Raw genomic sequence first — 133,628 nt, 5'->3', positions numbered from 1 at the left:
TACCGAAGTCTCGAGCGCAATAAAACATTCTCGTGAACAAATGATTTTATGTCACATGGGCAGATTTTAAAGCAACACTAAGGAGTTTTTTGTACCTGAAAATAATGTTCCCAAAATCATTTCAGTGGTTCATCAACTTGTAACAGGGTGAATGGCACTTCTGAGAGTTTACCAGATCGGGTAGCGGTTCTGTAGTACGACATAAGAGACTACAAATTTGACTTGCTTCAATGTTGCTGTCATAAAATCATGCAACATACCTTGTCTGTGGACATGGCTATTTGCTGGATAAACAAGTAGCGTTTGTGCGACAGAGGAAAAGTGCTTTAGTGTTGCTTTAACTGCACGCACGCACAAATTCCACAGCCGAGAGCAGCACAAGCACCTGTGAGTGCGGGGTGCCCTGCAAGGGCACAGTATAACAGCTGGGGGCCAAACGCGCTTTCGAAGACGAGTTCTGCTCTCTCAAAATAGAGCTCTGCTCGCGTGAGTCAACTCTGTTCCCTCCTCCAACCTGTCAAAGGGAGATACTGGCCTTCTGATGATGATGGTCATTTTTTCAATGGGATCACACTAGCCTCATTGGACATTGAATTCATTTGCTTGTGAAGATGTTATATCGTGCTCAGGACTTTTGACATGATTCTAGCACCATAATAATATAATATATACACACAGTGACTCATAGTATGGTACTAACACAACAGTACCCAGGGCAAAAAAAATGAAGAAATGTGGCCCAATGGGAATTGACTCATAGCTGAGTGTAGTATTCTTTGGAAGATCACACCCTGCGATGCTGACGTTGCTACTGTATAAGTGTAAAACTGATATGAAAGTGAGTGGATTTCAGTTAACACTAGAAACACCCAATTTGGTTTCAGAAAGAGAGTGCTGCATTGGGTCAATTATTTTAGAAAAATCAGGTGCTCTTTGGGAATTGCCCAATAGAGCACCTATACTTAAACAAACTGCTGTCCTGTATGTGTGATGTTTCTGGGTGAAAAAAGTAAAAGGCAGTCAGAGGTCCCAGGCACACCCATTTTGGTTTATTCTATTTAATCCCAATTAAGGCAACAAGAAGTAGTAGATTATATGCGCTACCAATGCTTAGGGTTCTCGCACAGAGACCTCTAACTATTCTGCAGAGCTGTAAATGCCTGCATGGTGCAACATCCTCCATGTCACCCAGGGTGAAGCCACACACACACACACACACTGCTGCTAAGCTACTGCTGTAGTGATGGGATCATCAACACACACACACACACACACACACACACACACACACACACATACACACACACACACACACACACACACACACACACACACACACACACACACACACACACACACTCTCCAGTAGCAGAGACTGACCTCTCTGTGACCCTTCTCCAACAAGACATTAGGCAGGCAGAGTATCAGTCTGGACAGCTGTAAAGTATGTAGGGCAGAGAGGGAGGGGGCAAGAACGCAGGGAGGACACACAAAATGGGAGAAAGAGAACGAGGGAGAAAGAGGAAAATGAGGGAATGTGAGACTAACAAAAACAAACAGGCTGGTAAAAAAAAGAGATGGAGACTTCTTCAAAGAGAGAACAAGTAGGCACTTGACTCAGAGGCCGACTCTGTGTCATCACTAACACAGCTGTGCCACATGCCGTGTGATCACTGTGCGGAGTCAGCCATTCCACAGGCATGGAAAGAGTGCATGCGGAGTGGGACTGTACATGCAGAGTGGGACTGTACCCTGCGCTATACAGCCTGACTGCAGCAGAGCCAAACGCTATTGATTTGAATAATGCTATGGAAAAACCACTCGGACACGTGGCAGTGGTATTGAACTGCACACTAGCAGCAGTCTGACCCTAGACATGCGCGAGCGATTGAATGGTTAATATAACCTGTGTCTCTGAATCACAAGGCTTTGACGTGCTATGAACAATGGAGTAATGGATTCTCATACTGTATGCATTAGCAACCCATTCATTAGCTATATCGTCAGTGTTTTTTGTCAGACAGACATGAAAAGCAATAGAAAATGTTGGCTACACAGGCAGATTGGAAAAAAAATATTTTGTTTGGTATGGTTATGGCATTTAGCAGATGCGTTTGTCCAAAGCTATTCACAGAGTCTTAATAGTTAAAATAAAACCATTTTTTAAAAGCTAGTAAGCAGTCATTATTTATTTTCACTTATTTCTGGACCCACTGCATTCTTAGATTTCTGATAAAAAAAATATCTGGAAGTAAATATAACATTTTATTGTGTTTATTCAGTGACTAATCCCAAGTCCAGGTTTGAATTTGGTGACACTGAACACTGCTTATTTGGGAGCGGTGCTGTTTTACTGGCAGCTGTAATGTCAGCAAAGGGGAAAATTAAAAAAAAAAGTCTTCTGACCTTCTGAATTGTGCAATCCCCAAACTTTCAAGCACTTGCCTGTTTGGATTGCCAAAACCTTGCCACGACAAGATCGGTGCTCTCAGTCGTCACTAGCTGCGTAAGCAGCCACGTCTGATTCATCTTGGTGAGTGCAGATGGCCATTGAGCCACCTCTGGCTCCAAGGCACTTCCTCATAGGGTGCCTCTCATGTAAAGTTTATACGTCCTCCCTCGCTCCTCGGGCCTCGATCCTCACTGATCTACATAAAGAAAGATAGATGAAGGGATAGACTATCGTTGCTGCCGTCCCATCATTCTTTATGTAGATCAGTGAGGATCGAGGCCCGAGGAGCGAGGGAGGAGGACGTATAAACTTTACATGAGAGGCACCTATAACCTCCCGTCACCAGGGATAATTACGCTTCCCGATTGTCCTCCTCTAGAGGCCCGGAGAGGAGGGGCCGGCCGACCCCCTTGACCTTTGCGACCTCATTAGGCCCATCTTCCTGACACAAAAGTAAGGGGTCAACAATGGCTGCCTTAGTGAAGTGGAGAGTGATCTCCTGCAGCACAGGCCCCCACTTTGTTGGTTTTTTTTTTTAAAGAACGGAGAGATCTGCCCATGTGCGGAGAGCCTCTCAGTGTGCTAGATGTTTTGTTGCAATAATTGCAGTGGACAGACCAGTACAATGAAAATGGCCAGTCGGGAAACTTTGCATAAGGAGACTGAGAACAGTGGATTCCTGGGGACGTTCTGTATCGCAGGCAGGAGGCCACTGTCTATCTCCCAGCTATACACTGGTTGATTGGGTGTGATGCCAAATTGATGTGATTTTAACCCGGCATCAGTCGGATCCTACAAATATTTTAATCAGGGCCAAATTCCTGTCTGATTTGTCGTGTAGCTTGGCCAGGCTCACGATGCCCGATTAGAAGACGTAACAATCAATGTTCCAGCTCTGGTCTGATCCGATTGGATTTCTTGCATGTCAGAAATTGTTATCGGCTGTTTCGCCATGTGAGCAGTTGAATGTACAGTGAGAGCACATCAGTCACGTCCAGTTGAAATGTGTATTGTGAGTTACCACGTTGTATGCACCATATTCCTGAGTTACCATGTTGTATGAATTAACTGTGTGTGCCGATCTTGTTTTGCATACAGAAATCTCTCATTCACTCTTTGCATAAGCTAGTCTTATTACATGGCCAAAGTCTCGTATGATCTTTAACTCTTTTTTTTGTTCTGTTTTTCTCTAGTGTCTGTTTCTGTATTTATTTACTAATAAATAATGTTCACAAAAAAGATGGATAGAAAATATAGTTACGGGTTGTAACTTGGACTGAAGCTTGGTACAGTTCATATTGATATTAATAAGCCCCCAGCTGATGCATGTGTGTTTGTGTGTGTGTGTGTGTGTGCAGCTTCTGATGAAGGACCCCCAGTGTCGTCTAGGCTGCGTGGAGAGAGAGGGAGGAGAGGAGGCCATCACGTCCCATCCGTTCTTCTCCGGCCTCAACTGGAACGCCCTGAAGAAGCGAGAGCTCGAGCCTCCCTTCAAACCCAGAATAGTGAGTCCAGCCTGCTGACGCTGCACATCAGTTACATTGTGTAGTCACTGCTACTCTTCTGTTGAGCCTTTGTTGTGGTGTTGTTATGGTTGTCTGCTATGCTGTCATTTGCTGTCTTTTAGATAGATAGATACGTTATTGATCCCCCAAGGGGAAATTAAAGGTCGCGATTTTGTCGATCGTGTTTCGTATTTAAGCAATATGGCACAAGCGAGAGGGAGGAGGAGGAGGAGGAGGAGGAGGAGGAATTTAGCATTTCAACTATTGCCCTTGCTCCCTTCTCATTTCTACAGAAATCGCTGGAGGATGTGAGTAATTTTGATCCCGACTTCACCCAGGAGGAGCCCACGCTTACTCCCATCGAGGACACCATGTTCGCCTGCGTCAACCAGGAGTTTAAAGACTTTTCCTTCACAGCCCCCGAGCTGCTGGCCACATAACAGAGTGCTGGACAATGTATTTAAATGGGCTCGAACGCACACACACACACACACACACACACACACACACACACGTGGAAAACATTCAGTTATACTATCCCACTCAGACAAGCCCATTGTCTCATCATTCTCATACAATATGAGTCTTGAACACAAACACACAAAACTATGGCCATTCCGGCAGCTGTCAGCTATTCTTGGAACTGTTTGAGCATCAAAGCCGGGAACCAGAGCTTTGAGCAACAAATACATGAAAGAAGACTGTGGCTGAATATTCCTGTTAAGTTGTGAATGCCTCTGTGGCAGACCCATGCATTGTGTTCCAAATCATGTGTGTGTGCGTGGGTCACAATTTAACTTGAAAATTAGTGAGCCTACTGTGTGTCAAAAAGGTGTTATCACTTCGTAGTAATAATGTGGAAAAGGCCTGAAGAGACTTGAAATGAATTGCTCCATGTGTTGACCGCAAAGTGAACAGCCTCCTCTTAAATGATTCAGAGGGGTAGGTGTTAGTGACTGCGGCATGACCGAAGAATGAATTTTTGATGACAACAAACAGGTACCTCTCTTTTGCACCTACCAAAAGACCTAGCACCTATTGTCTTCCTCTGCCACCTGTCAGTTTCGCCTTTGCTTTGATCGACCTTTGCTTGCTTTGTTGGCAAGCCTCTGCTTTGCTCTGAAGTCCAGAAATGCCCAAGACTTCTCCGCCAAATCAAATGTCCCATTAGGTGTCCTAATTGAGGTCAGACATTTTGTTCAGCAGCACCAGAGCAGGTTCATTATTTGTGAGGATCTCTAGCATCGCTGTTGTTACCGAGACAGAATGCCAAGACTGTGGCCTTGGCAACTCACTCGCTTGTGGCCATATTGGGTCGATTAGATTGTAAAATTACAGAGACTCAAATAGCACAGATGTTTTCATCTTGTTTCTTGTTTTTCCCAGGCTTGCCAGTCTGAAATGCTCATTTGCTGTGTTGCAGAAGGATGTCCCCCTGGGGTTTTGTTATAAATTATTTTAACAAAGGCAAGACCTCAGTAAGAGGGAAAAAGAGAGGGAGAGCGAGAGAGAGAGAACATGTTATACCCAACGACAGGCCTTTTAATTTCTCACATGCTTCCAATAAATAACTTGTTAAATAAAACTATGTTTTCATAATTTGTTTGTGTGTGTGTGTGTGTGTGTGAGGGAGAGAGTAGACAGTGAACACGCATGTACTGTAAGTATATAAAATCAGGAGTACTCCCTACACCATTTCCTGTTGAGTATGGCAATGCACTACTGTGACGAATGGCCCGGACCATTGACCTACATTAGTCACAATGTTTTTCCCCAACCCCTACCCATCTTGCCTAATGTAGGAGCCAACTGATGGCTCAGCCTGATAACAACAGTGCAGGAATCCACATCAAACACGGACAGAAGAAAGGGCACACACGTAAGATGCAAAGTTTTGTATGCAAAAATGGTGAATGTATAGATTAAAATCAAGACCTAAAATTGTTGCTTTATTAAGAACTGTCACAGTTACAAAAAGTAATAATTTCAGTTTCATCTACACATTGCCGATGCTTTGCATTTCATAAAAACCTTAAGAGCCATAATGCATAGTGCTAGGAATCATGGCATCTCATGTGAACACACACACACACACACACACACACACACACACACACACTGGGCCACCCCTCTGTACTATGTAGATTATATAGCTCAGCCTTACGTAAGCTAAAGGAAAAAACACTCTTTGTCCTGACTGGTCCATAAACCATCGGGGCTATCTAAGACCAACCTCTGTTTTTACCATAAGAGGTATGGAAATATATGGAGGGGCCCCTCTGTGTCATATATTAATACACATGTGTAAAGGCTATAGGCTAAAAATATGCCAGTACCCCTGACCAGAAGGCCCCAAGATAGGGGTAGAGTACAATCCAGGGTGGGACAAAAGCAGAGGTCACCTGAAAGGTCAACAGAAAGTAGAGACAGGTTTGCCTTAACATATCAAACACTCCTACCCCCCCCCCCCCCCCCCCCCCAATATTGTGTGCGAAATACATCTAATTTCAATCCTTCTGTCACAAAACCTGGCATGTGTGCAGTATATAGCCATCTCTTGCAAGCAAGCAGGCTAGTTGAATGCTCAAGAAGTAGCCTAGCTGTTGTCAAATTCTTAGGGAACAAAAATAGTGATTGACAAACTATTACATAGACAAAATATTGAATATTGTTGCACACAATAGGCTACTTATTCCCTCTGAATTTAATCTGGCATAAACTGCTATGCAGAGTGCCGCTTTCAGTAGGGTAAATGCGATGACCGCATGAATAAACAACATAAAGTAGCCCATCAAGAAATTGACTATAGACCTACAGTTAGAAAAAAGTGTGTTAACCATCAATATTATCACAGTCATCATAATGGGCAAAGACATTGCATTATTGATCATCCCTGATCGGGGATTCCTAATGTTTCCTCCTGTTTCACTTTACCTTGTCCTTTACAAACTGATGATGAACTTTAAAGGCAGCCAGGGAATAATGTATTTACTCACATACACATTCTTTGGACTGCTACTAAGCCTACCATTTACTACAGCCACTTTCAATTTCTACATTCTCGTCATTACCTCTCCTCGCTGACTGGCCCCTCATCCTGATGGCTTAGGAAAACGTCAGTGCATTGAGTGAAATAAAAATTAGCTGGTAAGGAGATACTGAGCAGGCAGTGTCAGGCTACAGCCCAATGAGTTTCTTAGAAATTGGCTTTCTTCAGAATACGTTGATGGAAGTGATGCATGTGAGTCACAGCATGCCATGCAGCCGCATTCAACCAGTTCAGTCCAGTTCAACCAGAACAGGAGTGATCATCAGCGTATTACGACAGGATTCAAAGCGCCATTGTCATCATCACTACCCAGAGTGGTAGGCTACAAGACATCCTGTGAAGGTGCCCTTTCATGATTCTAAGTACCTCAATGAAAACATCAATTATTGTTTAGGTTAGTGTGTTGACTGAGAGGTGTGAGGTACACAACAACACTGTCTGGGGACAAATTGGCAGAAGGCAGATTACCCTTACACCTGACCAGAGTAGAGACAGGGAAAGTGCTTGTTTCTGAACTATTCACACACATGAATACTACAGAGTGTGTGTGTGTGTGTGTGTGTGTGTGTGTGTGTGTGTGTGTGTGTGTGTGTGTGTGTGTGTGTGTGTGTGTGTGTGTGTGTGTGTGTGTGTGTGTGTGTGTGTGTGTCTGTGTGTGTGTGTGTGAACAAACTGCCCTGCTGTAAGTCATAAAGTGAAAGTGATGCATATTAAATGAAAGATGCAATGATGCAATGCTACCGGGCGGTAACAGGCCTAATCTCCATATTTAGAAAAGGCTCTTATCTCCATAATCACAATGAGGATTTGAAAGGTCACCCACCAGACAGAGCTGGCCTACCTCGCCAGCCAGTTAGCAGCACCTCTCTTTCTCGGACTGTGTGCCTGTACTGTACAAATCAGCACCTGAAATCACCTGTTGTGTAACTCACACTCCTGTATAGAACAGAAATCGGAGGTAGAAATGGTGATATACATTGTGACATTCATCTGAACTCACACAGAATCTATACACAGTGGTGATGAAATGAACTTGGTGCAAAGCACACAAACAGAATTAATCACATCAGTGGCGTACAGCCACATCAGTGGACAAATCCCATCCCTGATAATCCTTATCAGACGTGTAGGCTACTCTGCGAGACAGAAAGAGAGAGAGAGAGAGAGAAAGAGATGGTGGTGGTGGTGGTGGTGGTGGTGGGGGGGGGGGGGGGGGGGGGGGGGGGGCGGGGGTAAATGGCATCTACTATAATCCTGTGTAATGTCAGACAGGAAGTGAAGTGGCATTGGTGGCTCCAGACGAGCCCTTTCACCACAGCTCAGCTGACACTAAATAACTTTGCTAAGAGCAAGGCCAGTGATTCTATAATTAAGACGACAATAATGTGAAACAATGTGATGACTGACTGACTGTAGTGGTGACCTTTGGAACATTAAAGGTTGTGTCTAAATGTAGTTGATAAAAAGATCAAGGTCATGTATCACCATGAGTGTCAGACAGAGTTGTTGACCCAAATGTCCTGTACGTCTACAAGGAAGGTATAACCTGAGTTTGTGTGTGTGTGTGTGTGTGAGTGTGTGTGTGTCCTCTGTGATCAGGTGACAGCAAGCCCTCAGCGAGGAGCAAATCCCATGAAGTGTTTTGTTTGGCTTGTCTCAAGATTCGCTCTCACAGGAAGAGAATGCTGGTGGTGAGTTGGGTGTGTGTTTGCAGGACAGTGCATGCTCACACTCGTATTTTTATGCTTTTAAACCACCACTTGGCAGAGTCCACTATCTCAGAGGTTCAATGTTTTGTTGGGCTAAATGCAGGTATTTGTACAACTTCACTTTCCTCATTTCAAAAAAAAAAAAATCATTTTTCAGCTGTTCATGCATAAATAGCGGAAGTCTGCATCAGGAAATCTTTTTTTGGACAACAGGCAAAAGTATATCACAGACTCCAATGTATTTGACATCGTGTTTTCACATATTGAGTGATTGATTTTCTAAAGCCACTCATCCATGGGGGCTTGGTCAGAAGCACACTTGGCCTCGAAGAGGGAGCTCATAAGCCTGTCTGAACAGTGACACACTGGCAGTGCAGGTCATCTTACTTCACGCTCTGCCCTGCTGGTCGGACTCCGAGCTCTATCTTCTATCTCACAAGAAAACCCAGTGACCCTGAGAAGTATCAAGCGGCTGCCGTAGTGCTGTAATCAATAGTCGGAGTAGCAGCAGCCTGCGACTGCATTCACAGCTCTGTCTGAAAAGGCAAGGCTGCATCACGCCCCTTAGATAAACACCTCATTAACACTTGTGTGGCCACAGCAAAAACCTTTTTGTCGTTTCAGAGTTGAAATGATCTGACTACAGTACACCTGTGCATGTAGTCTGGGCGATTTTGTAGGAATAACATGATCTGAACCTTGTTAGTATAGCAATGGACAGATCAAATTGCATCATATACTCATATATCAAAGAAAAAAAAACACCATACATATAGGCTAGTTGTAGTGCATTTATGAAATATCTCTTTCTGGGTGACCAGCAGCCATATGAAATAGGCAACATCAAAAATGGCCCCGCCATTTCAGATGGCAATCAACTGGAAATTCTGCAAACATTACATATTTGTAGTGGCCTGTGGTAGGTGGTTAGAAGGGGCCATGATACTTAACTATCTTAACAAAGGTGGAATATAACAGCATCTTAGAAGAAAAAAATGCTGGCTGGATTATTTGCCTATATTCATTCAGACATTTTATAGTGTAGGCTAATATTTGAGCAGACACAGTTCAGTTGCTGTGATAACAAGACAGAAATGAGACAAAGTCCATTCTCTTCTGAACAATTATCTGATTATTATCCTACATTAGAAGAAAATGACTTCACAGAGACACACAAATGCATGCCCACACACACAGTTACCAAGTCTGTATTAAGAGCAACTTAATCAACTTGATTTTCTGTAAAGTCGTTTACCAAAATGATGAGCTGTGGGTTGCGATTTTTTGGGCTTGTTTCTAAAGTTGCTTAACTTCGCTTGCTTCTTTTCTTCTGTCTCTCTCAACTATCTTTCTACTAAACCACCAAGGCGGCATACTGAGTTTCTGTAATTCAATATTGGGCAAAATAAATTAAACACAGGAGAAAATAGCCTACAGCCACAAGCGGCGATGACGGGCCTGAGCGCCTGCGACTCCGCGACGTGATATTTCAGAATCCAACAATGCACTCACATGTGGTGCGCATGTCAAAGAATACACATATCTGATTTGTGTGTTGTTTTTGCAAGTTTTACACACTGGAAACACTTACTCACTTCCTGTTGGGTGTGACATTTTACACTGATTGTATTCACTAGGGTGGTTCTACACTAAATAGGGTAAATGATGCGCTTAGGGTAAATGATGCGCTTCCAAGTGATGAAATCAAATGTAGAATAGACAATGCAGCAACACCCCCAATGTCACGCCAAGCATGCATGGCAAGAGACCAAAACACGCGCACGCGCACACACACACACACACACACACACACACACACCTGTTGAACTGTATATCCTCTATCTTCAAGCTATACAGCCAGTTTAAAAAACCCACATTGAACTCGAAGCCTCTCCTACTACTCTGAAATCTCCAGTAACGAATTAGGCTATTTTGTTGTTCATTCACACCAGTTAATACTAACATACATACAACTTAGCAATTGAAAAGAATTTCTTCTTAGGGCGTACTCACACTAGGCAATTCGTACCGTACCCGAGTACCCTTGGCCCCTAAAGTCCAGTTCGTGTGACCGTGCTCCAGTACGGTACGGGTGAAACGTACCTAGTGTGAGTGCGCCCTTAGAGTCCAAGATTAGGCTTACTTTAAGGCCTAACATGCACATCAATAAGTGTGATATTCCATGACCACCTTGTGTCTGTTCAGAGTTGACTGATACAATCAAATTATTGTTATGTGGTGTTTCATTTCATGTTCAAGTCTATGTTTAATATGTTTATGTTCTGTTGCAGTTGATACGGTTTCAAAATAAAAATGCGGTTTCATAATAAATGTCCCCCAAAACAATTAATAAGGCAAAAACGTATAAAGCTAAGAAATCCAGACCCAGATAGAGAGATTTAGGGTCTGGCTATGTGTTATGAAAATAGGCAAACTCGAGGTACGTCACCAAGCATACATTTGAAAATATCAACACTACGACAATGTTTCCTGACTGATGTCACAACACTGTCCTCATCTGTTTAGCTCTCTCCAGCCTGCCTATATCAGATAGGGCCTACACCAATTGCGACAAAGTTGGTGTGTGTAGCAGTCAGAAAGTATATACCAGCCATGAGACTATGTGACATAAGGGGGCACTATGGAGTCCCTAGGCCACACCCAGGGCCGAGCCTTTGCTTTGTCCACATCAGCTTTATAATGACAACGGTTGTGTGCCAATCAATGTCACGTTGCTATCTATCTTAAGTTTCATGAGTTTCCACCAATGGGAACCGTGTGGCAGCCTGGCAGGATGAGAAAAATGACAAATATCCTTACAGAAACAATAGGGCTTTGCCCCTAGGTTTTTGGGTCCTAACAAAAAAGGAGAAAGAAGTGAATATCCTAAAAGATTCCACCTCAAGCGAGAAAAACTCAATTAGGCCTATAGTGCGCAGATTTAGGTAGTTTAAGTGTGAAATAGGACTACACAACACATCATTCAAATGTTCTTAAATGAAATGCACCAACATTCTCGACAGATGAAGACATGAATTCCCCCAAGTGGGAATCTTTAAAGAAGGCCTATCTATCTATCTATCTATCTAGCCTATCTATTGATTCATGATCTGAGAGCGAGCACAATTTCCTTACATAGCCTAGGTTTTTGTTTGTTGGTTTAATTATTTTACTTAAATATACACACACACACACACACACACACACACACACACATACATACATAGCCTACACACACACACACACACACACACACACACAGACAGAGAGAGAGAGAGAGAGAGAGAGAGAGAGAGCGATTACTGAGAATAGCCTGATTGTGTGTGTAGCCTGCAGATAGACTTTCAACCACTGCTTTAGGGAACAGTCATGCAACATTATTTACGCGTATAAATCCATTACAAATGTTGTGCCTGCCTCCCTATTGATGACAGTAGCCTATAAAGAGTTAAACTTCACTGGTGTGACGAAGGTATCCGTTATCTACAAGACATGTGATTGCGCGTTCCCGAGGGTCGGTCGGTAGCGCGCACTATTACACTCAGCCAGTGCAGATTCAACTCACAGACAGAGACCAGACAACTAGACAGAGACGCAACTCTTTGTGCTGGAGATAAACACTGTGTCGAGGAAGACTAATGTTGTGACCTTCGTCTGAACGGCGTTTGGACATTAATAGAGTATCTATTTCTAACATTATAGTCAAGGTCTTATCTGGAATATTCACATCAGATTTGCAGGACAGCCACGTCCTTCAGTAATAATAGAGCTAGGTGTTGCAGTTTCTTCGCAGTGGTCTGGGAAAACCATACTCATAGATAGGTTCCACCCCGGCATGGATGTTGGTGTTGGCACTGAAAAGAAAAGGTACGTGACTCTTTGAGTCTTACTATTTATATTTTGACATACCAACTTAACTCTTTGAAGTGGCTAATGTGAAGCTTGTTGTATTTGGGTTTCAAGCTAAGTCGCCATTTTGAAGTCAGCTAATGTTAGCCAAGTTAACGTACCTGCATGGTTTAACGTTAATCGGTAATTGGTGGCAAAGCAGTCGCATATCACTGAAACTACAATGTATGGTGTTAACGAGTCGATGGATATAACTTGCTTTAGCAAGGTGGACATTTTAGTGTAAGATAACGGTGAGCTATTGTTAGCTTCTAAGTTGTAGCAGCTAACGTTACCTACAGTCAGAAGAGGTTTGAACATATTGTCAGCTCAATGTTTACCTGGCAGTGGACATTTTGATTGAATAGAGGGTAGATAACTTAACTTTGGTGTCTTTACTGCTAATCATGAGGTCCTTAGCCACGGGCTGCTTGCTAACAATTTCTTGTTTCGGGCACCCTTTTTGATAGCTTGTAAAGCTAAATTCGCCCCCTGTCAACGTGGTGCGCAACATGCCGTTGTCTCACATCACAGAAGATGAACAATAAGTTAACCTCCAGTTAATGTCACCGTGTCTGTAATTGACAGCTGCTTTGCAAACAAGTCACTCAGATGGAGATGTATGTTTGTTTAGCCAGGTTGCTTTGAGTTTTTTTTTTTTTTTTTTTTGGAACACAGACTAAATAAAATACTAGGGAACACATCACACTGTATGACTATTATAATGGTAGACTTGTACCATGGCATACGCATAACATCAAACTTTATCAGAACCCTCATTAGTAATCACAGAATTACAGTCCTCACCATGATCATAAATGTAAAACTTTATTTGGACAACAACAACAAAAACAGCCTAATAATGCGTCATAGGAAAGCATTAGATTATAACCAAAGTCTTGGTTATAACATGAAATTTGAAGATGGTTAATTGGTTATGGTTATGGTTATGGCAGTTTTTAGACAAAGCGACTTACAACAAGGTAAACAGTTTACGCTTTTTACAGCAAAAATTACAAAAAAAGGTAGAGCATGCAGTAAGAATAAGTGCATCAGTGAGTGCAGTTTTTTTTTTTTTAAACAGTCAGTCAATTATAGTAAGGTGGTAAGTCTAGGATCAGGAAGACTAGTTGTAAGTTGTGCTTTGTCAATCATCATTTACCTGTTTGATGTTGAACGAAATGGTGTTACGACACAACATTACCAAGGGGTAAGACATTGTTTCCCAACCATCGGGTCAGGACCCCATGTAGGGTCACTTGAAATTCAAATGGGGTCGGTTGAGATATTGTATCTTACAATTGACCTGTACATTAGCCAAAAATATACTTGACAACCCCCATAAGTAAGGGATAACGGCCGACGAGGTGACCGGTTCGATGGAAATAATGGCTAGGTGGAGGTCTAGAACTCCGGCGACGTGCGTTCGTTACATTCTAGAGTGTAAAAATAAGCTTAAACATCTCACATGAGATCATCATGAATTCTAATGCTTGATCAATGTTCCAAAGTAGCAAAGCAACCAGGTAGTCAAACAAACAAACAAATTAGCTTGCTAGAAAAATACAGCAGAGATGAGATCTCTCTCAAAATGTTGTGACTGATTAGGGGTAGGAATTGGCAGAAAAAAATACGATTCGATACTATTGCGATATTTGGGCCACAATTTGATATTATTTTAATTCTTATCATATTAGAATTGTATTTGCAATTCGATTCTGCGATATATTGCTATTCATGTCTCCCATATTATTTGAAGGCATTACAAAACATTTGGAAAATAACACTGTTCAACTCACTTTGCAATGGCATGGCTCATGTCAAGGTCCTTACTATTCACTTTTTGTTGAAAACAGAAATACACCCACCTTTTTCGATGTGAAAGAAGTGACGAGTGTCGTGTATAACAGGTTGTGATTGTGAAGCCATTTTCATTTAAAATTGCTGTTGAATGCACAATAAAATGCCACAGGAAGTGCCCCTTAAGTGCGTAATAAGCACATTTAATGTGATCAGAGTAAACCCTTAGTAAACTAGACTCAAATGAAAGCAAAATAGATCATTAAATTCTATAATCAAGTATTGCAATCAGGGGTCAAAATTAACTTTTTGAAATGTGAATATTTACCAGCCAGAGACAGATGAACTGGTGAAATCCACCAGCCATTCAATAGGAAATACATATTTTCTGTCTAAAATCTGCCAGCCAACTTCAAAATTGTGGCTGGTGCTAATTTTGAGCCCTGATTGCAATACTTTGAGCTACTAGTATCGATATAATTGCATGCACAAAACATTGCGATACTGAACAGAATCGATTTTTTCCCCCACCACTATGACTGATTGGGGTTGCCAACATTTTATGACTTCAAAATAGGGTCACCTCACCTGCCAAAGGTTGGGAACCCCTGAGTTAAAGTAATGAAAACACACACAGTTTTCTACTCTTTGTAATCTTAGGTAAGCAATCTATCAGCCCAGTCCTTTACTCTGAAGCATACTTTGTTTATTTTGGGGAGGTTCTTCAAAGTAAAAATAGAGACCTTTGATGTAATGTGTTGATGTAAAACTACAGATACAAGTTTGATGGATACGGGGTTGTTTTGGTAGATTTGTTTTTAAATTGAGGTAAGTGAGGGGGTGAACTGGACAACTCCAGAGATTGCAGAGCAACTTTCTAGCTTCCCGTAGCAATCTTCATATCTGACTCACTGCATTTCATTGACGTCAGACAGACTTCCTGTCTTTGCATGTGTCAAGATATCCGACCAGAAAAATGCTGGCACAATTAGGTTTCGCACTGTCTTTTTCTTCCTTGAGACATTTCCGTTTTTTCCCCCGTGGACCATCGTTGGTTGTTCCAGTCCTTTGTTTTCGTGGTTGGACTTGATCTGATTAAGCTCCAAGGAAAATATCGCCCTTTATATTCTGGCCAAGTCACATTATTCAGCTTCTTGCAAATCACTGCTTGATACAGTAGTCACACATGTCACATAAGCTCTCTGTCTGATTTACAGAACATCCTTATGTTAAAGAAATTGCTCTGGATTCTGTGTGGTTGCTTGGTGACAAACCTCGACCAAACGCCCATGCAACTCTTTGACACTTGTGTTGTAACTGAGAACTGTAACTGAGAGCATGCTTGGTCTAGCCTTCTAGGAGAACATAACATTACTTGTGGCAAAAGTTTCAGATGAAGTATCTTAACAGTCCTAATGGACGAAGTCCACAGTGTTGTTGTATTTTTTTATAAATCATGAGATTATAACCGATTTGTTTGTTTTGAAGATATCTTGTTACGGTCAGTTTTGCAGCTTGCTTGTGCTCCCTCTACAGTGTTTTTTGTTTTGGGTTAATCTGTAGCTTGACGGCTGACTAGCCATGATGAGCTTTCAATTATTTTCCTTCTGTCTCTCTCTGTAGCTTGCACTCTCTCTCTCGCTCTCTTTTTGCACATGCACATGCACAGCCCTTGCACATGCTCATGTTATGCAATGCACCGTAGCCAGACCAGGGCTGCCTGAGATCCTAGGAAGCAGTCCAGGGCGGGGATTGGCCATCGGAGTCGGCTGACAGCCAACGGGGGGGAGGAGTGACATCTAAAATGACAGTAGTAGTGAGGATCACATTTGATCGGCATAGTAATTTCCCACATATAAGCCGCATTGTGTATAAGCCGCAGGACAGTGTTTTATGCAAGTTAAAAGAAACAAAACCATATTAGCACCATATTAACTGGCCCCCTGTATTAACCTCATAGGTGAAGAAATTTTGCAAAATTGATGTATAAGCCGCGGCTAATAGTCGGGAAATTACGGTAGTTGACTCGGGTCTTAAGTTGTTGAGGCAGGTTTGACTCTGATCATTTAGCCTGATGGTTGGCCTTTGTGCTAGGTATGATACTGGCCATCTGAAAACCACAGAGCTTTGTTGGGGCAAGACTGTCAAACCAATTTCCTCCATTGCTTGTTCTATATGGTCAACCAACAGATCAATTCAAAATGCAGCGCTTATTTCAAAGCTTATTTGTCCAGTCTGCCTCGGTTCAAAGATGTAAACAGTTTCAGAAAGTTGTTCCTCCACAGCACAGTCAGGACACGAAGGACAGGAATAGGAAGGCGCTTTACCCTGCCACGGTATCATTAACCTCAGTTCACAAGACGAGGAAACCTGGAACCGGAAATGAGCTAGCCTAAATGCATTTACATTAATTATTTAGCAGACATATTCATCCAAAGCGATTTAGATATGTCAATTATATTACAAGGGCCATTCTCCTCAGAGTAACTTGGGGGATAAGTTCCTTGCTCAAGGAAGTCAAAACGGTGGAAGCCAGGAATTTAACCCACATCTTTTCAGTCTACTACTTCATGCTAGCCCGAGCTCTTTAGCCACTGCGCTACCACGGCCACTGCCTAATGGCATCATGTGTTTGTTTAGATAGGCAAAACAAGGATATAAACCGAATCACCATCACTGGCTGCCATTCAGAACTGATATTGTCAATGTCACTATGCAGGCATAGTGACATAAGACATAACACAACATAAGACAGGGGGTTAGTCCCAGGAGAGGGAGGAGGGGGCTGGGGGCATATTTGAGTTCAAAAGGCGAATAGCCTCAAAGGTAAAGGTCGCCTTCCTCCTGTTAGTCCTAGCAAGAGGACAGCGCAGACGCCTGCCAGACGGCAGACATTCAAAAACTCCATGTAGAACATGAGTAGAGTCTTCCAAGATAGAGTTGGCTTTCCTTATCATGCAGCAATGTTCAAGAAGAATCAAGAAAAGAAGTTCACTTGAAAGTGCCTCGAGACGGTTACAGGAAAAGGGGATGGAGAGGACTTGGTCAGCTAGTGCAGTAGAATATGTACATTGAGAAAGAGCTGAAGAGTCGAAGTTGGGACGATAGTGTGACCTATGGCCCCCGTATTGACACCATTTGATTAACTTCCTCACATTTCGTAATACAGTTGAGGATTGACAAGGTTTGTGAATGCAGCTACAGTCTGTATCTGGATTTGCATCAGAGTCAGCTGCACAGGAAATGACGGTAATGAGACACGCTTCGCTTGATTAGATCGCTTCATGATGTGGAAAGACAAAAAAAGTCGAAATGTGGATGAATTTCTCTGAACTTCTGCCGAATAGTCTTGGCATAGTTGATTAGCACAGCAATAAAAAAAACAATACCTTATAGTTTATTACTCTTATTGGAGCGATTTACATGCTAAAGGTCTAAATAATGGAGACATTTTCTTTGTGATGATGGTCAGTGGTGAGGGATCTTGGCTTCCAGATGAAAAACTAGTGGGTGGTGAGGTCGCTTCCAGTGGCTGTGATTCCATTGTGCTCCTGAGAAAGACTTTTAACCTGCGGTGCTCAAAAGGGATTGTAATTACAGGGCAATTACTTCATTGTAAGTCACTCTGAATAAGACCATTAGTGAAATGACTATAGTTCCACCAAATAATAGAGGCTATCAAATAGGCGAGCAGCAAGCAGCAAGCAGAGTTGGGTTCTCCGAATGGGTGCAGTAGCCTGTTCCCCTTATAACCAATTGATTCTGTTCCATTTATACTTCCTCGAATGAAAGCAGTCATAATAAATAAAGGGTTAGGCTGGGACAATGTTTCTTTTTATGATGCAATGTATTCATGTTCCGTGTAGTCACGTGAGGACATAGTTGGCCAGCTTCCTGGTTGGACTATACAAATGACTTGACTTCTGGTAAAAAGCTGTAAACAATGGGAGTTAAAAGCCAAGGATATGTTTCCATTTTTAGACAGCTTTTGTAGTAACCTCAAGAGAAAAACGTATGACATTCGTCTGGTTTGCATATAAACTCAGTGACTTGTGAATCTGTACTGTGTGTTATGGTCTTATCTTAGGTCTTGACAAATGTGGTAACAGAATTCAAAACTTCTGTGGCCCAAAATGACGAGCAGTTTTGCTGGAAATGGAACATAATTGAGGTTTTGTAGACAGTGTTTAGTTGCACAGATGTTTCATCAGCCATGCGTGGTCAGCCCCTAGGTTAACATTGCTGACCTGTCACAGTCAAAGAAAAGTCCCTTTTCTTCTATGCGGCTGAAATGGCAAATGGCTTAAAAACATTAAGATATCTGAGTTGCCGTCCTGTGTGGTGAAAAGAATGTTAGAACGTGTATATACAAACCTTAGCAACCATGTGAGAGTATTTCATAGTGCTGTTTAAACGTGTCGCACTGGGAAGTGGCAGTGTTGAGAATATGTCTGTAATATTTATAAACTTGTGAAGATTAGGTTGAGTTGTCGAGTTCAATTCTTCTGCTACTGGAATGGACCACTCTCTGAGATCAGAGATGTGCTGCTCGCTGCTTTGTGCTGTGACATGGTGGTTAAAGCTGCGAGACCTCAAGTGAGTGTCGTCCTCAACCCCACCCCACCCCCAACCCGACCTACTGGCTCAAGATCGAGGCTATGCAAGCAGCTCTGAACACTGTGGGCCACTTTCCTGTACATGGATTAAACTTAGGACTAGTCTTACTCTTAGACTACAAGCAAACGTCTGTGAAGAGCCCTTTTTTAAAATACCTTTAGTGTACTGGTGGACTAGTTAGTCCATGTTAGGGAAACTGTCCGCGGTTGTTGCGAAATGGACGATTTTGAAACTGGAATGAAGCCACTGACCAGTAAGCTAATATTGTGTCCAGTAGGTTACTTGGGTTAACTGCTTGACATGCTGAAGCTGTCATTTGAGGTTGTTTTATGACCATACTGAATTTGTCACCTTTTGGGCACCAGACCACTTTTCGAATATAAATGGTTGGTGGCATTTTTTCAGGTCTTCCTGAAAGCTTCCACTGTCTTTCTGTCTGCCTGTCAGTCTGTCATTGTCATAATGATGTGAGACCTCGTCATGTTGTCATTTGTACCAACTGGGAGTACATTGTTGAATAATGGTGTTGTTGTTCAACATCTGTCAAAAAATAGGATATGCTTCATGTGTCTTTATATAGATGAGTGGATTTCTGTCGAACTTGGATGACAGTGTTGATTTTACCATAGAAGTACAAAATTTGGAGAAGTCAGACACACACACACACACAAATACAGAGAGAGAGAGAGAGTGAGCGCGCGCGCGCGTTAGGACGAGGTCCATGTTATTTTTTGACACGCTGGGAGTCACAAGCAGCGTTGGCTGGCACGCGCTCCGCTCTGCATCGTTGGCGGTGGTCCAGCGAGTTGGACGGAACGCTGCCCTGTCGTGCCACTCCCTCTGCCTGGAGCCAATCGCGTCGAGGTCACTCGTTACTCCGCTCCGTGGACCGCAGCCAACAAGGCTGCTATGTGATGTGTGTAATGGCAGTACACTCCCCGATATAAAGGCGGAGTGAGAGAGAGAGGAACTTAGCTGACCTTGGCTCTAGAGTGCAGTTGGCGTTTGAGTTTAGAAGTTCTGTTGCTCTGTTTCTTCTTCTTTCTTGTGGTGTTTATGGTTTGTTAAGTTTTTTCTTGTAAGTGTTTTCTGTTCAGCTTATTAAAAGAAAGTGAATTTGTGTCGTCGTCGTCCCCCCCCTCGCTCTCTCTTTCTCTATCTCTCTCTCTCTCTCTAGGGTGAGCTCGGACCGCAGGAAGGAGAAGTCCCGCGATGCCGCTCGCTCCCGGCGGGGTAAAGAGTCGGAGGTGTTCTACGAGCTGGCCCACGAGCTGCCCCTGCCTCACAATGTGACCTCCCACCTGGACAAGGCCTCCATCATGAGGCTCACCATCAGCTACCTGCGTATGAGGAAGCTGCTCGGTGCTGGTCAGTGCATACAGTAGCATGTCACCCCCACCACACATAAACAAGTTACTTCCAAGTTCAAGGTGCTTTACTCTTCTGTTAAAAGCGAAGTTGGGCTTGAGAAAAGGGCTAATTCAGATAAATAGCAATAGTGGTAGTTGTAGTAGTGGTTAGGAGTAGGAGCAATCTAGGCCTGCAATAGTTAGTCAACCTCAAGTAGTTCAGGTATTGCAGTTTTTCAGTCCTAGACATAATCGAAAGGTATATACAGCTTTGTTGATTGAAGATAACGGTTCGGCATTCTTTATCAACGATAGGTCCTTGATCCCAGCAAAAGGTTTTTCATTTTCAGCAGCCAATCAGATTCCCTCCATGCTCTTAATGCCAATTGTTGATTGGCTGGAATAGTGTTGTTCCCAGCTGTCCCAATGTCTATGCTTGTTAATGTCACAAGCAATGCCTGCAGTATGTAGAGTTGCTAAAGTAGAAAACATCTGAAAACAACCCACCAAAACTTCATTTGCCTCAAGAAAGACCTGTGCGATACTTATTTTTTTCCCCTTGGATTTTCGCGTAAATTTGATTGGCATCAGGGCTAGTTCATGTTGTCGAATGAAAAACCCTCATAAACTCTCATTGCTTTAACCCAGGGTTTCTGTGGGGTCATAAAAATAAATTTAGCCTGGAGAAGTTATAAAAAAAGGTTTGGATTTTCCATACAAGGTCATAAACTGCATTTACTACAGGTGACCGCTTTCATTTGTTTATTCATTGGTTCTACCATCGCCTTTTCCCCGAGATATGTGCTGGTGACTGCATTCATTCGTTCCGCTTGTTGTAGTTCTGTCTGAGGAGTTTGGGTGTTATCACAGTGTTCCAGAACTACAAGGTCCATGGGTCAGTGCAGCAAACGGACTTGTTGGAGTGCTTGAACTGCTGCACTTTCACAGAAAGCCGCACAAACTCAACAACAACTAAACAAAAATATTTTATTTTGGAGGGAATATATCGATTTACTACTTCAACATGTCAGCTGTTTAGCTATGCTAGGTGAACGATTCCCCTATTACAAGTTTGTTTACCATCAAATTGGCTTCGTAAAGGTTATATTAAGGTAAAAAATCTTGCAAAGTGTTAATTTAACTTCTCTGCACAGCTTACTCGTTACTGGGTACACAAACCTTTCTGGTCGACTTTACTGAAAGCAGAGTTTGGCAGTTGCAGACAGTCTTACAGGAAGTATGGTTTCTGGTGAAGCGACTGTATGTTTTGGTGTCATGGTTACTTTGGTGATGTTATGAAAATATGTCTGCACAGTTTTGGGCAAAATATCAAATACTGATGATGGCACCTGGCGGTTTAAGGAAGTCACTTTAAAAAAAATAAAATAAACTGTATTAAAAACAGGAACATCCTGCCATCCATTCCTTTGTTTGTCTAAGGAGGGGGCCTTGTTATATAAACATAAACAGCCAGGCGGCTATTCTGATCCCTGGGGTTCAACTCCGTGTTGACCTAGATGCTCTTGATGTTGAAACTGACTCGCCGTCGCTATTCGGTTGTTTGCCACACGCAGATGTGAGCGAGGAGGAGTCCGAGATGGACAGCCAGCTCAACGGGTTCTACCTGAAGGCTCTGGAGGGCTTTCTGATGGTGCTCTCTGAGGATGGAGACATGGTCTATCTCTCGGACAACGTCAGCAAGAGCATGGGACTCACGCAGGTAAATAGGCGGTCCTCCTGTGTAGGTGTTCTCCCTGACGGAGACTTGATCTGGTGTATGTCTTCGTGCCCCATCATTCAATCCTGCTCTCTGAAATGTCTCTCTCTCTCTCTCTCTCTCTCTCTCTCTCTCTCTCTCTGTTTTACAGTTTGATCTGACGGGGCACAGCATCTTTGACTTCACACACCCTTGTGATCACGAGGAGATGAGGGAGATGTTGGTGCACAGAACGGGTGAGTTCAGTATTCCACCCCACCCCCCCACCCACCCAGATGACCCTGAAGATCATTAGATACCCTCAGGCTGATTCGATGTGTCGATTTGATTTGGATTTGGAAGTGACCCATCTCTCTCTCTTTCTTTCTTTCTTTCTTTCTCTCTCCCTTTCTCTTTCTCTCTCTCTCTCTCTCTCTCTCTCTCTCTCTCTCTCTCTCTCTCTCTCTCTCTCTCTCTCTCTCTCCCCTTTCATCTTCAGGCACCAAGAAGGTGAAGGAGCAGAACACGGAGCGAAGCTTCTTCCTGCGCATGAAGTGCACGCTCACCAGCAGAGGCCGCACCGTCAACATCAAGTCTTCCACCTGGAAGGTGAGAGCTTAGCCTGAGAACCTGAGTGCACCATGAATGAATCTCACGGTCATATCTGTTCTGGACACTCTCCCAATGAAACGGATCTCCAAATCTACGAAATCTCAGAAAGCAAAATGGGCAACTTCCTGTCTGGTATGGGGGTGGGCTCTCCTAAGAGACTGAGGAGCTCAATGCTCTGGTGTTACCAAGGTTACTAATCCGGTTCAGATGGTTCCCAGATGAATACCCTTAAGGGTTATTCACACTACCCCAACAAATACTAACACGCACACGCTCAACAACCTCAACACCTAACATTTAGTTGTTTAGGGATTTTGCAGCGGTGTGTTAAAACCATGAAGGTGGTGTGTCAGTTCTCCCATTCTAAATTTAACCACCACTTGTAGAATGTTGAGAATGTTTTGTTTTGTTTTGTAGAAACTGACAATGTGGTGTAGTGCGTGTAGAGGCCATTGGACAGCATATAGTAAATGAGCTGCATTCTTGGCTCAGGGCCAGGCAAGCACCTGAGTGGAAAGGTACAGATCATCCTCTTGACCAGGAGCCAAAGAAATCTCCCGCCATCATGCACTGTTGGAATCGGACGAGACAGGACAGGACCAGACAGGATCGGACTACCGGGGGGGGAGAGTAGAACATCCACAGAGCAGGATTATCTGGGTTTAATCTCAGCGCAGATTCTTTTCTTTTCCTCTCCCTCCCACTCGGTCGCCCTCTGTCCTCCTCTTTGGAGTGTGTGTGTGTGTGTGTATATGTGTCTAGTTTGACTCTATTGATTCCCAAGACCCTACCCAGTCCGTTTGCACAAAGCACCCCATGTGGAAGACATTCCCTGACTTAACACTGCAAACAAAACTGTAGACAGCCCCCCCCCCCTCCTTAGTCCACCTACCCCCGCAGTCTCTCTGCTCGGAAAGAGATCAGAAGAATGAACAGGGTGGAGGAGGCCACGGCGGTTGGCGGGGGGTCAGTTCCTCCGACACCGTGGATCCCCACGAGATGCCTGACCTGAATTGTTTTCAGTCATAATAAGAGGAACAGACGGACGGACCACCCCTGAGAGTGTTGGGATTCCGTGCAGGGTGGCGGCGTCCGGCCAGACGCTATTGTTTCACGCCGTACCCTCAGGGCCCCCCGAGGCCTTAATCGCATTACATGATGCACATTCTCAGGATGCGTTCCTCATCAGGATCTGAGTTTGCCACCATCTGCGTATGTGATGTGAACTGTTTTGCTAAAGCACATCAAAGGTCAAACCAAGCACCAAGACACACCGGTATGTGGTGACTGATTATGAAGTATGCCACATACATTATTATAAGCTGTAACAGGGGTGTTCAGTCTTTCTATCTTTTCTATACAGTAATTTCCCGCATATAAGCCGCATTGTGTTTAAGCCGCAGGACAGTGTTTTGTGCAAGTTAAAAGAAACAAAACCATATTAACACCATATTAACTGCCCCCCTGTATTAACCTCATAGCGGAAGAAATTTTGCAAAATCAATGTAAAAGCCGCGGCTAATAGTCGGGAAATTACGGTACATTTTCTATATATCTCGTGAGCTAAGACCACAGCGATTGGCATGTGCTCACATAATGTGTATGGAAATTGCAAACGGCATGTGGTTGGAGAACGTGCTTAAATCAAATCAACGGAGTACGGTGGAGTACTTGTAGCCGTAGATACTTGACCCAGTGTTCTTTTGAGATCCATGGTGTGTGAATCGTGTGAGATCTGGGATTTTGATCTGTGACCTTTTGATGACCTTTGCCCCCCCACCCCCCTGTCTGGCAGGTGCTGCACTGCATGGGTCATGTGCGCGTCCAGGAGCGCGAGGAGGTGCCCGCCGACTCTGGCTACAAGGAGCCCCCGCTCACCTACCTGGTGCTGATCTGCGAGCCCATTCCCCACCCGTCCAACATCGAGGTGCCGCTGGACAGCAAGACCTTCCTCAGCCGCCACACCCTCAACATGAAGTTCTCCTATTGCGACGAGAGGTGTGTGTGTGTGTGTGTGTGTGTGTGTGTTTGGTTATGTGTGTCTTTGTCTCTTGTCCTTTTCTTTCTCACGTACCCACACAGTCTCTGTTTAACTCATTCACTGCCATTGACGTCTTTAAACGTCAATGGCAGATCTGGTGAAAGAAGAGAGTCTACTCTTTCATTTGGTACCTTCGGTGTTTACATAGTCATAAAGCTCACCGTTCGGTGGATCTTGGAAAAACAGTCAAAATGCTGTAAAATGTCTGGCAGTATGGAGCGCTCTGCACTGAAAATGGCTGGCAGCTAATGAGTGAATAAAAGTCTCCACACACTCAGTGTCAGTGGTCTCAGGCATGCATTTAGGCATTTAGTAAACAGCAAGGGGAACTTCAGAGGAAGCAGGTCGTCTGCCCTCCTCACTCTCTACAGTCATACTCTCCTGTTGGGTGGAAAAGTCATATAGCTGGTGCGTTGTTGTTGTGGGAGAGTCCCATGGCAAGGCGGTTTCTAAAGAAAGCAGAGATGAATAGATGAACTCCTGGCCAAGGATTTCAGCTTCCTTTCTTGTTGCCTCTCTCCTGGGCATACTGTCTGTTCCACATCAGATGACAGAATTAGAGAGGAGATAGGATTGTGCCTATTACCCCCCCCTGCTGGTTCTCCAACAGCAGCTTGGCGCCACCTAGTGGTGGGGGGAAAACACCGCAGCAAGGAAGCGGCCATCTTGAGTCATTTCCTTTCTCTGTTGTCTGATGCCGGCCTTATTCCCTAAATAGGTCTTGAAATACACACACGCACACACATCATGTCTGGCAGACAGTCAACCCTATTCTTGGTGCTTTGTACGAAAGCTCCCATAACAAATTCTCCTGTGTCCTGTGCTGTCTGTAGGATCACAGAACTGATGGGCTACGAGCCAGATGACCTGCTGAACAAGTCTGTGTACGAGTACTACCACGCCCTGGACTCCGATCACCTTACCAAGACACACCACGACTGTAAGCACATTGACGTAGACATCCAGAAGTGAAAGTAACAGAGATTGTATTGGGTTATAACATAATAACATTGATATGTATAGTAGAATAAATATGATGTGGAGAAATCAACAGTTATTAGCAAAGTAATATTATTAATGAAATGAAAAATAACAATACACACTGCAACCAGGCCATCACAGACGACGATAACTATAAAGATATGAATCGATATCATATAAAGGGTTACTTTGTGGTAATGCATTGTAATATATTCTCATTTACCATTTCATTTTTGCATGCAGTGTTTGCCAAGGGCCAGGCCACCACTGGCCAGTACCGCATGCTGGCCAAGAAGGGCGGCTATGTGTGGGTGGAGACCCAGGCCACGGTCATCTACAACCCCAAAAACTCCCAGCCCCAGTGCATCGTGTGCGTCAACTATGTGCTGAGGTATGCAGGCCACTCGCTCACTCACACAATCACAGTGATTTGACAAAAATTGACTGAATTTGTCAATAAGATTGCAATCTTTTTATTGTTACATATTATATGAAGTTATTAATAGTATTTTTATATAGTTAGGTCAAATGCACTTCCCATCGAATCTTTTTTTTTTATTAATCCCTTTTTCTTTCTCTCTTTCTCACTCTCTCTCTCTCTCTCTCTCTCTCTCTCTGTCTCTCAGTGGCATTGAGGAGAGCGATCTGCTCTTGTCCCTGCAGCAGACCATCACAGAGCCCAAGACTGAGAAGGTGGAAGTGGACAAGGAGGAGGAGGAGGAGGAGGTAGAGGAGGAGGAAGTGGAGGAGGAGTTGGAGGAGTTGGAGGTGAAAGTGGTGGTGGAGAAGACCTCGGAGGAGAAGGAGGAGAAGAATGACAAGGAGAAGGAGAACTCTGAGCAGAGCATCACCAAGCTCTTCATCAGCCACAGCGAGGTCAGCGACTCCGACAGCCTCTACGAGCAACTGAAGGCGTCCGGCTCGGACCTCACCCTGCTGGCGCCCGCCGCTGGAGACACCATCATCTCGCTGGACTTCACCGGACCCGGTCAGAACCCAGAACCCCACACTCACACTCACACACTCTGCTAAAGACACCTTGCAGAGCAATCACCTGTCCTCTATAGCTCTTATCACATCTTATCTTAGCTGGTAGACATGCTGCTATTCAAAACTAAGTCCTGGCAGCCATTTTGAAAACGCTGTCGAGGCGTACAAAAACCAGGAAGGTGGACTCTCCATTCTTGCGATTTTAATCCACTCTTGACGAACTTGTGGGTCTTTAGGAAAATGGTGGAAGGTTTGACCCCTGAAAGATCTTTTTGTGGGACAAGGTACATTTGGGTACACTGCAGCGAGGCACCCAAAGTGGCATCTCTCAGGCTCGTTCAGCCGTTAAGGGTGAATGAGGCGATTAATATTATGGGAAGACTAGGGGATCAAAAGTTTTTGACGCACAACACAAAAACCTTCTTCTTTTTCTTCTTTTTCTTCTTCTTCTTCTTCTTCTTCTTCTTCTTCTTCGTCCTTTTGTTTGACTGTCTGTTCCTCTGCCCACAGACTCTGACCTGCAGCTTCTGAAGGAGGTGCCGCTGTACAACGACGTGATGCTTCCCTCCACCAGCGAGAAGCTGCCCCTGGCCCTCTCCCCCATGACCTCCCTGGAGTCCTCTCCGTCACTGGCCAGCACCTTGACCTCTGACCCCGTCACCACGGCGACCAGCTCCGGCCCCGAGACCAGCTCCCCAGAGGTACTTGGCCCCCCTCAAGCTCCCCGAAGTGTTTAGTCTGCTAGTAAGACTGGTCCATTGCGTAATATCGCAGGAAGCCATTAACGAGATGTAATTAGGTGTAAAACATGCCCCATTTTGCTAATGGTTGCTATCCACCATTCAGACCAAAGTACTACCAAGTTGTCTCCTGACTTGTATTGTAATGTACATCTGGTTTAGTTTTGACTCCTGTTGATGGGAACAGATGTGGTTTAAACTCGTGTTGATGGGAACAGATGTGGTTTAAACTCGTGTTGTTTATGTTCCTGCAGCCCAGTAGTCCCTTGAACTACTGCTTCACAGTGGACCCAGACATCGGGGCTGAGTTCAGTATGGACATGGTGGAGAAGCTGTTTGCTATCGACACCGAAGCAAGAACCCCCTTCAGCACTCAGGTATGTACCGTACAAACACGCCTGTTCTACCAGACTTTCTGGCTATGTGAGTCATTGTTATTGACTCATAATCACTTAATATTCATCTAAATTGCATTGCAGTATCTCCAGTGTTATCATGTTTATTGGTTAAATATTGCAAAGTGGCACAGTGACGTGTCATTATAGTCTAGCTAGCAGATGGCATTAGTCATCACTTGACACAAGTTTAGATGTGATATGAAAAAAGGACCAGAGGCGCTGCAAGGTTCCTTTCGTGTCAGAAATAGACAGGTGCTCTTTATTCTGTTGTGGGTTCAGTCAAGAATCAAAAAAGAGAGAAGAGACTAAGGCACTCCGTTTGTAGAATGTTTACTTTTTTGCAAGGCAAATAAACCGGCACGTTTTGACTTACGTCTTCGTCTGGGTTCCAGATGAATTGCTCTTCAAAAGCTTAATTGCACTCGGTAGTAAACTGCCTTATGATGCTTTATGATCTTAGCCATCTTCTAATATCTTCTCTCTGACTGTAATAGCCTTGGCTTACATAATAGGCCTACATAATAACAGACATTATGTAAACATTCAGATGGTTGTTAGTGGCGACCCTGGAGTGTCTCTAGTGTTGAAATGCAATGACGTTGTGCATGGACCCCAAGCTACTTCCATCTCCCAGTGCTGTATGACGGCAGTCGGTCAACTTGGATTCAATTCCCAACCCACCATTGCGACTCTGTGTCACTTTGGATAAAAGAGTCTCTGAAAATCTTTAAACTTCATGTTAAAGACTTAGAAGTGTCCCAACCTGCGGGTAGGGAATTGACCCCAGGTCGACTCGACCGTCTGTCCCACATGCAGTTTCACTGTTGCGAGTCTCTGTCGCTTTGGATAAAGCATCTGCTAAACATCTTTTAACTTGACATATGTCAGTGGTGTGTGAGTGGCAGGCTTGTAACATTATGTCAGAGAGGGTTAAAGCGGAGCGAGAGGCGCAAACGTTCGATCATTTCCGCGTTCTGTCTTCACAAGGGGGAGGGGGGCTAAATCCCCCTTTAAGCAGACCTGCTAACATTCGAACTGAACTGCTTGCCGATCTGACAGAGATCGATATCCCACTATGACCTCTTTGCAACACGCCTCTTTAAGCAGACAGGAACTGTTCGAATTTTGCTTCCATAGAGATGCATTACTTTGCTCTATCTTGTCAATAATTAAGGATCTTTGATTATGTCCCCTGTGCTCTTGCAGGACATGTGTGATCTGGACCTGGAGATGCGGGCCCCGTACATCCCCATGGACGACGACTTCCAGCTCCGCATCCCGTCGCCCCTGGAGCCCCTCCCGGTCGGCAACCTCCCCATGGCCGACATGAGCTCCATATTCCAGCCGCTGCCCTCCGACACCCCCTCCTCCTTCTCCTCCTCTTCCTCACCCTCTGCTTCTCCCTTCTCCTCCCCCTCCCCCTCCACCTCCTCCTCCTCTGCCGCCCCTTCTCCTGGTGTCAGGCTCTCTCCCGCGCCCCTACACATGCTGGTGGAGGGCCAAAGCACCCCCGGCTCCTCGCCGCTGCGCGCAGTGCATCTCCAGGACTCCACAGCCACAGATGCGCAGCCGCGCGGCCTCCTAGAGCGGCTCGAGGCCAGCAAACTCACCTCCAGGTAACGGCACGAAGTAGTTAGTCAGACGACACAGCTGGGTAGTAGGGCTGTGCGTTTAATCGACTTAATCGATCAATCGTCAATTATGACTTTTTTTCCATTTACTTCATTTCATTTACTTTCATTTGTTGACGTTTCCAAAATTGTTCCAATTGTGGCACCTAGGGCTGTGTGTTTAATCGACTTCATCGATTAATCGTCAGTTATGACCTTTCTTTCATTTTTTGTTGATGTTTTCAAAATTGTTCCAATTGTGGCACATTCCCGTTGCTCACTGCTTACTATTGTGTGTTTCAGAATGTCAGCTGTGGACCAGTCATTATCTCCAAAGATGCTGGCTCTGCAGAACAACCAACGCAAGCGCAAGCTGGAGACCACCACACTGGCCCAGGCAGTCGGACTGGTCAGTCTCCCTCTGTCTCTCTCTCTCTCTCTGTCTGTCTGTCTGTCTGCTCTCTCTCTCTCTCTCTCTCTCTCTCTCTCTCTCATTCTCTCTACCACGCTCTCATACATCATGTCTTTTGAATACCGTACTCTGCCCATTTTAATTCGTTCAATTTAATGTAAATTGTATTGAGGAGGTGTGATTAAAAAAAAGAAAAGAAAAAGAAAAGAAAAAACAGATGAGCCATTTCAAACTCGTGGTCTTAAAAATTGCATTGAGGAGGTGTGATTAAAAAAAAGAAAAGAAAAAAACAGATGAGCCGTTTCAAACTCAATGTGGTCTTAATGTTACTGCTAGCACCACAGCAACTGCCCTTCGGCAGTGTTCTGACATTGTCCTGTCTTCTCCCCCAGGGTGCTCTGTTGCAGAGTGTGGACAGTTCCTTAACGACAGAGTCCAGCAAGAGGGCCAAAGTGTTGGAGGTGAAGGGCTCCAGTATGCTCGGCGGGAACAAGACCATCCTCATTCTGCCCTCTGGTGAGTGAAACTTAAACAAAAAGTACAACAACTCAACAGCAAATAGCTTCACTTGTACGGTGATGTTTTAGACCTATCCTAGATTAACTTAATAATTATACACACAGATATAAGTTGATGGCCATCAAGTAGATTCGTCTTAGCAACCTGTACAGACTCACAAACAGAGCAAACATCATGCCTTAATAATCTTTGCTGTGGCTTCTATTCATTTTGAGGAAAGTGACTGGTCTAATTGACTCATTCTCTCTCTCTTTCTTTCTCTCTCTCTCTCTCTCTCTCTCTCTCTCTCTCTCTCTCTCTCTCTCTCTCTCTCTCTCTCTCTCTCTCTCTCTCTCTCTCTCTTTCTCTCAGACATGGCGAGTCGTCTGCTGAGCAACTCGTTGGAGGCGGGCGTGGGCAATGGCCTGCCTCAGCTGACGCGTTACGACTGCGAGGTCAACGCTCCCATCCAGGACCGCCACCTGCTGCTCCAGGGAGAGGAGCTGCTGAGGGCGCTCGACCAAGTCATTTGATTGCTCTCCTGTCCCCCCCGCCCCCCCCTCTCCTTCTCTCTCCCTCTCCCTCTCTCGCTCTCTCTCCCTCTCTCTCTCTCTCTCTCTCTCTCTCTCTCTCTCTCTCTCTCTCTCTCTCTCTCTCTCTCTCTCTCTCTCTCTCTCTCTCTCTCTATCTCTCTCTCTTTCTCGCCTGGCAATACAGGACACTTCCACAACTCCCACCCTCCTACCCGCCCTAGAACCGTGCCCCAGAAAGCAACCCCACCCCAACCCATTCTCCCTCCCATCTTTCTATTTATATTTTCTATACGCAGTTCTTCTTACACGCCTGGCAAATTACTTGCTACTTCTGTAAATGTTCAGACCCACTCCCCACCATTCCTACCATCCCCTTCTCCTATGTCTCTCAAACCCCCATCCAGACCCATCCTCCATGCGCACGCACACCTATACACACACGCATCTCCCAGAGGGGATCAGAATGTAGCCTCAGAACGCTTGCCTCCTGATTGTGGAGCCCCAAAGGGTCAGGGATGTGGTGTGTTAGTGTGTGTGTGTACGTGTGTGTACGTGTGTGTTTTTGTATGTGTGTTAATGGCGTTGCACAGTGGCATCCAACTTAACCGAAGAGTTGTTTTTTCCGTGTTTTAAAAGCAAAGGCCTTAAAAGCGAAAGAGAAAATAAAACACATGTCCAGAGTACACACCTCTCACATGGTGACCACCACCCCAAAGATACCCCTCCCCACTCTCCTTACCCCCCCCCCAACCCCCATCCAAAGTAAAACAATGTCCCTTGTTCTCAAGCAGTGTGTTGCTACAGTCGCACAATGATCTATTTTCTTAAAGAAAGACAAAAACAAACAAAAGAACGGATACCAGCAGTCCATGCAATATACAAAAAAAAAAGGATTGTAAAGGATGATTACTTTTAATGGAAGATTTGAACAATTTATATTTTCTCTCTGTCTGTCTGTCTGTTTTCCTTAGTAGGCATTGATGTTTTTTCAGTGTTCTTCTGTAGCAGTTTAATGTTAAGAGGTGTTTTTTAATGTATGCCAACATGCTACTCGTAAAAGGTTTTAAGGAAGAAACATTTTTACCATGCGCTTTTCATTCATAATCTTGCTCCATCATTGCGATCCAGTTTGCAGTGGTGCACGAGTGGACCGCTCAAAGATTTAATCGCAGAATCAAGTTTGGCAAAAAAAAATTGGCAATGTAAACTAATTGTCAAAGGGAAATCAAGGGTCACCCCAAACCATAGAGGGTATAGCCGATACCCCTTTTCCCAGTTGTTGAGTTAGGCAATGTGTCGTAGACACACATTTCGGGAATAGTTTAGAATTCCCAACTCTATTTGTAATAGATGTCTAGAAGGCTTGTTTTTTGTTTTTTGAAATCATGCTTTATTAGGGTGCATTGTAACAGGTTTGTTGATGTATTAGACTTCGTCAGCGTATATGAATATATATCAATTGTGCAAAAAGGCAACTCCGCTACCATCTTTTCACCTTATTCATGACAGTTCTCGGGCAGATAAAAACGCATGTATCAAGACAATTTCTTTCCTACCGTGTGCTCATCAAGATCATCTTGTAAGTAACAATGTTAGCGTTGTTAACTGCAGCTAGATCATTTTGTCTTTTCATATTTTAGAAAAGCTGTTTTCTTCTGTGATGCATCATATTGTAAGCCTTTGTTTTAATTCATCTCTGCACCTGTATTCTCTTAACACTAAATGTATCGTTTATTGCATCATCAGTAAAGGACAATTGTGGACCAGACTGGTTGTTGGTGTGACTTGTTTATTTTGGTCATGTTCCTGGTGTTTATTCGTAAGATAACCCCAGAAACATTTACGAATTAAAGATCATGAAAGAGTGTAATTAAAGCCTGCAATATTGTATATATAAAAATACAATATTTCCGCATTATATATCAGCTTTTCTCCATGATCCAGAAGAAACATGGCTGGAATCATTTGAAGGAAGGACAACCACGTGGTTCCACTTGATTGGTTTACTACCTCTTCACAGAGCAAAGGCTGTGGACAACATAGATCTTAAAAAGCTAGATACTACTTTGGGCTCCAGAACCAAAGATTGTTAAGGCGGACATACTTAGTTGTAGTTCATGTTGTCTATAGGCGCAAAATGGGGATCGCTTCCCCTGCTTAAAGAGCCGTGTTATTGACATATTCATGGATTTCATCATGTCCCTTTCCACAGGTGTATAAAATCAAAGACCTTGATTGTCAATGCAATTGCTATCAATTGCTTGATTAATACACCTGTGGAAAGGGACCTGATCTTAACTATCTTTGCCAGAACATAACATAAGTGAATAGTGCTGCCATCATGGGCCCTTTCTCAACCTCTCTCCTCGATCCTAGGTCGTCTGGCTTGTTTGCACTGATCCAGAGCCATAGAAAGAGAGAGTTGCGACACTCTTTGATGTTGCCGCCACGATCAAAAGTTCCCAAAAAACCTGTGCTGAATGGCTGAATCGCAGGAGGGTGGGATGTACTTCTAATGCTGGAAGGTGTAATCAATTAACTCATTGACTACTGACCAAGAGATTGGCTGTAAACAGTTCCAAAAGCCCCATAACGAGGAAATAGCCTGGAAAAAGCGCTGCCATTTTTTCCTATGGAGGTCTATGGGAGTGTTGCCACTCTGTTTTATCTACCGCTCTGCACTGATCTATAAAGAACACTGGATGGACTAGCCCATTGTTGCCGCTCCATCATTTTTTATCTAGGACCAAGGAAGGAAGGAAGGGAGGATGGATAAAAAGACAAATGAAAAGAGCCCATGGTGGGGGCAACAATCACTGAAAGCCAATGTAGAAACGTGTCTGTGGAGATCAGACAGATCTCCACAAACGTGTCTGTGGAGATCAGACGGGCAATGTGGTGTCTAGCTTTCTAATATCTATGGTGGACGGCACTTTTTTGTGTTCAGAGACCGAGATATGGACAACTGTTTGATAAGCATGGCACCTTCCGAGTTCACCTTCAATAGCAACATAGTTCAGTTTCTGCTTCACTTACTGTAAAGCAGTTTATTGTGTTAACATATTCATGGTTTCATCAGGTCCCTTTCCACAGGTGTATAAAATTAAGCACCATGATTATCAATTTATGGGTTTCATCTGGTCCTTTTCCACAGGTGCATTAATCAAGCACCATGCAGTCTGCAGTCATAATCATGGTGCTTGATTGTATACACGTGTGGAAAGGGACCTGATGAAAGCCATGAATGCAGACTGCCTGGTGCTTGATTAATACACCTGTGGAAAGGGACCTGATGAAACCCATGAATAGGTACTTAAATATTTGAGGCTCTTCTTATTCGTCTTTTTATCCATCCTCCCTTCCTTCCTCTGTCCTCGTTCCCACTGATCTAGATAAAGAATGATGGGGCAGCAACAATGGGATAGTCTATCCAGTGTACTTTATAGATCAGTTGGGAACAAGACGGAGGATGGAGGAGAGAGGTTGAGAAGGGGACATAGAGATTTGTGTAAGCCCAGGTGGGGACATTGAGAGAGGTGATAATACATTTCAGCCATCATCATAATACCAATTTTGCACCCATTGATACGGGCAGGAATATTGATTCGAAGTCTTCTGCTGAAGCTAAAAAATATTCCCATTTCTGCAGCTAACCAAATACTAGGGGGGAATTCATACTCCAGTGACCAACTGATTTCAAAAAAGGATGTGCAATCCTGTAGTAACACACCTGATGACAATTTGACTCTCCTCAAAGGCCTGAAACTGAAACAGGGGTTGTGGTATCCAAGGAAACTAACTGAACGTGTTGGCAAGTTGGATGTCGACAGGAGTTTGACACCATGCCAGAGGGTAAGATGATGGCATAAACCAAAAATAATCCAATTGAAATAGTAACTTCACTGAACATCCTGATCGTGTTTCCTAGTAAAGCCGACTGACCACTACTTGGGGCCTTTGAAAGAAGACCTTGAGGAACTCTTGGCACGTTTCAAGCAGACAGACAGTGTCCGATATGAGCATTTCTCTGCTATTTGGAGAGACATGAACTTCTCATCTGTGAACTAGTAAGATGGCACTGCAAATATCCACAGGTGTTATGAGAGTTAAAACTGAACTGAATTGCTGGAAATGTATTCAAACTTAAACGGCAACATATTATTTTCATATACACAAGTTAAATGTTTGGATTTTGAACCACTCGTATCTAATGCCATATGTCGCATTCCAGACAACTGGGAGGTCTGGTGTATTCCATTTCACAGGTTCGACTTCAATGCGTTTCAGGTGAACAATGTCAGAGATTAACAAAAACATGGCTGACTGGTGTTCCAATACAATTCTCCTTGCAGGAGGTCAGAAATGTCAGACCTCCCAGTTGTCTGGAATAAGACATAATTGATGTAGTATAGCCATGTAAATCACCCCTCTAAGTCCTAATTTCCCTGAACGGTCTGTTCATCTGCCTGTGTAGTGGCTTTCTTCGAGCTTATGAGAAGAGGCACTTCTCCAGATCAGCGTTAACGACAGCCTATGCCTACCTCCTGCCTCCTTACAACTTCCAGATCAGGGTGGGGGGACTCTACCTGCTTTATGGCCTCTATAACTCACAGTTGGCCTCGCCTCCAGAAAAGGTATTTGCCATAGAGTCAGACACCACATTACTATATATAGTACATTACACCATACCTGCACATTACATTTATTCATAAAGCAGAAGCGTTTGCCATGGGTGATTTGCAGTGCAGTATAGATATACGTTTCCATTGTTGTTCCGTGGTTTTTCTGGGTGACTTTGACCCATGACATTGAAATTGTTAGCATGGTGCTACTCCAGGAATATCAACCTGACTGTAGTGAGTGATGCTCTCTTGTTTTCATATGTACATACTTTTACACAGTTTGTACTTAAATAAAATTGTGCTACTCATTTAGAATACTTAATCCCAACCACACATTGACCAGGATTGAACTTGCCTGTTGTTATGATGACTTTTTGTATTTGTGTTCAGATCTGTGTAGCTCTGAAGGATTGGGATGACATTCAGAAGTTTATCCAGAATGCGTGGGATGGACAGCACTTGGATGTGATCTACATATACTGGAAGCTAATGTCCTCGAAGGCCTTCTTATACAGTGCTATGCCTGTTCCGGTATGTTCTGCTTGTTATCTGAAGCTGAGCCTTTCCCTCCTGCTCATAAATGCTTCTGACACCATCTTGATTAGATAAACAAAATTACTCTCTTGAACTGAAAAAGATTCTGCAACATTGTGGAATGATGTGGCATCTTTTAATGTAGATTGTTGTATTCTTAAAATGAGGTGAACACAACCTTTTATTCAGGGATGGCAACACTGACATTAAAAAGCAAAATCAAACTGCATGTAGTGTTCTAGCTACATACCCAAAGCACTTTACAGTAAAGGGGAGAGGGAGGTTGCGATATAGGCTAATACTCACCAGGGTGAACAATTACAATACAATGGATGACATTTTTTTTTGTTTACACAATTCGGTTACCTATGTTTCTCCTCCAGTCCAGTTGTCACCCTAATAATCTATTTCTGTTAACCTGTAGTTGAATTTTGAAAAAAAGCGCCCCATTCCGAAGCATCAAGAGCAGGAATTGCCCACAGAGCGCCCTGAACGAGCAAAGACCTTGCTCTTCTCAGATACCACCAGGGTAAGGGCCTTCATTCAAAACCATCTCTCTCAGCTTATTTAAAACACACTTATGCTGCATTCCAGACAACTCAGAAGTCCGATATTTCCTATTTGGATTCTTCCAATTCATTCATTGGAATGCTGGTTGTCTGGAATGCAGCAGAATTTTCCTTGTCAGTGCAGCCTGCTGGGAGGCCAACTGCACAAGCCTATACATATTTGTTAACACTCTCCTAAAGACAATCAGGTGAAGACCAAGTCCATTAACTGAATTAGGTGTGCTAACATGGTGGTGGTAGGCCGGTGATCCTTGAGATCCCTTAAATGAGGTGTATTACAGAAATGTTGACTGAAAATGGCAGCTCTATTTACTGTGCCTTTTACAGTAGCCTATACTGTTAGATTTTTATCAGCTTGTGAGTGATTGAATGCAGGAGATGAAGCAGATCCAGGACCGCTATGAGAAAATGAAGGCGGCCTTGTCCTTGACCGCCACTGTGAATGCTACTCGGCGGGATTTGGTCAAGCGAATACAGGACTACGCCCTGGCCTCGGAGCAGCAGGAACCCTCCAGAAATGTGAGTTGCAGCCAGTCATCATGATTCTGTATTGTTCTACAGTTGTGCTATTAGTACATTTTCTCTGTGTCATGCTGCAGTATTTTTGTAATTCAGTAGCATTTTGGCATCTCTTGGTTTTACTTTGCTTGCATGGCACATTTGTCCACACAAAATGCTGGTCATTAATCTCTACAATCTTTAACAATCTGATGCTGCATCTTCTTTCCTGTGACTAGGCCAGCAAAGATTGCGCTGATTCTGCAGAAGTCTCAGACAGGGAAGAGGCGAGTCAGACACCCAGATTGCCATCACTTCTTCCGGGGAACACAACTATACTATAGTTTCCTCGTAAATCACTGTGTGGGCCTAGTGTGGTGATAGATCTGTGTATTTCTTGCTTAGAAAATAAGTGTTTTAGCCGACATCGACACTGACTATGCCTGTGGTGATCAGATTTTGTGTATAGCTCTTCTTTTGCAGATCTATGCTTTGCTGACTGTGGGACATTATGGAACACATATAGCTTCAAGTCAAGAACTCTTAAGCAAAGTCTAAGCTTTGAATCAGGAACTCTATACAACTTGGTCTATGAATGCAAGGAAATGGCAGCTGTAATTCTAGCCAGTGGAAACTATGCTAGTATAGTTGCAAGTGAAACTCTCTGATTGTGCATCGCAACTCGTAATGTCATAGTGTTAAGGGTTCGGATAAAACCGTATTATCTCCACACTGCTGTAGGTTCACTTTGTATTTTCCTTCCGTATTTTAGTCTTCAAAGCGAGCACTGCTGCTTGCTTCCATCAAGTCCAAGTCCTATGGCCTCGTCACACAGGTAGGTGACAGAACAACACCCCACTGTACTCATGCTGTAGAAGCCTGTAAAAATATTGCTCAATGGTGTTTTTTTCCCCCAACGGCACCTTCCAGGCAGCACAGCCTAAAAGGCACCACCTTTACCCTATTCCTAACCTTAACCCCCTCAACCCTCATCCTACCCCTAAACTGAGGGGAGTAGTGCAGCACTGCCTGGAAGGCACCATTGAGGGCAAATAATACCAAAGACCAAAAATATTGGCATTATCAAACATGTCTTGTATTTCTGCATTACTGGTAGTAATGACCTATGAAGAAGAATTTGGCCTACAAGTGGGTGAATTTAAACTAGTTTTAAATGGTAAGAGAGGTTACCGTAATGTGCCTTCATCACGATGTGGTGATGACAGCCTGATGAATGCTTACTGGTGCGCACTGGTAAATATGCGTTGGTGTTTTATTTTATTTTTATTGCTACAGTATAAGTGCTTTTAACTCTGAGTACCTGGTTTTTGAATTTGCACCTTTAGCATATACATTTTCATTTTATTTCCGTTTATGAGTAGTTTTAATGGGTGTTGGTATCTCCTGCAGGCATCTAAGTCCCGTCGCCACCGTCAGGTGGAGTGTGGGTCCATAAGCCCTTCGCCTGACCCTTACGCAACGCATTATGCCAATGGCAAGAAACGTCACATTTCCCTGAAAGTGCGGACCTGCAGAGCCCTTGGAGAGGAACCAAGTAATGCAATTGCTTGCACATATTATACATATTTTGTGGCTGTGTGTTGGTTGAGTGTGGAGTGTATAGTGCTGTGCTGACAATTTAGTGGCATGATCAGATTCAAAATCTACTTTAAATGCAAAGGTGTGTTTTAAGATGGCAATATATACTGTGGCCATCATGTAGCACATGCTAGTGTAGTTTATAAATGTATTTATTTATTTTCCAGGTGATTTGTTATTGACCGGTATTGCATTCCTTCAGTAGTTAATGAGCCATTGTTCATGTGTAATGGATAAGTGATTCCCATTCTTTTTCAGAGGACGAGGATGACCCGAAGCAACACTGGCTCTTGAGCGTTGCAGAACATGACCGGTCATGTTGTAAGAAATCCTTCTTCTCCTGACATTTGACATGTGTCCATTGTTAAAAAAACAGAAAAATGTAGGCACACCTATTCAGTAAAAGCTAAAGCCTTTAATACAACATTTTTTTGTATTAAAGGCTCTGAATAGGATTACCTATATATTTTTCTGTTTTTTTATCATGAAGGTATCTTAGGCCCTTTTTTGAAGAGCACCCTGAACAAAAGATTTTTGACCCAGAGTAGCGTTCCTTTCTCTCCTTTTTCTCTAACTGTACAGTATGTCCCCATTGTTGTCTGTTATTGCAATGCAGAAGTGTTTGCTCTCAATTCGTGTCTTTCTTGTGTTTTCAGGGAAACGAAGATCGAGGAACAGATTCAAGTGGGATTGAATTGGGTGAAACATCATCGAAAGTATATTTTCGACAATGTAGCTGTTAGAGAGAGATTTATGTTTAAGAATAATTACATGCATAACACCATCTTTATTTGTACAGTTTATTTTTTTGTTGATGTTAGTTGGTGTACTTACAGTATGCTTCCCTATGTTTGGTTTTATTAATAAAGTTGGTTTGTGCTGTGTTGCACACTGTAAATTCTGTTTGGCTTTGTGTGACATCACACTGAACACTGCATTAAGCCTTGTTAAGCCATCCTAGACTAAAATATACAGTATATCACAATAAATTTCTCCCTTCATCTTGACTCAGATAAACTGGCCCCTGGATAGACTGGAGTTTCAACAGTGGATGTTTTGGAATGGTTCTATGGGTAGGGTATGGTATGGTACCATGGTTATGTTATGAGTATTAATAGTTCCAACATTGTAGTATACAGGTCTGGTCACAACAGCCACATCATAGTTTTTCATGACTTCATATTGTTAGTTTTCAACCAAAACGGCTGTTTTAAGCCGTAATCTCCAACGCATCAACTGTACTAATGCATGAAGAATGTTTTACATGGAGTCTGTGAGGCAAGCTTTGTGTCAATACCAAATCTTGAGCATAACATTAATGATTATGTTGTCTTTTGAAAGTGGAGTGTTTATTAGTCCACTGGGCACTGTGAGAACAGCATGTCCCCGATGTGGAGAACAGAGGGTTTGCTTAAGAGTTGTCACGCTCCTGACTTGGGAGTCAGGAAGGAAGGGCGTCTGACTCTTACTGGTGCGGCAGGAAGCTGTCTGATGTGTGTGTGGATGTGTATACGACTGTGTGTGTTAGGTGGACGAAATAAGATGTAAGAAATGTAGGGTGTTTGAGACAATGAGACCACACCACTCGTCCATTGATTACATTTTCTCAGACTAACTTCATGATGAGCAAGTTTCCAACCTGTCCAACAAAATCAAGCAATGATATATCCACCAGCTTGTTGCATGTGGTGCTTTACTCCAGCAGATGGCAGTATTACAGTGTCCACAGTAGTGCCCAATAGGGCACTAGTCCACAGATTCTCGTGAACGTTCTGCCACATCAACATGAGGCTCTGCAGTATAGTCATCACACAATATGGCGTGTCCCATTGACCCTATATTTCATTGCTCTCATAAATACCCACATCTGTAGTTTATTTCACAGCATGTAACTTGTCACGTAAACATCTTTTGATGAATTTATTCCGAGCACAGTTTCATCAATTCAGATTCTGTGCACCTTCCTGAGAGAAAAGGTTTCATCCAAAGTAATGGACTGGCAACATTTGGGCACAGAACCTGTGCCAGACGTTTCTAGGCAGCAGAGTTACCTCTCGTCCTCTACCACGCCCCATACTGTGGCTTGCCATGGCCCACTTACTGTATACCACGCCATGCTCCACGGGTTCTGGTGAATTCAATAACAAGGGGTACCTCTCAGGGGTGGAAATTAACTTTTTAAAATGCGAACATCTACCAGCCACTGACAAATAAATGGCCACATTGGCGCTCAAAAGTAGATAATTATTTTGTGTCTGAAGACTAACGGCACTTTCATCTTTTACCAGCATTTGGCTGGTGCTGGTTTTCATCATTGGAATGTTGTGTCCAATTAAGTAATCAATTGCTGAATGTCAGAGTCTGTCTGTTGATGAGGTCTGAAATAGTGACGTACAGGAGTCTATTGCTCCCCTTGTGTCTTTCAAAATCTTGCTGTTGGCTGATTGATTTCTCAGCTGATATCCTCCCTGTGTTATCAAAACAAAATAGCAGGATGTGTCTCATGACCAAGTCCTCTGGCTTCAATAAGGCCTGGTTTGTTGTTAGTGCTTCACGCAGTGAGGTGCATGTACTATGCAAACTTATGGTTGTGCATACTTGCAAAATGGCACGTTACCGAACAAAATATTCTTTTGATTGTTTTTTCATTTTTTTTTTTTATCCCCCAACTTTGGTGGTGGTGCGTTTTCACCCACCCCTTCACTTGCCCTTACAAACACGACTTACATTAACATTGGTTTCATTAATGAGCCATGCAGGCTTTGATCCTCTCTGCTGCATGGTGAACCTTTGAAAGTTTGCTCTTTGATCACAGTAAGGCCACCCCCCCCCCCCCCCCCTTCTATAAATCCCTATGGCAATGTGGGTTTCTCTTTTTTTTTTCCGGGTGTCGGAGCTTAACAAGGCCAAATGGAGTTGGAATAAGGAGGAGAGGAGAAATGAGAGTAAGCCCTTTTGGAAAGGCTTATAGAATGGAATTCCAGATAGAGTTCCATGCTCAAAGGGTAGACCGGCTGTGATGGCATTTATTCTGTCCAAACAGATGAATCTCATGCGGAGACATTATTATTATTAGGGAGCTCTGGCCAAGAATTGTGCACAGTATTTCTCAGAATAATAAGCCATGGGTTGATGCATAATAAGCAAAGGCCATACTTTTCAGTTTAGGTTTGTTTAAACCCTGGCAAACATACCATTTGTAGTCTGTCTATCAATGTGAACAATGAAGCACATTGTTTAGAGACTAGTTCCTCAGAATGAATATAATATTAGTAAGTGCTATCAAAGAGCAATGGTGGTCAGAACACAGGACCAATAGACTGATCCCCTCCCACACTCATTGTAGATTCATCAAAAAAAATCCCAGTTAAAGACTTAAGTATATTGATTTGAATAGGGGTACATAGGCTATACATATTACTTTATATCAACAGTGAATTTTTAAGATGTATATTAAGTTTTTATCTATTCAGACCTATTTAAGCCCATATGAACATGATACTAGCCTACTGTGTGTGCTGGTTTATTAGTGATGCTTAAACTCCCCTGTAGGCCTAAAGGATTTTCTGCAGGACATCTCTGCACGATATCTCCATTAATGACCTTGAGTGGAACAGAGAGTGTGCTGCTTATCAATTGCAATCCATCCTAAACAGATACGTTACATCTAACTTGCGTCACATCAGATATCAGATGTGAGTTAAGTCTATGTAGGAAAAGATGGGTTAGACTGCAAAGAAATGAACCAAAGGTTCAGTTAGACAAAAAAAATATATATAGTGTATATATATAAGTATTACATCACTGACTTACTGTAGCATGTGTTTACAAGGAGCCTACATGCCTTTTTTTAATGAAATGCATTGAGTAGATGGTCTAGCCTAATGTAAAACTGTCATACATAGGCTACAACCTCGCTACTATAGGCTACTGAAGAAATACCTTCCCATGTCAGCTCAAAATAAAGTAGGCCTATTTTCTTTACGGTTAACTGCAATCATAGGCCTACATGACAACGTCACAACTTCAGGGTTAGGCCTATTTGATTGATCTACAGTGATTATTATAAAATTGGTGAGTTGACTGGGTCCTGTCCTTGATGCTCTCACAAACTATTGGCTATCTGATATGGGCCCACCACTTAATTAGGCATAGGCCTACTGTGTTGGGTAATTTTGGAATGGTGCCATAGTAATTAGAAAGGCCGGGAATTATCAGGGAAGGTCAGGGTAACCTGAGATAATTTGTATCATTACACAGGTGAATGCCCTCTTGGTTGCAAATATGATTTATTATGTTGAAACATAATTTTGTTGCAGCACTTTTGAATTATACACAAAATTATATACTTCCCTCTAAGCTATGGCTAAGTGACCAAACTGTGCATTTTGTTTGAGAAATCCTGCCAACTGGACTCAGTTGGATTGAGAAATTATAACAATCATTTGATTCCTGACGGTGGCTCCATCGAAACGGGAACCTTCTCTACGTCATCGCTCTTGCGCGCACCCGTGGTTCAGATGATTTTACTCAGGCTATGGTCGTGCACAGTCGAGAGATTTGGAATGACAAGCACATTCTCTGTGCCTCAGAACAGTCGGGCGCAACCGTCTCAACGTATGTGATCAATGCGCCTGTCAAGATTAGGCGAGAGGTCTTCTACGTAAATCATTTTCGAAATTCACTTGCGCGACATTAGTACCGCTAGGAGAATCGTATGCGCGCATGCAAGTCCGTTAGCCAGCTAACGTTAGCTTTGCGAGCTAGTTGTATGCTTCAAGGCAGAGCAGTGGGAGCATAGACGCCCCACTCGCATCATCACCAGGCACGACGTTGCGTCTGTAATCACATGCGATTTTCTTTGGTTTTCACTTAGAACCATGGCGACTGACCTTATACAGGGCTTTGTTCGCCTTTGCCTGAACCTTCAGGACCCGAAGCATGTGGCGAGATTTCAAAAGCTATGCGGAGTCAGGGGGACCTTTCCCAGAAAATCTGCCAGGACAGAGGAGAGTGAATCGGAGCCTTCCCCTAACGGTACATGTGTCAAGCAATGTACAGAAGACAACATAGACGACGGGAGTGTTGTCGAGAAGCCAAGCGACCTTCGACAGAGAAAAGACAGAAGTTCAGAAACTTCTAAACAGGAAGAATGCTCGAATGGCTTGCTGAACGGGGCTGCAATGCCCGAAGAACAAAATACTCTTTCCGAGAGCTGTTCAAAAGCTGACAGCGAACGAGGGGGGTCGAAGGGAATTGTCAAGCCGCTCCGCAAGAACTCTTTGACCGGTGATGTTGGTCAGGAGTTCATTATCGAGAACAAGTTCCTCTTCTATCTCTTCACGTTTGGAACCGAACTAGGCAATGAGATGTTCTTCATCGTTTTCTTTCCCTTTCTCATGTGGAACGTCGACGCCTATGTCAGCAGACAGATTATCGTGGTGTGGGTGCTGGTGTTGTTTCTCGGACAGTCCACTAAAGACCTCATCCGGTGGACACGTCCAGCTTCACCGCCGGTGGTCAAAGTCGAGGTCTTCTACAATTCGGAATACAGCATGCCGTCCACCCACGCTATGACTGGAACTGCACTCCCCTTCTCTCTTTTCATGCTCACTTATGGTCGCTGGCAGGTAAGTCAGTCAATGGCACACGCTTCTCTAGATGATAAACAATCTCACACTGAAGCAGATAGTCTCACAGACAGTTGTGGTAGTCAGGGATTAAAGAAACCAGTTTATGTTAGCTACTGTATGGGCTTTTATCCAGATTCTAGGAGATAAACTCCTATAGACAGCTAGTTCTAAATCCCTACCGTCATCACTACGCACAGTCACACAAATGCAAAGTAAACAGTGACAAGAGGATAATGTTACTTAAGGGAGTTACCGAGAAATGCAAGTGAAAAATCAAAATCAGTCTAATTCTTCTTCTTTAGTTTATTGGCAGATTCAAAATCAGTCATTTGCATGCCTCGACCATATTGAAACACGTGCAAACTCATGGTGCAATTGTCATCTCTGCCCTAATAAATCGTGACTACGGTACGGTGATCCTATGGCCTGATCTCAAGGATGCTCGGGGGCTCCTCCTTCCTGAAATCTTAATTCACACGCACTGAAAAAAATAGGGCTGTGACGTCGTTAGCTACTTGTCAACCGACTTCGAACATCCCTACTTGCAAATGCATGTCACTAATTCAAGAGTAGCTGCTCAAACATTGACAGTATCTCAAGTGTATGGGTCAATAAATATTAGTATTTCTTATGCATAGTAGATATATGCAAATCACCTATTAAACACTGCAACAATAGCTGAAATTGTTACCCCATAAAAACCCCTTCGACCCCTCATTAGCTGTTTCACCAGCTTGGGGCAAAGCCAGAAAGGGGTTGCAAGGTTCATTTTGGACCCCACACACCACCTGAGAGTTCACATTTCAGCCTCAACTCTTCTATTCACAAAACCCTCAGTGCTCCTCCATGCCAGAGATTCAACAGTTAAAAAGAATGCTCTGATGTTTACTTGTGTTACTGCCCATCAGTAGATACAGAGACATTTCTGTTTTGGAAACTTGAGCTCATGGATGCAGTCAGACAGTGCTTACAGTATCAGTAGGCCGCTCCACACTTTTGAGATTGGAATGAGTTCTGGTTGCAAAGAATTTACGGTATTTGGTATAGCATTGATCTCTGTGACGGTCAATATTATTAAATGATTGCGTAGGAAACCAAACAGGCAAACAAAGGTTGTAAGCTATGTTTCTTGCTAATACAAAATGAAAGTGATCAGACTTTTTTCTTTAACCTAATACACATTGGGTTTTGCTCTGATGGACTGAAGTTCATCTCCGATACAATCTTCAGGGATGTGGTTAAAGTCCTGGTTTTCCTGTCAACCTGTACGTTGTCTGAAACTCTACATAAATTGACAAAGTCCCTTCCCTGGTAGCGTGTCCCAAAAGCTCACGCTTAACTCTCTTATCGTTAGCTGAGATATGCTAAGCTCAATCTTGGCAGACACACTGATAAACAAGGACATATCTGCCTTATCTACTTAGATTGGAATAGCATGTCATCATAATGAAGTAGCCTGCAGCAGTGTAGCATTCCTTTTTAAATCTCAGTCACTCACACAGTGAGACCAATGCATAGTCACTCCTGCATTGTATGGAAGAAGGAATGAATCTTAGACAAACTGAATCAGTATTCTCAGACACACTGAAAAAGGGTACTGTAACTGGCCCCCAACGCTTTCCGTAGTATCTGACAAAGATGTCTTCTTTTGACTCAACAAGAGGGAAATACATTCAGCATGACTGCCTGAGAACTATCCAGTCAAGACTCGATCTGCAGGCAGTCAACATGTTTGAGAATATGTTTGGTAGAGGTGCTTTGAGCGTAAAATATGATGACGGACATTTCCAAAAGTTCCCGGAGTATATGTTGACACCATTTTATTGCTAAACTGTCACAGTGTTCATGTGACTGACACAGTTTTTGTTGCGCTGTGTCTATAGATAAGTGTAGCCAACATATGATGCCTATGTTGTTTGCATTTGTTTTTGTACTGAGTTTATTTGTTTATTGTACTGTAAAATCATTTACTGTAAGTGTGCAGTATATGAGTCCAAGACAAATTTCCCCAAACGGAACAATAAAATTTAAAGGATATTGTTCATGACTAAGTGAGCTACGTTTGTTGCTTCTATAAGAAATAATGTCACCTTCTCAATTTTGTTGTATTGTTCGTTGCACACCATACTGGCTTCCGCTACATTCGCTAGGCTAACACTCTCTCTGGCACCATATGGGCCCTGAGAAACTTCTAGTGCTTTTATGGCCGTTAAACTGTAAAGAGGAGGTGAGTTAAAAAGGCATCAGCGAGTGGATCAGGTGATAACACACCATTCTCTCTGTTATCTTTGGCCCAGTTTGAATGCTTGCTTTGGTTTATAAAAGTGCACTAAAAGGACTGGTGTGAGCCTGTGGGAGAGAGTGGTGTGAGCGGCCGCACCCCATACCTCAGGCTTCGATTGGCCCTGGCCACGCGGCGTGAGATGGACGCCACAGGACGATTAGAGATAATAAAAGGCATGGTTAGGTCAACGTGCTTTTTTGGCCCCGTCGCTGTGCGGTCTAGTTTAGGTAGTTTGCAGAGTGTGTTTATCTTCTCCTTGCAGACCAGAAGGGGTCTGTGAACTTGAAGTGTCTCTTGTGTACCATTTCAGTGTCTTGGTCTTCTTGTTGGTGGATGTGTGTGCACAGTCCTAAGTTATCCTCCAGATGGGAAGAAAAGAGCTGGCCAAAAAATGCAAAATATGTCTTGCGAAACAATACAATTAGCTCTTTCCTCCGTGCTGCACATATTTTCCTATGGTCGACCAGAGGGCATCTGCTCCTATCTGACCTTGCTACCCCCTTATGTAGTCTATCACCATCTATGCGATACATCAGGAAGCCTGGAACAATGACTCCGGCTTAGGTTTCCGTCTCTCTCGTTCGCTTTGTACGCGGTTGTGTCGACTGGCTGCATCCTGATGCTGTAGGTCTGGCTAAAAGCACAAGCCACACATGTAAGCTAAGCTACGTTTCAGAGCCGGTTAAAGAGCCAAACGAAATTCAAAGTGTTGGATCAGCAAGTCCAAAATTTGAAACGCGTGAAAGACAGTGGAGCTTTATGTGGATTAAGAGCCCGTGCCTGGCACACGATTCGTGGAATGGGTTCCAATCGAGCAGAACCTGGACAGCACGAGGTTGGCCTACATGTTCCAGTTAGACAGGTTTGCGGAAAATCGCCTCCATGTGCTTCTCTCTCTCATCCATGTGTGTGTGTGTGTGCAATGCATGTCCCCGATCTTTTCCAGAATATTCCTTAGCTCGTTGGCTGCTGAGATTTACGCTCCTGGTTGCGTTTAGTTGAGCTTACCACTGACCCCAGAGCAGCAGATGGGGAAGGAAATGACAGAAGTGGACGCCCACGCTCTACATCGTCCAAACCCCTTCACCATCAACCCACACACACATATGTACCATCAACACACACACACACACACACACACACACACTCACATGCACATTTCCCCCAATAATAACCCTCACTCTACATCCGACCCTCCCCCCCCCTACCATCAACCCACACACACATATGCCATCAACCCACACACACACACACACACACACACATTTCTCCCGATAATAACCCTCCCTCACTCAGTTGGAGGTGGTCTTGAAGGGGTCGTACTGCTCACCGCACATCCAGCCCCTCAGAGTTTCCTCCTCAGGAGATCTGACTGACCAGATGTCCAGGACACCTAGTGGTTTCCAACACCACACCCAGAGGCCTGATGGCTCGTGGCGAGCGGGCGGGCGGGCAGGCAGGCAGGCAGGCAGGCAGGCAGGCAGCTGCAGGCGTGTGAGATGAGGGGACCACATCTGAGGGCCTAGCGTGGCTGGCCATGGGCAGCCTACCCGGATGACCTCATCAAACACGGCAGTGACCTGACAGCCGTGTGTGTGTGTGTGTGTGTGTGTGTCCCTGTCTGTAGAGGCCTGACCCTGCCACCAGTAAAAGAAAGACAGGAGCGGAGAGGGCTTGTGCTGCGGTACAGATGTTGTGACCTGACCGTCCCCTGTGTGTGTGTTTGTGTCTGCGTGGGTGTATGCGTGTGGACGGCTTTATGGTAATCCATGCAAAACAAAGCAGCCTTTCTCCCTTCCGCAGCCCGCCAACTAGCTGGGTTGAGACAAGGCTATAGTGCGGGCCTCCCTCCCTCCCTCCCTTGTTTTCTCTCTCTCTCTCTCTCTCTCTCTCCCCCTCCACATTGTGGTCTGAGAAGGGGAGTTATGCCAGAGCCGTGAGAGCCGTGTATGTGCGTGAGCGAGAGAGTGAGAATGTGGGTGGCAATAACCTATGTGTTTTCGGTGAGAGAGGCCCTGGCCAACATTGCCCGCAGGCAAAATCCAAGCCGTGTGTGTGTGTTTGTTTGAGGGTGGTCTTCCGTGACTTACAGGCCATATCCTGTAAGTCCAGGGCCGCTCCGTCGTTTAGCATGGAACGGGCTCTGGAGAGGTCAGGGAAGTTTGAGGGAGAGAGCAATGTGTGTGTGTGAGGTGGAGATCATAGTCCTGTAGTGGTGTTGTTTTGTGCTGTTTTTTTTTTTTTGTCTGCCAAATCGATGATGATCCCGCATGCTTGCTAAATGATGTCATCAGCCGTGGGCTGTGACCTGGCTGAAGGGTCAAGGGGACTTGCCCAGTAACAGCAAACCAAATGAGAGAGAAGGTCTTTATGAGAAATGGATCCGGCGCTGTTTAGACTGGTCATCCATGCCAGACCAAGGCTGCATCCTACTCGGGAGCCGAGGCACTTAAAGCCCGCCATTCTAGTGAAGGATTGTGGAGCTCTCGTGCGCCCAGAATAGCATGCTGTTTAGCTGGAATTGTATGACATAGGCATTCTGAGCATTTTGTTACAGAGCCAGCCAGTACTGTTTTTGTAACACACAAACAAACACACTCACTCACACTCACACACACACGCACATGCATGCACAAGCACAGGCACACTCACACTCACAACAGACAACTAAAACTCTGCGTAGAGCAAATCTCAATAAAAAAAGTGTTTTGGATTACAATTATGGACTGTGCCTTTTAATAAAGGCACCAAATGCCCCTGAACCGTCAGCTACTTATTTGCCGTTTCCCTGACTGATTCTCACAGTGGACCTCTCACTCTTGGGCGACGCTCGTCCTTTGCCAGAGGGTTTTGCTTAACAGCAGTGATCACACGGAACAGGCCCCGCATGTGGCGTTAAAGTAAAAGGCCATTGTTTGACAGTGATCTCTCTTTGAGCCCCTGTTTGTATGTCTATTGGCTCACACTTAGGAGTTTCTGGTTCTGACAGGGGCAAGTTTGAGGAACCTACCTGTGTGTGGTTTTTTTTTGTGTGTGTGTTGTGTGCGCGCACACGCACACACACACACAAACCAGTTCGGGCTCTTAAGCTGACTCTGGCATTCTGCGTAGTGTCCAGCAAACAGATTGTTATGCCAACAAAGCTTTGACCTGGTTCCAGATCACGGTGAGTTATTTTCATGGAAAGGGTGAACCTATTGAACTTCAATAACCACACATCTCTCCTTGTCTACCCCCCCACCCTCCCCCTCTTCTTTTGTTCTCTCTCCCTTTCTGTTCTGCTTGCAGTACCCATTTCTCTTTGGTCTGAGCTTGGCGGTCTGCTGGAGTTTCCTGGTGTGCATAAGCAGAATCTACATGGGCATGCATTCTGTGCTGGTGAGTAGAGAGTATTGAGCACACACACACACACACATGCAGAAGCTTGACACATAGACACACACACACACACACATGCGCGCATACACACACACACACACACACACACACATGCAGAAGCTTGACACATAGACACACACACACACACACACACACATACACACACATGCATAATCTTGACACATATACAGTACTTGCACACACACACAAGCGCGCATGCACACCACCACTCACAGGCCTTTTACCCAGTCTTAATGGGACACGACTTCATCTGGCTTTTTCCCTGTACATACATTATATATATTACTTTATATAATACTATATTGGAAATATATTCATTTACCATCTCAGTTGAGCAAATACAACACAATACAACCATCTGCAAGCGTCCTGACGCTGCACCAACATGCATCTTGGCCTGAGGAGAGGCATCTTGGCACCTGTTGTGCCAACACACATGAGCAGCCTGTCAGCAGCGACTGGAAAACTGCACTGTGAACTGTTGCAGCACGTGTGCTAAGTGCTTCACACCTCCTGAATACTGTGGAGTCATTCTGGAGATACAGATGCTCTCTTTCTCTCTCTCTCTCTCTCTCTCTCTCTCTCTCCACATCTCTCTCTCTCTCTTTCTCTCTCTCTTTATCCATCTGTTTCTGTCTCCATCTCTATCTCTCTCTTCTCTTTACATCTCTCTCTCTCTCTCTCTCTCTCTTTCTCCATCTGTTTCCCTCCCTCTCTCTTGGTGGCTAAATGTAGTTCCTGTGACTCACCAGTGACTCAGCTGCATCTGCACTGCAATGTGAGGATTCGGTTAACTTAAGTACGACACAAACACACCAGATAGGCCTCTGTCATCACCACACACACACACACACACACACACACACACACACACACACACACACACATTCTTTTAACAGTCGCCTTGTGCCGCCATGTTTGTGTCGCTGGTTGTTTTGGCGCAGCCGGATGCTCCCTGGGGCAGTGTGTGATAAGTGGCGCAGACGAGACAGATGGGAAGGGGAACAACACAGGATGTCCGTGACTCATCACTACTGATTGATGGCTTAGCACAATGCCACTGTGTGTGTGTGTGTGTGTGTGTGTGTGTGTGTGTGTGTGTGTGTGTGTGTGTGTGTGTGTGTGTGTGTGTGTGTGTGTGTGTGTGTGTGTGTGTGTGTGTGTGTGTGTGTGTGTGTGTGTGTGTGTGTGTGTGTGTGTGTGTGTGTGTGTGTGTGTGTGTGTGTGTGTGTGTGTGTGTGTGTGTGTGTGTGTGTGCGCGCGCTGCGCCTGTGTTAGGTATTGGGTCATTCCGTGTCAAATCACCCAATTTCAGCCAATTTGGAAAGTGACCCTCTCCAAAAAAATCTGAAATAAATCACAGGTGTTTGTAGCCTAGACCTATGCACAAATCTTAAATAGTATGTCTGGATCACTAATGGTTTAAAAACTGCAGCCCTTTGAAGCTTCAAGTCATTTTAAGCATTGTGGTGAACAATCCTTTTTGGTCAACTTGCAACGTTATTGGTTCTTTTGGTATTTCACACACATCAGTGAAACTATGTGAATGGAAGCACATTTTCCTGTTGAATTAAGAAATCTAATCAGATGAGATGTGTCTTGTGTAATTTCCCCTCTGCAAAGCTCTGAAAATGGCTATAAATTCATTATGTGAAAAGACATCATCACTTTTGAAGGCTTCTCATTCGAAAGGTATGTGCCACAAATTTCATCAGGTTTTTTTCCCACTCATATATGGACTATAAGGTCATGTCCATGCATCAACTTTGGTTGTAATCGTTGTCATATTGTCAGAGCATTTTGTTTTAATTGGGCTTGATTTTCAAAAAGCCCATTTTCGTCCTATCATTTCACCATGTGGACAGTTAACAGGATTTTTTAAAATTTTACCATATCACATTCTGTATGTGAGGATCATCTGTCCAAAATGTGGGCTTGTTGCTGAGTTTCTTTATTGGAGATATGATTTTTGGAAAATATTCTCTATAAATCCACTGAACTTGCATTGGATCTGCAGTACCACTTTGCACCACATGGGGTGCTCTTTTAATACAATGGAAGTCAATGGAAGAGTAAGAGATTCACTTGTTTGCTGCACATATCCAATCTAAACACACATTTTATGGTTCATAGTTGAATTTCTCCAAGTAATTATTGCAACATGAACAACATACTACTCATAAATAAATCTTATTTAGAGAAAATAAGCGGATCAAGCAAATTATACACACATAAGACTGACTGGTCATCATACATACAAGATACTTGATGAGTTATCTCCTTTTCATGAATGCGTCTTGGATCCAGGCAATAGCGTTTTGAGCCCTCATACCTTTTGATTAAAACTTTTATGTGATGGAAACATGCATGGTCATCTTCATCAAGTGAAATATCTGCTCTAAACTGCATCTGACGCTTTTTCTGCATCTGATAATGCACTGAATTCTTGAAACCCCTTTTTTCTTGAATATGTTCATGACTCTCATTTTCCAACTTCTATGGTGGTGTAGAAAACTGTTACAAAGATGGCAAGCTAAATCCTCTTGCTGCATGTATGATCAGTCAGTCTTATGTGTGTATATTTAGCTTGATCAGTTTATTTAGCTAAATAAGATTTATTTATGAGTAGTATGTTGTTCATGTTGCAATCATTACTTGGAGCAATTCAACTATGAACCATAAAATGTGTGTTTAGATTGGATATGTGCAGCAAACAAGTGAATCTCTTACTCTTCCATTGACTTCCATTGTATTAAAAGAGCACCCCATGTGGTGCAAAGTAGTACTGCAGATCCAATGCAAGTTCAGTGGATTTATAGAGGATATTTTCCAAAAATCATATCTCCAATAAAGAAACTCAGCAACAAGCCCAAATTTTGGACAGATGATCCTCACATACAGAATGTGATATGGTAAAATTAAAAAAAATCCTGTTAACTGTCCACATGGTGAAATGATAGGACGAAAATGGGCTTTTTGAAAATCAAGCCCAATTAAAACAAAATGCTCTGACAATATGACAACGATTACAACCAAAGTTGATGCATGGACATGACCTTATAGTCCATATATGAGTGGGAAAAAAACCTGATGAAATTTGTGGCACATACCTTTCGAATGAGAAGCCTTCAAAAGTGATGATGTCTTTTCACATAATGAATTTATAGCCATTTTCAGAGCTTTGCAGAGGGGAAATTACACAAGACACGTCTCATCTGATTAGATTTCTTAATTCAACAGGAAAATGTGCTTCCATTCACATAGTTTCACTGATGTGTGTGAAATACCAAAAGAACCAATAACGTTGCAAGTTGACCAAAAAGGACTGTTCACCACAATGCTTAAAATGACTTGAAGCTTCAAAGGCCTGTAGATTTTAAACCATTAGTGATCCAGGTATACTATTTCAGATTTGTGCATAGGTCTAGTCTACAAACACCTGTGATTTATTTCAGATTTTTTCGGAGAGGGTCACTTTCCCGCACTGGGTGATTTGACACGGAATGACCCTATTTGTGTGTGTGTGGTCGTTCCATCTGTATTAAGTATTGGTGTGTGTGTGTGTGTGTGTGTGTGTTCGGTATGTGTTCGGTATGTGTGTGTGTCGGGGTGTGCCTGTGCTCCATACTGCGTGTGTGTGAGTGTGTGTGGCTGCGTCTCTGTTAGGTTTGTGTGTGTAGATGTGTGTGTGTGAGTGTGTGGATGCGCCTGTGTGTGCGTGTGCGTGCGTGTGCATGCGTGCGTGCATTCTCGAATCAGGCACGGAATTGACGTCACCCCCTCAAGACCAGGCGTCAGACAACTTGTACTGCTATTGAGCCTGTGCCACGCACAGCCCTGACAACGAGGTGTGAGTGTCTTTCTATTTAAAGCCCCGTCATCCACTGGGGCATCGTTCCGTCCGCATCCTAAAATTAACAGAAGATCACGCCCCCCACCGGCTCCCTTCCCAGACTTGGATTGGAGAAAAATCACCACTGTGCAACACTCAGTGTACAACAATCCGTCTGAGATGCTGGCTCACGTTCAGCACGGCTCTGGAGGGATGGAGAGAAGGCATCGGTCGCTAACAGTGACGTAATCTGCACTTATCGCAATTGCTTGCTTGCATGAAGGGGGGGAAGAAGAAAAAGAAGAGAGAGAGAGAGCGAGCGAGAAGGAGAGAGAGAGAGAGAGAGAGAGAGCGAGACTGATAGGGGGCTCTGAGGGGGCTGGAGTGCATGTGTAAAGGATACTGCAGGAGTGCATTATTCACTTCATCCCCCCACATCATCACCCAGCTGTACAGCATCCACAGAACTGGGTCAGCGGGAGCTGTGATGGAGATGGATTACGATTGGCCAGTGGGTCCACTGATCCCACCCGCTTGGAGCTAATTGGCCGAATCAGAACAGTGTGTTGTTCACCAACCGGTCTTGATCTCAGTAGCAAGCTTGAGGCTGAGCTGTGTGAATGGGGAATGGGCTGTAGAATTGAAATGTGGGGACTACATGGTGTGTGCTGTGCTGAAGGCAATTATTGAGAGGCTGTTGTCCAGAAGCTTTTTAAAGCCTTCTTGTGTGCTTAAATGAATATATCGGTGATATACCGCTGAGAGTTTCTCTTAAGTAGGTTCTTTGAAAAGCCGACGGAGCGTTACTGGGGCCTTTTCTCTTTGTCTGTCCATTCCAAACAGATGATCAGGAATTTGACTTCCAAGGTGTTTGTGAAGTTCTGAAAAGATGGTAGGCGTGTGGGGAAATATTAAGTTGTTAGACTAGTTTTAAGATCCTCCTGCTTCGTATCACCAACTGTGAAGAGCAAATCGTAGTTCTAAATGGGGGTCATTGACTCACTCTCACTGTGACCTCTAATAACACTGTAATAAAGCTGATAGCGTGTCAAAGGTACACTATGCAAGATTCTCACGTTCACAAGGCCAATTTGATGCTAATCGAACTTGTAATTTAGGCGAATCGTTCACCTAGCGTAGCTATACAGCGTAGACGTACCGTAGCACGAGTCGCTACCGAGAAAACCAGCAAGGCAATTTTGCAACCATGCAACCAGCTTGAGGGAGCTCTACAGGGAGCTCTACAGTTGCCGTGTGTGTGTGTGCATGCGTGTGTGTGCGTGTTTGCATGTGCGCGCGTGCGTGTGTGCGTGCGTGTGTGTGTGGAAACTGAAGAGCACTCTGAGCATTAAATGCACACAATCTCTGATGCAGTTAACGCTCACAGAGGCCACCGACGGCTCGAGCCGAAGTGGAGCACCGTCGCAGGTTCATCAGGTTTGATCTCCCTCGTTTTGCTGAGGTCGGCGAGCAGAGTCCACCGTGAGCCACCTCACCGCAAGCCACGTCTTCCCCCCCCTCCCGGGTCACCTCTCCTCCACTGCCTGGAGCTGTTGGAGCCCCCGTGGCGTATGAGCACGATTACTACAGAGGGGGTGGTCAGGGTCAACTGAGAGATAGGTGCGATAAGTTTCAGAGGAAAAGAGACAACAGATTCAGCACTTCAAAGAAGCAGGGACAGATTCTTGCGAAGGATGATTTTCTAACTGGGTGATATGAGAAGAGAAATAAGGTGAAAGGGAGAGAAAGAGAGAGAGAGGGAGGGAGGGAGGGAGAGAGAGAGAGAGAGAGAGGGCCTCCCCCAGTGAGAGCTCAAACAGGAAGTTGGTATGACGGGCTCTTATTGGCTGCTAGTGGAAGCCAAGGATAATGTTTATGCTTTGTGTTGGCCTGGCCCTGCACCACTACGATTAGAGAGCGGGACTGGCTCGTGTTCTGTTGTCACACAGAGCTCTCGAGCCTATTTCTTGGAAAAATTGAAATTCGACTCAGGCTCAGTTTCTACGTGGTATCGCTCTCCTGCCATCTTACTCTTTAGACGTTAATCTCGGATGGATGGTATGTTAATCATACTTTTAGGAAAGGAAGCGATAAACCTGGCCTGATTTGACAACCATTAATAATGCATTAAATCAATAATGAATGGGCTTCATGCTGTTATAGTATGGCCTGGTAGCATTTTATTGAGGTGACTGAGATACAAGATGTACCGTACTAAAAATGCATTGTGTGGAGCAACTGCCAGCAGTTATCATTCTTACAACATATTTTGTTTTTAGATTAGATTTAAACCCTCACTCACAAGGTTTCAAAACACGGCCCCATGTGTCATAGCACAATTCCTCCCAGGCCTATAATTTGACTCTGCTATGTCAAAACAGTCTGGCATGTGATGATGTACATTGCCCAGGTCTTTGACATTGTTTTCAACCTCGTTTGTGTAGTGTGGCGCAGGCTGATTCAGTGAGTTGCCCTGAGAACAGTGTGTAGGATGAAGGAAGTATTCGCCGAGTGTGGGTGAGATCACAGACACATGGCCAGAATAGTGAGAGGAATGTCAATGCGAATAGTGATTAGTGGCCACTGGCCAGTGTGTTACACACACAGGAATTTGGCCTCTTTATCCGTCCTTGAGTAGTGAACACACACACACACACACACACACACACACACACACACACACACACCCTCACGAGTTGTGAGCACTTTTAGAGAGTTCTGCTCTAGCTGCCTTTGACTTCCACTGCATCTTCCAATGAATGGCACCTTCATGAATTTTCCCTTTATTTGAATTTTATTTCAAATCGATTTTAATTGAGCCTGCGGTTCCTATTTGGTTCATAACAGGTCATTTCTTTTTATCCAGAAGTGCTGATCTCTTGTGAGGAACAAGAGCGCCCTTTGGCCTCCTAGTGTCTTTGGAGACCTGGCAGAGTTTCACAAGTCTGGGATCAGAAGTCAAACCAGAGCATGTGTGCATGTGCAGTCGCTAACAGTTGGCTTCTTGTGTCACTGTGTGTGTGTGTGTGTGTGTGTGTCAGCATGAGTGAGTGCATGTGTGTGCACTTGTGTGTGGCTTGTGTGTGGTTGGAATTTTATTTTTCTTATTAGGCCTTTATTTAGCATTGTGACGTACATATGGCTTCACGGTGGTTTAGTTTGCAGCCATTAGAAAGTACACCAAACTCAAACTGGATAGTACTTTTAATAGTAAAGTAAAAAATATAGAGTGTTCAGAAAGACCTCACTATTATAGTATAAGTCCACAAATGATATACCAATACTGATTTTAATCGTTTAAATGGAAATAATAAGTAGTTGCAGTAATACTGTTACCAGGTAGTTGTAGAGTTACAGTAGTTGTTGTTGTAGTAGTAGTAGTAGCAGCAGCAGCAGCACATACATGTGTATTGCATCAGTAAGCAGTGGAAAGTAGTAGTAGTAGTAGTAGTAGTAGTAGTTGTGCTGGTGGTAGTAGTAGATGTAAGTTCCATTGTGGCTTCAGCTGATAGGAATGTAAATGTGGACTTAGGTAGGCACTTATGGAATGTCATCTCATCTCTCTCACTCACTCACTCACTCACTCACACTCTCTCTCTCTCGCTCTCTCTCTCTCTCTCTCTCTCTCATTCACTCTGATATACACACACGCACACAGAAACACACATAAAGGGCAAAGTGTGATTGCATTAAGAATGTCAGGGCCAACCCTTGCCACCCACGAGAGAGCCCTCCAGCGCTGGCCTTTGGCCCACTGTTATTGGGCCATTGAGTGGAACCGGGGGACCAGCCAGTTCCACACATGATACAGTTGGCTCAGTGCCTCCACCTCGGGCACCTTGTTGATACACAAATAAGCCCTCTGTCCGTATTGACCCACTCTGTGGCTAAAGTGTCGAGGTCCGACAGACAAATGGTGTCCTCGGTTGGGCAGGCCATGTTTCCTGTGCAGCCAGTCAGCCCCTGGGAAGGGTAGAGACTTCTCATCGTCTTCTGTCTTTTCTCACTTTAAAGCTGTTTCTGTGATAAAATGTGTTTTATAAGAGTTGTGGACACCAAGCAGCAGCTGGTTGCACCACACTGTGTGTGTGTGTACAGTATGTGTGTCTTTGTGTGTGTGTGTGTGGTGTGTGTGTGTGTGTACTGTGTGTGTGTGTGTGTGTGTGTGTTTTGTATCATAGCAACTGAAACTATAAATCAGACTATGTCTTGGGACACATCAGCACTAAATTCTGAGTCAATGTGGAACAGGAAGTTTCCGAGAACATGTTGTTGACTGCACTGTTTTTTGGGAAGATGCATCTAAAGCATAAGCGAGAATACTTTCCCTGAGCACAGCAACGTGAGCTGAGCTGTGCCTTAAATGAACTCTGAACTCTTCAAGCTGCCATGGTTTGGTTATCTATCTAACTCAGCCTTTACCCCCTCCCCCCACTCTCTCAATCTCTCTCTCTCCCTCTCTCTCTCTCTCTCTCTCTCTATCTCTCTCCCTCTCTCCCCCTCCCTCTCTCTCTTTCCCTCTGTTCTACAGGAGGTCATCACAGGGTTCCTGTACAGCGTCCTCATCCTGGCCGTCTTCCAGCCGCTGCTGGACGGCATCGATCAGTACTACCTGGCCGGCGCGCACGCCTCCCTGGTGATCGCGCTGGTGCACGTGGGCCTGGGCCTGCTGGCCTTCTCGCTGGACACGTGGAGCACGTCGCGCGGCGACACGGCCCAGGCCCTGAGCACCGGCGCCGGCGCTGCCCTGGCCTCGCACCTCAACCACCGGCTGGGCCTCCAGCCGGACCCGTCGCTGGAGCTGCTGCCGCTGGCCATGCCGGCGGTGGACGGGCCGCTGCTGGGCCGAGCGCTGGCCCGGCTGCTGGTGGGCGTGCCGGTGCTGCTGGCCACGCGGGCCGCCATGAAGACGCTGACCATCCCGCTGGCGTGCCGCGTGTTCGGCGTGCCGGCGGGCGACGTGAGGGTGGCGCGGCAGCACGCGGGCGTGGAGCTGACCTACCGCTACCTGGTCTACGGCACGGTGGCCTTCAGCTGCGTCTTCCTCGTGCCGCTGCTCTTCGACTACCTGAGCCTGTCCTGAGTCGCCTCGCCTGAAACCTGACCCCCACCCTAAACCACAGCCCCCCCACCACACACACACTCACACAATCTTCACCCCACCACCACCTCACCCCAACCCATCCACCCTCCTCACACCTAGCCATTTCAGTTACCCCGTTGTCCAGCTCTCTCGTCCCAAAACCCTGCACTGGCCCCCCTCCTCTGTCCAGTCTCCCAGACCCTCATGTGTAACCTCAGCACACTCAACATGGGCCCAGTGCCACCTCCATTATTGCCAATATTCAAGAGTTCTTGCATAGAACAGAATGAGGGGGAAGGGCCTCAAGAGTGACACACCCCTCCTGAGCGGCACAAAGTAACTGGCCAACTCAGCCAAAACAGACGTTCCTTGAACAGTTCCTCTTAAGAAGTATTTGCTGTTTGCTGTTTTTTTTTGTGGTTTTCATTAATGGTTGCTGGCAGTCCACCAGTCGGGTAAAAGTGCCCTCAGAATGACCTATTCGCTCTGCCAAAATTTGAATTAAATGAGGTCTATCGCTTTGGTCCTTGGCTGGTATTGATTTTAGCTGAGACATGCCCTCCTGCGGGCACCTTGCCTGCAGGTATATATCCTTATGGTGTGTGCCAGTAAACATCTACCCTTCATAGTGTAAATAAGGGACACTTTGCCATCTTAGGCTGCCTGTATACAACCTTGAGACCTCCAGATTTGGAGCTCAGCCCAAAACTAACACCCTACCACCATCCCCCACACACACACACCTTAAAATCCAGAGCTTTCCACAGGCCCTTTTTCATGTGGCACCTTCCCCCGACTGCGGTTCCGTCGCGTCTGATTCCTGTTTGTTTGACCAGATCCTTCCGCGATCCCGTCGCCCCCCAGCATATAGTACACTGCGGCTGCACCCACCCATCCTGCGTCATTGTGACCCCCCCCTCCCTCCCCCCCAACCATCACCACTCTCCTCGGACAATGTCCTGGCTCCTTGCCCACTTCTTAAAACATTGGCTCTCCTGACATTGTCCATTCTAGTTCCTCTCCACACACACACACACACACACACACACACACATATACACACACACACCTACACACATACACACACACACGCACACACACACACACACACACACACGCACATGCACGGACGCCGACTGTGCTTTGAGAAGGGTGTGTTGAGCATCTGGGACTGGCTACTCTGCTGTATACTGCTGTGTGTGCTGTACATTCCCTCTTTTGTAGATAACATGGACCATTGTGAGCCTCCCCGCCACATATTGTGTTGTCATGGAGCCTCCCATTCCTTTTGTTGTTGGAAGCCAAAATATGTATTACTGTGGGAAACGGGGAACCTTTCCAAAGACGAGTGGCAATTACTGTATGTTTTTGTTACTTGTAAAGGCACGAGTTTGAAAAGTGGAGTTTGAATTGAGGGTGAAGGAACTAGGGGATGGGAATTTCCAGAGCTACGCGTTTAAAGCTCCCTGGAGACGTTCTGTGAGGGCCATATTGTGAGACTGTGTAAAGTGAATGTTTACCGCAGGGCATTCATGGGAAATGTAGTCTTAGGTCTCTGGCGCATCCATGACTGGTTGAGGAGTCTTCTTTAGGCCAAGTAACATCACGTGTGTTGTGGGCAGCTGCCTGTAGAAATAGGCCTGTGAAGTCTGTACACACTGGGGTTTTCATGTAAAGATAATTATGTTAATATGCTATGCTTTATGGAACAATAGGCAACAGTTCAACAATTTCCCAACAGTGGTCTCTTTTTTTATTTTATTTTATTTTATTTTTTATTTTTTTATCTATTCATGTGGACTGTGTAAATGTGGTTTACTGGGAAGTTCTCATACTCATTTTTGCACAACACACTGTATTATATGTGCTCTTTAATAATGATCAGTATTTGTGCCCACAGTGATGTGTGCTATTTAACTTGATTTACTACAGTACTTCTTCTTTTTTTTTGCGTTATCCCTGAACACCCTTGGGACACTGTGGCCCCAGATGGACAGTATTAAAGCCATCGAGATGAGATCATCAGAAGTTGACGCTGAGGAAACGAATCTCATGACAACAACACGCGACCCAGCTTTGGTTTCTTCTTCTTCCTCCTCCTCCACACGTTCACTTCTCTCATCCCTCGGTTCTGACCTTTCTCCCCACTTTCCTTCCTCCCTTCCTTCCGTTCTTCCCCAATGCAGTTTCAGTTCTCGTCAAGACTTTCGATGTGTCATCTTCCGTGTTTTTTTTGTGCACTTTTTTTTACTGTAGCCAAATAGCGGGAGCTTGCCCTCTAGCCCAACTGAGACTACTTCCAGGGACCTATTTGTGAATGGGTAGAAAGGCATTTATGGCTTGAAAGGGCTACCTAATAATGTGGCATATATACAGATATGACTATATCTAATGATTTTGAAAATATAAGGTTACTTGCCAGGTCTGCTGATTCTATTCTTTGTTTGTAAAATATTGCCAACTAAAATGAGGCCATGTTTCATGTTTTAGATAGGTTGGTAATTGTGTTAATTCTGACAAAACCATGTATTTGCCATTATGTTTGTATGAATGTGTGTCTGTGTGCGTGCATGAGTGTGTACTCGCTTACAAGTGTGTAGGTGTAGCAGTGTGTGTACTTTGTATATGCAAATTTGCAGTATTTGTTGAACTTTTGTGGTAGGTGTGGTCAGACCTTGAAATACTCCAGTCTGTCCGTAGTGTCCAATCGAATGCCATCTAATTTCTCTGCTGACATCTGCCATTTCTTATTGGTCCAGACACCCCCCACCCCACCCCCCTCCCGAAATCTCCCCCAGTGCCTTGACTCTGTCTCTCAGGACCACTCAACCATTCAGGATCAAGGGGACATAGTCACCCTCCTGTTCAAGCTATTTTTGGGCTGTCAATTTGTCATGAACAACAACAACAACAACAAAAACAGAGCATATCTATTGTGTATATCATTTTTGTGAATTATTTTGTCTGAGTGGGTAATGTTGTGGGCCAACATCTGCCATAGATTTATATAATTTGTCAAATCTTTCTCTTTTTTTGATGAAAAACATAATCTTTTTTTTTTTTTTTTTTTGTATTTCTTGTTCAAATTATGTTTAAATCCTGGGAGCAAATATATTTTATCACATCAATTCTCCCATTAGTTGTAATTGAAATGTGACATGGTTTCCCTGAAATGTCTACCAGCGTATAAGTAAACAAGTTTGCACAAAGGGCTGCACCACAGGATGAGCAGGCCGGCTTTCCTTTCAGCTGTGTAAGCACGGCATTTTCAGAAAGTAAATATTTGAAGAGGACAGTATTCATATCTCTGATGTCTGATGCTCTGTTGTTCTTCAGTGGACATCTGAATGGGCCTGCTGTCCTCGTGGGAACTGTTTGAAGTTGGGTGTGCCTGTGTCTGAAGCTTTGTCAGTCGATCTCTTATTTTGGGGTCATCACATGTATGTGAAGGACACTACGATCATACTGACTTTAAGGAGCAGTCTTACAATCCTGGCGAAAGGTTGTTTATATTTCAGCTCAACAACAAATTATATTACATCACTCCATTTCATGCTCCTGAGGCAATGTTTTGATTGGCTGGAATTATTTTACGGCTTGGTCCAAGAAACGGTTTGTTTACCGTTCATGGAGCCAGGACTGTGTAAAAGTTTTGTTTTGATGTTTTTGTGCGGCTACACTTAGAAACAATTGAGAACTGTGAGTTATTCACTGAATTTGACCAAAAGCCATAGCCATGTAGTTAGTTTTCACATGTGCTTTAGCGTATTTGCATGGGATAAAGCCGCTTAGAAAAACAGTGTTTTGGGGACAGTTTTTTCATGGCCTAGTCTGCCATCCTGAACCAGTGGTCATCAATCGAGCCCAACTCGGACTCTACCAACCTGCTCAGACCTGTGTAGAACCATAGGCTACTCCCACCTGTCCCATCCCTCTTCTGCTGTCCTTCAGAAGCATATTAGGAAGAAAACAGAAACGCAGAAGTCAGTGTGCTTGTGTAATGCTATATGTTTAAAACAAGTATATCACTGAAATGCTAATGAAACCATACAATAATATATATTTTCCTTTTTAAAAAATGTAATTGATTCATAAGGGCAAAAGAGAGATTTGTTCAGCACCCTGTTGTCCTCCTCCATGGCTGCTCTTGATGGACTGCAGTAGGCTAGGCCTAGTACCCTTTCTTCAACCTCCCCATGTGTGGCCCCATGGTTGTGTCTGTATCATGAAAGATAGGCAAAGTGTTACAGAGATCAGGAATAGTTGCGGGAGAGGGAATGTATGAGGGTGATATGCATATGCAGGTTTGTACCTCAGTGTTAACAAAACAAAAGATGTATGTGTCATCCATTCAACTGTCTCGTTTGGGAAATGCTGAATAAAAACAATAGCTAATTTTACCTACATGATTGCATATTGTGTTCATTGAATTACAGTCTGCATTCTGACTAGGGAGTTGGAATAAGTGTGTAATACTGTGATCTGTGGTGAGTGTGTGGCCAGTTCCAGGCATTGTAAATTTCATCATTGGAAAATGTTTTCTCCTTGATCAGCTGAAATATCTGGCTCCTAACTTAAACTGACACACACATATTTTGATCCAAGTATGGCTTATTGCTTTTGAGTGGGGATTCCCTTATGTAGACCCAAGTATGTATTTCCTCATTTTTTATGTGTATCAGAAGCAGTTAAAGAGCTACCCACACACACACACACACACACACACACACACACACACACACACACACACTGAGTCACCAGCAGTCCATGAAGGAGCCATGTGTTTGCACTTTGAGCATGTCTAATAGGGGCAGTTTATCTGTGTGTACTCAAAAGAGCACGCACACACTCTCCACTCACACACACAGTGATGGTCAGATAAAGAGCTATCTGCAATGTGGCATGCTGGCATGGGCCTGTTCAATCTTGCTCTATTACTCTATTCCACACACACACACACACACACACACACAGGCTGGAATATTGCAAAAATATATTTGTATATATATAATAATGATAATAATAAGCTCACAATAAAGGTTTAGTAGAATTGAGCCTGTTTAAATGCCTTATGTTTTTACAAAAACAATTTAATTATTTAATACAATATTATAATAAAAATAATAGGCCTAATATTCAAATATTTCAGCCCTCCATTAACCTCCATTTAAGGGGCACGCTCATTTAAAAGCAAGGACCAGGGTTGGTTTAACGTGTAGGTTAGTACCATCACATGCATGCGCTGTTGTCATACATTAATGGCTCAACTCTGCCTAGTGGCAACACCAAAAATCTGCGCTCGAACTGACAGTAGGCTACAACCTACGGTGCTTCGCTGCCACCTACTGTTGAGACATGACAACGTCCTCTTTGCAGAAGAAAAACGGGGCATGGAAATCACATGGACTGTACAGCATACCGGTAGGCATTTATGTTGCGTTGCGTAATATGCCGTTGCCTATATTTAAGGGAGCAGACTAGTTTAGTAGTAATTGTAGTTGTACCATATACGACATTTGAAAGGCTGTTGCATTCACCACAGAATATCCAGAATTTATATTCACGTCTCATTTGTACAATAGCCTACTTGTATAAACTATAGCATATTTTATGGAGCCTACCGCCAGTATCACATAATTTCTTACGTAATAGGCTAAATGTCTCTTTCGCCAGCAGTGATGCCGAGGAAAACCGCTACTTTGGAATTCTACATTGTCCATTATCCCAGACTGCATTGCTACTACATGTTCTTTGGTTTCCCATTACACTGGCCTTAATAAAAGAGGACAACATTTTCGCAAGTAAAATATTTTCAGCGCCTGTCTCTGGTCGATATCATCGTCTCTACCGACAAATGCAACCTATCTTGATTTTTCATGTTGGGAGTCAGGTGATTGAAGGGTACTTCAACCAACCACTCACTTTCACATTATGTTCACCAACCAATCAGGTAGTGGTCACTCCATAACAGTCCTAGCAGTTTAGAGCGATCCTCTGTTATGAGCAAGTAACCAGCTACCATGTATCTGAGGTTGAAATATTCACAATAGAGTGATGAAACCTCATTTTTGGCGGAAATTAAAAGGGATACAATACATTTAAGCAGATTTGACGAGTGCCTCACAATTAGATGGATTCTGTGCAACTGGGATGTATCTATAAATCTTTGTCGGGATAACACGGACCCCACCGAATACTGTTATTCATGCAGTCTCAGACTAGGAGGATTATTTCGTCTGGTTAGCCAACTAGCTAGTCAGCTAGCTCGCTAATGTTGGCTTGCCAGAGGTTGGTTCACTGGCTGGCCGGTAAGCGTGAACTGTGTCATCCCAAAAGGACAAGATAACTATTTTAGAATTATCTTTGTCCCGTGAAGAAGCAAGCTGCAGAGACCCCCTAATTAGGCGTTAGCTAGCTGTTCAGCTAGCTAGCTAGCTAGCTAACATCCTCACACGGGACTGCTCCATAGAAGTAGTAGCTAGCTGACGACGAGCTAACTACCACCCCCACACGGCATCGACAACAAAAAAATCAAGGTAAACAATGCCATCTCTTTATGCGCCATTGGGTTTGAATGAATGTACGAGTTTCTGACTTCTAGTAACCATGTTTATAAAACATGCAGAATATACATATTTAACAGTAAATGGCTGGCTGGCGTTTACCAGTGCTAACTTGGCTAGCTTAGCTGTCGCTACCTAAAGTGAACGTTAGTTGCTAACGTTGACTTTAGCGACCCTTGCTGTTAGTTAGATAGCTAACGTCGGCTGTTCTGCGAGGATTTTGTGATATTCGAGTCACTAAGTAGCTAGCTAACTGTTACATAGCTCAAGTTAGAAACGTTAGGGTATCTGGCTACTTTTGCCATCACAACCACCTGAACGGATTTGACATTTTTATGTTCCATTACGAATTGTTCTAGTTACCTAACGTTAAGTGTTTTTGATCAGGGAAATGAAGTAATCTGTTAATGCATTGATTTGAGGAATATACCAACGTTACCTGTGCCCTAATGATGATCCGTGAAAATAGCAATGACTGCTATTACAACGAAGGTGGAATTGGTAATATAATGTAATGTAATGTAAAGTCAGTGTCCTAACGTGCAGTGATTGTCAACTTGATAGGTTATCAGAGAGTTACGTGGTCGTATCAGTCAGCTGATTTTCATAGTTCGTAGCTGAGCAAATTATTTGATTCCAGTGCACAGTGTGCAATGTTATAGTTTGTGACAATGGTAATCAGTCTAGCTAGGTAGATGTTATATTCTGGTTAGAAGTGTGTTTAAATTAAGTAAAGGTTAAGGTAAAATGTGTTCCTGTTGTTTGGTCACATGGTGTAGGTAGATTGAAGAAGTCCCTGTTGTAAAGTTCAGGTCAGGTATGTTGGAGTTTACTTTTGCACATGTGATCAGCTTTTGAAGGATGCACTCAAACCATTCTTATCCCCTTTGTTTTTGTGCTGTAGTAGCTGTCTTATTCGCCTACCATTTCATAGGCCTGTGTCTTGTTTCTGTTATCTGTAATGTATCGTTTGTGTTGGTAAAATGCCCACCTGCCTCACGCACACACACACACACCACACACACACAACACACACAACACACACCACACACACACACACACACACACACACACACACACACACACACACACACACACACACACACACCTGTTTTTGCCACACAGCTGCAGCCGTGCATTTGGTAGGCTGACAATCGAGAGCATTCAGGCACCTCTCGTTGATCCCTCTCCTGTTGTCTGCTTTTGGCAAAGCATACCTTGTCCCTTGGGTATCAGTGATTCTCGAACATGGTTCATGTTTGAAAGACTGCAGGCTAATTGACAAGCCACAAGTGAGAAATGAAAGCCTGTTACATCTGATATTGGATATGACCAGCTCCAAGTTCATTGGTTAACTGCCTCTGAACTGCCCCCCTGGTATGCACACAGGGGCCAAGACTAGGCCAATGAGTTGCTGCTACATGTTATTTTGTAATCTTCGGAAAACCTTTTTTTTTTTGTAATTTGATTCAAATCAGCTGATCTTCAGTCTTCATTTCTTGCAAGATGTTGCATTGTGGTCCTCCACTCTGTTGTGTGATTAGACCAATAGAACTGACCGATGTGGAAACTTGCATAATGATGGTAGATTTAATTAAAAACAGAATCGTATCCCGTATCCCTTGGCTGCCTGTCGGCACTTCTTATTTTACTGCTCACCCGCAGGTAGCTTTGGTGTGCCACTGACTCATACCATTTATATTGGTACAGTGTCCATCTTGAGAACGTGTGGCCTCTGTAGTAACTTGATGACTCGTTGGCAGAGTTAGCTCTCATCTTTACTGTAGCCTAGGGCCTATATCTAATTGAGATATGCACAGAGAGTTTTGGAAACAGCTGCAGGTTTCAGCTTAGCCGCTGCTTTCACGTGGTGGTCAGGTGCAGGCAGCCATTAGAGTGTTTAGCTGTCAAAGTCCCTCCTGTTTATGACTTTATGACGGAGCTGCTCAGCCAGTACCCACTAATTCACTTTCTCTATCTGTGTTGCATGTTAATTAATGATCAGGTGATGGCCACACAAACATTCCACCATGGGAGCTTTGCTCACCACAAACTCATGGTTTAAGAAATTGCTTTGTGTTATTGCTGTTGCTTTATGTTAGTGTGTCCTCATCCAGCACCGTGTGTCTTGGTTGCAAGCTTTTGCGGTACGACACACACTAGCGTTTTTCAGACATGTCTGGTTTTGGTCATTTTAAAAAAAAACTATCAGGCCGACACCGCAGCTCTTGTTAAAACGCTGTGCTCGGAGCCCCCCCGTGTTAACCGTCTCACTTTTAAAGCGACAGTTTGTGTCCAGGATAGACCGCTCCAGGAACCGCCGCCACTCCTCACACTTCCCCTCTGCTGCCTGTGCCTTCTTATCAGATTGCTGCTTATTGTCTTTAACTTCCTTAAGCCAAGGAACAGCATCGGGGGTCTCTAGCCGCAGTGGCAGACGCACTCTCTCACACACACACACACACACACACACACACACACACACACACACACACACACACACACACACACACACACACACACACACGTGCGCATGGATTGGGCCTCACCCTGCAGCTTGCCAGAGGCAATGGTGGCTGCCTCGCTCTAGAGTGGTGCTCTGTGAACCTGACATAAACACCGTTTAGGTGGATAAAGTGCAGATGCCCCGCACAAGATATACAATTTCCAGATTTAAAGAATCTGCTTGGCTTTGCTGCAGACTCCTAATTTACAGTGGTGTGTGTGTGTGTGTGTGTGTGTGTTTTAGACGTCTCTGCTAAGTAAGAATGTGAAGTATGCATGTGTGAGGGGAGTGTGTTTGTGTTCTGCAAGTGCTGTATCTGTGTTCTGTTAAGTCTTTGAAGGATTTATTTTCAGGTGGTTCGGAGTAAAGTCACCGCTCAGTGTGAGTTTATGGTTTTAATTCCTTAAGCACACGCTGTTGTCTGAAGCGACTTTAAAGGAGAGGGACAGGGGATTACAAGCAGAGAAACAATGCATTAAGGAGGCACTAATGAGATTAATGCATTGTGTTATCCAGAATATGATGATAAAAACAACAAAAATACCTCAGTGCCGTAATAATAAAACTAGTCTAGACGTTTGCAAGTAGTCCATTCATAGCTGGGGATTTTCCATTATGTTGATTGACCAGATCTGACCTGCCAGGGACAAATAGTGCAGCGCAACTGTCAACACAAGTTACATGTGGTGCATCTTTCACCAGCTTCAGTTTTTTACACTTTTAGACAGATTGTCTCAAAGTTTGCCTCTGGGTGCTGCACCGACTGTGCTATGCACTGTAATGGATCAGACCTGTGATAATATTTAGCCTAGTAGCTGTAAAGTCCCGTTAGGCCGTTTTTTTTGTATCTGACTAAACAAGCCAAGCTGGTGAGTTGAGACAACAAGGTTGCAGGCCCAATCCAGGAACTCCCTTTTGGCCTGATTTGCTGGCCAGCCAGCCTGCCTCCGTTCTTGGTACTGATCAGCGGCGAGCCCATTGAAGATAAACCCAGGGTCGGCCCGTGGGCGTATTCTAGGCACTCCCTGGTTATGTCATTCTTTTTTTTTTCTCCTCTTCTGTTTCATCAGTCCGGGGGGGGGGAGAGAGAGAGAGAGAGAGAATCTGATTTCCCACTTGCTCCTGTCCCTCTTGATACACGTCCCGACTGCTAAACATCTCCAGTGCCGTGTCGTGCTCTGAACCTATCCAGGGCAGATGTTGATCTGTGACTCTGCTTAGCTGATGGAGGAGCCAGTCAAAGAAGGAGGAGGAGGAGCAGGAGCAGGGCAGTAAAGCCCGTTGATGATGACTTCCTGTCAGTCTCTCTCGGGTCGCGGGTGCGCTTAATCCCTCGTGCGGCTGCCGGGGACACCGAGCAGGAGCTTACGTAAGAAGGATAGCCGCCGCAAGGTCCAGCCCTGCCCAGCTTCCCTCCGCTCAGCCCTGCCTTGCCTTCCCCTGCCCTACCCTACCCTACTCTGGGCCTTAGCTTGCATGCAGCACCCACCCACACATACACACACACACACACACACACACACACACACACACACCCTCTGTCCTCAAAGGACCCAACCCCCCATCCAGTAGCACTTGACCCCGCAAATACAGAGGACATTCTAGACGAGGATCCCCCCCGGCACAGGCTGATGAGAGGCCCGGGCTCTTTCTGAGTGTTAATGTGTCACGAAGGGTTGGCTTTGGCTTGCTGAAGGAACAGAGATGTTTTTTCATGCCTCCCTCTCGGTCTCTCTATCTCTATCTCTCTCTCTCTCTCTCTCTCTCTCTCTCTCTCTCTCTCTCTCTCTCTCTCTCTTCCTTTCTCTCCTTCAAACAGTGTTTTTTTTTGGACTGCTCCAACAACAACACTTGTTATTATTATTATCATTATTATTATTATGCTTTTTCCTCTCATTTCAAAATGCGGTCTGCAGAGCTTGCAGGCTTTAATGACATTTATTCATAATTCCCTGGTCACTAATGCAATTGAAGAGTGAGTTGCTCGCAGGTAGGATTTGTGCTTGCTTGTTCCTTTCTCTCTCCGCTGTAGGCCGACTGTTGCCTGTAAGTGACTGGTAGTCTGACGGCCATGCAGTGCTGCTGGCTGGTTTCACTCGTGTGTGTGTGTGTGTGTGTGTGTGTGTGTGTGTGTGTGTGCTCTCTTGGTGGGTGTAGAGTGATGGTGTGTTACACTGATGGATGCCCTTCACGCAGAAAAGCGCAGGCAGGCAGCACTCACTCAGCAGGCTGCCCTTCCCATTTTTACACTCACTTGCCGTCGTCTCAAGTGTCCCCAGCTGATTCTCAAGTAACGCTGCACACACTTTGAGGTTCGGGACATCGCTACCAAGCACGTGCGAGAGTGCGTGTAGACATGCGCACGCCTCCACACACACACACACACACACACACCCACACACACACACAATCACACACACTCTTCATGTTAAATTGCATGGAAGTGTGAATGGCTTGGATGGTTGTTATGCTGACCCTTGTTTGGCAGTACAGCATTTTACTGGCTGGTGTGGGCTGTAATAAGTTTACGCATTAAGTAGTTGGTAGTAAGTTAGTCGTTAGTGTTCTACCTTTTCAGACTGATCGTTTCTGTTGCTCTGGTCTGGGTCAAATGACTGTAGTCTATACTCTCAAACCTCTGTAAATACGGGAGATGTGTTCATCTGTCATCTGTCCTTCTGATGACCGCATAGTATACCATCAAGTTGGTAGACTAGTACACACCTAGAAACTGTTGCATATCTAATACCCTTTTGTTATTTTAAGGCTGGTATTTTATAACGTCTATATTTTATATTATTGCAAGTGTTTTTCGATGTAAATTCTATCCAATAATTCTTCCAGGAGACTGACCCTATGTTCTTGTTTTTGGTCTCTCTTTCTTTTCCTTGTTTCTCTCTCCCTCTCTCTCTCTCTCCCTTCCTTCCCTCCCTCTCTCTCTCCAGAGGACCATGTCGTCCACGCCAGCTGGACCACCGTCGGTGGACAAGGTGGACGGCTTCACCCGCAAGTCTGTGCGGAGAGCCCGGCAGAGGAGGGCTCAGAGCTCCTCCCAGTTCCGCGCTCAGGACAAGCCCATTGAGCTGACCCCCTTACCACTGCTCAAAGGTACTGGGCACTTTCTGGAAACATCCGTCACCACCAAATGTTTCCATTAGAGAACGAGATCATAAATTTGAAAGAAAACTCAAAACACTTATCACCATTTTCAGGCTTTTTATTGAATTAACAACTATTCGATTAATCGACTGAAAATAATTGTCAGTTGCAGACTTCATTGACAAATCATAGCTGTCATAGCTGGAATTGGTCCTTATCTTGTTGCCACATTATTCCCTTATGGGATTTCTTTTGATTGTTTTACTGACGTGCCTCACACTTTTATAGTAGTAATTGACATATTACAGTGATATTAATTGTAGAATTTTGTAAAGCATAGTAATAGTATTGTGCCCTACTAGGGAAGAAAGTGAACTGCTGCAGGTGGGTCAGGTTTTTTATGTGCTTCCTAAATGCCCTTATATTTCCTGACCCATGCAGGCAGTAGATCTGCTTCATCCAAAACCAAGTCTATTGATCCATCATCAATACAGTCAAACACAGCAACTTTTTAAAGTCTATCCTGAGTGTGTATGCCTCTCCATTACGCATTGCAGAATTCATAGGTGATAACCAGGACTGACCAGGGTTTTTAAGTGTACACTTTTGGATCGTGCTGATATCTCAACAGTGGCAGACAACTTCCTTTTAATCATTCGATGTATCAGATGGATACCAAGGGATAACTTTGGGGCAGGTCAAGATGAAGAAAGAAACCTGTGGAGTTTATACCTGCTGTTCGGGTCATTATCCTGAAAGCTGCTTCGCGATCGGAAGACTTTTTTTTTTTCTTCCAATCTGGCCTCTCCCAGGGCAGAACGCTCCTCATAAATGTGTCATAAAGCCTGGGCCAGGCTGTTTAATGATAAGACGTTTTTTTATTACTTACTTGAGTTGGCCACCGTTTCCTTTTAATATCAAACCAAGCCTCGGAATGAGGAGCCATGTGAAGCAAGTAGTTAAAAGACGCTGGCGTACTCTTCAGGTCTGCGCCGTTACTGCATGTGTGCGTCACAGCCCTGGACAGCAGGGCGCAGGGTAACTGGTGCAGTTCACGTTAATGATGGCCGTCGTGATTATCATTCTCAAGGTTTTTGACCTGCTTTAATCAGCGTCACCCTCTAGTGCAGAATGTGCCCCCTAAGCAGGTCAGTAATGAGTCTCCTGAACAGGCTGATAACGCTTGATTACTGCCAGAGCCAGTCGGGTCCGTGTAGTGTCCGTTTGGGCAGGAACGAGTGGTACTCCGTCACTCGCATGCGTGCAGTCAAACATAGACACACACAGACACACACAAACACACACAGACACACAGAGTTATACTCACTCGCTTGCATGCAGACAGACACACACACACACATGCGCGCACTGAGTTATGCTCACCTACTCGCTTGCATGCAGTCACACACACACACACACACACACACACATTTACAAAAAGACATTGACTCGCACGCACGCACGCACGCAGGCACACAGGCATTCATGCACGTATAGAGAATGCAGCCAGACCAGAGCACGCATGAAAAGAGTGCTTGTATTGTCTGATCAGGTCATGCGACCTTTCCTCATTCTTTCTCTCTGTTTTGCTTTCTCCTTCCCTCCCTCTCTCTCTTTTAGACAACAGGCAGGCACATCCAGCGCACACACAACAAAACACACTCAAGCATGCAGACTCTAGATGCAGACACGCATGCTTTTAGACATGCGTATACATACATACATTCTTGCGCAAACACATACACACACACACACACACACACATACGCATGCACGCATATACTCACACTAAGGCATTGTGCTCATTCATTCATGCACAAGTATGAGCCAAACTCACCGACTCCCACACAGGCTCACGCATGCCCTTGCAATCTACATCTCTGCTTCGCTCTTCTCTGACATACACGCCTCCTCAAAAAACCTTTCGGTAGCCTCACAATCTGCGCTCTCGGACAAATCCCTCAGCTTTCTTCCCCCCGTAATTATGCCTCGTGTGTGTGTTGCTCTGTGTGTGTCTGAGAGAGAGAGAGTGTGTGTGTGTGTGTGTGCCAACCCAGAACACAAGTGGTTCTTCTATTTTAGGCCAAAGGTCAGGTGCTTTCACTACTCACCCAAGTGTAAGGTATTTGAGCCCCCCCCCCTCCTCCTCCTCCTCAAATCCCCCCTGCGGCAAAGGTGAGGGAGCAAACCAGTCATGCAGAGGCCACAAGCAGACCTCTTCTGAGATGCATGGTAGTGGATGGGCGCTCATAACTGGGTTTGCCTGTCGTCCTGCCGTCCCTTTGTGGCTCTGCTCCGTGTCAGTTCATAGGAGCAGTATGAGCTAGCCTGTAACAAAGAACAAACAAGGCCATTATGCCTACAAGCCAAAGACATGGACAGTAATAACAACAAGCAGAAAAATAAAAAGACAAAAAGGGGTAATGATGAAGGGGTTGTAAAGCAATACATGATAGGGCAATTGCTCAGTCGCTAGTTTGGAGTTAAACTCGGTTTTAAACCCCAACTCCAACTCCAGTTTAAAACCGCCTTCAACTCCAAACTAGCGACAGGGCAATTGCCCAGATAGGTTTGGGAAAACAAAACAAACACGGATCAATTTCTGTGATCAGAGTCAAGTGTCATCAACAATAACAACCCCTTCCTCTCTCTCCCTTCCTCTCTCTCTCTCCCTTCCTCCCTCTCTCCCTTCCTCTCTCTCTTTCCTCTGTAGATGTGTCCGCTCAGGAGCAGCCGGAGCTGTTTGTCAAGAAGCTGCAGCAGTGCTGCGCCCTCTTTGACTTCATGGACACGCTGTCCGACCTCAAGATGAAGGAGTACAAGCGCTCCACGCTCAACGAGCTCGTGGACTACGTCACCGTCAGCCGCGGCTACCTGACCGAGCAGACCTACCCTGAAGTGGTCAAGATGGTGAGAGAGAGAGAGAGAGAGAGAGAAAACACTTAATAATCAAAATAGTTTATTACAGCAATTTTAAAAAAAGAGAGAACATAACTGTACAGATCAGTGACATAAACTCCACATGAATGAATGAATGAATGAATGAATGAATGAATGAATGAATGAATAATGAGCTATCACAATGCTACATTATCACAATAGAATAGAATAGAAACTTCATTCAATCATTGAAAGTCAGAGTTTTAGGTTTAGCGTGATGACATTAAGTGCAGCACAAAGAATGTGTATATACATATACTGTACATACTTTAGATATATCTGCTAGGACACACAACAGAACACTACCAGCCGTCATGATGGATCATCATTCCATTCTCAGGTCTTTGTCAGGAGATATTTAACTCGATGAAGAATTAAGCAATAAGCCCAGAGAGGCCGTTGTTTGCACTGATTTATAGAACAGCTGAGGGGGCGTCTCAGTATGTCTGAGAGAGCATGACCCCATATCTGATTGTGTTTTCATGAATTCATATGGACGGCATTGTGTTTCATGGCTCATCTCAAATGTCTAGGAATGACTTACACATTCGCACCGTGCACATTTTTTGTAAGATATACCATTACACCGCTAACTGCTGGCATGCTAATCCCTTGGAAATGCTGCAGGACCACCCATGGCTCTGAGCTGTGGGGTCTGAGAGCTGTTTGAGGAAGCTTGTTGTCTGAATAAACCCCACACTTAAACTTAAAGCTGTCTTAAAAACAGTCTCAAAAAGCACCATAAATGGTAGACTAAACGTCTCGCTTACAGACAATGGCCGGGTTTCCCAAAATCGTTAAGAAGCTCTTAAGTCCTAAGAACTTATTAGGAGCGTTCTTAGAACATTCTTACAACGCTCCTAAGAAGTTCTTAGCACTTAAGAGCTTCTTAACGATTTTGGGAAACCCGGCCAAAGCCTTTAGAAACACACCAGATTGGAGACCACGAGCTGTTTGTGAACCAGAAACTAGAATTGTTTTAGAAGTGTTTATGTTCTGTCTAGTGGCAGACCCCTTGCTGCTTGCTTTTGTTACTAATGGCATCTCTCTTTCTCTGTTCTCCCTTTATCTTTATCTTTCTCTCCCCCCCCCCCCCCCCCACAGGTGTGCTATAACATCTTCCGGACTCTTCCGCCCAGTGACAGCAATGAGTTTGACCCTGAGGAGGACGAGCCCACACTGGAGGCCTCCTGGCCTCACTTACAGGTACACACACACGCACACGCACACACACACACGCACACACACACACACAAAACATACAATTACAGAATTACAATTACTTCTCTGTCTCTCTCACACACACACACACACACACACACACACACACACACACGTGTACGTGCATGCCAACACTCATAATCATAATCATAGCTGTAAACCTTCAGCCATTCAGTGATATGTGTGTTTCCCAATCAGTCCCACTGACCCTTGGCTGAACCAGGTCTGGATACGAGCTGCCCTCAGCCTGACCGCTAGGGGTGGGACTTTGCTGATCAGCTGATGACTTATTTACCGGCTCCTCTTATCTCCTTTTTGCATCTTTTTCTTTGTATCTATTTTTCTATCTCTTCCTCCTCCTTCACTGGCTCTCTTCTCCGCTCCTCTCTGTCACTCCCTCTCTCTCTCTCAATCTCTCTCTCTCAATCTCTCTCTCTCTCTCTCTCTCTCTCTCTCTCTCTGCAGCTGGTCTACGAGTTCTTCATCCGCTTCCTGGAGAGCCAGGAGTTTCAGCCCAGTGTGGCCAAGAAGCACATAGACCAGAAATTTGTCTTGCAGGTGAGACAGAGAGCCTGGCAGCCTGGGCTGGGTGCCAAGGGGACCCTACCCCCCTCACCCCTACCATACACACACACACACACACACACACACACAATAATGAGACCTCTCCATGGTCAGATTTGACAAGGTGTTAACTTCTTAAGCGCAGTCAGTGAGATTGATTGTGGCTAATGGAACAAGTTGGAAAAGCGTCACGTCAACATTCTGTGAGAAGTAATTGCAAACGAGACGGACACCTTTTCTTGTGAGTTGGTTTGAGTGCCCCCTAGTGGTCATATGCACTGTAGATTCTGCCTCCTCCTCTAGCTCTATAGGACATTAACATTTACTCATTTGCACAAATGATTGCATCCAAAGCACCTTACAATTGTGGAACAGGATTTTCAACCTGTTGTTCCTAGTAGACCTTCAAAGTCAGTGTGATCATAGATCACAGGCTCCTAACAGATTAGTTCAATAGGTGTGTTCAAATAGGTAAGGGTACTGTTGATAGGATCATTACGGCACGCAGGGCAATCCGATATGCAGGCAGGAGAATAGACATGAGGCATGTGTACATGTCAAGGAGTTGGAACAGGCGTAAGAATGAGAGCCGATCGTGACGTCTGGTTGTGTAAGAGATGTCTAGAGGGCCTAATGGGATTAGACCTGCTGTGATCCCTCCGCCAGTCAATTAACCGCTACTGAGCGCTGAGCCCCAAAGAAGGCCAGCCGTTTGAATCATGCAGCGGCCAGAAAGTAAAATCTGAACTACATCAGTGTTTGGATAGGTTGATGGCGCACAAATGAGACCCAAAATGAGTCAGGGTATGTTAGTACAGTTATCGCAGTCACCAATCACAGTCTGAACCAATTGCAATTATCTAATCACAAAAGCTACAAATAGTCGTGCAAAGTTAATCTGGTCACATTTATATTCCATAAAAGAGCACAGAACCACAGTCTTGTCAGGAGGGCTACAGTATGCCTCCAGCAGTGGCACAGCTCACACATTTGGAATGTTGAATTGAATCAATTCATTGACATTCAAGCATCATATCGCAAATTGCAATTGCTGTCCGAGACACGATTCGATATTTTACCCAAATCGTGCAGTCCTAGTCACCTCCCAGAATACATCAGTAAGACGTGGATTCTGTTACATCTTCCAGTCTTTCACCCACTGACTCTGCCTTTCTCTGGCTTTAGCTGCTGGAGCTGTTTGACAGTGAGGACCCTCGGGAGAGGGACTGTCTGAAGACTGTGCTGCACAGAATCTACGGCAAGTTCCTGGGCCTGCGCGCCTTCATCCGCAAACAGATTAACAACATTTTCTTATGGTGAGTGTGAGCCTTAGCCTGCTCTCTCTCTCTCTTGCTCTCTCTCTCTCTCTCTCCCTCCCCCTCTCTTCTCTTCTCTTTTCTCTCTGTCTCTCTCTCTCTCTCTCTCGCACCAGTCACTTGTTTTGAAGTGAACAGCATGCACTCGCCTGGTCTGTCACTGATTAGTTATGTTCTCTCTCTCTCTCTCTCTCTCTCTCTACCCCCATTTCTTTCCTTTTCTCTCTCTCTCTCTCTCTCTTCTTATGTTTCTATTACTTCCTACCTTGTTTGTCTTCTCTGCTTTTTTATGGCCTCTCTATGTGTCTTGTGTCTTGTGTCCCTCCTCACATGTCTCCCCTGTCTTGTTTTATGGGCAGTTTTGTCTACGAGACGGAGCACTTCAACGGTGTGGCTGAGCTGCTGGAGATCCTGGGCAGGTGAGCGGGTCACATCCTCCTCCTCCGCCCTCTCGACTCTCACTCCCCTTGCTCGCGTGTCTCCTCTGCGTCCGTCTCCTCCTGCCTTCCTGTTGTTTGCGTTTAAGCAGGCCTTCCGATAGGCTCTCGGCCTCCCAACCCCCCACCCCCCTACGCTAAAGCGCAGCAGGTCCCCAGACGTCTAAACAGAGCCATTAGTCAGGCGAGGGAGAAACAGCCCGACACTGATCTTGAGCAGGCCTCGCTCGCTCCTCTCCGACACGAGCCTCAGGCTCCTGATGCTGTGTCAGACTGCCGAGAGGGAGTCTGCACTGGTCCCAGGACAGTCTTAGACCTCTGGCAGGTTTAAAGAGCCCGGTCTCTGACAGCTAGAGGGCCCCAGAGGACATGTAGCACATAGCCTGATAGTGCTGCCAGCAGGTTTTAGATTTGGTTTTGGTTTTGGTTTGTTTTGTTTTTTTTAGGTAGACAATTTTCAGTTTATTTTGTGTATGTAGTGTTTTTGTGCAGTTTCTTTATGCATTCAGTTCATCACTGCAGTTCAGTTCCGTGTTTTGTTTTGTATGGTTTCCATTTGTGTTTAGTTAGTTTGTTTGTGTGTAGTAGGTAGGTATGTATGTATTGTCGGCCGTCTAACAGGTCGGGTATTTAAAAGATTGTCTCGAGTGACACTGTCAACGGTTGAGCTGCGCTGTATTAGGGGAGTGTATGAAGTCCTCCTGCGAACACGGCAGACAACAATCCACTGGCCTGTAATCTTCTTACGATCAGAGAATCGGCTAAAATGAGTAGAAGTGGACGTCGTCGAAAAAAAATGCTTCGCTCACAAACGCCCCTGTGCCTGCCCCTCTGTCCACTCCTCTCCCTTCTCAGTATCATCAATGGCTTCGCTCTTCCACTGAAGGCCGAACACAAGCAGTTCCTGGTCAAAGTCCTGCTGCCGCTGCACACGGTCAAGAGCCTGTCACTCTTCCACGCACAGGTATGTACGCTACTCGGATTGATTGGGATCGACTGGTTTACACTCTATGTGTTCCATGCCCACAGCAATATGGAATGGAACAGCATTACCCATAACTGATATTGACTGGTGGGTTGGGTCAGTATTCAGGGATTGAATTTGCCTAAAGGTTTAATAATAAAGTTATGGGAGGGGGTGGTCTGTGAAATCGGTGTTTAGGGGAATGGGCCTATGAGTGCTGTTTGAATATACTTGTCTTATTTTTGTCTTTCTTATCTCTATCAGTAAAAGCAGTTCCTCTTTGTGCAGATGTGCCACTGCTAGTGAGCATTGTTATTTGTTCATTTGCTTCTCTATCTCTCTCTCCTACAGCTGGCCTATTGTATTGTACAATTCTTAGAGAAGGACCCGACGTTAACAGAGCCAGTAAGCGATCTGCTTCATCACACACACACACACACACACACACACACACACACACACACACACACACACACACACACACACACACACACACACACACACACACACACACACACACACATATATACACACATATACACACGCACACACACACACACACACACACATACACACACTGAGCGTTCCCCTCACTGAATTTGTCCACTTCATCAATCTTTGTCATGTCTTTCATTTTTTTACAGGTAATCAGAGGCTTGCTGAAATTCTGGCCCAAAACGTGCAGTCAGAAAGAGGTCGGTAAACTCTGCATTGAGTCTCTGGCTTTGTGCAATGGCTTCATATCATGTTCAGATTGTTGTCTCTGCTGGCTTGTTGCATAATATCTGCTGCCTGATACAAACACAGTGTGCTAGTTTGCATAGTACTTTGACTAATGATGCTCATTTATGATATTGTGTTGTCACTGATGGCCTTTAATGGCTGTCATGTAGCTCATTACTGTGTGTGTGTGTGTGTGTGTGTGTGTGTGTGTGTGTGTGTGTGTGTGTGTGTGTGTGTGTGTGTGTGTGTGTGTGTGTGTGTGTGTGTGTGTGTGTGTGTGTGTGTGTGTGTGTGTGTGTGTGTGTGTGTGTGTGTGTGTGTGTGTGTGTGTGTGTGTGTGTGTGTGTGTGTGTGTGTGTGTGGTCTCCCGTATTTGTATGTGTCCTGATTAATGTGTGTGTGTGGTGTGTTCTTTCTGCAGGTGATGTTTCTGGGCGAGTTGGAGGAGATCCTGGACGTCATCGAGCCCACCCAGTTCGTCAAGATCCAGGAGCCACTCTTTAAGCAGATCTCCAGATGTGTGTCCAGCCCCCACTTCCAGGTCTGGACCTCTGTTTGACCGAAGCCCTTACCCCCTTTAATTCTCTAGCGCCAAGTAGATTTTGGCCCCGAATCAGTCGGATTCGATAAACTAGCCAGGAAATAATTGAAGATATATATAACACTAGAAAAGCACTCAGAGAGCGCAGACCTCCGCCTGTATTCTTCTTCCTTGGTTGTCATACATTTGAACCTAAACTATTCAGATTGCCACCACGTGGCCATACCATGCCATTACACCGCTAAGCGAAAAGCATAAGCGCCTCCTAAATCCAAACGGTGATATGGATCACTCCCAAGATTTAATCGTTTCTTTCTTGGGTCATTTCAGACCTTCCCTGAAAATTTAATCGAAATCCATTCATCACTTTTTGAGTTATCTTGCTAACAAACAGACAGACATATAAACTAACAAACCCCTTGGCGGAGGCTTTTAATAAGCCCTTGACTCACTCAGAAACTGCAGTGTGGCTCACCTCTTGTTTTGAACCAATGCGCTCTATGAGTAAAGAGCCATGCCTCTGACTGCCCGTGTGTGTGTGTGTGTGTGTCAGGTGGCAGAGCGTGCACTCTACTACTGGAACAACGAGTACATCATGAGCCTGATCGAGGAGAACTCCAACGTCATCCTGCCCATCATGTTCGCTAGTCTCTACCGCATCTCCAAAGAGCACTGGAACCCGTGAGTATCATCTCTCCTGCCGTGTGTGTGAGACGGAAAGTTCAGTTTATGAGATCGACGACTGTCTGAGTAGCCTGAGACTGAGATCAGAATCATATTCTTTAACTTTATTGATTAAAAAAAAAAAAAATGAAGCCAGAGTTAAGTGTGTTTGTGCTTATCTTTGGTCTGCATGTAAGCACCTCTCAACTCCTCTTCCTTCAGGGCAATCTCTGCTTTAATCTACAACGTGCTCAAGGCCTTCATGGAGATGAACAGCACTTTGTTTGATGAGCTTGCCGCCACCTACAAAGCAGATCGCCAAAGGTGAGCACTCTACTGCATGAGCTTGGTGTGCTGGGTTTGGAACAGTGTCTGTCTCACAATGACCTGAACCCAGATGACATTCCCTATAAGTGGGTGAACTATCCAATGCTTGATGAATTCTTCTTCAAGGCCCCATCACATTACCTGCCACGGCATGCGCTATGAAACCCATTACTTTCAACGGTGTGAGCGCGCAAGAACTGGTCCGCCACTGTGCTCAGCAAAGCGCAGCACAAGCGGCATTTTGTGGCTTTGCCGCTCATGTGTGCGCCGTGGTCAAAGTTGAAATATGTTGAACTTTGACCGCGGGGCACTGTAAGTCAATGGTCTTTTGCGCGGAGCTCAGCTGTAACCACAACAAAAATCGTCAGAATGTTACCTCAACCAATAGTAACCTAGCGGTGAGCTCTGCGCTTGCCGTGTGAAATGTGTTGGGGCCTTCATAATGATGGGAGAGCCAACATTTATTATTGTGTTTTTATTGATTTTACTTGATTGATTGAGAAACGCTTTTCTGTTCAGAGGCTAATGTGTGCCCATTTGATTGCCATATTATGTTAATTATCATTAGTGTTTGTTTATCTCTCAGTAGACGTGCTGTAGCTAGGAAGTCTCATCAACTCCCTCTTTCCTCTTTCCTTTCTCCTCTTTCAATACTCTTCGGTCCCTCCCTTCTTCCCTTTTGGATCCTCTCTTTCTTTCCCTCCCCCATATCTGTCTATCTTCCTTTCCTCCTTCAATCCCTCTCTTCTGTCTTTATCTCCCCCCCTCTGTCCTTCGCTACTGCTCTCAGGGAGAAGAAGAAGGAGAAGGACCGCGAGGAGCTGTGGCGACAGTTGGAGGAGCTGGAGCTGCGGAGGGCCATCCAGAACAGCGACGCCTCCTCCACCGCCTCCACCGCCGCCGCCGCCCCCGCCCCCGTCATCCCCACCTAACAACCGCAGCGGCCACGGGCGCCCTGCCCCCTCAGCCTTCCTCCACCCTCCTCTCCCTCACTTCCACCCACCCTGCCTCCATTCAATTACATCTCTCCAACCAACGGGGAGATGATGGAGGGATGGAGAGAGGGAGAGAGAGGGAGGGAGGAAGAGGGAGCGAGAAACGTCTCACCTCATACCTTGCTCCTTACTTTACTGTAGAGTTCCACTGCACTCACTTCAACCCCCCCACCCCCCACACGCCCCCTTTTTTGATTTTGTGTCTCAATAGCACTGTAAATATTTTTATCCTCTCTTGTTTTATCCTCCTGATTACAATTACACTGAAAGGAAAATGAAAATTACCAAAAAAAAAAAAAAAAAGAAGGAACCACATTGAAAAAAAAAAAAAAAATCCAACTTAACAAGCTAAAGAATTGTGTATACCTGTGGGAAGAAGAGACTTGAAAGGCACTCCATTTGGGGTATTTTGTTTTTGTTTTTTATTTTGGAGTCTAGTAAAACACGAGAGATGAAATGAATGATTTTACTTGTAAGAAGATAATCAGCCCCTGGATCGATGTCGGGGATATGGCCTCTTACTGTCCTACTCCTCCGGAGGTCCAGTCTTATTTTTTGTTTTGTTCCTCCTTTCTTTTGTCTTTTTGTTTAATTATTTGCAAAGAAAGGGACAGTAGAAACCTCCTCCTCTTTCAAAGCCAGCAGCTACAAAGAGGAATCTGAGGCCTCGCTCACCAATTCTCCAAAATGGCCTCTTGGCAAAGTTTTTTTTTTTTTTGTCTTGTTTGTTTTGTTTTCTGTCTAATTCAACAGTAAACACAGACCTCTGTCCCTCTTGACCTGGGCAACGATAAACAGTTGAACAAATCAAAGAAGTGACGGAAGATGACCGAAGTCGTCGCAATCGGTGGCTTCGTTTCCCTCACTCGACCAATGGCTCCGCTCCCTTCTGCGTCGGCAGACTTTTGTAAAGAACCAGCATTTTTCTTCCGAAGACCTCCAGACCAACAGCACTTCTCACCTCACCTCACCTCACCTCTCCTCAACTCAACTCCTCTTCGAGTCCTCAACCGTATCCACATCCATGGGTTGGTGCTAGTCAGGCACTGGCATCTTTCCGGCCAACTTCAAAATATGGTGACCCCCCACCAATCGCACCCCGGTTTTCCTCCCTCCTCTCCTGAAGGAGTTTTATTTTTCTATATATGTTGGAGAAAAAAAAAAACAAAACAAAACAATAAGCTAGGCAGCGACCTGGTTTGTGTTCTAACATGTTAATCCTTATCCCTCGTGGGAGATCCCTGAGGACCTGACAACCCCATAGATATGTGGATGTGTGTGTGTGTGTGTGTGTGTGTGTAATCCACCCTTTACACATTTGAGAGCTGTCCCGGAAGCCCCCTCCAACCAGACAGGGGGTGCTGTGGTTGACATGGACTCTTAACGAATCTGGGTGGTGCATAGTGTGTGTTATTCGCAATCCATTTCAATAGTGTTTTCTAAGATGGACTTTTTAAAAGCTTCGAGGTCGGGAAGGGGGCCCCTCTCTAGAGGCTACATCTGTGTGATTTGTCTCGAGGGGGCTTGGCTCTTGCCTGACTAGTGAGTTGACCAGTGCCTTGACTGGTCTGTTTGATGTCCCTTCATGAGACCCTTCAGTGACGGATAGAGGAGAAGCCAGCATAGCAGGGGGACCACCAGGACTTGGGTTTGGAAATGGTTGCATCGTACCGCAGAAGTCCATAAAACAGATGTAAAACAATAGTTAAATACGGGGAGCCAATGTTTTGCGAGGAAGAGGAGTGTATGAGAGCACTTAACATTGAATGGTATCCAGAATATTTTGAGCTAGTTTTTTTTTTTTTTTTTTTTTTTTTGTCTTTCCTGAAGGATGTGGTGTTTCAAGGAAAAAAATGAAAACAAACAAGTTTTATTTTATTTTTGTGTTATTTTATTTTAATTTTTTGTAACAGAGTGTATGTGTGTGTGCGTGTGTGTGTGTGCGTGTGTGTGTGTGCGTGTGTGTGTGTGTGTGTGTGTGCGTGCGTGTGTGTATCCTCACTCCAGCTCAGTTTTCAGTCTTACTCCTTTGTTTCTGTATCCCAACCAACCCGACCCCTCTTTTCTCCCACATTTCGCTGTTTTGTGACGGCCCTGGTTTGATATGATTTAAATATGACAAAATAATAATGAAATTAAGATTTTAAAGGGTTGGAAGTGCAAAAGCAAAAGAAAAAAAAATATTTTAAAAAGTCAAGAAATAAGAAATAAAACTTGTTTTGCGATAAAATGGTGTCTGGGAAGTTGTGACATTTGTACCCCATCTTATTAACAGTTAAAGTTTACGGTTCTTAGCCACTTTTGTGTAGCTTGGGTGTTCCCATCCTGCCTTGCACAGTGATTTCATTCACGCTGCTAAGGCAGTCTGGAAACTACTGCCCTAATTTTTTAAATAGGGGACCAATCGCAGAACAAGGGGGAAAGCAAGTCAATGATGAGCTATGCACAGACACTTTTGATATAGAGTGCCCAATGAACCGATTTGGGCATTTTTTTTCCAAATACGAGAAATAGAACGTCTGGTTGCCAGACCACGTCTCATTTGAGAAGTGGTGGGCGCTAGCCAAAGCAACTTTTGTGAGGAATCATAGGAGAAATGAGTCTCTACTGTGACCTTTTAGGGTTGATGCAAGGCCAACATTGCAGACACTCACAGGAGGACCGCAGTGGATGTAGAGCTGGATCATGGAATTCATGAAAGATTGACAGCTTTGGTTCAATCTTACGGGGCCCCTAAAGGGACACGTTTTTTATAAGCAAGAAAAACTAGCTGGTGCAGATCAGTAACCAAAACATGGGGCTTTAAGTTTCTGCTGTGCATACAAAAGTATCTGATGCTCATCGGAAAAAAAAATATATTTATTTAGGGACGCCATATAGTCTCTCCAAAACTGACCTGGTATTACCAGCAAAATACAGCCATTCTCTTATCCTCTCTGCGAAAACAGCATACTCTATAACTAGGATGGCACAACTGACAACCGACAACATTTCTCTGAATATGTAGCCTTAGTCATGTTGGTTTATTCTAGACAATACTGTGGAAATCAGACCTAATTTAACACGTGTTATCTGCGGGCCATGATTATTTCAAAACTGGACTATAGCTGTGCAATAGCAGACCTTTCCGCTAATGTAGTGAGATCATTACAGATGTTTCAGAATGCAGTGGCACATGTGGTCTGCAATCAGCCAGACAAGACACGTGCGTCTCCTTTGGCCAGTTACTCTGGTTTCCTGGAGCTGTCAGAATTAAATTCAAATCGGTCACTCTGGGCTATAGGACACTTACTAAATCTGCACCTCGCTTTCTTCCTTTCTAGGAGAGAGAGAGACATAGTTTGTGTAAGAGATGCAAGTAGACTAGCGGTGCCTCTCATTCAGCTTTTATAGTCCTCCTTTCCTCCTCGGGCCTCGATCCTCACTGATCTACATGAAGAATGATGGGGCGGCAACAAATGGATAGTCTGTACAGTTTTAGTTATAGATCAGTGGGAACGGCCATCGATGATTGAGGAGAGATGTTGAGAGTCACCCAGTTTGTGTAAGAGATGCATGACCGTTTGGATGCACTGTCAGGGAAACAACCCCCTGTAGCCTATGTTCTGTTTCATATGTACTTGGTCCACTTTCAGCCACAGGGTGGCGGTAGAAACACAAGAAACGCGCTTGTGCTCTGATATGAGGGTGGTCCCAAAGATCCAACCGATCAACCGCCTCTGGTGTTTCTCTTCCTCTTCCATTGCCGTTGTTCTTAGTGATCGTCACTGTAAACGTCATCACCGAAGAATCATGCTGATGCTCTCTGACTGTATCATACTGTTCCCAAAGGGGCCTCAGCTTTGCATACGTTCAAACAATACTTGGTCATCGTTTACTTGAATAATCCCTTTCAAGTTTAGGTATAGATGTAGTCCTCTTGTGGCCTTATATTATATCTGGATATGTTGTGTATACTGGGCAGCAATGGACACCAGGAGGACTGCAGTATTGGGAGAGAGTGAAGCTCGGTTAAAGTTGTGTTGAGTTTTACATTGTGTGTGTGTGTGTGTGTGTGTGTGTGTGTGTGTGTGTGTGTGTGTGTTTGGAGGAGTCGTAGCACTAATATAGTGGTTGCTCACCTGTGAGCTGAAGCTATTCCTCACTTCATTGGTGTAACACTGACCTCGAGGGCACAGCGGCGTGTGTGTGTGTGTGTGTGTGTGTGTGTGTGTGTATAGAGAGAGAGAGAGACAGAAGGAAGAGGTGGAGCCCTTTGACACCTTACCCCCCATTCCATAATAACTGCCTGAGCTCATTTGGGCAAAAAGCCCAAGGCTCGCCTGTAACACCAGGGATGCTTCCTTTGCACAACTACAGGGTTGACATTTCATAATAAGGGCATTCTACACACACACACACACACACTTGAGACAAACAGGCGTGTGTGTGTGTGTGTGTGAGTCTGTTTTTTCTTATCTGACCGGCTGTAGAGAGCATTGCGAATCTGCTCCTAATTGGGGAGGCTGTTTGAGAGGACTACAGTAGGAGCGAGGAGACCAGTTCAGGAATAGGGAGCCCCTTGAGCTCAGGCTGAGCTTGTTTATCCAGGCAGAGGCAGACGGGAGGACACAGACAGCACAGAGGGAGTTTAGAGCCCAGAGCTCAATCAGGATACTCGGGTGTCGTGTACGAGGAATTCAAACGGTTCTCCTGGATTTGATTGTGTAGGTTGGTGTAGTGGAAAAGTAGAGGCGACAATGGCCAGTGTCCTCTTGTTGTGAAGGCTTCTTTTTGGCTGTGTGGAGATGTTGTTCATAGTAAGTGGATGCCCTGAGGATGACTCCAACAAAGAAGACTTGATGGTTGAACACATAATCAGAACTATCTTATCTAATTTTCCAGCCCCCCTGGCGATGAGTAACACATTTGTTTGTGTCAGCCTGATGTGAGAGGAAATACATATAAATCTGTCATAACAGCCGTGGTGGGGTTAGGGACCCTGACTACTATCATCTATTTGAGTGGCACAGCAGCAAAACACACATACAGTAGCTACACACACACACACACACACACACACACACACACTTTACACATGGCCAATCATCACAGAGATGGAACGAGGGAAACTGCTGGTAGACCTTTCAGACCTCTGCTGTAATTCAACTGAAGTTGCTATCACTAGAAATGCACTTTCCAGAATTCATACGTAAACACATATAGCACGATTAGGTCATGCAAGAACCTTTGACCAATATGCGTCTTAACAGGTCAGAAGAATGGAGAGTAATGTAATTTGACTGTGTCATGAGCTCAAACCATTTTGGGGGGATGTGGTTGTAAAATGTAATGTGATTGGCCAGGATTGAATGACCGTCTTAAGATTATTTAATTTTTAGAGCTATTTTTATGGCCATGCATTTTAAGATTGAATTGCCACAGGGTCCAAAGACAGTGTTGTCTTTGTGTATCAAGTGCAATATAAGAATTCCGTAGCTAATGACTTAGTTAACAATACTTCCAGTCCTATTTTTGTTTCTAGCCAAGAGGATCCCATATACCATATATTATTTGTGCCATGTTGTTCAGGCAACCCCGCCCTCCACCCTAAAAAAAACAAAACAACAACAACAAAACAGTACAAAACAAAAAAGCTGAAAGACACAATAACCTGTGCAAAAGAAATATGGCAAAACATTGCATCAGCCTTCCTCTACTACAGCATTGCGTAGCCAATAAATCCTATGTGGGGAAAATGGCCGTCATGGAAGAAGGAGCCTATGGAGATGATATACTTAACAAAGGGCAGGAAAGCAAATGGGGTCAGTTGATGAGCCGTGCGAAAAGCTTGGGTAATAGAGCGCTTAATTGGACATTATTTATCTCCGGTGTCAAAAAGACCAATTCATGTTCATGACTAAGCCTTGAGGACCCTGATAGAGTCCAGGTATAGGCTGGGAAGGAGGCGTACTGTATGATGGCACCACTGAGGAAGTCTTTTTTAATTAAATTTACAAATAATCCTCTCACACAGTAGTTATTGTTTGGGACGGTATCATGCATAGTGATTCTCTATCAGTCTTCTATATTTTACTTACATTTAATGGGCCTATCTATTCAATGCACTGTTAAGTCTACTGAAACTTATTTTACTGTATGTTCATCTTATATACGTCCCAGTCTACAACATGTATTATCCACATATAGCGTTTTCAGACACGGCAGATATTATACTGCCATTTGTGTTTGTGGTCTGTGAACCTCATCAAGAACAATAGGAATAGCAGCATGTGGTAAAAGAATGTGCCGTGGAGTGGTTTGGCGCAAAATACTTGCCACAGGGTGCCACTGTCAAAATTCAATAATGCAGCTTGACGCGGAGACGAACCATTGTTGCCCAGACAAGCCACAGGACATAATGGGCTTCAGGGTGCAGTGGTGCTGTTGTTACGTGCAGTCCGAAGGCCCCATGTGGCAGAAGAACTACAACACAATACAGTGTGTCTCTTAGCAGAATCTAGTTGGACCACAGAGGCACAGTATAGTGATGATGGATAGCCTGTAGGAGTGTGTGGGTGAGCTGTTCTCAAGAGAGGAGCCGTGACGTCCACCACGTACCGCGTGTCACTGACCGGACCACACTCATCCGTGTCCTCATCCAGTAGAGAAGAGACACCTGAGCCGTCACCAAAGGTGAGTGGTGTCGCCGGACAGGTGAGCCATTCCTCTCCTAGAAACACTCCCACTCACTCTTTCTTTAAACACCTGCTTTGACTTGCTGAAGGTCTAAGGGACAAAACGTAGATTATACATAAATGTAACCTTTATAAGCGAAAACACAGCCTGCAGGAGTCTTTCTAGTTCCACGGTTGTCAACTTCTGGCCTTCCTCAACACACCTGGTGCAAAAGTCCTTTGTTTTATAGAGCCATTTTTTTCAGAAAGCATAACAAAATGACTGAGCCATTCTTTTCTAAAAGCGTAGAATAACTACTGAGCTGGCTGGGTGTTATGCCAAATGAACCAGGACCTTGGAAATATGTGGCCTTAAAGAGGAACTGTGCAGGATTGGCGATTTCATCTCTGGTTTCGGTTTCGTGGTTCGTTTTCGCTCGTTTTATGCTTGCATTTCCTCTGCAGAGCTTCCCGACAGCTTTAGCGTGTATATTTATACATGTATACTGTATAGGCTATATTTAAATATATAAATTGCAAGCGTGGTTCGTCTCAGACTTCCAGATGTAAACAAGGAGCGATCGTCTCCTTCAGAAAGTTGCATAGGGTCTCTTTAAGGATGTACCTTGTATCTTGATTTGGTTTCCCAAAGGTTGTTGATGTTTGAACTCATCAGCCATCACATGACACCCTTCTCCTCAGTGTTCCTGAGGCACTGTGTTGATTGGCTGAAATGGGGCTAATAATAATCCAAGGCACTATGCATTAATAGTTCCCACTCATAGCACTACAGTGCGAACACCAGAGTGACTGAGTCGTTTCAAATTTGAACATTACGGTAGTTAGAAGGCCATGAGGAGTAATTTGACGGGATTACTATCACAGTAGGCCTACCTTTATGAATCAAGTTCACAGTATGTGACTAATTACTCCAAAAGCCAGACAAAGTAAACAGACTTCTATCACAAACAGTTGAGGCTGTTGGCATAAACTAGTTTAAACGAAAACAAGCAAAGTCTACACTTGGGAAAACTCACTTTCAAGATCAAGCCTTTGGAGAAACATCCTGCAGAGAGCAATACTGTAAACAGATTCAAATCAGCAGACACGATATCATTCACAAGCTTTAATCACTCAAAACCTATTTACAAAAACACCATCATTTTTTTGTTTTGTATGTATCTTTTTTTTGGCAGAGAGAAAAGCAGTCATAATCTACATAGTATACAAACCATTACAAGGAGTACAAATGTGAAATAATCCTAACCTCTAAATAAAAACAAAATATAAACAATGATAATGATTTAAAAAAAAAAAAAACAACACATAAATAGTTTTACAGTTACTCTCATACGGTTCAAGTTATTGCTCTTTCAGCCAGCCCTGGGGCTGGACATATGAGTATGATTACAGTAAAGAGTTTGCATAGGGGCAAATAAAGGCACAGGTGTCATAAGTGCACTTAAGAAGCGATGATGACTAGGGGGCATAGGGGGGTGTGGGGGGTGGGGGGGGGTTGGGTATGATGTCTTACGCTACATCGAAGGCACATGATGCAGGCGTTGCTCGCTCTACACTTGCTTGTTTGGCATGTCAATCCTCTTCCTCGATCGCGAGGAACACAACAAAGGCCTCATGGCCTACGCAGAGGAACTTCTCCTGAGGTTGTACGTTTTTAAAAAAAATAGAAAACGACAACGACAAATGATAATAATGTTTCCACCCCCTCCTCACATGTCCAGCTCAAAGCCTATGATGGGCTGAAGCTTTCTCATGGTACCATTCAACTTTAAACAAACAAAGAGCATCCTGAAACAGGACTAAAGTTAGCTTTAGTCAGCTTTTTTTTTTTTTTTTTTACAAAAGTCTTGCACTTTGGCCTCCTAAACCACAATGGTGTAGGCAAATAAGGAGACACTCTCTCTCTCTCTCACACACACACACACACACACACACACACACAGGTCCGTGATCGAGTCCTTTGGTCTGAAGAGTGCGCCTGTTACATTGGTGACAGACCAAACAAACTTCTTAGCTTCACTGTCCATGCAGTCCAATGGCGAAAGACAAAAAAAAGGCTCAGTCACTCGGAAAAAGATGCACTCAAACATTCAACACATTCTTGACACGTTCTTGAACTCCTCTGGACAAACACGGTTAAACGTAGCAGGCCAAACTAGACAAATCAAAACGTCGTTAACTTGACAGTGAGTAGGAAAGAAAGTTGTTCGGCATGACAGAGTCCTAGTCAGTGACGCCCATTGGACGGGCAAACATGGCGGGGGAACAAAGAGGTTTTGTGTGTGTTTTTTTTTGTCATGGAGGTCAAAGAAGGGGAGGGTGTGGAGAGGGGTGTGTGTGTGTAGAGAAATTGACTGCAGGGAGGCTAAAACAGTTAGCCAGTGTTTGTGGATTGTGTGTGTGTGTGTGTGTGTGTGTGTGTGTGTGTGAAAGTGTGTGTGTGTGAAAGTGTGTGTGTGAAAGTGTGGGTGAAAGTGTGTGTGTGTGTGTGTGTGTGTGTGTGTGTGTGTGTGTGTGTGAAAGTGTGTGTGTGAAAGTGTGTGTGTGTGTGTGTGTGTGTGTGTGTGTGTGTGTGAAAGTGTGTGTGTGTAAGTGTGGGTATGTGTGAGATGCTCTGTTTGTGGGGGCCGTGTGTCTAAGAATAGGTGAAATAAGCACTGGACGACATTCATTTACACTCCTCTCTGTCAGCGTGACTCGGAGGAAGCTCCCAGAAAGCTCCTCCAGTGAACAGACACAAGGTCACGGGGAAGTTCAGATTCTGCCCGGTGGACGTGTGCTCATATCCTTTGGAAAACGTGTAATTTGACACTTTCTGTGGAGTTCTGTAACCTCAGGAAACACTAAAAGCCCTCAGAGCTCGTGGGATGAGCAAGCCTCTTTGGGTGTGTCTTGCTTATCTTATCGTGTGTGTGTGGGGGAGAGGGTGTATGTCTCCGTTGATGAATCAAACACACTCATGTCTCTTTAACACTTGAGAATGTTCACATTAGTCATTTGGTAGCAGTCCTCAGGTACAGTATGTGCTGGGAGCGTTACAGTTTCTTGACGAAAGATGACATCCATTTTTTTCCCTTAATCCTTTCTCTTCCATTACGTTACAAATGACAATCTTCCTTCGCTGATACTGAAATCATCTCGGCACTCAAATCAGATATAAAGAACTGTACAGTGGAAGCACAAGATGCTTAGCTCGAGTTGTGTGTGTGTGCGTGTGTGCATGTGTGCGCATGTGTGTGTGTGTGTGTGTGTGTGTGTGTGTGTGCGTGTGTGCGCGTGTGTGTGTGTGTGTGTGTGTGTGTGCGTGCGTGCGTGTGTGCGTGTGTGCGCGTGTGTGTGTGTGCCTGCATGCGTGCGACTAAGAACAGTTCATCTGAAACGACCCACTTAAACACTGAACCATTTGATGAGAGTACCGTCTCAGATGCTCTCAGATGTCTCTTTTCATCCCTCTCTCTCTCTCTCTCTCTCTCTCTCACTCCCTCATTTCTTTCTCTCGCTCTCTTTGGCTCCTCCAGCTCTCCGCACGACTCCGCTCCGTAACGGCCTTATTGACGCCCCGGCCTGCCCCGCTCCCCTGGAGGATCCCGCCTTATTAACCGGCTCGGACTGCCAAGGCATTGACTCTGCAAAGAGCACTCTATCGATCCCTCGCCACGGAGAAGAAGAAGAAGAAGAAGAAGAGGGAGAAGAAGAAGGAGAGGAAGAAGAAAAAAAAACACCCATTTATGGTAGAGGATGGGGCAAGGGAGGGAGCGGTGTGCAGTAGCAGCAGTAGCAGCAGTGGAATGGATTTTCTCCATTTTCTCACACAGGCCTCGAGAAAAAAGTCTGTGCCGCACACACACGGAGGCTCAAGCGATCAAACAACTCCCCAAGTCTGGAGGAGAGAGAGAGACGACCGTTTGATTTCCAGGAGTGCAAAGGTCGGCCCTTCGACAAATGGAGGGCACAGAGGACTGGAGGGGTTGAGAAGGGGCTACAGTCCCGCCAATGAAGACTGTCTCTCTCCATGCAGGGTATTGTGAGGGCATTACTGTGTGCTTACTGTGCCTGTGAGAGAGTGCTGATGGGAGGAGAAGGCACTGACGTCCCCGGTATCCGGTGGTCACTGGACACTGGTGCTGCTGACGGAGCCGTTTTGCTCTGAGGTTGAAGGAGAGCAGAGCACAGACGAGTGTGTGTGTGTGTGTGTGTGTGCAGTCGGGGGTGGGGTCGTCGTCACTCCCTCTGGAGTGTACAGAGGTGAGTGTCGGCTCTTCAAATTGCCTGGATGCTAAGAGGGGTTTGCCTATCCTGAGAGGGAAGCTGCCGCTCATGGGATGACAAAGAGGGAGACAGCAAACTTTGATGATAGATAGATAGATAGATAGATAGATAGATAGATAGATAAAAAGAGAGAGAACCATGAGTAGATAGATAGATAGATAGATAAAAAGAGAAATAGAGCCATAAGTAGATGAGGAGACATAGATAGATAGATAGATAGATATAGATAGATAGATAGATAGATAGATATAGATAGATAGATAGATAGATAGATGAGGACTCCTCATACAATGGTGAAAGAGAAGCTCCCTGAGGATGCCTCATATAGTGGTGCAGAAGCTCCTGTGTGGATGGATGGATGGATGGTGGTGGTGGTGGTGGAGGTGGTGGTGGTGGTGGTTGAAGGAGAGAGGAGAGGTGAGCTCCCTGAAGACTCTTCATACTATGGTGCAGCAACTCCTGCAGGGCGTGCAGCCGGTCTTCTTCTTCTTTGGGCTGAAGATGGTCAGGATGGCCTCGTCGAACACCGTCTTCAGGCCCTTCTGAGTCAGCGCCGAACACTCCAGGTAACACTGGGCCCCGATCTGAGGAAGCCCCCCCCAAAAAAATAAAAAAACGAACATCAACGTCGACAACAACAACCGTTTGTGATTTTTGATAAACACATACAGTTCAGTTACTCCATTAGCTCTAGGTTTATACAGGTTAGAGATACCACAAAAATATATATACCAATACATACCACACCGTTTGTGATTGATGACAAAAATGTACATCAATTCTTCTAACTAATGCCCAAACTCCACTACCTTCGGGGTTATACCAGGTCACTCACCTCTCTGGCCAGTTTAAGGCCCTGCTCATAAGTCAGCGGCTTTTCCTTCATCTGAAGTAACCGGGACAGGGTTTTAGGGTCATCTCGAAGGTCAATCTAGATCAAAAGTGATCAGATCACAAGATCAGCTTATCTATAGAGATTGAGAACGTGACGTAAAACGCAACGCATTTTGGGAATAGGTGGCCCAAAATTAAGTTGTTTTACTGACGTGCGGGAACAACGAAGTGCAGTTGTCGAAATGCCGTTTACCTGCTGTGTTATAAAATTCAATAGAGTAACATGAAGCTTATCTTTTATAGTTTTCCAGCGTAGAAAAATAATAGTATACGTCATGTTTCAGAGGTGACAAAAAGGCGAGGAATGGCTTGGATAGCAGCACTAAGGAAGCGCGAGATTATAACTGTTTTTCACACAATTTTTTCACGCTTAGTTTTCATTATTATCATGCCAGATCATAGACCCAGACCCACTAGTTTACATGGGCTGGCATCAGGCGAGCCAAACCTACCCATAATTCTTTGTGTTTTGATGACTTTAGTCACATGTCTTAGCGATCTCTATAGGAACTGTGCTTGAGCTAAAACACCAGAGACATAAAATTCCTAAAACAAAAGCGGGAAATGGAGCTCTCGCTGATCCACGGCCGCACGCACCTGTGTCCCGATGAGGATGTAGGGGATGTGGGGCATGCAGGACTTGAGCTCTGGGACCCACTCCTCCTGGACGTTATGGTAGGAGGCCGGGTTGACCACGGAGAAACAGATGAGGAAGACGTCCGTGTTCGGGTAGGACAGTGGCCTCAGCTGGTTGTAGTCCTCCTACAGAACAAGCACGAGAATGGTGTGATGTTCAACCCTAGCAAAGCAAGTAAGAAATGAACCTGGTATGGCATTTTTGAAATTGCTTTTCACTTTCTAATTACGCATCTGTGATGTACAGTAGCTTAAGCCTACCTTACACTGACAGACTTTGACAAGATTTGGGAAAGATTCTTGAAAGATTGTAGTCTTTTGAGTAAAGCTTGAATGGCATTGGATAAAAGACTACAATCTTTCAAGAATCTTTCCCAAATCTTGTCAAAGTCTGTCAGTGTAAGGTAGGCTTTAGACTAACGTTAGGTTCATGGCATCACTCAAAAGTTGTGGTCAACCCTCCCACAAGCTACTTAACCCCAAACTAAATATGTATGAGATTCTCCAGTTTTAAAACTCACTGAGAATGGCCTAACAGCAACTGTTCATACTTCATATTTAGTCAGTAAATTATATGGTGGAGCATCGGCATAGCCTTACCACCTGTGAAGCAGTTGGGCCATATTTGATTCCCAGATATTGAGTCCATTGACACACATCTGCTAAATCCAGTTCAATGACTTTATATTTATTTTATTAGACAGCTTTAGCACGTCATAAGCTGTGCTTGATGTTTGCATCTGAGTACGGAATGTACTTTTATTACTGCATTGGCAAGTGCTTTAATTACAAGTTATTTTATTGCTGTAATAAGTACACTAACAAAAGGAGTCAATAGCACTGGGCAAGGAAGACATGTGGGCCGAGTGTTCTGAGATTACTGGCTTTTTAAATTGTCTTTTTTTAAGTATATTTTTTGGGCTTTTTGCCTTTATTTGTATAGGACAGTGGAGAGAGACAGGAAGTAAGCAGGAGAGAGAGATGGGGTGGGATTGGGAAATGACTGCAGGTTGGACTTGAACCTGGGTCCCCATGGGCACTCGGACCCGTATATGGCACGAGCGCTGTAGCCTGTTGTGCCACAGCGCCCCCACTACTGGCTTCTAAAGCAGTTGCTCTCACACGCAGTTAGCTTTTCTCTCACAATCAAGAGTTGGGAAGTTTGATGTACTGTATGCATCTACTGTAGGAATGAAGACACTGAAATCCGTGTGCCGTGTAATCCGTACAGATGTCTCCCTCATCTGTGATGTCGTCGGATCTTACAGGAGGGATTTTGTTGTTGTTGTTGTTGTTTAACTACCAGTCACAACCTTGAGCCGCCATATCTGCTTGTCCTCAGACAGAACGAGCGAAGAGGAGCCAAGATTAGCTCAGGTCCAGCATCCATAGTGAGTCAAGACACAGCTATGTCGGTGTTATTCTCTATACCATCTTATTCTTTACATACTTTATCCTACCCTGAAAAGCACTATATAAAACCTATGTATTATTATTATTATTATTATCAAGTGAAAAGGACACGTCTGTGGGCAAATGCATTTTATTTGGAGCGATCCCCTCAGTGAAGTCAGACTGTTGTGAGGCCTAATGTAATGTGTACCTTAATCATTTTCAGCCTGAGGTGTAGTCCCACAACATCATGGTCATGCATCTTGCATGTAATATTAAAGTAAAGCTTTTCAGCAAAGCTTAGCGGTGAGTAATCTGACATAAATAAATCACAGAAATGAAAGGATTGCACCTGTTTCTGACATGCCATAAATGAATGCCTCTGTGATTTGGACCCAGTTCCCAGTAGAGGGTCACATCAGAATGAATAGATCTTACTCTCTGTCTACATGGCAGGAAGACAAAGAAAAATCTATTGGACTGAGCTTGTGCAAACAGATGTTTGGGAACGGGGCCGGTGTTGTCTTGTTAGACTTCCCTTGTGTGTCTTTTTTGTTCTGCAGTCCACTGCAAGGAAGAGACAGTGCTGAATCATGGGATTTTTCTTTTTCTAAAAAAGGGGGAGGGGGGGGGGTGCAGGGAAAGGAGTTGGAGCCAGTAGAGGGTTGATCGATTGGTGGGCCAGCAGGCCAGCGACGGTTAATAACCCAGAAGGAGGTTAACTGCACAGACAGACCCATCTCTGCATTGGCAGAGTGCTGAGTGGTCACTCTTGGTACAGACGATTTATGGCGCGCAGACCAACCTGCCTTTGACTATACCCCCATCAGTATCCTTCTATGCTTTTTGGGGAGAACTGTTTGACTGTGAGATTACTACTACTTCCCACCGATGTGTTTCCTGTTTAAAACATGTGTTGCTCCCCAGGTGAAAGAGTGAGGCACAAAATAAAGACAAGCAAAGGAAAAATTAATACTTTCAGAGGGGAAGTAGTTCTAGAGAGAGAGAGAGAGAGAGAGAGGAAAGAAAGAGAGAGAAAGACATCTATACACTTCAGGGGTGTTACAGGGTAGAGGTTTCCCCTCTGTGTTTCTAATAATAAAAACAACTGCTGACAGAGCAGCTACCAGCCACAGGCCACATGAAAGCCTGCGTCTCTACCCCCTACCTTCTCTCTTTCCTTCAACCCATCTCTCTATCTCTGGGTCTCTATCACTTTCTCTTTCTCTCTCTCTAACCTCCATCTTTAACTCACCATCTCTCAGTCTCTCCACTTTACTCTCCATCCTCCAGCCGTAACCCATTCACCCCCCCCTCTCTCTCCACTCTATTCTTCCTCCTCTAGCCTTAACTCATCCACACATCTCTCTCTCTCTCTTTTCTCTTTTCTGTCTGACTCTCTCCCCACTACCTCCTCCTTAACCCATCCACTTATTTCTCTCTCTCTCTCTCTCTCTCTCTCACAGCCTACAGCCTCCTCCAACTTTAAAGCAACACCGTACATACTGTAATTTAATGCTGGAATTGAACATGTTTGCAATGGTGGAATTGACTAGTTTTGCTGCCATCTTCATAACGTAAGTAAACACAACAGCCATTCACACTAGTTGCCCATTATAAGCACTAAGTAGGTTCGTGGGTCTGTATGGATTATCCCATCGAAAGAAAAAAAAAGCTTTCACAGCAAGTCGCCAACAATATAGCCGAAAGACACTAGTTAGCATGCTGAGAAGCTTTTATCTGCATCAACAATTCTGCTGTTGGCCTTTTCAAAGTTTTGAATGTCCTTTTATGTAGTTAGTTAGCTTACCCTTTACTGTGAATTTAACAAACTCATTATCAATCACAGCGGATGGACACGAATCCAGTGACTCAAACTGTCCCCAAAGCGCTGACCCACACAAAAGCTCAATGCTATTGATTTTCTGGTGTCAAACATGGAAACACTCCTTAAAGACCGGTAGTACATTCTATGGTGCATGTCTCCCCACATTATTAGATGCTTTCAGTGAATCACGTCTACTGGATGGTTGTCTCTGGGATATGTTGTCTTGCTTGAACCTATGGCTTGATCAAGCATCTTAAAAACCCTCAACTGAGATATCCTAACCTATGAAGTCAGAGTAGGGGTGGCACACTGACCATTGTTAGCCAAACGGACACAGCACCACAATGGAGGCGTATGATGAACAAGCAGATGTCTAAATGTATGAGTTTTGACCTGATATAAAAATAATAGAGTAGCTTTACCAGCGAAAATATTTTGGCATGCAAACTTTAGAGCAACTTTCTGTTTCCAGTGTGCTTAGACAGTCAGACAACAACACATCCATTTATTAAATTGTTAAAATGTGCAGAACTCACACAGTGGTGTAGTGACACAACACAGTGGAGACTGGACTAACTTTATCAGTGTGTGTGTGTATGATACTGGTCCTACACGGTGACGAGATGTTTTGAGGCAGTGGCTGCTTGCATTATAGGCGGTAGAGTCTTTACCTGTCCTGCAGTATCATACAGTGCCAGCAGATGCTGCCTGCCCGACACAGTCACATTCACTGCAGGAGAGAGAGAGAGAGAGAGAGAGAGAGAGTGAGAGAGAGAGAGAGGGAGAAAAGGGAGAAAGTGTTAAAATGCTGCTCCCATAAGTTGGTGAAGTCAAACAGCATGGCGGTCCCCGGATACTGTGCTACAGTACAGTTATGTTCACAACACATGTGTACAGTTACAGTAACAATACTCAAGTCAAAACACACAAGTTCTTAGCTTACCGTTCTCACAGAAAAGAAAGTATTTTGGCCTCAATAGGGCGTAGACACACTCATGCATGACTCATGATTATAGATGGCTGAATAATGAAATAAAAAAACTGGTGAAGGCACTGTATCTGACCCCTGACTGGGCCTTTATCTGGAAAGAGCGGGATTCTAGCTTGGTGGAGGCTGACCAGCGTTACTAATGCTGATGCAACAGTAATCAGGACACCGGTCTACCAAAATCAAACACAATCACGCTAAATGCTAACGCTTGCTATTACGCCTCAATGTACTGTACTGACTGTGGATCAGGTGAGGCAACACCTGCGGCTAACACCTGAAGGCTAACTCTGCTCCATGCAACAAACAGTGTCTTCTTTGTAGTGGAATAACTGTTGACATAGTTGACACACAAATGCAAGACTACAGGGTTGAGTGTGTAGCCCCTTTCACATTCAGAAACGATACATTAGCGTTTAAGAAATAGCGGGTTCAGGGGATTTCGCAATGTGAAAGGTAGACGTGTTCTGGTCCCGGGGTTGTCTGAAGCCGGGTTCAGAGGCGAGTTATGGGAGGCGTTGCCTAGCAGCACGTCACACGCAATTTGGGAGTGAACAATGACGTTAAGCATGCCTTGGACCTCGGAGATAAACTGATAAACACAACTGTCATGCTAGTTCTACGTGGTTTAGCTTCCAAATGATGGCGGGCCACTTGTTATGTTATTTGAATGCCAAATGAGGTCCTTTTGTCTGTCGAAGTCATATTTCAGTGTGCTGAGTCCTGAACAACTTCTGCTCTGACAGTTAGCTCGTTGGCTAGAAGTTAGCTAGCATTAGGCAAACTTTCTGGCTGCTGGCAGCAGACGGTTTTGGTAACCTAGCAACAATAAACACTTGACCGAAGTGCTGAGAAAAGGAGGTTCAGGGCACTCTCAGCATAAAAACCGTGATTGTTGGACACACATATATCTATGGACACAGCAGCTAAAGTTATCCTAGTCTCTTGTGTGTTTCCTGTATTTTAACCTCCTGCCTGGCCAAATACGTCATCAGTCACACACCCCTAATAGCGGGGTTGACCTCTGTTCCTTTCATATTCAACACGGCTCGGCTCTGATACTACCCCCCGAGACGGGTTGGATTGCCGAGGCGGGTTGACTCCCCACCCCGTGTCGTCAATGTGAAAGGAACAGCCTTAACGTTAAATTCGGCTGATTTAGCGTTAAATTCGGTGAATGTGAAAGGGGCTTGTGTGTGTGAGTATGTAGTATGTGTGTGTGTGTGAGTGAGTGTGCAGTGTGTGTGTGTGTGTGTGCGTGTGTGTGTGTGTGTGTGTGTGAGTGTGTGTGTGTGTGTGTGTGTGCGTGTGTGTGTGAGTGTGTAGTGTGTTTGTTTGTGTGTGTGTGTGTGTGTGTGCGTGTGTGTGTGTGTGTGTGTGTGTGTGTGTGTGTGTGAGTGTGTGTGTGTGTGAGTGTGTGTGTGTGTGTGTGTGAGTGTGTGTGTGTGTGAGTGTGTGTGTGTGTGTGTGTGTGTGTGTGAGTGTGTGTGTGTGTGAGTGTGTAGTGTGTTTGTGTGTGTGTGTGTGTGTGTGTGTGTGTGTGTGTGTGTGTGTGTGCTAGTGATTCCGGAGGGCCTGTCTATTGTGCTAGCGTGTTGACGGAGCCCGAGAGGAAGCAGTTGAGAGGCAGCCCGGGCGGCTCCTTTGACCGGCCGTCTCGCTCTTCCGCCTCCTGCCGGGGAGAACACTGCCGCTGCGCACGTGCACAACACCGCCGCACGTAAACAGACCTCAGCTGCTTCCTGCCTTTGACTCGTACACACGTACACACACACACACACACACACACACACACACACACACACACACACTCTGAGCCAAGGCATCCAGCTGCAGTGCAGTCCCCCACCAGACCTCTCCACCATTCCATAAGGAGGCATATTACACTTACACTAATAGCCTTAGTGGGAAAGGTGCTAATATTTGGCTGTCTCTACTACACTCAGGCAATGACAGAAGAGGTCATTCCAGCAGTGTGAATGCAGACAAAAATGTTTACAATGCACAGAGCAGTGAAACGCAGACAACTGTCTGTTCCCTAAAGAGGCGCCTTGAACTTGAGAAGGGTCTTACATTTGGACTTGGCCTTGTGTGTTTAAGGGTATGGTATGTTCTAAGAAGTACACGTGCCGTTGTGTTATAGGATGTTTGGTTGCTTTTGTTACTGTACCTCCGCCAACGAGGTTATGTTTTCATCGGGGTTTGTTTGTTTAAGTCTGTCTGTTTGTTTGCTTGTTTGTTCACGAGATAACTCAAAAAGTTATGGATGTCTTTCGATTAAATTGTTAAATGACCCAAGGAAGAAACAATTACATTTTGGGAGTGATCCATATCACCGGCTGGATCCAGGAGGGGGTTGTGTTTTCGCTTGGTGGAGGTCTGCTCTCTGAGTGTTTTTCTAGTTTGTTTTTATTTTCATGTGGTTTTGTTAAGCATTTTACTCAGCCCTAATAAAGATGTACTGATTAATTGATTAATTGAAGATTATGAAGGTGATAAGTGTCACAGTTAACAAACAGTATCAGAGTCCAACAAGCACTCTGCTGTTGAGTTAGTAATGTGCTAGAACAATCCGCCAGTCTGGTCTATATCACACCCTATCACAACCTCCTCCCACTCCTCGTTCTTTTCACGTACACTTCAAGCACTGTAGTGTGTCTGAAAAATTAAACAATCCCTCACCTCCCCCCCTCCATCTTCCTGCTCCTCCTGTTTGGAGAGACCGCTGATGTCGCAGCTAATTTTAGCTTCAGTGTTAGCTTCTGCCAAGCATCACCGACTGTGAAACAAAGTTGATGGGGCGCCAAATGCCTGGGGCCAGACCCCGGAGGGGGGAGGGGTAGGATGGGGTGGGGTGGGGTGGGGTGGTGTGGGGTGGTGTGGGGGCACATGTCAGGCGTTTAGGGGCACGTCGGGTCTGAGGGTGCCCCCGCGGGGGTCGCGTTCTGTCTCCTAGCTGGTGGAGCCGGGCGGAGTCCGTGGTGACAGGCCAGGGGCAGAGGGACGGCATAGGGCCAGGGGACGGGTGTCATGTACGGCAGCTGCGGAGGGACACAAAAGCTTTTGCAATTTGTTCCGCCTCGAAAAATCTCCTCAGGAGAGAGAGAGAGAGAGAGAGAGAGATAGAACGAAGGAGAGGAAGAGAAGAAAAAGGGTGTGACACGGCCCCAGAGGGCAATGTCGCTAGGCTTCCTGTCGTAACCCATCAGCTGTTTCTGACAGGCTGCTTTTGCAAGCAAGTGCCTCCATTCTCCTCTTCTCTAGGGGAGGCTCAGCTAAATAAGGACGCCTCACATGAGCCGTTTACGCTGTCTCTATCTCTCTCTCGCTCCATCTACTCTCTCCTTCCTCCTAGAGAGCAGTAGACTCTCAAGCCTGTCTGGGCTCCACACCCTCTAGAGTTAAAGCAACAATATGCATTATTTAGCGTCTTTTAGAGGTATATGTTTTTTTGAAAGGAAACTAGTTTTTGTATCATTCTCAGTTGACTTTTGATTATATAATGTTCTTGTGAAGGAACTGCTGTTGCTGTGATGGATACTGCTATTCACACTAGCTTTGTGTCTACTTAGAATAGCTTTTACATTGCCGCCTAATACACTTTTATCTGGGCCCAGTGTACTGTTGGTGCGTGTTTGCCTTGTAAGCCTTGCTTTGTAAGTCAAGCCTGTTTACTTTCAGCTGAATAGCACAACAGTATGAGACAAACATAACTATTTACTTCTTTTGTTCTCCTGGCTTTCAGATGAGAGTCAGTGGTGGACTGGACTTGGCCTTGGGGTGTGTTCAAACTAGCAAACAAAGGCAAACATTTGTGCACATTTCAGAATTTTTGAACAGTTTTTCATTTGCTTTGAGTTCACTGAAAATTCTCTGTGAACACTGAACAACACACACACACAAAGTGGCCTGAAAAAAGCAGCTCTCCACAAACAAGCACGGACGTATGCCGGAGGGTTAGGCTACCGTCTTAAACAAACCATTTGAAATGTTTACACAAAAAAAACGTTCAAAGAAAACGCATCGTCTTCATCTCGTATCGAATTTGAACGCACCACTGATTTATGGCTATGGCTATGGCTATGGCTATGGCTATGGCTATGGTTATTTAGCAGACGCCTTTGTCCAAAGCGACATACAAATAAATAACAATACAAATTAAATTAACAGTGAACAATTACAAACTAGGGAGAATAGTAATATTATCAGTAGAACAATAATTTTAAGCACTAACCTAATGAGAAATAAAACAGTGAAATGAGAATAGCAATCAAATAAGTCACTCAGTTAATTATATATGATAATAATAACTAAAGCATGGTATGGCTAAATTTAAGGACAATAGCAAAATAAATTTCAAATTCTATCAATAGACAAATTATAACAAAACAATACTATTATACAAACCATAACACATCACAAACTCAAAGGACTAAGTGCATATTAAATAAATATGCCTTAAGACCCCTCTTAAAAGATCCAAAGCTGTTGCTGGAACGGAGAGCACTGGGCAACTCATTCCACCAACATGGAACCACTGAAGAATAGGATCTACAATTTGACCTAGCATGTATGGTTGGTCGACATAACAGACGCTCCTCAGAAGATCGCAATGGGCGGTTGGGAATGTACATCGTGATTAAAGAACTGAAGTAGCTGGGAGCAGATCCAGTCAGTGTCTTATAGGCCAGAGTGAGAGATTTAAATTTAATTCTGGCTACTATAGGGAGCCAGTGGAGAGTAACTAGGAGAGGGGTTACATGTGTCCTCTTTGGCTGATTGAAGACCAGTCGTGCTGCAGCATTCTGAATCAACTGTAGTGGTCTTAATACACAAGCAGGTAGGCCAGCTAACAGAGAATTACAGTATTTATGTATGATTTACCACTGGTTCTGAATCAGGGAGCTGTGGTGTGGCACGTGAGGGGGAGTCATGGGAAGGGTGAGGAGAGAGAACTCTGGAGATGTGGACAGACAAACAAACGGGGGGGGGGGGCTCGAGGTAGAGTAGAGTAGAGAGAGATAGAGAGAGAGAGAGAGACAGACAGAGAAGAGAGAAAGAAAGAGAGAGAGAGAAAGACGAGTGGATGGGTTAAGGCTATAGAGGTAGAGTAGAGTGGAGACTGGAGAGAGAGAGAGAAAGAGAGATAGACAGACAGAGACAGACAGAGAAGAGAGAAAGGAAGAGAGAGAGAGAGAAAGAGATAGACAGACAGAGACAGACAGAGAAGAGAGAAAGAAAGAGAGAGAGAGAAAGACATGTGGATGGGTTAAGGCTAGAGGAGGTAGAATAGAGTCGACAGAGACAGAGACAGGAAGAGAGTGGAAAGCACATATTTGCACATTGAGACAGTGACAAACAATTATGTCAAAAAGAAAGAGCGCAAGAGGCAGAGAGAGAGAGAGAGAGTGAGGGGGAAGAGAGAAAGAGAAAAAGAGAGAAGGGGAGAGGAAATGGGAGAGACGGAGACGGAGGAAAATCCCCTTCAGTCGTTCCTGATGGAGCGCAGCAGCGGAGGGAGGGAGGGGGCCCCCGAGAACTGTGCTGGACGCCCCCTCAGCTGTTACGTCCGGTCAGCTGCCGCCCACCATGGGGCCAAACCCCACACCCCCCACCCTACACACACACACACACACACACACACACACACACACACACACACACTTACACTAACACTATAACATCACCACCACCACCACCACAATAACACCACCGCCTCCACCAACACGACACTGCTATGCACTAGGCCTGAGGAGGAGAACTTGCAGAGGGTCTGCAACGCACCAACTCCTGACCTCCTCCTCATGAGGTCTTCTGTCTCCAACCAACACCAACCTCCACCACCACCACCACCACCACCACCACCACCACAGGGTGTTTGCACTGCAGTGTTTGAATTCTACACGCTTAAGTCGAGGCTTTCTCTCTCTGTGCTGCCTACCAACCCCACCAGGTTCACAAGAGCAACTGTGTGAAGGGCTGCAAATAGAGAGTGACAGTGCTCTAACTCCCGTCTAACTCCTCGTGCTAAAACCAGCGAGGCCCTCTCTCTCTCTCTCTCTCTCTCTCTCTCTGCCAACAACAACCACAACTGTGTACTGGACCTGGGAGAGGGATTTAGGGGGCCGTGTGTGTAACTCCAGACATCCTCGTGCTAAAACCAACCCTCCTCCAAGGCCTCTTCTTCACACGCTCTCTCTGAGGAGCAAGAGGCCTCAGACGCCCTCAAGGATCAAGCAGCTACTAGCTCTATCAACAGACACACACACACACACACACACACACACACACACACACACACACACACACACACACACACATCTACACACACACACACACACACACACACACACATAAACACACATACGTTAACCTTCATTAAAGGCAGCTTAAGTGAAAGAAAAACAAATCAACTGAAGTTAAGTCCATGGCGTCTTCGCCTGGTTTCAGCTCAAGCCAATGGAACACCCATGTTAGGTGCATAATTCTCCCAATTGCAAGTCATCAAAATGACTTAAAGCAACACTAAAGCACTTTTCCTCTGTCACACACATGCTTTGTTTATCCAGCAAATAACAATGTCCACAGACAAGGTAAAAAATGTTATGAAAGTATGATGTATTACGACATCGAAGCAAGTCAAATCTGTATTTTTCTATGTCTCATTCCATAGAACTGCAGATCCGCTACCCAATCTGGCAAACTTACTTAGTGCAATTATAGCCGATATGAGGGCCGCGAAGCGAATACAGAAGTGCTGGTCACCCTGTTATGAGTTGATGAACCACCAAAATAATTTTGGAAACATTAATTTAAGGTATAAAAAACTCTTTAATGTTGTTTTAAAGGCTGTTATATTATGGTAAAAGACATAAGATAGGATTCTTTTAAACTTGGTAACCTATGTACAGCAATACCACCTAGTAATTTGAATTAAAAGCAGCAGATGATATCAATAAAGCATAACTAACACTTAATAAAATATTGATGCTTGACAATGAGAATTGAGGGTTACAAGTTACTTGCTCTTAGCTATTCTAAGTATTGAGAGTTTACATTCTGTATAAAAACAGAAAGACAGTACACTTACTTAACTTTTGAATTGAATGCTTCTTTATGATTTATTTAATCAGAATGAAAGTCCCAATGGTCACACAGAAGCATATATTGAATCAGAGAATAATGGCCAACCAGCACATTTCCAGAGGCAATGTGTCACTCAAAAAAAAGCTTTATTCTAGTCTGTTCTCAGTCTCACATTCACTTGGGGTTTGCAAGAGTGGATAGCCATCCTCACTCTCTGGATTGCTTTTCATACCGTAGCACAACTACAAAAAGATTAATTAATCAATGTTATTAATCCCATACTTTTTTTTCACATCCAAGAGCTGAGGATGTCCATTGGGACCAGACGCACATTCTCAGATCAGATACTGCAGAGCAGACACACAAGCCCGAGGTGGGAGTAGCGTGATTACCACGATAACGCGTTCTAGATACAGATTAAATAAAACCCAATCGCCTAGACACACACTGCACAGGGGCACAGGCCGCATTAATTATACATGTTAAACAAATGAGATGCCTTACATGGTAAAGGGTTCCATACGACGAGGGAGCTCAGCTCATCTGAAAAACTCAAATTCATTTAATAACCCACTGCAATGCATCCAGAAGCAATCTCAACTTCTAATTACATGTTTTGTGTGTGTGTGTGTGTGTGTGTGTGTGTGTGTGTGTGTGTGTGTGTTCATGTGCTTGTATTTGTGTGTGTGTGTGTGTGTGTGTTCGTGTGTTTGTGTGTGTGAGTGTGTGTGCGCTTGTGTGAGACGTGCTTATGTAAAGAGACACCTTCAGGCCACTGTTGAAACCTGTGTAGACACGCAGAAGGGAGTGTAACTGCCAACCTGTTATCCACGTTTTTGTCTCTCTCTTTAAAACTTCCTGCAAGCTCTTTCTGCCGAAGCCTTCCTTTGTCTGAAGGGAAGCCACTGGGGTCGACCAGGAGAGAGCTAGGCCAAGAGACCAGGAAGTGAATGGATGGAGGTGAGAGATGCTGTGAGTCTGGCTAAATTGCCTCGTAAACGCCAGACAAATTCAACAGTCTCTGCAGGAACCATGTGTCTGCAAACTTAAATCTAATCGTTTCCATCCGTCCAAGCTATGGACTTCCAGACTAAGGAGACATTCTTTATGTGGACATGCCCTGCCGTTTACAAGGCTTCCCCAGTGGAATGGCAGCCGAGACCTGACCACAGAGAGTAATTCAGTGGATAGAGCTTCCTCTAGAGTCTCCTCTTTTACTAGTCAAAGAATAGAGGCATATCCTCCCTGCAGTGATACCAGAGGTATACACTAAAGGGCCATTCACACCAAGAATGATAACTATAAACACACATCGCTTGTGATATTTGTCATGATAACGACATGAAGAACGATATCGTTGGGGATCACTTTTAGACCGATTTTGAGAACGATAAAAAGCTAACAGCCCTGCAGTGATACCAGAGGTATACACCTACCTATAAACTCCTGACCGATTTGTTGTACAGTTTGAGCAGGTTCACGATGCCCGAGAGGACAGCGTCAAGCTCCCATCTGATCCGAGTGGAATCCTGGCATGTCAGAAATGTTTTGCTGTTTGTGAGCAGTTGTGTACAATGTGTGTCCACGAAATGTTTAGTGTAGAGTTACCACATTGTGTACAGTATGTGATGGAAATGGACGGTGTCTGCCTGGCTTGAAGCTGCTATCGTTTCCATAAAATGAGCATATTGTTGTCATACCCAACTGAAACACACACTCTCTGCCTGGCTTTATATCGCGTCCCTAAAATGTTTAGTGTAAGTCACAAAGTATGTTGTATGCGACTAAAACACAATGTCTAGCCAGCTTTAAGCTGCTATCTCAAGTAAAGGATGCTTGTGGATCTCTCTCTCTTCTCTTTGCCAGCCAGGGGTATACAATGGCAGTGCAAAGTACCTCATGTCCCACCTTCAGGGTGTGCAGAGAACATTGGCAGAACAGCCCACCTCAAGCTCCACTGGCAATAATCTCCAACTGCGAAACCCCAAAACCAATGGAGTGGAATTTAATTACAGGTTTAATATCAACTCCGAACCAAACAACCCCCCCCCCCCCCAGCCCAACACACACACACACACACACACACACACACACACACACACCCTCGCTTGTCTGTACCATAAGCTCAGACCCTGGCAATCAGGTAGCGCAATATCAGCTGCAGATTGGGTGATTTGCTCCGGTGGGCCGGGGAGCCATGCGAGACTATGACTCATTGCTGGGGTATTAACAGCCACTGCGTTGTGGTGCGGGAATGTCATCTGTTTGTTTTGGCCCGGGAGTTCTGATCCGGTGGGATTTAAGGACGGAAAGCACAGACTGACTTAACCCCCAGTGCCCCCATTCCCCATCCCATCCCCTTCAACTCTCTCCACCCACCATCCTCTTCCTCCAACAACAACCCCCCACAAACACATACAAATACACACATTCTCACCCAAACACCCACTCACGTATTTCCCCAAACCCCAGATACACATTTTCACGCATGCACACACACACACATACACAAACTTTCTCTCTCTCACACACACCACACTAATTCAAGAGGAAGAAATAGTGTACAGGAGGTCACGTTCTGGGACGGAAGGGAGTTCCACGCTGTTTAAAGTTCATGCCGTTGCTGTTCACCACGTAAACAAAAAGCCCATCAAACACAGAGACACCTATCAGGGAGGTTCAAAAAGATCAAAAACGCAGCAAGCACTTTAGAAAAAAAAATACCCTAAAATAATAATCCTTAATCGTAATAAAAACATTATAACTTTATAATATAAAGTCTATAACTTTTATATATCATATGATATTAAATTATATTAAAAAACACACTGGATGACAAGTGAAATCGGCTGAGAGTCACCAGTCCTTCCTGACTATGGTGGAGACAGGAAGGGACCACGCCTCATAAAATATGATGACATTCTCCTCATCTTCCTCCACCACAGCGGCAGGGAACTGCTCTGAAGAAAGAGGAATTAGCCCTGATGAAACGGTAACTGCCACTAAAATAGAACATGAACGAAAAAGTGAACTTCCACCTGCTACCCATGAGGGAGAGGGCATTAGTGGCAGCATGGAAAATGAAAAAATAAAAATGGAGGAAAGCCTGATTTCCACCAGATTTTTTTTTTTTAAAGAACTGTGCCATCAAGTCTAATTATTTTATATGATTCTGGATATTTTATTTGTCAAGTCGACGGGTACCCTTGAGTAGAATTAGGGGAGTGTATAAAGTATTTAACACTGATTGGGGTTTAGGTTGGTGGGATATCACTGGAAGTTGAACTGCAGCAGTCAGCATGGAACAGCATTGTTTTCCTTGGCTCTACCCTACCCTGGTGCCGCTTTGGTTTCAAATGTTGAAAGCCGCGTTTGTGACATCACCTTCCGGATCCCCGCAGTGAAAATGAGCTTCTCTGGAATTACACTGCAATGTCATACATGTATCTCACATATATGTCACACCTAATCAATTTAACATCCAAATAAGCAAATGAATGGCAGGTTTATTTCAATAATCGATTGACAGGGTCAAACCAAATGACAGGGTCAAACCAAAATGGACTGATTCATCTTTTCTGATTTTGCTTATCATTCAGAGGACCAAGATACTGACCAGTGCCATTATCACCACCACAACCACCGCCAAAAGGCCTACGCGACTTAAAGCCTTACATTCCAAAGCCCTCTTTACCACGCTATAAATTCAAGATGGCAGCCGTGATAAAAACTCTCTGCAACTGCCACTGCACTGTTTTTTCATTTAACACTAATACTAGTGGCCCCGCCACAGTCGTGGCCATTCAGCGCGGCACAAAGACTGTCCTGTACTCCTCGGCCGGGGCTCGAAGGCACTGTGGCACAATTCGCCCACTTTATTATGATGCTGGAGTCCAGGCCTTGTCCATCTGGGGGGGAGTCGGGAGGCGAGATGTGAATGGGCGCAATTGATTGGCCTGGCGGGGTTTTCATTCTGTCCCCCTGTTGTGCGAGCAAGAAGAATGCTTGCTTCTCTTCCTCCTTCACTCCCTCTCTCTCTCCCTCCCTGCTTCTCGCCTTCACTCCTTCCATCCCTCCCTCCCTCCCTCCCTCCCCTGCTTTCTCTCTGTGTGAGTGAGAGTTAGCCCAGTGTTTGTGTGAGAAAGGGAGTGTGTGTGTGTGTGTGTGTGTGTGTGTGTGTGAGTGAAGTAAAGATGCACGCATGCTTCTATTCAGCTGGTGAATGTGTGTGTGTGTGTGTCTCTGTGTGTAGGGTGAAGGTCACTGAATGGCCAATGAACCATCAACGGAAAACACACCTTTTTACTCACGCCTATTCTTACTCTGCACGCACACACAGAGAAAAGAGGGAGAGAGAGACAGAGGGAGAGAAGGAAGACATGAATGGAGGTTATGGATGAACGATTCTCTGACATCATCTACCTCGGCTGGGTACTACCAGCACTGTGGTGACAAACTTAAGCGAACCAACCTGCATCCAGAAATGATACAGTAATTTCCCGCATGTAAGCCGCATTGTGTACAGTATAAGCCGCAGGACAGTGCTTTATGCCAGTTAAAAGAAACAAAACCATATTAACACCATATTAACTGCCCCCCCTGTATTAACCTCACAGCTGAAGATATTTTGCAAAATCAATGTATAAGCCTCGGCTAATAGTCGGGAAATTACGGGTATTCAAGAAAACAAACACAAGCTACAAGAAAGAACACACAAACACAAACCTCTTTGACAGACTTTTAGATCAATGGTGGTGTCCCATGAACTAAACAGAACTAAGCAGAAATCTATTACATATCTGCTGATGAAGTCTATGGTCATGTGTTTTTACCTCCGCCAAGGAGGTTATGCTTTCATCGGGGTTTGTTTGTTTGTCTGTCTGTCTGTCTGTCTGTTTGTTAGTTTGTTTGTTTGTTCGCAAGATAACTCAAAAAGTTATGGATAGATTTCGATGACATTTTCAGGGAAGGTCTGAAATGACCCAAGGAAGAAACATTTAAATTTTGGGAGTGATCTGTATCACCGTTTCGCTTGGCAGAGGTCTGCGCTCTCTGAGTGCTTTTCCAGTTTTATATATATATATTGGTGAGCAACTTTGTGACAGAGAGTGAGTCCGACTTTGAGACGCAGGCACATCTGTTTTCCAGCGCAGCGTAGACGCACCGATTACAGCCAGTCCCGGGGGGTGCTGTTTTCCTGGAGAGCCCCGCTTGCTGCACCCCATGGGAGACCAGCTCACTGAGCAACTGCCTTTACTCAACTCCGCTCAGCTGCGGATATACTCACAACCCCCCCCCCCACACACACACACACACACACACCATCACCTGATTCATTTCTCCTTCTGGACTCTCTCTCTCTCTCTCTCTCTCTCTCTCCCTCTTCCTGTCCATCCATCTTCCGTCTTACTCCTTCACTCTCTCTCACGCTCTCTTTTTCTTTCACTCTCTCCCTTTTTCTGACACACGGGAAAGTATCTATTCCTGATCAGCACCATCATTCCTGAACTCTTATTCTCCCGTCTCTCTCTCTCTCTCTCTCTCTCTCTCTCTCTCTCCTCTCTTGTTCTCTATCCATGATCCAACTCATATTGGATCAGAGTTCTCTCCCTCTATTTCTGGCGCTCTCTCTCTTCCAAGGTGACTGTTTCCATCCCTGATCAATTCAAACAAATCCTCTCTGGTCTCTTTCTCTTCATCCCTCTCTCCCTCTCTCTCATTCTTCCTGTCCAGCTAGCTCAAGCTCTTTATCTCTGCTCCACCTCTATCTCTCTATCTTCAGGAATCATCCCATCATCATTCCTTTTGTATCTTTTTCTCTTTCTTTCTTTCTTTCTCTCTCTGCCTGTTCAGTGACACTGTCTTTACCCCTCGTCCACCTGAATCATTCCTCTCTCTGGTTTCTTACATTCTTTATCACTCTCCATCCCTCTCTCTCCATCCCTCTCTCTCTCCACCCCCTCTCCCAGAGAAAGTCTCTCATCCTCATTACTTAGTGACTCATACATGACTAATAAAACAATTCCAGAGTGACTGGTTGTAAGAATCCCACATCCCGGACACATCAGTGTCTTTCTATCCAGAGGGTCGAGGTTAACCAAGGGAAAAAAACATGCCCACTTCAGTCTTGACTCGAATCATCTTGGTTACCTGAATCATGCAAGAGCTTTAAGTTCACCCTAGTCTACTTTCCTACTCTAGTTCTGATAAACATGCCAAATACCATAAACATAAACACTATAAGGGGAACAGTTCTTATACCATTCTTCATGACATCCTATTCTGAGAGAACATACAGTATGTTGATGTCTTCTGAAATGAATGGCACACTTGGTCTAAGTTCACCATCTTCATACAGTCGACAGTCACACTTGGACCAGGCTAGTTCTGGAAACAACAACGCTCTGCTTTTGAGCTGGGAATGGGACATTCTGAGGGTGTGTGTGTGTGTGTGGGGGCATGTGTGTGTGGTGGGGACGAGACTGTTTACTTCATTGGCGCACTCTGCGTAAACATTACTGATTTGATCTCATGGGTTGTTAGGCCATTAGGCGTCATCAAAGAATTTCACATCAATTTCAAGATAGCATTAAAGGCTGTTTAGAAAAAAAGAATCTTTAAGAAGTGTTAACAGGCAAACATACTGTACACGTTTGTAATTCTATACTTTTAATGCAGCTGCTATGGCAATGGCCGAATTGGCTATTTTTGGGAATTGTTGCGCCTGCATATGAGAAATTCTTTATTCAATCTGACAGAAGGCGTGACCTATTTTTTTCTGGATAGCAGAATATATATATATATAAAAAAAAACTCAGTTTAAGAGTTTTTTTCTGATATTTTCTTTTCTGGATGGTTGAGTAAGGGGGATTAGATGGATGGAAACTGAGCAGGAGTCCTGTTATTTTGAAGACCTTTCCAGAACACATCTTCCATCGTGCAAACCCAGATCCAAAAATGATGTCACCCTTTCCAGGGGTGATATTCCAGTCAACCACTGCCAGACAACAGTAAAATATATCACTATTCCCATGATTACAGTATTCCACATCAGGTCTTGCACTGCTTTAGTTGATTCAGTTCATTACAATAAAAATGGCCATGTTTACTATAATACTGTAAAGATCAAACATCTTCTTTCCTTATTCTGATCAATAAGGCAACTATTCAAAATGACAAAATAATGCTTTAGTTCGGGACTTTAAGTCTGTAAAGAGGCATTTAGGCTATATGTGGCTATGTTCACATGTAATGTGCTTGTACCCACATTAGTACTTACATCACTGCGAGTAAAGTCTGACATGCTTCCAATTTATGCCACCATTTGATTTTCGACAGATTTCACAGTCGGTGACTAAATTTCGGAATGAAATCAGGGGAGTCGGAATCGGGAGTTTTGCTGGAGTCGTGGCACGCTCCCTCAACTAGAGTGTTTAGTGTATGGATGCCAATCTCAGTGAGAGTCAGTCTTTTTCTTGTCTTGGCATTACGACGATATCAAATATGTCTGATATTATCCTGCCTTTTAGTCGTGGCTCATGCAAATAGTGACGTGAACAGTAAAAAAAACCCCAACAAAAACAACAACAGTAAGGGGCAAAGTAGGCGATAGCCTTTATGATTATTTGTTAATTTGTTTCTTATAAATCATTAATTATATATATATAATTATTAGTAGGCTATCCCACGGCAGAACAACTCTATATCGGTTAGGGATGTCACACGTGATGAAACAACACTGCAGACATACAACAATATGACTTTGATATAGGCTATCGTTTGAGTTAGATTTCTAATAATTCAGAGGAATCTAGTTGCAATCTTGTAAACAGAGGCCCTGCTATATCCCAAGTCGTTGCAAAATCAGTCTGTGACTACTAGTCTTTGACCTGAAAGCTCTATGACTTGTCTTAAGATGTGAGAGAGTTTGAGACTGTAGTCTCAAAGTCTTCTGGTTTTAAAGGTGCCATTACTTGACTTCTAGTCCATAAAAGCAAACCACACGCGTGTAACCTGATACCCACTGTATCAGTACGACCAGTCGAATCCCCTCTGTGCCTCTGATGGGGTCTTTATGAGGTAAGAACTTGTGCACCTGTTTGTAGGGGTGCTACATTCAGACAGACCCTGTTCTAGTTATCTTTTTGCTGAGAGCGGTGCAGCACTTAAGAGTTATAATAATAATAATAATAATAATAATACATTTTATTTGAAAGCGCCTTTCAAAACACTCAAGGACACTGTACAACATTAAAACAGAGGAAACAACAGTAAAAACAATGAGCAAGGCATACACACACACACACACACACACAAAATAAAATAAAATATAGCGCTAAAATATGGTGTCATCTTTCTGCTGAATCACTTCATCTCACATTTCCGGGCTCGTTAGAGATCTCCCATTCAAACTCCGTCTTGAGAGGGGGATTTTGGAATTGACCTCAGCTCAACTATGCAATTACAAACTGACCCTTAACAGATTCAGACCATTCATGTGATGCCGACCAGGGGCTTTCCCCCTCATAGAGACAAAGCTTTTGTACTCATTTTGAATCATTTTCTAGGGGTTGATTTTTACCCAGAGGGTTTTTAGTGCCATGGTCAATGTTTTGGATAAGGTGTGAATGTGTGTGTGTGTGTGTGTGTGTGTGTGTGTGTGTGTGTGTGTGTGTGTGTGTGTGTGTGTGTGTGTGTGTGTGTGTGAATGTACACAAAAATTCATGTCAGACTGAATAGGAATTACTTTAGCATATTGAGATAAACCATCAATTGAGTGTTTAAGCTGAGCTTATCTTTGTGATAGCACTTTGTTTCTGCTCAGACATCAGAACTAGTCTGCAATGGATCCAGTTGTACAATAGAGGTGCATCTGTATCCATGTCTCCATAAATACATAGGTTGTTGCATTAGTCCTTGGTCAAATGTAAATGTCATAATTCAATTCACAAATTACTGAAGGACAACCACCTGACCCCACCCCATCCGACCAACACACACGTGTGTGCATACAAGCATACATGCATGCATGCAGGCACGCGCGCGCACACACACACACACACACACACACACACACACACACATTCACACCTTATCCAAAACATTGACCATGGCACTAAAAACCCTCTGGGTAAAAATCAACCCCTAGAAAATGATTCACAATCATTTGTTACTGTTACGTATCAGACAATGTATGTGTCATGTGTCAGGCATATCAACAGGTTGCCTAACTGCTGAATTGAAACCTGTAGCATGATTAGACGAGGCTCCCTCTAATATTTGCGTTTTCATTCATCCTGAATAGGGACCACGCTTCACTTCGCGACAAGGACACAGAACCTCTGTCGGCTGTTTACCAGGCCGTAGTCCTCGGCCTGGCAGTTGCTCATCTCCTCTTTCAGTCGTCTATTCTTGGGTCTAGCCTGGCCCCTGACTTTCGAATTCTCGCTTGTGGCAGACCACTCTCCGTTATTTAAAATCCCCTTTTAAAAACACCTATCCTGGCTCGCGCTCTCGCAGATGCCAATCAAAACCACGTCCCCTTACCTGCATAATGATCGAACACGGTCGGCACATATTCCTCTGGGAAAGCATCGTTCGCGTAGCTCATCAGCAAACAGGTTTTGCCCACAGCACCGTCGCCCACCACCACGCACTTTAACATCTTTTTTACGGTGTGTCCAATACTGTCATTTTTACCCCCATCTTCAGTCAGGGCTGTGGCATTCTGCCTAATCCGGCGGGTAGGCATGGCAAATGAAAAATCCACACACGTCTGCTTTCACTGCAAGTTGTATATTCGGTGGACACGCTGCGCAGAATCCCTTGCGCAAACGGATCATATACAACTTTGCTAGTTCGCTTCTGAAGGTCCCGTGTTGTTATCACAAGTGTCGTGATAACAGGTCGTTATATTTATTGCCACACCCTTACTGTGTAGAATAAGAGGACCCGAGTTGTTGGCCCACACCTCTGTAGCTCGCAGGAGCGACCGACTGAGGATTCACGAAATCAGTTGGTCAGCCGCGCAGACACCATCCGGTCACGATATAGATCCCAACTCCGAGCACACGAACATTTTGACCGGCTTTTGTGGGCCTGCCTCTCTCCTCTAAATTCTTCAGATTCGCGCTCCCTGGTCCTCCTCGCGGGGTTTGCTATGCCTGTGTCAGGAAATCATGGGTTTCCTTGCGAATTCCATATTAGGTAGGAGTGGGTTGGGAACAATAGGAGCTCTGTCCTTAAACTCAACAAGGGAACTTTAGCAGAACCGTAGGGGAGGGAGGGCTCGCAGGCAGAGGAGGGGGAAGTTAATCCATACTCCCCAACACCGCTTCCCAAACCAATAGAATTTGAATGACGACACTGGAAGTGGATATCCCTGGTGCTTGGGACAGGGGGTGCGATTAACCTACGCCAACGTCTAGTAAATCTGCGGAGCGCAGTCGTAAAGCCTGCTGGAGTCCCTCATTTTATCAGTCTTTGTCCATATCTGCCGAGTGCTTTTGCAGCTGCTGAAATTACACACTCATGCCGACACGTGTTGGGGGCGTCTCTCTCTCTCTCTCTCTCTCTCTCTCTCTCTCTCTCTCTCCCAAGTTGTATGGCATTAGTTGATTTAGCTGACTGATATTGAAGATGCAAAAGACAACTGCTGTAAATTGATATAATATAAAGTTTGTTGCAGAGAGTAATCAGCAAGGGATATATCACACGTGATGGATATAGCACACTAAAATAGTTCATTAACCCCGTAAAATAACATTAGATGTCTATGTAAATCTTATTTAGGATCAATATTTTTGTTATGTTTTATTTATCTAACCTTTATTTTGCCAGGAAGGTCCCAATGAAACACAATATCTCTTCTGCCAAGGAGTCCTTATCGAGACAGTTCATTTAGAAAGACAAATGGGCAACATGGGACGTGGACACAGTCCAAAGACACCAATAACACACTTTAAAATAGCCTATATTTAAGGAGGGTAAGGAGCTCAAGTCGCGCGAGTGTTGAGGTTCCAGGTAGCCTAGGTGGTGCAAAGGATGAAAAGGCGGATTTCCCCAGTTTTGTTCGTGACATTGAAGAGCGCAAGAGTTTTAGGGCGAAATGACAGAAGACTGCAAAATATAACATTTAAACATTTAATTAAGGCCTTTGCTATAAAGATTAAAATATGAATTGTTCTTCTTAAATGCAACGAAGTCCATTGAACCTTTCCATACAATATACAGTGATGTTCTAGAAGGTGCACCTGTTACAAACCACATGGCAGAGTGATAAACAACATCCATTTTCTTAGGGAGGCAGAGAGGCATGCATACATATATGATGTCACACCATAATCGAATAGCCTACTGGTGGAAAAGTACACTGGACCAGTGTTTTTCTTGCAGTAACAGGAAAGCAATTCTTTAAACGGAAATAAAAACTCAACTTTCTTACTTTATTTATTTTTAAAACGACCATCTCTGTGGACTTCAAAGTATAATTTGACATCAAGCCAGATGCCGAGGTATTTATGGGAGGTATAGCCTACCCTCGCTAGATGAGTGCCATCTAGTGACAGTGTTGTGCGGTCAGAGCGTGGCCGTGTGCCCTTGACTGAAGACTTAAACCCACCCATGACAAAAAATATATCTCTCTGAGTCATAGACTGTATATATCTATACAGTCTATGCTCTGAGTCATCACTGAGTTTAATTTCTATTAAGTAAGTCGAGTTTTTATTACACTATGTTTTTTTAATACGTTAAACTTCCCCCACATGAAAGATGGTAGCCTTTGCCAAAACACTTGCTGTGTAATCAATGCAACCATCCATATTCACGTGTCACTTTCACCAGATGTAGTGATGATGATACATGTACAGCTTTCAGCTTCAGTTGAGTTGTCCAGTTTCTACCATTTTCAGCATGTCACCGTGGAGTGAGAAAGTCTGCCCAAGCCTCTTTAGTGTTTAGACTAATTGGCTAAAGTATTTCAACACGGATCAAACGTGGCGCATCTGTAGAATACTTTTGTCAAGAATTCTGTGATAATTCCCCACCTAAGAACCTAGGTGCGACATTAGTAACTTCATCAGTGCATTATGTCTGCTTCCTGACACACGCAACACTCAAAGCATACTGCATCTGTTGCGCGCAGCTATCTCATCACTGACAGCAGCGCGAGCGCATCGAAGATTCCTGCGCCAGTCAGTTTCTCGAGGCTCAACCGCGCCAGTGCAAGTGCGCAGGCGCATTCGCACGGGGGAGCCCGCAGCTCGCAGCTTCGGCAGTGCTCAGTGGTACAGACAGAGTCCCCCGACTAGCCAGGCAAGGCGCAGCGTTACCATGAGCTTCTCCATCCCACCGACAGATACCCACCCCGACTTTTTCACTTCTGCGACCATCCTCCGCAAAGCGTGCGACCCTGACCGACGCCTCCCGCCCGCAGAATGCACGGGGGAAAGAGAGGACTGGTGGCACCTCAGAACACTTTTTTGGAAAATATTGTCCGGAGATCAAGTGGTAAGTAATTTCCATCGTATTGCGAGACGTTATAAAGTAACGGGAAGGGTGGGAATAAGGTAGGTGGATATAGTGGGGGTGTTTTGGGGAGGATTTGGAAAGGAGGTGGTATCTTGGGGCAGGTGTGCGTTGCAGCACAATATTGCAACATCTCTCTTGTTTGGACTGAGGGCATCTTTCGTGATAACGTTGTTGAGCAGTTGTATAATTTGGCGCTACGGGAAAGGAACATTTGTGCCCTTTGAGAAGTTTCCCATGCGTCTTGTTTTTTTGAGTGCTGAGGAAAATAACGATGTAGATACGCAGGTGCGGCGTGATGTGGTGTGTTGTTAGGACAAAGCTTCGAGAAGCTGTTACTTTAGAAGTGGCTTACTCTGAGCAAAAAGATACACCCTGGCTAGCGAATGATCTTGTTCTTTAAAACTTGGCAGCTACGAGCGGATGGGATGTATTTAAGTCAAGATTGCGCATCTTGGATTACTTCACAAACCAGTCTGTCCATGAATACATTTTTTTTGTTTACTACATATATAGCAAAGTTCTAATATCAGCATTGGCGCAACACTAACCAGCGCAGCCAAGGTTTGAGATACAGATGATAGTGAGATATAACGCTTAATAAAGACTGAACTATTTCGAACATTTTCAATATATCGTTTACCATACGCAGGAGAGTTTTCATAACAAATCATGCCTTTCATAATAGTAGGCTAATAATAACAACGACATTAATAATAATAATAATAATAATAATAATAATGAAAATAATCATACCTGCCACGACGCATGTCTTCATTAGGCTTTAGACTAAGGCCATTGACGCCACAAGAATTGCCTTTAAGTTACAGTTTCAGATAGCCCATGCGCCAGGAAAGAAATGTGTCCATATTTTATTCAGTAAAATATTCTTCTAAAGTGTTCCAAAAGGAGACAGTTCCGTGTGCCCTTCACTAGCCTATCTGTGAAAATAGCTAAATCATCAATGGAAATAATACATGATTACATCATATCGAAATAAAGGAATGAGCAGCAACAAGTCACATGTAATAATTTGTCATAAGTCATAAGTAACAAAAGCATGACTGTTTGTGCTCAGGCAGCGCATTTAATAGTCTAATTGAGAGCCTTTTAACCTTCAGTATAAAGCGATGCTGGTAGACATCAGCTGTGATCTGCAGCTATACAAAAACGCCATCAAACCGATTTTGATAGAAAGAGATCCAAGTGCGTCTGTTAAAAATGTCTGAAAGACATATAGTTTGATTTCAATAAAGTAAATGAACGGCTGTGTAAGTAGTCTGGTTACAGTAATAACTGTTTGGAATCGCAAACCATTGACTGCACGCCCCGACAGAAGTTCCGCAAGTGGTCATTATTCTAAGTTCACCAGTAGAGGTCACACATGATCATAGAGCGCAGCGAGGCGCTGCTGCTGTAACCAGTGCGGAATTGTTATTACAATAACACAAAGCAGTTATTGGTCGCTGATTAAAGTTCATATGTCGTAGATGATCATTTGATATACAGACATTTATTATGCCATCAGGATTGTATGTAGGCCTAGTTTTTTTTTCTTTTGTAAACGTTTAGGCTAGAGCTATCTGATATTTTGAACAGCTGGGATAAGACAACGGCGGTCGGCAGACATACATATAAATTCATTCATTCTTTCAAGTATGCATCATGCGAGGCAAGAGAGGCTCTAGGAATTGGTTATCTTCAATGTCTTACTGTCCCATCGGCCGTAATTGTAAAGGATTGTGTAGTAGCCTATGTGTCCCAGAATCAGCAGAATGGATGATAGTCTGTTGCTTTATTCTTCTTTAACATTTAAGTTTTCTCCTTTTTTACGTTCTGTTTATGAGTGAGTTGGCATGCCATGCCATTTTGAGCAAACATGCCATGTATGCCTACGCTGAGCAGATGACCTGATGCGATATGGCAGTGGTATAGCTGGCGTAAGCCACCCACACTGCGTGCGGAGAAGGTGTGGACAGGCGTGCAGTGCTGCGTTCTCATGTGTGATGTTTGTGTGTGATGTTTGTGTGTGTGTGTGTGTGTGCATGTGTGTGTGATGTTTGTGTGTGTGTGTGTGTGTGTGTGTGCGTGTGTGTGTGTGTGTGTGTGTTCCACATGTGTGTGTGTGTTCTTTAGTCCCCCCCTTTGACCCGTCAGTGCTTCCTGGTGCCCTGTGGAGTGACATTTCGCTGCGTGCCAGGTGGCCTCGCTCAGACCTGCAGGGGCATAACACCCCCCCCCCCCCCCCCCCCACACACACACACACACGACCCTTTTACTGAGTGTGCCACGGCCTCATACTTAAACAGCGTGCTGAATTAAACAGATGTGCTGCATACAGTCACATGTAGACGCATGATTGCTTTGGCACCTACTCAGGCACATGCACATGCAAGCGTACACATATATGCATGCATGGGCACCTGCATGCACGCAAACACACGCACACACACACACACACACACACACACACACACACACACACATACACGCACACACACTGTCTCACACATATTGTGGTACATGTGAAGACATAACCAAGCTCCTACTCTCTCTCTCTCTCTCAGGCACACACACACACACACACACACACGCGCACGCACGTCTATCAGCCCTCTCTTGCCCTAGGCTGTTCCCTCTGTCATTGTGCAATGTTTGGCTTTGAAACAGGGGAGGAGGAGGAGGAGGAGGAGGAGGAGGAGGAGGTGCTGATGCTTCCAGTTCCTATCTGCCTCCCCATCTCTCTCTGTCTCTCTCTCTCTCTCTCTCTCTCTCTCTCTCTCTCTCTCTCTCTCTCTCTCTCTCTCTCTCAGTGTCAGACTGCTCCTACTAATTACAAGTCATCTACCCCACCTCGAGTCGATAAATTTGACACTTTCCCTACTTTTCCCCAGGTGTGGGTGAGGCTCGGCCGAACTGTTTTGGAAGCGCGATGTTACGCCATGCCCCCCCCCCCCCCCCAACCCTAACCCCCCCACACACGTGCACAGTGCACACATACAGTACACAGATACACAGCTGGTTGCATAACAAAGCCTTATCACATGGGGGCACCTGGTGGGACATAATAACACAAAAAAGCCCTCACAGACAACTTCCCAGTCATTTGGCCATTGTTAATTTCACTTGTGTTTGTACTCAGACTTTTCAGCCTTGGCAAGGTGGGGAGGGCGCCTAAATTTGTTATTTTTTCCCTCTCTTTTCCTCTGTACTTATTGACAATTGAGGCAAACAGCTGCCAGCAAACAAAATTGCCTTGATGAGCAAAAAAAAAAGTACAAAATGTTTTTATGGGGATACTTTTTAGAATGAATGAAAATGCCCAGCATTTACATGTCTTGTGCTTGCGTAAAGAGCGCAATTACTCACTGAGCCTTGACCATCCAGACACCACAGGTAGAGAAAGGCAAATGTGCTTTGATAAGAGACGGCAGATGGGTTGTCATTGGCTGGACAAATAAAGTGATAAATGGACAAACAATCAAATGAATGAGCATAGCAAATGCTGAAGTGGTCACTTGTTCTCTGAGGAAGGAGTTTAGGCCACCTGGGAGGGGCTTTGTTTGGGTCCTAGTGTTTGGACACGGGCTGTGCGGAGGGAGACAGGACAGGGAAGGAACACTCGTCACATTTGTGTGTGTGTGTGTGTGTGTGTGTGTGTCTGTCTGTCTGTATGTCTGTATGTCTGTATGTCTGTCTGTCTGTCTGTTTGTCTGTGCGGTAAGTGGAAGGCTAGACCATTATTTTCTTACTCTTTACTATCTCTTTGTCTTCATCCTCCTCTCTCTCTCTCTCTCTCTCTCTCTCTGGCTGTCAGCCCTCGGCCTATAGAACATCTCGGTCCTTTCTCAGGGTTATGCAACTCAAGGCGCCTTGCGTTAGCACCCCCCACCCGCCACCGGCCATCTGCAAGCAGAGCCTTTTGCAACATATCGGTAGGGGACAAAAGAGGGAGAGAGGGAGAGACAGAGACAGAGATGGAGAAAGAGAGGGAGAGGGAGAGAGAGAAGGACAGAGATGATGAGAGGGAAAGGAAAAAGAGCTGGAGATGAAGAGAGAGGAGGAGCAGTGAGATGATATATACTGTAGATAGAGAGAGAGAGAGAGAGGGAGACAGAAAAAGACGAAGAAAAAGATAAACTGCAGTTATGTTCCTCACTTAGACATCACAAATGAATGTGCTGCCTTATTGCTGTTTGTGTTCTTTGGGCAGTGCTGCGTCAAAACAGCCCTGCTAATAAAGCAACTTTGAATGTTTGATTTGACTTTGAATCGGAGCTTGAATTAATGAGAAGAGGTCTCCTGAGGTCAAGATGAAGAGGAGAAAGTGCTAGACAGATATGAAAGGAGGCAGAGGAGAACCAACTGGAGGGAAAGTCAGGGATGGTAAAGAAGGAGAGAGTGTGATGGAGGTGGAGAGAGAGAGAGAGAGAGAGAGAGAGGGAGGTCAATGAGAGAGAGAGAAGGAAAAATGAAGGAGAAGAGGAAGGATAAGGAAGGGAGTGAGAGGGGGAAAAGCAGCAAGAGACATAAGCAAGTCTGACAGTGCAAACTGACCGAGAGAAGGATGGAGACGGACAGAGCAAGTGAGAGAGAGAAAGAGAGAAACAGAGGGGCAGAGAGAGAGGGATGGAGGGGGGAGGTGGAGTGAAAAACATGGGGACAGAATGAGAGGAACTGAATGTGCCTGGTGGAGGAGAAGGAGGAGGAGGAGGAGGAGGAGGAGGAGGAGGAGGAGAGAGGCAGGAACGCTCCTAACGAGTGCGTGTCACCTCTTGTTAGCTCGTGTCAGACAGCGGGAGAGAGCGAGGGATGGGGAGAGGGAGGGAGGGAGAGAGGGAGGAAGGGTGGGAGGGAGAGAGCCAGCCCTTCGCAAGGTCCACTCCCTCGCTCTTTCGCTCCTGTTTGCGCTGGCCTTCAGAGGAACGCTCCTGCCCACCTCTACAGCTCAGTGAGCTCACTCTCCTGTCCATCACTTTCTGTCTGTCTCTCTCCCTCCATCACTCTCACTCTTTTCTTCCACGTCTCATTATCCCTCTCTTTCCGTCTTTCTCTTTATCTCGTTCTCTCGCTCTGTCCTTCTATCATTCCCCCATGTATATCTCTCTCTATCTCCATCCCTCTCTTTCCGTGTCTCTCTCTCTCTCTCACTCTCTCACTCTATCATTCCCCCACATATATATCTCTCTATCTCTATCCCTCTCTTTCTGTCTCTCTCTTTATCTCGCTCTCTCGCGCTATCATTCCCCCATGTATCTCTCTCTCTATCGCCATCCTTTTCTTTCCACATTTCTCTCTCTCTTCCTCTCTCCTTCCATATCCCTCTCTATCCCTGTATCTCTCCTGTTCTTCATTTCTCTCTTGGCCCCCAAGAGCTTCATTCACTTTGTAAATGTTCCAGGTCTTTTTTGTGTGTCTCCAACTGAGGAGCATATAGACGTTTTTTTTTTTTCAGTGGAGTTTGCGGGAGCTATAGCTACAACCACAGTGTGTAAGGCAAGCCCTTGTAACATTTACCTGAATCGAGCTGTTAGAAGAGCTTGTTTGAGGAAATTGTTTAACGTGAGAGAGGATGGGCGGGTGGGAATTGAACTCCTGAAAGGCTGGTTGGAAAAGTGTTGTGTCATCACCTTTGTTGTTGGTGGCCTTATGTACAGGGTAAAGAAAAAGGAGGTGTGTTTTAGGAACTTTTTATTGGGGCTCAGCAGAAATGGCCATTAGGAACACCAAAAATAGCAGGATATTGATGAGTGCTTCAGCTGATCATTCAGAGGTTTTTAGGTGCATGGTAGCATTGAAATTAAACATACTAACTCCAAATACATTGATTCATTTACTTCTATTCATAGTAGGCACTTTTAACCAAAGCGATTTACAGAAAAAGAATAACATTCGAGATGCATAATGAAACCAAATTTGTGCATTTGCTTAATATTTGAGGGGCTGCAGGATGTTGCGTGACGTTGGTGAAGATGGAAGTAGAATATGGAGTATCTTTCTGGTCCCGTTTCATCTGATGATTTTACAGGATCTCTTTATCTGATGCTCCCATGTGTCATGTGGGTCAGTAAATGAGGGCTAAACCTCTCTCTCTCCCTCTCCCTCTTTCTCTCACTCTGTCCATCTCTCCCTCCGTTAGAGTCCAGGCCGTCTATCTTTCTCCTTCTCCCAGGTCGTGCACCATGTTGTCGATCAAATTGAAATGTCTTCCCTGTGACTGCCCTTATGGTCCATAAAAACAACCCAGCATGTTATTATACAGGCTCATGCAGCATTTGGGGTTTGCTAAGTTACATGCATAATTGCTTAATAACATAATTGTTTGTTTGTCTGTCTGTCTGTCTGTCTGTAAACATAATTATGCAAACGCTACAGGCCCTTTGCATTCCAAGCATCTATCTAGTTGTCATTATACAGTCTCAAAGAGCTGGCTTAGAACCTGCCCAGATCTGGGCTAGATCAATTATGGATACCGCGTCAATGACCGGCGAGTTTTATTCCCCAATAGAGAACACCACTGGCTCACCAGTACTTGACTGTTTAAAGGCAGCAGAGTGAACAAGAGGAATGTTTTGAATGATTGATATGTAATTGTCATCAGAGGAAACCTCCCTGGCGGCACCTTGTTTTCAGACAAGATTCATTTGGCTATTTGTTATCTGTTGTGCTCTGACTGAATGATCTGGTTATGTCTCACAGTTAAAGTTCAGTCATACTGTATGTGAAATGAACAATGGTCCAACTTTTGCATCACATGAAATACTAGACACAACACAAATATCACAAATCCCACAACACAATACATTCACAATTGTTTTGTCTCAAAGTGAGACAAAATAAAGAGCAAGTGTTTGGATGGGGATTTAAAAAACACACTCTTTGACAGTTCAACATCAGCACCAACTAACTACATGATAGCCTGCAGGTGAGGTGAGGTGTTAAACTCTGATTTGCCCCACTTCAGACAGGAAGTCCTGTTATGTGCAAACTGCAGCCGGTTCCCGCTTGCTTGTTTTGAAATATGGTGTCAGCAGGAGTCAGCTCATATGCAGATAATTTGTTTGCAGAGCATATCTTCTGCTCGAGTAATGGGTTTGAATGCTGAAGTGGGGCGAATGGAATGCTGTAATTGAGCTGAGCGAGCAGGAGGGTTTGTGTGAGTCAGAGTGAGTGTGTGTGTCTGTCTCTCTCTTTATTGGTGTGTGTGTGTGTGTGTGTGTGTGTGTGTGTGTGTGTGTGTCATGTTTGTGCATCAGTCACTATCTTGCCTTCTTTCTGTGCATATAGAGAGAAAGAGTTGAGAAGGAAAGATTGAGGGAGATAGATATTTGGAGCTGATCCTTGCAAGTTTGCGTTGCTTATTTTGGGGGACGGGTGGACGGGGGGACGTTATAGGCGTAGCTTGGCTCATTACTGTCTCGGACAGTTTTGGGGAGATGGGATTCAAAACGGTTGGATTTCCACCCGAAATTAGTGCTGAGGTTAGCACCGGTGCTTAGCGCCACAATCACACCCACACCGCACCCCCCCCCCCCCTCCCCCCTCCCCCGCACACCCCTCACCCAGAGATGCCACCAGGCGGGAAGGCGAGAGAGAGAGAGAGAGACGCAGTGATGTCCTCCAGAGTCCTCCAACATCTCCGACGTGTGTGTCTGGAGGTGTGTACTGTAGGAGTGTTTGTGCATTGTTGTCTGTGCGCACATGTGCACTTTTGATTAACCATGTGCAGAGGGACGGGTCTTATAAGCCTCCCACAAGGGACCTGGCGTTGTCCCTTTTTTATTTTTTTGTGTTCATTTATTTTGTTTTGGCACCACGCGTTACTGTATCTTTCATGCCAGGCAATATGCCACCTATTCAGCGCACGCGATAAGCTGGTGCCAGCCAGCCAGCCCACCACCGCCATGGCATCGCAGCGGAACGAAGGAATGGACTGTGCCCACAGCCGGCTCGCTATTCGCCTCTCTTCCTGCATCCCTCCATCCCTCCCTGTCTCTGTCTCCTCTTCCCTACACACACACACACACACACACACACACACACACACACACACACACACACACACACACACACACACACACACCTACACACACACACACACACACACACACACACACACACACACCTACACACACACACACACACACACACACACACACACACACACACACACACACACACACACACACACACACACACCTACACACACACACACACACACACACACACACACACACACACCCTGCCCTCCGACTCCCAGGACCAATGTGTGAGCCGTCTCCTTTTGGCTGGGGTTATTTTAGGTTACAGATGCAGAGAAGTAGCGACTAGCAAGGCAGCGCACGAGAGAGAGAGAGAGAGAGAGAGAGAGAGAGAGACGTCTGTTTTTGAGTGTGCGAAAAGCAGCTAATTTGAATGCTAAGTCTGTGAGCGGGCGAGGAGGATGCCTTCGCCTGAGGCGGTCGGCAGGTGGGACGTTTTGTTGTTATACCCAGAGAGGGTCAGTAAGGTAGTGTTTCAGATCCATTTTGGCAGCAAGACCCATATGCTGAAGTTAGAGATCTTATTATCGCACCTTGTCTATTTTCTGCTCGTACGTGGATGTTTGAGCATCTGTTTTGTTGGGTGGAAAACCAGACATTGTTGGTGGTCTACTTGGTGGAAAACCAGACAGTGTTGGTGTTAGTTTTGTTTTTGTGTTTTTTTGGGTGGGAAACCAGACATTGTTGGTGTTCTGATCTGTTTTGTTGTCTGTCTGTGCTGTTCACACCAGCCTTCCTGAGTTGTGTTTGTGTACACACTGCTAACTGTCTTATGCCTGTAGACTTAGACGGACTCTTTGAAGTATGCACTATTGTTATTGAACTAAGCATTGATCCACGGTAGACCTGATGATGGCCAAGGCAGAGGATCTGTCCTGTTTTAGCCCTGGGCACAGTGCACTTAAGTCAATACGATCCTCACACAAGTATTCTCTCACATCTCCTTACACATCACTACACTAACCGAAGCTCCTTACTGCAAGCACTAGCACTGTACATATTGAAAACAGGTCTCCACTTAGTTTAGTAGACATCCACATTGAGTAGGTATTACTGTAAATGCAGAAGTCCCCTACGGCTATAATGAAATGGTGGTATATACGGCAGACATGACTGATAAGTTTATGCTGGATATCACTGGCGCCTTTCACTGTAATGAGTGAGATTGAACAAGACTCCCTTCAAGACCTTCGCCTCTGAGTGTGTGTGTGCTGACAGGACTAATTACTGTGCCTGGGCTTTGCTGGCCCTCTGGCTTGCTCGTGTGTGGAGAATATAACGCCATAACACAGACTCTCGCAAAATAAAAGAGAGAGAGAGAGAGGGAAAATAAATGAGAAGTGATGATTTGCTGAAAGTAAGGAAAAGGGTGAGGATACAAAGCCCATGACAAAACGACTCATTGCTGTCATCCTCTCTTTCTTCTCTTCTCTCTCTCACTCTCTCCAACTCTCTCTTCCTTTTCACCTCTCTCTCTCTCACACACACCCTTCCTCTCTCTGTATCCACTGTCACCTCTTTTCTCTTTCTCTCTCCCTCTCTCCTCCCCTCTCTTCCTATATTTCTGTCTCTTTCCATCTCTCTCTGTCTCTCTCCATCTCTCTCTTTTTCTCACTCCCTTTCTCTCTCCACCTCTCTCTCCCTTTCTCTCTCCATCTCTCTCTTTTTCTCTCTCCATCTCTCTCTCCCTTTCTCTGTCCCTTTCTCTCTCCATCTCTCCCTTTCTCTCCCCATCTCTCTCTTTTTCTCTCTCTCTATCTCTCTTTCTCTCTCTCCATCTCCATCTCCATCTCTCTCTCTCTCTCTCTCTGGGTGGTGGATCTGGGTCGCTGGGGCCCCGGGGCCGGACTCCTACTCCCACTCTCCTGGCCCCTTGACCCTGGAGGCCGCGGCCCGTGGAGCAAAAGGCCTGGTAATGAGAGCCGGGGAGGACAGCACCTCCAGGGCCCATCAGACAGCTTTAGTCTGCACTGCCTGTAGTGAAGAAGCAGGATGGAGGGAGGGAGAGAGGGAGAGATGGAGAGAGAGAGAGAGAGATTTGCCATGTACTGTATTCAAAACATTATATGTAAATGTCCTTATTTTCCTTTAACCTCTTATGTGTACATTGAGCTTTGGCAATAATGTTTCTGAAACTTTCATGCCAATAAAGCTATATTGAATTGAATTGAATTGAATTGAGAGAGAGAGAGAGAGAGAGAGAGAGAGAGAGAGAGAGAGAGAGAGAGAGAGAGAGAGAGAGAGGGAGGGAGAATACAAGGGAGAGAGAGAGAGAGATAGGCAGAGTAAGAGGGAGAGAGAGAGAGAGAGGGACTGGGAGAATAAGAGAGAGAGAGAAATGGATAGATGGAGGTAGGCAGGCAGATAGGAGGGGAGTGAAGGACAGAGCAACAGTTATAGTAAGAAATAGAAACGAGTGAGAAAAAAAGAGATGGATAGACAGAAGAGGAGAGGAAATGAGAGGATTAGAGATCAACAAACTGAGGGACAAGGGCATAAGAGAGAGAGAGAGAGAGAGAGAGAGATGGATAGAGGGAAGAAATAAAAGGGTGAGGGGAATGAGAATAGCATTAAGGGAGTGAAAGAGAGAGGGAGTGAGAGAGGCCAAGAGTATTAGAATCTATTCAGCCGGAGAATGTTGCAGCCACCCCCATTTAATGGCTGTGTCAAATGCCCCTTATTTGCTCTCTTCCACTCAGCTTTTTCTCGCTCTCTCGTTCTTTTTCTCCCTGATCGCTCCATTCCCCTCACCCCTCACCCCGCCACCCCACTGTCAGCGAGCTGCTTGTGTGTGTGTGTGTGTGTGTGTGTGTGTGTCTGCCTCTGTAGCACTGTGTGGACATGCCAGAGCATCAGAGAAAAAACACAGGCAGATACTGTTATACTATGTACGTGTGTGTGTGTGCGTGTGTGTGTGTGTGTGTGAGCTGATATTTATGCCTAACTGGAGACTCCTTATTATGCCCAGCCACCCCCCCCCCCCCCACCACAAATGGTGCCCTGATTTGTTTCCAAAGCTGTGCCATGTTGTCCTCTTTTGTCTGGCTATTTTTATCCACATATTTTTATACAGCTGACTCCTGACTGCGTCAGTGGGGATTGGTTAGTGGAGGCTGGTGGCGAAAGTAACAGGACTTTTTTTTTTTCGTCCCCCTAACGTGCTCGTGATATAATAGGCATGGCGCCTCAGAGGATCGGGCCACAGCTGCTAATCAGAGGTTTGGGCAGGCCAGGGGTGGACGGAGCTGTGGTGTGTGTGTGTGTGTGTGTGTGTGTGTGTGTGTGTGTGTGTGTGTTTCCCTCTCTCTCTTGCAGCTGCACCTGGACCATCTTCAGTGCTATGAGGAGATGTTTTTTTTATTAGATTCAGTTAAGGCGGCAATTACATCCGTCTCTTGGCTTTGGGGATGCTCTGGAGGAATGTGCCCTCTGTTAGTCCACACAAACAATGGCATAGTGGAACGTGCGTGTGTGTGTGGGTGTGTGTGCGTGTGTGTCTGTGTGTGTGCGGCTGTGCGCGTGTTTGTGCGTGTGTGTGTGTGCATGCATGAATATGTATATACACGTGTATACAATACATATGCAATATGAGTACTGCATTCTCAAATGCACCATGACGAAAAGTTAGATTTTGCATAAAAAGAGAGAGAGATTTAGTTCCAAGCATGTTCTTTAATACTCTTTCCCCCTATCTTACAGCCTCTATTGTTTCTGTGAAATTGATTTATACTTAGCTTAGTCATTTTATTTTTTTATTTTATTTTTTAGTGACACTCTTAAGTCAAATTAGATTTATAATACCTGCTGAGGAGAAGTCTGGTTGTTAGTGCTGCCAAAGTCTCCCTTGGGTTTTTTGCTGTATATTCCATTAAATTCATCACGTAACAGCCTGATGTTTTCTTGTTCCTCTGCCAAGGGAGCTATGCTTTAATCCAATACTGTATACCCAAGAAACTCTATCGGATACGCTCATCAACTGCTTTCTGAAATGCATATACACTATCTGAAATTAGATTGTTGCGTTTAAAGCAACACTGTGCCACAATTTTTCACTTTCTGAGGTATATGCTTGAGCCAACTCATTCTGGTAACATCATCAAATGCATTTTGATGGTGTACAGTATGGTCAGGACAGATAAACACATGTGTTGTTGATGTTCTTCATTACCACCCAAGATATCCGCTATGCAATTCTGTGCTCCGGGCTGAAACATAGCAAAAAGTAAAGAAAACCTTTGGTGATTGTATCGTCAAAAGACACTAATTAGCATGTTAGCAAACTTCGAGAAGTGCTAATAGGACCCTGAGTGTTTTTTGTAGTGTTTCGTATGCCTTTTAAGTAACACAACTTGCATAGTGCTACTTTAATTGAAAACTCCCTTAGTTGGAGCCTTTAATTTATGTGTTTTTGTGTGTTTTTATTTGCTTTTGATCCAGAAACCAGTTTCCTCCTGGGGAATGCCCAGATCGTGGAATGGCCTGTAGTGTACAGTAATGACGGATTCTGCAAGCTGTCTGGCTACCACAGGGCAGAAGTCATGCAGAAGAGCAGCACCTGCAGGTAAGTGGTTCCTGGCCCTGTCCGTCATCCGTTACTAAGACCCGCCTCTTTCCCTTTGAGAAGTACAAATCAGAGATATTCTTACAGTAAAGGCCGAGATGTTGATCTTGGAAGTTTTCCTATTCATGAAAGGGTAATTTCTAACAGGCTTCATCTCGGGCCTTCCTGTAAGCTGTGAGAATCCCTGTGAGACACTGTGGTATCAGTTCTCCGGCATAACATGACTGTACTAATGTGCCAAAGAGGTTTTAAAAGACCATATAGCTCCTTGCCATCTTTAACTGTTTTATGCTCATAACACACTGATTTAAGGAATTGAAATTATCGAAAACTGTTTGTTCAAACTGTTTGTTCAAACTCATTCATACCATAGTCTGTCCAGCAAATATACATATGTGACCATGTATGCCAGGATGTACAGTAAGAGTTATGTACAGTGGTGCACAGCTCTGACAGAGGGGTGTTTTACTGTATATTGGCCTTTTTTTCATTTGCACAATGCTGTAAAAGCCTTTGTTTTCTTTATACTGTGATGTCTGTCAACAGAAAAAACATCCACTGCCTTGCAATCAACCCTCTCCACACACAATAATGTGTAACTGTGTAGCGAGAAAATAGTGCTGCCTTGTGCAGTTCATTAGAAAATGCCAATAGAGTAAACTGTCGTATTGACAACAAGACAAACCAGTTTGACTATTTTGACATGAACAATGGCTTCAGAACTTGTCTTTTTGATTGCATTGGCAGTTTCATTGGCATAAGTATTTGCTTTTGAGGCATAAACAAAGCATTTTGAGCAAGATACACGCTTTTGCAGGCAATCCACTATGTGGAGCAGTTTGCTGTACAGTACTTGTTTTGAGAAATGCACATAACTGTTGTGCAAATGGTAATGTTGATTCAAGAAATACACCAAAGTGACTATGAAAACTTTAACGACAGGTGTTTTGCCGTAAAATAGCCATTGTCAGTTTCTTAAGTACGTTGGGTGCTGCCGTGGAAAGTGCTGTTAAAATGATTCCCATCACAGTGGAAGGGACACAGAAAGTCATCAGTGGCATGACTATATGTAAATAACGGTAGCTAATTATAAAAGGCCCTCGATGAGCCAACTGTTTTGTGCACTCGAAGAACAACGGCTGGATGTTAAAGTGAGACAGCTTCTTGTCTGCTGTTGTTGATGGTGCCGTGGCCGTGAGGGTTCCGTCCTTGGTCATACAGTGGAACCCTTTACAGCTTAGATCTCTCAGGCAATGAGTTCTTTGTTGATAGCACAGTAACATTTTACTTGTAAAGAGACATAACAGATGGTTTGTTGATATTCAAGTTACAGTCTTTCAAACTGTTGTTGAAATGCCAAACATCATCAAAAACCAAACCCAACCCATATTCTAACAACAATTATGAATAGGGTTATATAACCCTATTCATAATTGTTGTTAGAATGTCAACATATAGTTATAATCTGAGCATCTATATGTAACCTGCACACAGCAGCACCTGGGATCGGGAGTCGAGCACACTAACAATCCAGCTAAAAGCCCAGGCTACTGGCTTTCATGCCAGCAGCGCTCTTGAAGTGTCGGGGAGTGAGGTTTACTAACGTTCCACAGCACAGCTAACTAGCCGGCACCTGTTACATATAGATCTATAGGAGACCTATAGTCTGTAGGTGTGACTGAAAGTACTAGCTGAAGTTACTATATGAAAGCTGGGCTTTTACTCTATATCTCCTGTTCTCTTCCATTTGACAAAGGCTGAACGAAGCGCAGCATGAACACAGCACAGTGAAGAGGAGGGGTGTTATTCTGCACTGTCAGAGTGCAAGAAAATTATCCTTCATTTGGATCCCAACCCATAGCTGCTCAGAGAGTCTTTGAAAAACCTGAAATAGCTTAGCAGCCTTGGAGGAGGTGGCATGATGGACGTGTGATGTGAAGCTGCTGATATGTGCTGTGCAAGTTAAGAAAGAGCCTTGACAGACAGACAGACAGATAGGCAGGCAGACAGACAGACAGACAGACAGATAGACAGGCAGACAGACTTATATCTGGCTGTACCCTGAGCCAATGGCAATAAGAGTGAAATGACATTCTCATTCACATGGTTTTGTGAAATCAAGGAAGGAGAGGAAAAGCATACATGTAGCTGTTGTCTTGAGTATACTCAGGCCTAGACACAATGCAGCATTGCTCATTGTTCAGCATGGAGATCTTGTATGGGGCTGTGGCACTGAAGAGCTGAGGTTAGAGCTTAAGTGTTGATGAATTTACTACAAAATGTGTGTTTACATTTCTAGTCTTCAGGTGCATTGTTTATCCTTTGATGCCAATGAATAACAACAAGCCCAACTAATGAGCAGGATTTTCTTGCCAATGCTTGATGAGATATTCGACTTTCACCTAATGAGAAAGGAAATCTAGCCGTTAGTGTATATGCTGTGGATAATGGATGTGTTCCATGAGTTTGTGTTAGCTAGCGCAGATTCACCTTAGATTCCCTGATGTGGGAAAACTGTCCCTCCTGATTCTCCCTTCAGCCAGGAAAGCCTTTATCTCCTCAGTCTGCTCTGTGTGCTGCTGGACCTGGGGCACACCTTCCCCATGCATGTCTTTCTTTCTTTCTTTCTTTCCTTCATTTGTTCTTTCATTTCTTCCTTTCGTTTTTCATTCTTTCTTTTTATTCCCCTCTTCCTTCGCTCCAGTGACAGACCTCCCACTGTTCCCGCCCCCAGAGTGATCACCTGGAGGCTCGTTAACGCACGATAGGCCCTTGGTGCTGCCAATCACTCCTGCACAGGAATAGTAACACCCACCCACTCGTGAAACGCCTAGCCAGCTCTGGCCTGATGGTCCGCTGCGTGGTGGTGCGGTGTCAGGGGGATGCCGGGAGAGGGTGAGATGGTAGGAGGGTTCTGTCAGATAAACACGCCGGG

The 133,628-nt window shown here is 44.6% G+C and overlaps 7 protein-coding genes across 8 annotated transcripts in view; 6 read left to right on the top strand and 1 right to left on the bottom strand.

Moving 5' to 3' along the window:
- Positions 1 to 5,542, top strand: part of prkchb (protein kinase C, eta, b) — a 31,336-nt gene extending 25,794 nt beyond the window's left edge. The window contains exons 14-15 of the mRNA XM_062550101.1: positions 3,811 to 3,957; positions 4,251 to 5,542. Coding sequence (XP_062406085.1) covers positions 3,811 to 3,957; positions 4,251 to 4,397 — 294 coding nt within the window. The 3' untranslated portion in view covers positions 4,398 to 5,542. The remainder of the gene's footprint in view (positions 1 to 3,810; positions 3,958 to 4,250) is intronic.
- Positions 5,543 to 12,255: 6,713 nt separating this feature from the next.
- Positions 12,256 to 32,648, top strand: hif1ab (hypoxia inducible factor 1 subunit alpha b). Its single transcript, XM_062550100.1, has 15 exons — positions 12,256 to 12,582; positions 20,198 to 20,388; positions 21,944 to 22,089; positions 22,238 to 22,322; positions 22,565 to 22,674; positions 24,473 to 24,675; positions 25,552 to 25,658; positions 25,943 to 26,090; positions 26,326 to 26,687; positions 27,200 to 27,390; positions 27,684 to 27,806; positions 29,034 to 29,443; positions 29,741 to 29,846; positions 30,242 to 30,365; positions 30,720 to 32,648. Exons 1-15 carry the CDS (start codon positions 12,551 to 12,553, stop codon positions 30,878 to 30,880), a joined length of 2,499 nt encoding a protein of 832 aa, XP_062406084.1. The 5' UTR covers positions 12,256 to 12,550; the 3' UTR covers positions 30,881 to 32,648.
- A 1,831-nt stretch (positions 32,649 to 34,479) lies between these two features.
- On the top strand, positions 34,480 to 39,609 carry snapc1a (small nuclear RNA activating complex, polypeptide 1a). The gene is made up of 11 exons (XM_062550099.1): positions 34,480 to 34,732; positions 34,809 to 34,947; positions 35,355 to 35,514; positions 35,893 to 36,033; positions 36,461 to 36,565; positions 36,981 to 37,124; positions 37,343 to 37,390; positions 37,876 to 37,938; positions 38,514 to 38,658; positions 38,961 to 39,023; positions 39,359 to 39,609. Exons 1-11 carry the CDS (start codon positions 34,723 to 34,725, stop codon positions 39,394 to 39,396), a joined length of 1,056 nt encoding a protein of 351 aa, XP_062406083.1. The 5' UTR covers positions 34,480 to 34,722; the 3' UTR covers positions 39,397 to 39,609.
- A 3,561-nt stretch (positions 39,610 to 43,170) lies between these two features.
- On the top strand, positions 43,171 to 63,337 carry sgpp1a (sphingosine-1-phosphate phosphatase 1a). The gene is made up of 3 exons (XM_062550098.1): positions 43,171 to 44,332; positions 49,908 to 49,997; positions 58,382 to 63,337. The coding sequence occupies exons 1-3, from the start codon at positions 43,583 to 43,585 to the stop codon at positions 58,931 to 58,933; spliced, it is 1,392 nt and encodes a 463-aa protein (XP_062406082.1). The 5' UTR covers positions 43,171 to 43,582; the 3' UTR covers positions 58,934 to 63,337.
- A 1,596-nt stretch (positions 63,338 to 64,933) lies between these two features.
- ppp2r5ea (protein phosphatase 2, regulatory subunit B', epsilon isoform a) lies at positions 64,934 to 84,022 on the top strand. Of its 2 annotated transcripts, none has more exons than XM_062550420.1 (14): positions 64,934 to 65,469; positions 70,948 to 71,110; positions 73,815 to 74,011; positions 75,146 to 75,247; positions 75,728 to 75,820; positions 77,012 to 77,142; positions 77,502 to 77,561; positions 78,435 to 78,543; positions 78,895 to 78,948; positions 79,188 to 79,238; positions 79,688 to 79,807; positions 80,361 to 80,488; positions 80,693 to 80,794; positions 81,588 to 84,022. In XM_062550420.1, the coding sequence occupies exons 2-14, from the start codon at positions 70,954 to 70,956 to the stop codon at positions 81,727 to 81,729; spliced, it is 1,446 nt and encodes a 481-aa protein (XP_062406404.1). In that variant the 5' UTR covers positions 64,934 to 65,469; positions 70,948 to 70,953; the 3' UTR covers positions 81,730 to 84,022. The 2 variants fall into 2 exon arrangements, with proteins under 2 accessions (XP_062406404.1, XP_062406405.1); XM_062550421.1 differs by having other exon boundaries at positions 78,435 to 78,544; positions 78,899 to 78,948.
- A 6,983-nt stretch (positions 84,023 to 91,005) lies between these two features.
- On the bottom strand, positions 91,006 to 115,773 carry rhoj (ras homolog family member J). The gene is made up of 5 exons (XM_062551282.1): positions 115,109 to 115,773; positions 98,160 to 98,218; positions 94,230 to 94,394; positions 93,574 to 93,669; positions 91,006 to 93,322 (listed from the first exon to the last, which is right to left on the bottom strand). The coding sequence occupies exons 1-5, from the start codon at positions 115,311 to 115,313 to the stop codon at positions 93,176 to 93,178; spliced, it is 672 nt and encodes a 223-aa protein (XP_062407266.1). The 5' UTR covers positions 115,314 to 115,773; the 3' UTR covers positions 91,006 to 93,175.
- A 2,226-nt stretch (positions 115,774 to 117,999) lies between these two features.
- The window catches only part of kcnh5a (potassium voltage-gated channel, subfamily H (eag-related), member 5a), a 109,408-nt gene continuing 93,779 nt past the window's right edge, over positions 118,000 to 133,628 (top strand). The window contains exons 1-2 of the mRNA XM_062550265.1: positions 118,000 to 118,072; positions 130,570 to 130,693. Coding sequence (XP_062406249.1) covers positions 118,000 to 118,072; positions 130,570 to 130,693 — 197 coding nt within the window. The remainder of the gene's footprint in view (positions 118,073 to 130,569; positions 130,694 to 133,628) is intronic.

The sequence above is a fragment of the Sardina pilchardus genome, chromosome 12 (genome assembly GCF_963854185.1).
Source record: "Sardina pilchardus chromosome 12, fSarPil1.1, whole genome shotgun sequence".
Taxonomy (NCBI): Eukaryota; Metazoa; Chordata; class Actinopteri; order Clupeiformes; family Clupeidae; genus Sardina; species Sardina pilchardus.
Note: the sequence above shows the minus strand (reverse complement) of the source record. Positions and strands in the feature narration are given on the sequence as shown.

What these genes read in the sequence shown, in the direction of transcription:
- hif1ab (XM_062550100.1), top strand. Translation starts at nt 12,551, where the DNA reads ATGGATGTTGGTGTTGGCACTGAAAAGAAAAG. An exon ending in GAGGAAGCTGCTCGGTGCTG is followed by an intron (nt 20,389 to 21,943) that starts GTCAGTGCATAC and finishes TGCCACACGCAG; the next exon opens with ATGTGAGCGAGGAGGAGTCC. An exon ending in GCCAGCAAACTCACCTCCAG is followed by an intron (nt 29,444 to 29,740) that starts GTAACGGCACGA and finishes TGTGTGTTTCAG; the next exon opens with AATGTCAGCTGTGGACCAGT.
- snapc1a (XM_062550099.1), top strand. An exon ending in ACAGTGCTATGCCTGTTCCG is followed by an intron (nt 36,034 to 36,460) that starts GTATGTTCTGCT and finishes GTTAACCTGTAG; the next exon opens with TTGAATTTTGAAAAAAAGCG. An exon ending in AGCCCTTGGAGAGGAACCAA is followed by an intron (nt 38,659 to 38,960) that starts GTAATGCAATTG and finishes ATTCTTTTTCAG; the next exon opens with AGGACGAGGATGACCCGAAG.
- sgpp1a (XM_062550098.1), top strand. Translation starts at nt 43,583, where the DNA reads ATGGCGACTGACCTTATACAGGGCTTTGTTCGCCTTTGCCTGAACCTT. An exon ending in TCACTTATGGTCGCTGGCAG is followed by an intron (nt 44,333 to 49,907) that starts GTAAGTCAGTCA and finishes TTCTGCTTGCAG; the next exon opens with TACCCATTTCTCTTTGGTCT. An exon ending in TGGGCATGCATTCTGTGCTG is followed by an intron (nt 49,998 to 58,381) that starts GTGAGTAGAGAG and finishes TCTGTTCTACAG; the next exon opens with GAGGTCATCACAGGGTTCCT.
- ppp2r5ea (XM_062550420.1), top strand. Translation starts at nt 70,954, where the DNA reads ATGTCGTCCACGCCAGCTGGACCACCGTCGGTGGACAAGGTGGACGGC. An exon ending in CCTCCTGGCCTCACTTACAG is followed by an intron (nt 75,248 to 75,727) that starts GTACACACACAC and finishes CTCTCTCTGCAG; the next exon opens with CTGGTCTACGAGTTCTTCAT. An exon ending in CTGCTGGAGATCCTGGGCAG is followed by an intron (nt 77,562 to 78,434) that starts GTGAGCGGGTCA and finishes CTCCCTTCTCAG; the next exon opens with TATCATCAATGGCTTCGCTC.
- rhoj (XM_062551282.1), bottom strand. Translation starts at nt 115,313, where the DNA reads ATGCCTACCCGCCGGATTAGGCAGAATGCCACAGCCCTGACTGAAGAT. An exon ending in TGTATGATACTGCAGGACAG is followed by an intron (nt 94,395 to 98,159) that starts GTAAAGACTCTA and finishes CTTGTTCTGTAG; the next exon opens with GAGGACTACAACCAGCTGAG. An exon ending in GCCTTAAACTGGCCAGAGAG is followed by an intron (nt 93,323 to 93,573) that starts GTGAGTGACCTG and finishes GGGCTTCCTCAG; the next exon opens with ATCGGGGCCCAGTGTTACCT.